The sequence below is a fragment of the Anser brachyrhynchus genome, assembly GCF_964034855.1.
Source record: "Anser brachyrhynchus genome assembly, chromosome: 1".
Lineage (NCBI taxonomy): Eukaryota > Metazoa > Chordata > Aves > Anseriformes > Anatidae > Anser > Anser brachyrhynchus.
The window spans coordinates 153,566,609-153,675,521 of record NC_137694.1 but is presented as its reverse complement, the minus strand read 5'-3'; the positions used below and the strand labels follow the sequence as shown (position 1 = coordinate 153,675,521).

The following is a 108,913-nucleotide window of genomic DNA, read 5'->3' as shown; positions in this document are numbered from 1 at the left end:
CTAAAGCGGACTCAGAAAGCATAGTAAAATGGCCTAAAACCAACAATATGAGATCCAAGATGAAAAATTAATCCCAAAAGGATACTCATGGGCATAGGGATATTGGAAAACCTCTAATGCCAGCAATCACATGGGGGTGGGCAGTGGACAGTTTCCTAGGAAGTTTGTGCCATTTTGAATTTTGTAAGCAGGCATACAGCGGCTGTGAAACAACATGAGACTAACACTCTGGAAGCTGATGGAACAGTTTTGCATGGCATATTTTTGCTGCCGTTCTGTGTGATCAACTTTAGCATTAAAAAAAGCCTACAGAAGTCATTTAATACAACAGAGATATAAAATATTTATTGTTATGAGATAGGGCCGCAAACCGAACTTGTGCCAGCAAACAGGAGTGTATAAATCCGAAAAAGAGGCAATGTTTGTTTTTTAAGTGAAAACATTGACTCAGTCAAGACAGGTACCATGAGATGTCACTATCCCAAATCTTTCAGAAGGATGTTGATGGCTTCTTCTTCCTCATGGTAGGATCCACTCAAGGTTATTTTTATATGCCTGCTAACACACTGTAAACTTTTTCTTCGTAGGTCTGTTATTGCATAGTATACCTAAATTTTCCATTTACAGTGTGTTTTATACATGCCTTTGCTGCCTTTGTTATCTCTGAATGGGGTTGTAGCCAGCAGCATTCCTCTGATGACCAGTAATTGCAATGGGCGAGTGGTTTATAGCCCTGGCACCGCCAGCATCGTCCTGCCTGCACTCTCAAGGGCCCTGCTGCCAGGTCCGTACTCCTGGATGCTGCACTTTAATGAAGGGTCATAGCTCATCCTATGCAAAAAGACTGCTTGTTATTGCTGTATTAGTACCAAAATGTAATAACAATAAATTTACGCCACACAAGTGTCTGAAGCTAAACAAAAGATGAAACAAAGCAGATTAGTAATCACGCACTCATCAGACAGATTTAGCTTTCATTAGATTAGATTTAGCTTGGTGCTACCAGCTAAAACAGATGTCTAGGTAGGTCAAGACAAGTCCATACAAAGCCCTGACAGGTCTTGAGGCCTATGCTGGTAAATTAACACACAGCCTGTGACCCAATACAAGAAGAAACCACAGCGTAATTGCTGGGTTATGGGGCTGCAAATGTAAGGGGAGAAAATTTCACGGTGAGAGTAATCAAGCATTGGGACAGTATGGCCAGGGAGGTTGTGCCGGCTCCATCCCTGTGGGTTTTTTGAGACCTGACTGGACAAAGCCCTGAACGACCCAGCCTGGTCTCACAGCTGGCCCTGCTCTGAGCAGGAGGTTGGAGTAGAGCCCTCCTGGGTTGCTTCCAGCACGAGTGATCCTGTGTTTCATGGCTCTAAGGAGTGCTGAAGCAGGCAGACTTCGATCATGCTCTACCTGCTCGTCTGCCCCCTGCCCTCTCCTCTTCTAACTTCTTGCTAGTCATGTAAGCATTCCCCCAGCAGGGAATTCACCAGTTCACTCTGTTTTGCATACTTCATTGACCACTAGACGTATGGTGGACAGGCCTGCAAGCATTTTGAGGGCAGCATCACGAGACCCCAGATTTCTTTTACCCACAGTCTTTCACCACTGTGAAGTCCGCTACTGGAGCAAGTTCTCTTTTATCCTTGTTGCTGCCTGCACACAGAAGAAATCTACTACAGGCTCTAAGAAATTCTCTTTAATCAGCCTCAAAGATATGCAGCCTAAGACTTGTTACATATAGTTAGGTCATGACTGAACTGTCATTTGGGCACACTGCAAGCTAGAAGGATCTTGGAAGTACCAGAATTTTTAAAAATTATGTTTGGGGCCGTCCATAGCGTCATCTGTCAATCAGTTTTCAGATATTTACAGGCTTGTTTCCTTGCTTGATGATGCTTTTAGTGCGTATGCAAGTATGTATGAATGTAGATGCTTATACTCAGAAGTATGCAGCTGGTAGCAAACTAGATCCTGTTCCGTATGTCAATTTATGACACTGTGTAAGTTAAACAGGGAGAATAAGGAGAAGCCATATTTAGACCTTTTGCTTTAACTTCAGTACCTAGACAGTACTAAAGCAAATACACACTCTTTGTGTATTCTTAAATCTACTTAAAAATGCTTAATATCCAGACTGTATTTGCTAAGTTGTATTAAACAAAACTGTTTTTTCTTCTACCCATGTAGCAGATTTTGTGAAAAGCAGCAAATGTTTACTTTAGGAAAATTTGATGCTATTTCTTTCTATCAGACTAGAGAATCATAATATAGATTAAACTCCCAACAGCACGCATGTGAAGCCAGAAAATACTTTTCAGTGATATGAGTGATATTCTATCGGAACAGAGGAATAAAACAATCAGGGTTTTGTGGTCTCTTATCTGGAACTCACTACATTTAGAAATATCCTGGATTATGGAGTAGATAATGTAGTTCTTAAATGCACAGGTGACGTGACACTTAGATACTGAGACGGACTGCTAGAGTACTTCAGAGAACAGGGTTAGAAGGCAAAGGTTTTCATAAGTGAAATAAATGACCTGGAGAAATGATACGGAAGATACAATGGACATCTGTAGAGTCATTTTTTTTTAATTGCCAGATTACATGGCAGTTGCCTGTGCTCTGGCAATTTATGAATAAATATGAATTTATGAATAAATAAAGGACTTCATTTTCTCATCTGTGGGATTTTGTGTGAGTTAAAGGTAAAGAGGTGCAACGTCGTTTTCTGCATCTTAGATTTATCTAGACGCTGAAAAACAATTTATTAGTGGAAATGAAAATGGCCTAGGAACTTGCGATGAGAAGCAAAATGTACTGAGTTCTCATGTTTAGGGGCTGTAACATGGTGTTTGTAATTATAAATAGCAATAATCTCCAGATAAGTAATGCACTTGGATGACTGATGACATGTCTGCAGAGGGTATCAGTTTTTTGGACTGAGAATTAAATGTTAAAGGGTCTCATATCTTTGCACAATGTTCTTAGTTCAAATAAAGGTAATCCTAGCAGTGACAGCAGTGCTGGTTACCATCCCTAAACATGCTTATCTGTCTGATGAAGAAGCAATAGATAGAAATGGAGTGAAACTTCAGAGCAAAAACATATATGGAACTGAGTTTAGCATTCACAGATTATCCAAGCATGCCAAAAGTATTAATTCTTCTGGTGCAGCAGTGGGAGCACAAAGCTTTGTTCCACTAGCTCCCAGCCAGGTCACTTCACTGACAGCCAAGGGGAGAGAATAGCCACAACTCCCTCCTGCCAACAGTCCCCAGCACAGAATAGTAATGAATTGTAGCAGCTGCTCCTTGGAAATGAAGTGGTTGCATTTATCAAAAACAATGAGGGAATACAAAATCCCTGACAAAGACTGGGAGAAATGCATAGCATCCAAAAGTCACCATCCAGAGGCACGCATTATGATGACACCTTCCTTAATTAAAGCATGGAACTTCCATTTAGCACTGCAACTGCAAAAAATCTTTCCAATGAGTCTTGTGCAGTTTGAAAGGGAGAGAAAGGTTTTGTGCATTGCACTTTTGTTACCTGGCATTATCTGTGCTCTTGGAGTTTGTGACCAAAGTAACATTACAAAAGAAACTGGTTCCCTTTGCATGTCATGGTTTCATAAAATGAGATCACAGCGAAAACTAGAACAATAAAACTGACATTGTTATCACTGTCAAATGAACAAACCATCCAGTAAACACAACAGATTATGAGACGGAATTACAGTGGTGGAAAAGGTTGGAGTTCAGCTGGAAGCAATTCACCTTCTGATTAGTATCAGCTCCCAAATGCAGCTCTAACCACGAAGCCGGCTGGCTGACCTTGCTGGCTGACATCAGTGTCTACAGCATCTGAGCATCTGTCTTGGTCTTTCACCTTCCCAGAGAAAGTCACTCAGTACAAGAGGCCAAGTTCTCTGGATTCTGTAAAGAAATGAGGCTTTACGCAGGCCACACCAAAATCTTTTTTTGTTTGTTTGTTTTGTTTGGGTTCACGTTATAATGGTTCTTCTTACTGTATGCCCAGTAATTTAGAATGAGAACAGAAGATTTAAAAAATATACATATGGCTTCAGCCTAAACCAAACCAAGCCAAAAAATTCATTTTGATGGTCCAAACCAAACCATAAAAACAAGGAGCTCTTTTTTTTTAAACAGACACAAATGGTCTGTTTCTGAGGACATGCACACACACCATGCCCTCCAAGCTTTAGTTATTTTGCACTGAAAACATACAAACAAACAAATATTATACACTTTTTCTAGACAAGTCTATTCAGAAAAAGTGGGAGATCATGAGATCATCTCTGTTGTTCCTATTGTATATAAATCTGAGTCTGGCATGAAAAGCTGTATTTACAGTCCTAGGAAAAGAGCAGGGATTGTCTGATGCACCAGCAAAAATTAGATTGTGGATAATGTCATTCTTTGATAAACAGCCACTTCAAATTCAGATGGCTTTGGCATATCAAATCTGTCAGAGGTGCCTACAGCAGCGTACAGGTTTTTATAACACACAATATACATTCTCCACGAGACATGTCAAATCACATATCTTTCATAATTTTCATAATTGGTGATAAATTTAGATTATTATGTATCATGTATTATTTTGAGAATAAACTTCTATTTCCAGGACTGACGTAAGGTTAAAGTTATGAAATGATGCAAACCATATTTTCTTAGAAGTTTAATTAAAAACATTATTTCAGCAGTTCAGAAAATATATATAATCAACATTTTCAAATGTGGGAGCTTACAGTTAGACTCTTAATTCATATTTAAGCATGCAAAGAAAAATAGTCTGATTTTAAAGACCCATGGCAGTGAATACTTTTGGATTTCAGAGGGGCTACTCAGCACACTTCAAAATCAACCCCAGTGTACTTACATGGCCTCCTAAAAACACTGAAACCTGATTTTGAGTAGCTAGATATTACAGAGTTGCATTATGTCACAAAACTAAAAAAAAATAAAATCCTGAATTCCTTATATTTAAACGTAATTCTAATCCACATATTTCATTACATATGCAGAATTTCATAAAAATGAATGTATCCATCATAAAAAATATACCCATGTAAAAATATATAAAAACTACATCCATGAGTAAAAATATATCCAAGTAAAAATATATCCATGAGTTTGAATCTAATAAATATACTTCTAATTAAAGTTCCTAGTGTTTCAAATATTTGCAATACGTGTGTCACAGTAAAGGAACCTTATCTCCCAGAAGGAAAGCAATTGCGGGAAAAGTGCAGCAAAACCCAATTAGGCTGATCACATTATTAACCCAACCGTAACCCAATTAGGTTGACTGTATTTCCATGGACCAGAGTCTACAGCAATGTCTCTCCTTCCTCAGTACATTCACAAGCTCATTTTGATGGCTCGAGACTGTACTGGATAGCTAGCCTACCTCTGTGTTTATACAGAGAAGAGTTTTAAGTATTGTAAGGAAGATGGGGCTAAGAAAGTGAATAGAGAAAATAAGAAATGAACTGGTGGCAGCCTACTAGTGTATGTGAAAAGCATAAGAAAATAGTTTTCCGGGGGAAAGGGTTAAACATGGACTGTTTTTAAAACAGTATGCAAATAATCAAAAGCATGAGACGTCTGGTAGGTAGACCGAAGAGTGAGGAAAAAAAAAAAGCAAAAATCAGATCCAGAAAGAATTAAAACAAAATGCCAAAAAGTATAAACTATACTAGAGAATACAAGCATCCATTAAGTGCAGCAAGGAAAGCAATGAAGAAGAAAAAAAAAAAAACTGGAAAATGCAAACACTTTTCTTCAGCTCTTTCTTTTTTCTTGCATTCCTTTGATGTGGATTGAGAGTTGAATTGTAGCTGCTTCAGAACAGAGCTTCCCAATCCCAGTTTTAGCTAAGTATCTCATTTATGAACTTTTCCCTGGTGCTAAGTATCAGTGGGAACAGCATGATCCCCAACCAAGATGAGTAACTTTGGTGCTACTTGGAGGCATGGCGTTTCCCCCGGTCTGCTGGAGGCCCTGAATGCAATGCAAGTGGTGGCCCAAACAGCGGCTGCCTCAGCACTGCCTGTGCTTTGCCTCCCACTGTCTCCAATGGCAGACAACCCTTGTAGGCTGTGCCAGAGGCTTTCCTTCAGTTTTATGCCTCCACATCTTGTTCTTGCCTTGCATTTTAGGCACTTCTCGGGTAGAAGTTTAGGTGACTAAGGCTCCCTGCCTTTCCCAGCTTGATGACAGCTGAACTTCTCATAGGACCTGAAGGTTTGGATCGGTGTTGGATGAAATCCAGCCAGCAGTGTGACAGTGACACACTCAGCACACAGGGCAGAGCACATTTTGTCTTCCAGAACTTGAATGTGGAAGACGCCCTGTTCCGTTTGGGATGGTGCCTTGAATCAGCGAGCAATAGGGTGTCCTAACTTCCCTGCATTTTATACACTGATAGCATGCATTTTATACACTGGTAATAGCAGCAAACAGATCGATGGTTGCTGACTTGACAGAGAATATGAGAAAACATTTTGGAGCATATCTGGGAGCTGGGGGTCAGCCTCTTCTCGCAGGTAACTAGTGATAGGACTAGAAGGAATGGCCTCAAGTTGTGCCAGGGGAGGTTCAAGTTGGAAATGAGGAGACATTTCTTCTCAGAAAGCGCAGTCAGGCATTGGGACGGGTTGCCCAGGGAGGTGGTGGCGTCACTGTCCCTGGGGGTGTTCAAGGAGAGGTTGGACGTGGTGCTTGGGGACATGGCTTAGTGGGTGACATTGGTGGTAGGGGGGTGGTTGGACCAGATGTTCTTGGAGGTCTCTTCCAGCCTTAATGATTCTGTGATTCTACGACCTATGAAACATCCAACATATAAATGCTGCAAACATTGTGCTAGAATATCCGTGCTTATGGTCCACCAGCCAAAAGCTGTGATTATTTTAAGTAACTGGTTTGGTTTGGTTTGGTTTGGTTTTAGTCACAGGACAAACCAGAGCCCGGCGCAAGGCTCCGTGCCGGTACCAGAGCTGCAGGGCGGGGCCTTGCCCAGGTGCGGGCCAATCGAGCAGCGCAGAGCCGCGCGCCTGGACGGCGATGGGGCAGAGGGGCTGTCACTCACCCAGAGTCCCGGGGTGGGGGGGGCGGGATCAGTGCCGGGACTGCCTCGCGCGCGCATGCGCAGCTGGCGGCAGACAGCGTTCCCCTGAGGTGTGCGGCCGTTGGGCTGTGCGCGCCCGGCCGTTGGGCTGAGGTAGCGGCACGGGGCGGCGGCTGAGGGGACGGAGCTTCCCCTTTCTCTCCCCACCTCCGGCTCGGGCGCTTCTCCGGGGTTAGTGAGCCTCTGCCTGCAGCCCGGGGCCGCCGCCCCTGGGGGGCAATGAGCGGGCACGCAGAGGTATGGCCGGCCTCCTTCCTCCTCATCTTCCTTCGCTCCGGCGCCGGGAAGTCCTCGGCCGGCGGCGGTGGGTCTGGTTTGTGGCCCTTTGAAAGGAGGGGAGAAAGCTTTGCCAGCGGTTGAGCTGTCTGTAGTGCAAGAGCTGTGAGGGCGTGGAGCAGTTTGGGGATTTGTCGTCGTTTTTTCAAGCTGCCATCCCTTAACCACACGGTGTTGGCTTGAGAAGAAACTCAGAGCAATTCCTGGCAAGATTTGGTTCATAATTTTAAGTTCAGCAGATATTTACAGGAGAGAAAGTATTTCAGACAACACTGTGTTTGCTACATGGCATCTTTGCATTCATGCAAGCATTGGAAAACGCTTTTACACTTGCACTGGAGTCCAAAATTTTATTTATTTTTACTTATTGCTGACTTCGAAGGAAACCAAAAAAGTTGTTAGCTGTCCTCTGTAGTAGGCCAGCTAAGCACTTGTAAGGTCTAGTTTCAGCTCTGTAGGCACAGCCTTACCGTGTATTGGTGGAAAAGTCACCTAGTCTGCATGTGCCTGAGTCCCCCATGGGGGCGGTGGCATCTTCATACTCCAAGGAGGCAATGTAATTTCATTAGGAAGGTTGCAGAGTGCTCATTGTGATTTAACAGCTGCGGCTGAAGGCATAGCAACAACCTATTTTGGTTTATGTTCCTATTTTACATGTAGAAATTGAAGGCTGTACAGTCCATGGCAACTGCATTTCCCTTCTTAAGAGCCTCCTAAGCTCTGAGATCTGTGCCGCTGCCTCTGCCTTTGTAGGTGAAATTTGAAGTGTGGGTGGTGACCAGTCAAATTCTGCCTGACTCAGCATGTTCCTTGAGATGTGGTGGTGTGGAACAGACCTTCTCTCCCAGCCCTGGGTTGTTTTCCTTTGCTTTCAAGAGCTTGAGCATATATAGTGGCACACACACACTCCAGACTCCTTTTATTCAGCTCAACATCAGCTGCCCTCGTGTCTCATTCAGCTTGTGCAAGTGTCTGTCATGACTGGGGGCCTTCTGCCAATGTGATGCTGATTTTGTCTTGCGTCTGTGCTGTTTCTCCTGTTCCTGGGGAAAATTCAATAGGTATGCCACCACTCTGGTGAGCGGTTACTGACATGTAATTTGGAAACACTTGCTGGGATGTGTCTTCGTGTTTTGTACTAATGTGGATTTGGCTGCTAGTCAAAGTGTAGTGTAAGTGCCTAGGTTCATCTTAGAACGTCGATTATAAAAATGTATTAAGTACTGTGATACTCATCACCAGTTATTACTGAATACTTAATGAAAAAAATCACTCCTGTGTTATTTTCTTATAGTTGCCTGTAATATGTAAAACTAGTGTATTCAAAACTATTTTTCAGAATACTCTTTCAGTCTTTTCCCTGTGTAATCATGTTTGTACATGGATACTACGTCTACAGGATTAAACAGTTGCTGCTGGGGCAGAGTTCTCTTAGCCCTATATATCTTTCAGTTAAACAGTTAATCTTGTTTATTTGTAGTTCTTCTTGTAGAAAAGTTAGCGTTTCTTATTGTGAAAGACGTAATATTCAAATATATTACAGCAGTTAGCTCTCAAATTAGGCATATAGAGAATGTAAGAAGCAATTCACTTTGTGCCTTGAAGCATCATTTGAAGCTAGGGATGCTTCTTTTCTAATGGAGAAAATAAGGAGTGGTAAGGTAACTTGCTCATTACTGCATGGAAGATCTTTGAGCCAGAGGTAATTACTCACTTAGTACTCTTAAACAAACGGAATAGAATGGGACTTGTAATTTTTTTTTTCCTCATCATAATGTGCAGCCTGGAAAATTTTGTTGTATTATTGTTTTTTTTTCTGTTTCATTTCTAGGTTCGAGTGAAAATACCTTTTGGGAACAAATACCTTGACGCCATCTTTTCTGTTCCACAGAAGAAGTTAAGATACGGAATGATTCTTACCCACGGAGCCGGAGGAGATATGAATTTCCCTCACTTAGTTTCTTTGGCAACCTATCTTGCATCCTATGGAATTCTGTGTCTGCGGTTTACTTGTAAAGGTCTTAACATTGCGTATAGGACTAAAGCTTACAAAGCAGTTGTGGTAAGAAGAGACCAAATTTTGCCAAAGCTTATATCCATGGATGTGCAGGATTTAACATATATATTTATCTTCTGTCTGCTTCTGGATTTCCTATATTACCAGCAGAGATCAGTCAAGCAGTAATGAGATTAGACGTGATGGTTAGCTAAATGGAGTGGTGTCCATATGCAAAAAGAGCAGGAACAATTCTTCTATAGGCAATAGCTAGAACAGTTGCAGTAAATGGGTCGCTCTGAATTCAGGGAGAGAAAGAAAAGCTTGAGAAAAGGATTTGAAGAGAGCATGGATGTTCTGCCAGGAAATTTATAGCTGGGAAAAATGAAAGAATTCAGTTGGGGTGGAAATGAGAGGTCGGTGTTCTGGGAAGGCTTGGTGAGGAGAAGGGGAATAAGGGATATGGCTTTGGGAGGGGTTTTCAGAGGAAGGAAGCTGAGGTGGGAATTGTGCTGAATGTCAAATTTGGGGGCCAAGAGAACAAGACCTTAGGGAGAGTATAGGGGACTGGGATGCAGGAAGATCTGAGGCAAAAGAGATTGGGTGTAGTATAGGAGAGCCTTAGAGCATAGAAATAGGCTTTGATTTCAAAATCACTTTGTTATATGCTTGTGTTTGTATATTTCTGCTGCTACAGTATTTAAAATGTTCCTCTATACCTAGATTTTGTTAAAATGAACAATGTTTTGCTATGGTAATGTCCGCTTAGTCTCTTTTTGTTCTGGAACGCACAGGAAGGAATGGAAATGGAAAAGGTAGCTTGAGCACTTTGCATCAGGCCGAGGTCTTAAGGAATTCATATGCACGATACTGTGGTTTTATTATATGCATGTTACTTTTAAGTCAGGCTTTGGTAGCTTCAACGTGGGTCTGTTTTCCATTCTTTTCTGAAGAAACACAGTGTTGTCAGTGAGCTTACATTAATGTGCTGCTGTGTAAAGGTGATTTAAAGGCCTATATTAAGATAGCATCTAATTAGTTACCTCCTAAAACTGAAGAAGTTGTTGCTTAATTTTATCTGTTCTGTCAGACATAACTGGCTGTGTCTTAAAGTTTTTTTGTTGGAAATACGTGACCTCAAATCTCAGTGAAGGATATTTGTACTAACTTAATCAGTATTTTGATGGGCTGAGTGTGTGCGTGGTCTGTTACTATAACTAAGCTGATACACAGTAATCACTTAACATTTTAATAAATTAATGGTGTGTCTGAAATTTTAGATGTGCTGAGAACTAATGTGAAATTGTTTCTTTATTACATTTTTGCTGCAAAATATGATGAGCTGATTTGTGTGGGGAAAAAACAACTCTTATATGTGGTCTTTGTTTAATCTGCAGTGCTGTAAGAGCTTCCCATTTTGTGATTAGCAGACAAAAAAAAAATCCTCAGCCTCTCAGCTGTCTCAATTCTGACTTGCAGTGTTTCTCTCTTTTCTTATTTCATTAGGAATACTTAAAGTTTTCTGGTGATTATAAACTTTCAGGTGTCTTCCTTGCAGGTACTGTTTTTATTATTTATAGTTTTCTCTCTTATTCTGGCTATAATGATAACAATCTGTAATTGCTCCATTTTTTGAAGTCTGTCCTGCTTTGGTAAGAAGTGAAAGACTGGATGTGGATGACAGGTTTCAGTTGGTGGTACACACTAAAAGCTCACTGTCCTGTATGGAAACAAGCTGAAAAAATCACACTGGTCATTACTGCTTCGTGAGAGCATTTCAGCTATAGGCTAGGAGGGTCTTCTTTCCAGAGTGTTGAATGGTCTCTAATCTTCATAAATTGACTAGAAGCCCACGGATTGTAATGAGAACGTGGGTGCCAAGCTCGTTTACAGATCTGCATTTGGGTGTCCCAACCTGGAGCTGAATCCTACAAGCTGTGTAGCTGGGGGATGAGCCAGGTGGGCGTATAGCTCAGATCTGCTTCTTGGATCGCAAGTCAGAATAACTAGCCTGGCATGTTCACAGAATTATTTTGGAAGGATCTGGATCTATTCGTTGTCCTCCTGGTGCTGTAGATCTTTTAGAAGGATGAAGGAAAGAGCAATAGACCATGTTTTGGGTCTGACTTTGGGAGAAATTGCTTGGCTTGTGACAGGGCACAAGTTCTGTGATAGTCCTTTTGTACTTTTTAACTAAAAGTCTTGAATTCTGGTTTCTGGCAAACAGCCATTTTGCCTAAGCAGGTTTTGGTACATAAGCCTAGTGGCAGATAGAAAGTCAATTACATTGTGTGAAAAGGGAAATGGATGGGGGTAACTAAGAACAACTTGATACTGGAAACTTAAAATGTTGTCCGACTAAGCGAAACCAGATCTGCCCTGAGGCAAGTTAATCCCCCTGGAATCAACTACTTCTAACACTCAATTATAGAGCATTGACAGCTCATATGCTGCTTCTTTGAGGAGGCGTTTTGATATCCCCTCACTGTTACTAACCAACCTCATGCTGCATGTTGACTCTATTTTTATTTTTTTCCCCTTCTACTTTTAAGCTGAAATTTGACAACTACATAAACACTTGCTGGATTTGTTTGGGGAGCAAGGAGCTTAAAATGTAGTTTTTTACTATGAGCAGATTAAGGCTGCATGAAAGAACAGATACAAGTTAATTGCGTTGTTTCAAATTCTAAAGGTCTGTTTGGAATTGCAGGGATCTGTAGTGCAGGACCTGTCCTCTCTCCCCCTCCCTCAACCCCCCCAATAGGATGAGCTCTTGGTCCTTCCAGTATTGCAAACGGTCCTTGTCAGTTTCTCTTTTTTCTTTTTTTAACTGGGTATTTTGAAACATACTATAACCATACAATTATCTTAGCAGAAAAATGTTAAAATTGTAATTCATAATTTTCATGGAGTGGATAAGTAAAAGTATACCTAGCATTTTGTACTACTTGTACCCTTAAAAACAAGCCATATGAACGTATTTAGGAGTTGAGCACACTAAGAATGCAGGTGAGGTGATTGTGGATATACTTTTTTCCTTTATTTTAACGTGGGAGAAAGGCCGTTCCATGGGCTCACGAGCTGCTGCCTCTGTGATACGTCAGCTCAGCAAGGATGATGACGATGATGGCTTCATTCAAGGTCTAGTGTGTTTATCTTACCCGCTGCATCGACCAAAACTGCAGTCCAAGCTCCGGGATGAAGATTTATTATTTATCAGGTGTCCGGTGCTGTTTGTCTCAGGATCAGCAGATGAAATGTGTGAAAAAGTGAGTATCTTCGTAAATCCTTCTTTCAAAGGGCAGCATGGAGGAGTAGGAATGAGTCTGAGTGGTGTTTGTACCGGTATCCAAAGCAGTGACTTTGATTAACAGCCTTCTCTAAATATGAATGTAAATGTAAATATGAGTATAAAACTTCTGAAGGAAGACTTGGGTAGGAAACTTCATCAGATTTAGGGAAACCTGAGTTGATTTCTTTTGCTTTTTCACATGCCTGGATCCTGTTTGATCATCTGCTTTAGGAAACTCGTCTTTTGGCAAATAAATAATCCAGATTTTAATGTATTTTTTTCTCTTTTTTTGATAGGATACATTTTACAAATTAAGTGGCATGTAGAAGGAGCAAGTTATTTGCTGTTCTGTTTTCACCAGCTCAAGTTATAAAACCTAAGCACTGCTATGCTACTAGTCCTCATTTGTCAAATTTTCATGACATTCTTCTAGCAAAGCAGTTCTACCCAGAAGTTAAACTTTTGTGATAGCAGCATTTTTGTTGACATGAAGAACAGGTGTGCAGTGATCAGAATACAATGTTTTTCTACTTTGTTTTCTTGCAAAGCAGTTATCTGTTGTTCTTGAACAGATTGGCTTCAGTTTGGGATGGTACGCAATTAAAATTTTCCATGCTTGGACAGTTTCTAAGGAGTCAGAACACTTTCATGAGGAGTTGTCGCTGAAATTAGTGTGGTTAGCAACCAGCAAATACTTGGAGTGCCCTCCTAATGGGGGAAAATCTTTAAGCCCTTCTGAGCTGGTTCCATTTCTGAGACAGCTGAACAGAGAGCTAGTCTCTGGGGGGTTGTGCTGATACTCCAGCACTGTAAACACACCTGAGTTAAGTTCTGCCATTTCATTGCTGTACCCCCCTCTGGCAATAGGAGCACGTTCCGTCTTTGTGTGGGGAAGGAGCCTTCACAAGGTTGTGAAGTTCTACATTTGTACTGTCAGTGTTTGAGTGAGTGACTGACAATAAAGGCTAGCCTTTAAGCAAATCCTATTACTGAATATAGAATCATCACATCTTTTCTGTCACTGTCTTTTTAATATAAGTGCCGATCCATTTTGTTTTTAAAAGCTTCCTATTATGTGTCGCATAGGCAAAGTGAGAGTGTGTGTTCTACAACTTGTAGTAGCTAATTCTCTAACTTTCATACTCTTATTTTCTCCGTAGCAATTGTTAGAAGGTGTGGCAAGCAAAATGAAAGCCCCTAAAAAAATCCATTGGATTGATAAAGCAAACCATGGGATGGCTGTTAAAGGACGAGCAGAAGATGATGTCATGGAAGAAATAAACACACAAGTTTTTTCCTGGCTTAGAGAGAACATCGAAGTGGAGCACAAGTGACTTGCAGTGGTTAAGTGTAGTATCTTCAATCAGGTTTTTCCTAAATGCAATAAATCAGTTTGAGACATGCGTTTTTGAAAACAAGTATTTTAGAAGTCTAAGGGTAAATGTAAATAAAACTTTTTTTTTTTATGAATGGAAAAAAATATGCAATATAATAAGAAACATTTGAAAAGAAAGATGGGAAACATCAAATATTCAGTGTCTGGACAGCATTGTTTTTAGTATTTCTATGCAAAAACTATATGCGATACTTAATGCTCTGCATTACCAAGTAAATGGTTTTTGACTTTTTTTTCCAGTATATTACTTCAAATATTATTTGGACACCAAATCTTCAGATGCATTTTTATTTCTGAGTCTGTTACTGATGCTATCCTTGTTTGAACTTAAAACCTACTGATCTGTAGAATTCTGTGCGCATATCCCCCAAGGCTGGACAGTGAGGGTTTTACTGCTGGTACCTTGGTGCCCTATTGGGGCATTCTGCTGTGCTGCATGAACTGTGATGGAAGTAGATTGGATAAGATTGGACCAGATGACCTTGAAGGTCTCCACCAACCTCAATAATTCTATGATTCTAAATACTTCATAGGTGCCTGCAGGTGTTGTCTTCCCCATTATGGACTGTTTGACCTGTGGGTATAACTAGGTTGTAGCAAAGGGCTAACTGCCTTCAGCCTATGATCAGCACGTGTCGGCTGAGTGATGACCTGAGTTGAAATGGCCGGCTGGTCCTGAGACAAACACCTTGATGTTGTCTTCTGAGACACTGGGATCATCTCTGCTGCCAAGAGTTCCCTACAGCCTCCTCTGGTTGTTCTGCATCGTTATGGCTTGCAGCTCGCTGGTGCAGCGCAATCAGTTCCCTGTTCTAGTCTGGAGGTGGTTCTTGGGAGTGACTGATGTGTGTGGCAGCGCAGAGCTGCTTACATGCACTGAGTCAGCTGTGGTGAGCTCAGAGGATTTCTCTGAGGATTTGGTCAGGTGATTGCATCTGCTAGCTTTGTTTTGGTGCTGTAGTGTAAAAGGTCAGGTGATTACTGTAAAAAAAAAAAAATTATGAGTAGGTTATTGCAGTTAAATTATACTGCTTTTCAAGTGATCGAACAAACTATTCTTTAGGCTTGCTTTTACCATAGCAAAAATAATCAATAGGCAGATGAAAGTTATAAATCAGATATAATATTCTGTCTTTTCTTACAAGGTGCCTCAAGAGTGTTTATCACTTATCAGTAATGTTGTTTAATAAGCATGGGACGCATCTAGATGCTCACAGCCAATTTCAAAAGGCATGTAAAGAAAATAGCCACACAAATTTTAAGTTGACTGTTTTACAGAGAAAATAAATCCTCACTTTTGACTGGGGAGGTGTGTTCAGACTTTAGAATGTGATGAATTTAGACTCAACTTTACGTCCACCGGTGTAGCATTTTGTGATGATGTTGATATGTTCAGAAAGTAGCAGCTGAGTTACTTAATACCAGTGGAAAATAGGTATTTTAAGAACAGAATCAAATTGTAAAAGAATGATTGCTTTATTTTCAATAGTCACTGCTCAGTGCCACTTTATTTTTTTTATATTTCTGAAGGGACTGAGTTTCACAGACAAAGCATCTGTGAAAAATCAGTTTTTATCTAAGATAAGTGTCCAATAGAGTTGTATTTTTCCTTCAGGTTAAAGAATACAAACCCCACATCATTGTCTTTGAGAATATTGAGTGTCTCAGAAGGAACAAAATTATGGTCTGAGAATGATTGCTTTTGACAGGCATGCCGGGGAGCAGGTTTATAATTCTTATCTGGCCGTTTTTGCAGAACATGCTAGACTCAGTATCCCAAGCATCTTGTGTGCGTAAGAAGTATCTGCATTTGAAAAGTATCTCAGGACAGTAACAAATAACTGATATAAACATGTTTTTTATTTTAAAAAAAGTTATAAAATGTGTGTTGAACAAGGCTCTGTGACTGCTCCATGATAAAAAGGAAACAGGCGATGGTTGGTTGTCTTCCATGTGTAGATCATGATAGAGTAAACTTCAAAATAACCGTTTAATTCAAGGTTTCCTTCTGTCCCGAAGAAGTGATTCTGAATGTAGGTAAATATTCAAAAAAATGATTTTATTTCTTTCTGTCAAAGTTCATCTTTGGTCTGTAATCGAGAAAGAAGAAACATTTTTCAGTTAATTGGAAACTAAATTTTCAATAGTCCAGTCCTGCACACACACTAAGAAATGATTTTAAGCCACTAGTAGTCTGGTGACAGAACATGTGGTATTGAGCAATGGTTGTTCCAATTTGGTTGAGTACAAACTGCAGACATTCAGCACGTTACATGTAACACCGTATATATTGTACCTTTTTTCTATGGCAAGTACACGGAAAGAGGTCATCATCAGGCTGCTGCACTTTCTCCATGCCATCTCTGATTTTTGGCTCGCTCACTTGCAAACTGGCATATTCCTTGTTTTAAAAAAGGAAGGTGGTGGTAATTCATAAACTCGTTATGTTGTAAATACTGCAACAGCTCAGCTGAATAAATCTGTAAGAACTCTGGGGCTATACAGTCTGCTACTCCATCCATGCTGTGCCACAGAAAGGGTAAGCAGATACCCAACTGTTGACAGGAGCCCCTTCGGGTGCCTCACTGGAGTTTCGATATCTTGGTGCTAATGCAGAGATATTTTCAGCTGTGGTTCACAGGGTGTGTGTCTGATGGGGAGTTCTTTGATCACTGTGAGCAACGTATTCTTGCAGATTAAGTTAAGATCTATGGGATCTGATCGCTTCTCTCAAACCACCCTCAGAGTCTTAAGGGGTTTCACAGGAAACAACAGCATGTGGTGTTTATAAACCAACTGAATTTCCTAATTGCTGCCACTTGCTTTCCAGCTTCAAGTGCTGGATTGGCCAATTTCCAGCAGCTGTGTTGCCCTGAATTCTCTCTATGGGATTTCTATTTCTGTGGGAGTAGAAGTTAAAAATACACTAACCTTGAAAAGTTTGAAGTAGTAACAAAAAATGTGATCTCCCATGAGATTGTTTCTTGCAAATTCTTGTCCAGATTTTGCAATATTTTTGGCCTGTCAAAGAAAAAAAGTTTTTTTTTTTTTTTTTAATTCTCTAAAAATGGTAGCTATTTCAGGATGCTACTATTGATTCTAGAGTGTTGATAGTTTAGGATAATTCATCATTTATTTTTATCTAGTGTTTACATGCCCCCACACTGAATTGTCCATAAAACAGTAACATAAATCTCTTACTGATACATGGAAGGGATTAGGAATTTAAGCATTACTAATTGTAAAAGTAAGGCATTCTTATGAAAACAGTCTCCAAAATTCCTATTAATTTCCAAGCAAAGGGCAGCATTATGTACTCGTAAAAACTGCTTCTGTTTATGAAGTTGATGATGCTCATTCTGAAGTCTTTCCAGAAGGAAACAACAGATTTTATTTTAAAGAAACGTACTTTTTGCTCCCTTATTTTTCAAGAAACATTGCCAAATGTGTATTTACCTCTTCATCGTGCTCTTTGGCCCACTGTATTTTTTCTAGTAGATCGCTCAGGTCACTTTTAAATGGAATATAGTGTTTCCACGGCTGCAGCTCATTATAAAAATGCTCATAGTAGATGGAGTCTTGCTTTAGCACGACGCTGTTTCCTGCTAGTAGATAAGGCAATCTATATGCTGCCACTGTGCCATCAATGTTAATTTGATATTTATACTGGGGAAGAAAACGACCAGAGGTTATTAACAAACAAGACCCAAGTAGCCTGGTTAGCTCGTGTTATTCTGAGGGCACCGGTATTACTGACTTGCCGATACTGAGAAATGTCGGATTGGCTAGGCAAGCATCAATTTTTAAGTAGCTTTTGTTATTTAGTTTGGAATTCATCACAGTGCAGGGTACACAGATGCCCTCTTCATCAATTAAGTTCTCTGGAAATTCTTAGACGCTCATCCTGGGATGTGAGGGTTGATGTGCCACTTCATCCACTGATTTCCCACTATGTTAGTTATGTTAGTAGTCCTGATCACTGAACCAGGAAAAAGAAATAAAAAGGAACTTGGAGTTACTAGATTACACCAGGTTCTGCAGAACCGTTAGATGTAAATCAGACATCATTATTCTCAATCTAAGAGCTACACAGCAGTTAGTCCCAGCGGAGAGAAGCCTACTCATGCTTGTCGTTGCTGTGCTGGAAAACCAAAATCACTTCATTATAAATAATATATACAAAGTTATTTGATAATGGAAAACACTGAGAACCTAGTTCCACAAAATATAAATGACTAGTGGCTTACCTTAAAAAAATCAAAAAACGAAATGTGCTTAACAATGGGGCCATAGAGGCTTTCATCGTGTTTAAAAAAAAAAAAGTTTGTGAAAGCAGCATCTATGATCTCCGGATATTTTCTACTGAGCTTTACAAGTTCAAGCCTCTCTTTGCGGCTGTCACGTCCTCTCCAGAACGCCGTGGTATTCTTGTCTTCCCACGATGGGCCAGTATTTGCTTGAACTGACATCATATCCAGACTAACCCTGCAGGAGAAGAAAGTGATTTAATTGTGATGCCCAGTGGATTTTTTTTTTTACATGTGATTTGGATTTATTTAAGTGCAGTTACTTGAAATAATTTACAGTACTAATAGGAAAATACCAAAGATGAAGGTGAGTCATGATTATACCCGTATACGTATTGTATCAGTATTTTTACAATGATAAAAAGAGATAGGGAATGTCAAATCCACAGACCTGTGGCAAGACAGCATTGTGTGTGGAAAGAGGATCTGTCAGTTGTCGTGTAAAAAGCAGCTAAAAGTGGGTATGGTTGCCATGGGTGATGCAGGGTAAAGGAATAATTGATAATGGTGATGAGGCAGCCATGAATAGTCCAAAGCAAGGTTGGAATGTAAGTGGCTTAACAGAGCATAATTTACTTCCTCAAAAACCTGCTATATTAAAGCAAGTAACTGTGGGTAAGAGGAGCAAATTTAGGAAACGTCTTGATAATAAAGGCTAGAAACGTGAACGTAATGCAGTGAAATGATATATGGGTTCGAAATGAGTAATGAAGATATCTTAGAAGCTGAATTTGTGGTGTTCCCAGATAGCAGCAGGGCTGTTACCAAGGCCAGGTACCAGTAATCAAAGTGGGAGATGGTAGCTCCTCAGCTGAGCACTCTGGCTCCAAAGGCCTTTAAATGTTCTAGGAAACTCAGGAAGAGAGAGTCCTGGCCAGCTGTCAACACGTTCATCGGGATGAAGCAAAGCACAAACAAAACACCTACCCTCGTAGCATTCACTCCCATGTGCTGTTTTCAGTGACCTGACTGCACTTAGATAAATTTTAATTTTTTAAATAAAACAGTGGAGTATGTTTTCATACATGTAACACAGATGTTACAGGATGTACAAATCGGTTCATGCTAAAATACCAATTACATAATTACTGCCTACCTATAGTGTGCCAATGTCTCAATGAATAAATAAAAGTTAATGTACTGATAACATAAGTACATTTTTGGAAGAACACTTATTATGAACTTTGTGAACAAAATAAGAGATCTCTTACCGTCCCATGGTCTCCAGAACCGAGTCTGTTAAGTCATATGTTGGCATGACGATGTCTTTTGACTCACTGGACCCACACCATGAGAAGATAGGGTGCAGGTTCTGTGGAGGTTTCTTCTTCTCCAGAGGCCAGTCCCCCAAGTTAACGAAGAATTCTACATCTGGCATTTTCACCTGAACAGAAGCAAAGGAGGCACAAATGCATTTCAATATGAAGCAGCATTCTTTTGGTGGAAACTTGCAATTTGAGAAAATGTCACTAAGAGAAAAAAAAATAGCCTGTTCTGTAGTAATACTCGATGTACCTGTAATACATAAAGTTAGAAACATGTTAAAAATACTCTTACTCTGTAAGATTATTTATTTATTTATAGGAATGTCACAAAATCACCTAGGAGGTCTCGCTCCCACCTTATTATACTTTAGATGATTGGCCATACAGTCCTTGTTCCAGGCTAGCACTGGGCCCTAAGTAAGCAACTATCTAATTCCAAGGTAAGTTGGACCACCTTGTTGACTGTATGGAAAATTACCTTCTCTGAAGAAAGTACACTTCTGAATATGTTAATAGTTCTCAAAATATGCATATACATGTAAAAATATTTAAAGCCTATTGCTGAGTCCCCACCATATATAAGCATTTCTCCTCTCAAACCCTCTTATTCTTCAAATCTGAATGGTTGGTCAGGATTCTTCTGTGGCCCAAAGAGATTTTCATTAAGTTTCTAATTTAATTTATGGACAAAGATAGACATTAATCATTTGCTGAAAATCAAAACACTCTCCTAAACGGTTGAAGTTATTTTTCTCTAACCTGATGATTTAGGAAAACTTTTGGCAGAGACATCCAGATATTCTAAAGAGACCCAGAGCAGCACTTTTTGTTTTCAGTATACACACTGACAGAAAAGGTTTCCTTGTGTCCCTTTTCAAAGGGGGTTCGGCTACACCTTCTGATCTTCAGCACTTAACATTATTAGTAGAGTGCCATCTAATGGTTATAATGGACATAGGAAAGCTATACAGTGTATTTTATCTACATCTGCAGTGACAGCCAACCCAACAGATCTATTGTCTCTCATTTACACTATCTAACAGAAATTCCTGTGAGGATTCTTAATGAGGATGAGGCTAATTGTGTTTTCTAAAACTGCAAACGGATTCTGCCTTTGTAACTAGCAGATCTAACACTTAATCTAAATCCCTCTGATAGAATTTATTCCGTTATTTCTTGTCCAGTGCTGCTGAGAGAGAAAGGCTTACTTCCAACTTCCATAGAGCAACCTTTAATATAACTATAGCTACATTTATGTCTTCCCTTAGACTCTGTTACATGAAATAACCCCCACTTATATGACTGTATGCCTGGCCCCTCTTACCATTTTCCCATATAATGTCAATAATTGAACAATCCTTTTTGAAGCATGATGCCCAAAGCTAGACACAGTAGCATAACTGAGCCATTACTGATCCTGGGTATAGTGGAAAAGTTACTTCACTTTTCTTTCATGTGTTTATTCTGTTAATGCATTTTTTTTTCCAACAGCATGCCACCATTGACTCATTTTAAATTTGTGATGCTATAAGTTTTGTCTTTTTACAGTAAAAAATAGATATTGCCTAATTTGGATATCTTAGTATCTCTGCTGCTACTCTCTTTACATAATAATCACACTTCTGTGTGCTGAAACTTCAGCTCTGCTATATTCTGTCACTATGTGCATAATGTCTTTTTTTTTTTTTCCAGCGGTCCCCTAGAAGTCTGTGCAGTGCTTTTTGCTTGTACATCCAGACAGTTCCCTCAAAAGCCACCTGTTGGGCTTCTGGTGCTTTCTCAATCCTTTGCATCTTGTTTTCAACATACGGAATTTAATAAAGAAAGATATAAATTCCCCATTTTTTTTCAGCAGAGACAGAATTGCCTATTAGTTGCTACAGGATGATTTATTTAGCCTTCAGAAAAAAAATAATAATAAAACACACTCTGTCCAACTCTATCAAGCTCTCCTGCAAAGGCCTGGTAAACAGTGACACTCCATACACACATCAGATAGCATTCCAGAACATCCCAACTTTGAACAAGAAAAATCCACCTCGTCTTTCCATTACGAATGAAAGAACAAGAACAGCTTTTTAACAGAAATAGCAACAAACACACTGAGGCATATTTGTTAACCCCAGGCTTCTATAAATTAGGACATACAGAATAAATGAATACACGCATGTACTCACTTTTCTTGTCAAAGAAAGAAGTATAGCGTCCATGAAAATTCTGAAGCCAACGTGTTCCCCATACGTCTTTATATAAACCTGAAAATAACCCAAATAGTTTAGTGTTTAGTCTGGTGTTTCCATAACTGAGAATGGCTGGCACAATTTCGAGTTTTTTAATAACTCAGTAACTAGTCAAATTGTACGGCTTTTATCTATAGATTTATGAATCAGTTGGGAAGCTTTAGAAATCTCTCATTCATGATAGGAAAGGGGTGGGGGGAAACAAGCTTTGCTTGCATTTGTAGACATTTTAGATCTGTCTCATGGAAACAGAAATTGTTTGCCTCTTTCTATTGTGTTCCATTGTTCTCATTTCCATATGAAACTCTACTGAAGTCACTACAGTTTTATTGCAGAGAATTATTGCTCTGATCTCAGTGGAGCTAAGTGGTATTTTTTCACCTTGGCCTTAGGCACAATGTAGTTCCACTGATGCATGTCACAATTAGAAGATCGTGACACTCCACAGCAGTACTACTCAGAGAACAGAAAACTGAGCAAGCATTTAGGAGGCTGGATTCTGTTCCCAGCTCTCATATTGATTGCTTGGAAAGTAATGTGCCTTCACTGTGCTGCAACTGCTTCAGTTGTAACATGGACGAAAAGCAGTTTACAAAGCAAGACAGATATTACTGAGCTCATAAACAAACTGCAAAGTACTCAATTTCAAGGACAGAAGCCAGCCAAAGAAGTTTCTCAAAGAACAGACAACAACAAGCCTTTCAGCTGGAATAGCCAAGAGGCCAAATTCTGTCACCCGCTACCAAATCTCCATATGGACTTCAGATCAACCCATACTATACCTCGTTATCTTTGATGGTGTAATGACACAAACTCTGTCTTTGTCCAAACCTCTGTGGGATTTCTTTTGCAATCTTATCTGGATCAACAATGGGAAAATTTGCTAGGTCTCTTTGAATCTGTGGAATGACCTGAGGGCAGTTCATCTCTTCCAGCCATGCGCTGCTCTCCTCCTGAGGGCAGTCACAGTTTTCATGGTAAACCGGTCCTATGAGGAATGCAATCGTTATTATAATGAGTCACACTATCAAGCCACTGAGATCAGAAAAGAGGGTCAGGCACTGAGCATTCACTGTCTAGGGCCAAACCTCCAGCAACTCTAACCAGATAAGGGTTTTTTTGGTGGTGGTATTTTTTTTTTTTTTGAGTCCAATGGCATCATGCCAAGCTACATCAGCTTCTGTGCAAACTCTTTACATGTACTCGCTTGGCATTAGCTTCATAGCGCTTAACTCCTTTTTACTATATTGAATAGTACTGCGGGACACTTATAAATAGTCTGTAATGCCATGGGATTTGAAGGTCCTCAGCATTTCCAGATAAGTACTGAGGTCCTGCGGAACCCTACGCTACTCCCTGGAAACACTGTAGGATATGCTTTCTGACAAAAAGCCACGATATGAGTTTTGTGCACAGTGCTGCTTCTTACCTTTTAAAATATATGGAGACTTTGCAACATGTTTATCTCTGGTTTTGACTTCTATCTTCAGGCTTTTGTAGCTTGCATACATCCTGTATCTCACAATGAAGGAGCCATCTTTCCTGTCTAATACTTGCACACCAACCCGAGTGAACTGTTCATCAGGAGCAGTGATCTTCACCTGGAATGTGTTTTCACCCGGTGATGAAGTGAACCTACCCAGAGAATGGGAGCTGAGTTAAAAAGTAAACACAAAAAAGTTCTCTTCATTTTATCCATTCGTTTGAAATGTAACAGATTTCCAGTGACTTCACTAAGCCATGCTAGGTCCTTATGAACACATCCTAACGTTCACAAGGCAGGCTTGACATTCCCAAATGTAATTTTGTCAGGTTACCTAAAATGTCTCATGCTCTTAAAGGCACAAGGTATCAAGGCATTTCAACCCATATATCCATGAACACACCTTGGAAATTACTCGGTGTCCTATATGTTGAACAGTGTTTTAGAGTCTTTGCTTCGACTATTTGGGAGCAGAGCACCTTTAAAAATCAAGTGGGGCTTTTGGTTATTTACACTTGGAGCTCCCAAGTGTAGTGATGGGGAGGTAGAGAGCATGCAAGTAACTGGATGTTGGTGGATATATATATATATAAACAACAACAACAAAACATAACAAGCTTCATCTGACAAGCTTAATAATAACGTTATTTTACATATATGGAAGCAAAATATTTCCAGTTTACTTTGTTTCCCAGGTACTACTTAGGACAGTGAAGAATGAAGTTAACCTTCTAATAATTTTTGCAGTCCTTAATCTTTATGGTAGTTCATACAGAGGAAAAAAAAAAAGTTATTACAAATGCTTGTGTTTTGGTAGGGAAAAAATATTATAGTAGGATCATGTAATTCAATGTATACTTGTCCAGTCATACTGGAGAGCTGTCAGAAAATACAGGAAATATTTACTGCCCAAGATAAGCTGAACTGGCAACTGCCAGACGTGCATGTGCCACAGTACATCTAATCTGGACAACCTGGTTGGAGCATTGCAAGCACATCCTAACTAGTTGTAAGGTCACGATTTCTTTCCTGTAGAAAACCGCAGAAGAGATGTTGAGAACCCTGTTGCACCCTAACACTGGGTTGAGATGTGGCTGAGGCATCTACCTGGACCTAGGAAGTGGGAAATGCTCCCTAACCCTGGAAAAATCACCACAGGATATGAATAATGGATAACATGGAGTCCATTCCTGTAAGGATACCTGAATAAAGCCACACAAACCTGCTTAGGGAAGAAATGAGAAGAATGCTGATGACATCAAAAGCCATGAGTTTCTTGTAAAAACTAAGTTTACCTATTTAATTCCTACAAAATTTACCTAAAATTTTAAATTAATTAAATTAATTAAATTAATTAATTAAATTAAATTAATTAATTAGTTAATTAAAATACTCTACAGAGTACACCCTAAATGACTCTATTGATCTGGCGCCTACCTGTTTGAAATGCTGATATTCCTGACAGCAGAAACAAGCAGGATGTTCAAACAGATATATTATAAATTAAATATAGTTACTGTTAAGTATTTGACAAAGCAGAAGAAATCATACGCTGTTGATTAGACCAATACATGCTTTACTGTTTGTTGTTTTTGGATTCTTCATTTTCTTCTCTCATCCCATTGCACAGAATTTGATACCTCTAAAGAGACTAACTGGCTTCTCCTAAGTGATGTACAAGAAAGCCACACAGGGAGCCTTCAGCACCAGCAATTTCCCTTTCTACAAGAAACTCCGAGTAAGTTGCTTGCTGAAAGGTGGAGGTAGTTCAGCAAATCCTAAAGAACCTGCCTAACTGGAGGCAAGCCCACACCCCCACGTCTGTTCTGGGAGGACAAACCCTGGCGAAGGGCAAGCAGAAAGCTCCGTTTCCCTCAGAGCAACTCACGTCGTCCTCCCTACCGGGAGCGGGGAGGCGGGCATCGCACGGAGACCAAGACCACCACCTTTCACCGCCCCTCGCCCTGCGAAGTGCGGGAGGGGGCCGCCGCCGTCCTTACCTGCGGCCCTGCGCGTCCAGGGCCTGCACGTAGAAGTAGCGGGCGGGCAGGACGGCGGCCGCCCGCAGCCCGGGCCCCCACACGGCGCTGCGCTCCGCGCTCACCCGGCCCCCGCCGCCCGCCGCGCCGCCCGCCGCGGCGACCCCCAGCGCGAAGCCGAGCAGCCACAGGCTACGCATTGACGGCGCCTCCCCCCGCGGGGGGACACCGCCGGGCAGCCGCCGGAGGGACCGCCCGGCAAGGCGGCGGCGGCTCAGCCGCGACCGGGACAGAGCCGCCGGGACCTTCCTCGGCCCCTCACCGCGCCATCCCCGCAGCGACCGGGGCGAGCGGAGCGGAGCGGGCACCGGCGGCTGCCGGAGGGGCGGGCGGTGCCGCACTTCCCGCGGGCGCGGCGCTGCTGGGAGATGTAGTCCCCTCAGCCGCGGCCGTTGGCGGCCGTTGGCGGCCGTTGGCGGCCGTTGGCGGCCGTTGGCGGCCGTTGGCGGCCGTTGGCGGCCGTTGGCGGCCGTTGGCGGCCGTTGGCGGCCGTTGGCGGCCGTTGGCGGCCGTTGGCGGCCGTTGGCGGCCGTTGGCGGCCGTTGGCGGCCGTTGGCGGCCGTTGGCGGCCGTTGGCGGCCGTTGGCGGCCGTTGGCGGCCGTTGGCGGCCGTTGGCGGCCGTTGGCGGCCGTTGGCGGCCGTTGGCGGCCGTTGGCCCAAAGCCCCTCAGTCCCCGAGACCACCTCAGTGGAAAGAAAGTCGGCAAAGCCGGCTTGGTCCATGTATTTTTTGTGTTTTTTTATGGAGCAGCCATGTCACGAGTCGAAGTCCCCTCAGTGCTTGGCGCCGTCTGTGTAACAGCGGTGTGAGAAATGAGTTTATGGTCAGGAAAATAAGTGTGTAAAATCCTCCCCACACAAAGTCCTGTGACTGAGGTCAGGGTCCTGAATTTCTCCAGAAGCGTCGCCATTTGGGATGCCACCTTCATCGCCGCGATCCTGAGGGAGGCTCCGTCCCCACTATACAATCAGTCCCCCCATTCTGTACATTCGGGTCTTCACCCATAAAACAGTCCAAGTCCCCAGACCTAGTGAGCAGATAAAAAGGGTTAAAAGACACGAGGTTTACTGAAGCAGCTCACACCATAAATATGCTGCTACTATGCTTTGCTCCTACTAACCATCCAGTGTTTCCATATTTCAGTGTTCACTCCAGAAACTCTGGAATTTCTAGGTTATCAAGAAACAAGCAAGACAAGGTAATTTAAGTTGGACAAATGGCAATTATGCATCTATGTGTTTCTAGATTTTTTTTTGACAATGTTTGCTTTTTGCTATAAAGTTCTGCTTTTCTGAATGATTATATATATATATAAATCTGTTTTGTTGTTGTTGTTTGTTTTTTAAAAGTGGGATGAAATCGTGAAAACTAGAGCGAATCACCTTTTCTGAATGGGGATATAACACACAGTGGAGGTGGAAAGAAGTCCAGATTGAAGAGTTGTTTTTGCAGCTCTGTGCAAATCCCAGAGCCCCTCTTGCACCAGAAACCTTCAGGATTGGCTTCAAGGAAGTTCAAAGACCACCGAAGACCCCGAACTTCAGCGAAGAAATAGAAAATACTCTGGGTGGACGAGCTGGCGCACTACACAAGATGTGCGTTGGTGGGATGGCACTGCAGAGCTGCGAGTGCTGGTGAGGCACCAAACGTCCAGGCATGGGACCTATGTACGTCCAGCGTGGACAAGGACAGCCGTGCTAGGGAAAGTCCTCGGCAGCTGCCCTGTGCTTCATAACGCAGTAATGAGGCACAGGCAATGCAGCAGGTGTGTCTGGAACAAATGAGATCCCGGTGGCTCCTGCACAACTGCTTGGGTTTCATCAGCATTGTGGGTGTAGTGTGTACTGCTTACCTGGCTGCTGATTACATCCTCCTAGGACCTGGATCCACAGGTTTCCTAAGAGCTAAATGGAGAGGACTTGACATATTCCCCTCATCTGATAGCATCAGGAGTTTTCTTATGAAAATTTCTTAAGAAACATTGAACATCTGGATTTCCAAATTAGGAAGACAGCATGGAAAATACCAGAGTATTTAGCCTATCAATCACAGATTTTTTTTTTTTTTTTAAAGACTTGAAATGAGGCTTGAGGGACAGAGGCTTAAAAGGAACCTTCAGTTTCTTGAAACTGATCATGGCTATTACCAGACTGAAAGCAGTGCAACTCCTGTCACACAGAAGAGCAAAGGCAGAAGGAGCGTCAGACACTGACGCTGTTCTTAGATGTGTATGTACACATATCCACAGTCACAGTATCACAGATTTCTAGGTTGGAAGAGACCTCAAGATCATCGAGTCCAACCTCCGACCTAACACTAAGTACTCCACTAAACCATATCGCTAAGCTCTACATCTAAACGTCTTTTAAAGACCTCCAGGGATGGTGACTCCACCACCTCCCTGGGCAGTCCATTCCAATGCCTAACAACCCTTTCGGTAAAGAAGTACTTCCTAACATCCAACCTAAAACTCCCCTGTCGCAACTTTCGCCCATTCCCCCTCGTCCTGTCACCAGGCACGTAGGAGAACAGACCAACCCCCACCTCTTTACAGCCTCCTTTAAGGTAACTGTAGAGAGCGATAAGGTCGCCCCTGCGCCTCCTCTTCTCCAGGCTGAACAAGCCCAGCTCCCTCAGCCGCTCCTCGTAAGACTTGTTCTCCAGACCCCTCACCAGCTTGGTCGCCCTTCTCTGGACTCGCTCGAGCACGTCCATGTCCTTCCTGTAGCGAGGGGCCCAAAACTGAACACAGTACTCGAGGTGCGGCCTCACCAGAGCCGAGTACAGGGGCACAATCACTTCCCTAGACCTGCTGGCCACACTGCTTCTTATGCAGGCCAGGATGCTGTTGGCCTTCTTGGCCACCTGGGCACACTGCTGGCTCATATTCAGCCGACTATCAACCAATACTCCCAGGTCCCTCTCGGCCAGGCAGCTTTCCAGCCACTCACCTCCCAGCCTGTAGCTCTGCTTGGGGTTGTTGCGCCCCAGGTGCAGGACCCGGCACTTGGCCTTGTTGAACTTCATAGAGTTGGCCTCAGCCCATCGCTCCAGCCTATCCAGATCCTCCTGCAGAGCCTTCCTGCCCTCGAGCAGATCGACACACGCACTTAGCTTGGTGTCATCTGCAAACTTACTGAGGGTGCAGTGGACGCCCTCATCCAGATCATCGATAAAGATATTAAAGAGGACCGGCCCCAGTACCGAGCCCTGGGGGACTCCACTAGTGACCGGCCTCCAACCAGATTTGACTCCATTCACCACAACTCTCTGGGCCCGGCTATCCAGCCAGTTTCTAACCCAGCGAAGCGTACACCAGTCCAAGCCCCGAGCAGCCAGTTTCTTGAGGAGAATGTTGTGGGGAACTGTGTCAAAAGCCTTACTGAGGTCAAGGTAAACCACATCCACAGCCTTTCCCTCATCCACCAAGCACGTCACTGGGTCATAGAAGGAGATCAGGTTCGTCAAGCAGGACCTGCCTTTCATAAACCCATGCTGACTGGGCCTGATCGCCTGCTTGCCCTGCAAGTGCCGCGTGATGACCCTCAAGATAATCTGCTCCATGAGCTTCCCCGGCACTGAGGTCAAACTGACAGGCCTATAGTTCCCCGGGTGATCCAAATGCTTTTCTTTGTCATATAGCTATGATATATATGTCATATAGCTATTCTTTGTCATATAGCTATGGAAACCTTCTCAAAGCTTCTTTGTGGGAGAACTTCAATTCCACGAGATACTTCCATTTTTCCTCTTTATTGTTTTTCTCTTGTTAAGGCAAACAATACAGAAACATTGAACATCATTATCAAGGAATCTTGAATTTTGAAGAGACTTTGCATTTTGAAATACTGCAAATGTATATATAAAAAGCACACAATAAATCAATTGCTTTCAGAAAATCACAGGCTGAGCAAGGGCCAAATCTGTCCATAAATTTAATCTTTTCCAATGAGCAACCTCATCACAAAATGCCTTAAAAAATTGTCAAGTTCCAACTTTTTAAAATGTATTTTTTTCCTCCTGCTGTTCTTATTGGCATGATTTTTCAGGACTGCATTCCACTAGTATGGAAGTTAGAAGACCTCCAATTTCCAATCTAAAAATTTATGCAGGCCATATTTTATATCTGTGATCCTTTAGCTCCTCTCTCTCCCCCATCTTTACTTTCTGGATGTATTTTACAGAGTGAAATCACACTCCTTCTCAGCTTATGCTTTGCTGTTTGAAACAAGCTAGTCTCCTTTAATAGAACTTTAAAGATGTTTCTGTTTAAAAATAAACTTCATAGCTGTAGAAATCCATGTGTGTACTAGCTCTTCCTGGTAGGGGGGCACTGACATATGAAGGAAAATGCAGCAGCGATGAAATAAAGGTGACACACTTCTACCCTCCTGTCTTTCTCCTCCAGTTTTTCTTCCCCCACATAAATACAGCTCGGGGAGTCTGTGTACAAATTTGGCACTGTTTGTCAGCACCCAAACAAGCTGTAAAATAAATCACGCAACCTAATTTTAGTTCTGGCTGGCAAAGCCAACATTGTTGCTATCCTAATGCTTGTAATTTGGCTCAGCGAAAAATGCTTTGGAGGCAGAATTGTTTAATTACTTCAAAGGCTGTTGGCCGACTAAGGCTCAACAGACTTCCAGCTGGCAAAGACAGGAGGGGTTCTGTGCTCCATCCGAGAGGAAGGGTGCGTTAGGAGGAAGCCACATAAAATCCTGAACTTGATATAGGGCTCGTCGTATTTATATCCACGCCATGGCAAACTTGGCCCTGCCAACAAGCACTAAAGGACCTTTGCCGCTTTGCTCAAGCTAGTCACTGAAAACTACCAACCAACTCCAGCATTTGAGGAGAGATTTAAAGAGATTTAATTTTTCTTTCCATTGTTTGAAGCACTGTTCACAGAAACTTGCTCGGATTAGAGCATGCGTTTGAGGGCAGGGGTTTGAGGGCACTACGCAGTACTGGCGTTGAATCTTCTGTCAGCAGGACACTTTAAGTTTTTGACCTTTTTTTTTTTTTAATTCTAGAATAACTACAGTGAGCCATATAAATGATTATTTAATGTTACAAATCGGATTATTTTAATATAAATAGATTTTAAATAATTGTGGCAGTGCCCAAAGCACCCCACTCATGTCTTCAGTCACCGTTATTTGCTGATGTTGAAAATATAACTGCAAGGATGAGGCAGAAAACATTTCCTGCGCCTCTAGATGCCCTTTTCTGAAATAATCTTTTGTCTCCTCATACAGTTTTCCTGAAGCACCGTCGCTACGCTTGCGCTGCGCTGCTCTCCCTGCGGCCCCACAGGCACCCAGGGAAGCCCGACTCCCTGCGCCTGGTTTATGAGCCCGCTCCCTTCCCACACAGCCCCGCCTCTCCACACACGCAGCCACCATGCAGGTACCGCCACCCTTCTCCCCCCCCCCGCGATTCCCCGTTGCCTTTCCCTCCCGCCTTCCCCCACATCCCCCCGCAAGGCCCGGCCCGCCGGACGAGACCATGAGGGAGCAGCGGGGGGGAGACACCGAGGAGCAGCAGAGAAGCGAGGCGCCCCCCTCCCTCCGCCCGCCATCGCGCGCCGCGTCCGCTTCCGGCGTGCGCTCGTTCCCGCTCCGCCGCCGCGGGGAGGCGCCGCGCAGCGCGGGCAGGTAACGGGCAGGGGATGGGGGCGGCGGAGCGGAGCCCTTAACCCCCCCCTCCCCCCCCGCCGCCTGTGAGGGGCCTTAGTGCCTTAGTGGAGGGTGGCCGGCCGGACCCCGGGGGTGCTGCCGGGCGCTGCTCCCTCCCTCTCTCTCTCCCTCCCTCCCTCTCTCTTTTTTTCCCCCACCCATTTTGTAGAATAAGAGGCACGCAAAAATATGAAGGAACCCCCGACCGCCTCTTAAGGAAAGCGGTGAAACAGACTGAATGTAACACTGTGGATTTACAGTGAGCAGAGATAAGAGTTACTGCCATTTTCTGTCAGCTTGAACTTCGCCTGCAGCAGAAGTGTGCAGGCTGCTTCAAAATTAAGCGATTTAGCGGTCTGTTAATTTGTATAAATTATTTTATGCTTTATCTACGCAAGGTATTGTGACCTTAAGGGGGCAGGAGTAATCAGCTACAATTACATAAGCGTAGGAAGCTGTTACAATCTGTGTTGAGCTCCTATGCAGGTTTATGAGGGTGTTTACTCATGATGTTTCCATCGCAGTATCACTATGATGGTTGGCACTTCAGAAATAATAAAAAGTGCTGTTTGTAGAATTCTAGAGACGCTTATGTGTGTGTTTTGATATGTTTTGAAAGGTCTTTCAGTGTATTAGGATGTGAGCTCAGAAATAAGCTTTGTGTGTATTTTTAGGTTGACTAAGATGCCTGTACTAACTAATCGTTTCCTTTCAGGTACCTCATCAATAGCTTGCAGTGGCAATGGAGGCAATGGTGCAAACTGTGTGGTAATCACAACATAAACCAAAATATTCCTGGCTGTACAATACTCTTTCAGTGCAATTCAATGCCTAACATTTCAGAAGAGGAAAAGGAGAATGGGTCTGGAAACAATGGAAACACTGGAAAGAAACATGGAAAAGAATCCCCGGAAGCTTCTCTTCATGATCCTGTAAAGCCATACTGCATGTCAGATACCTCCACTGCGTCGCTGGTGTCTAGGGGAGATGGACATTACCCATGGGGATGTCCTGTGACTCATACACGAGAGAAATTTTATACCATTTGCTCAGACTATGCTTTTTTAAACAGAGTAACATCTATTTGTAAAAGCCCAAGTGCTTCAGTTAGTGCCTGCCTGTCGAGCAGTGCTGCCTTAAATGTTGGAAATAACACACCTAGCTTGCTGGGCGTTCAAACTGGTGCTTCAGACATAATCTACGGTGAAGATGCTAACTTGGAAGACTTGTCTGGCAGTCTTGGAAAGCTTCCGCTGGCATGGGAAATTGACAAGTCAGAGTTCAACAGCATGACCACAAACCATAGGAACAAAGCAGGTGAGGTGGTGAACATTGGATGTTGTGTTAGAGAAAGCTTATTTCAGAGCTTGCTTTTGGAGAGGGAAGGTCAGCGCTCATGTCGCTTGAGTGCTGTAGGAGAGCCTGCACATCATTTCAAACAACTTCCTCATCAGCAAAGGGGAGAGTGAGGTAGGAGGAGTGAAAGCAAAATGTAGCTGCCGGGATAAGTGGCTCTAAAACAAGACTGGCTTGTACTTTACTATGTGGGTTGTTTTGTACTTTACTGTGTGGGTTTTGTTTTTGGTGGCTTTTAAAAACTTTTCTGTAGTAGAACCCGATGCATTATGCAGTGATTATTTCTACCTGTTAAGTACAGTTCTGTCACTTGCAGAAGTGTTTGAGGGTACTTCATAGATGTGTTTTGAAAATAAAGGTGTGCTTTATTCATGATAACAAGTGAAATCATTAGTTATCTAGAAGAGCAGTTGGTTTCTGTAATGAAGTTGTATATATTCATTTGCTGTATGTTTACAGTGTTAGGAGGCCCATTTCATTACAGCTGGCTTTGCTGCCTCCTATGTGCTTTCTCAGATTGCTGCTGTGAATTGCGCTCACATACACGCATGGTTTTGTTTTGTAATTCTTTACTTATCTACAGCTGTCTGTAGCTTTTTTTTTTCTTAACGTGTTGGCTAGCTAGTCAAATTGCAGTTTTATATCTCTTATTGTGAGACCAGTTTAGCAAAACTTAAATAGGAGTTTGGAAAATTGCCATTGTTTTTTTCATGTGTATGGGCAGTGTCCTTAAATATAAGAAGGAATGATAACATCTTACAGGATGGTCAGCTTTTCTAAAATATATGTGTTATATTTTATTTGGATATGATGGCTTCAAAATTGGACAAACACTCTAACACATGGTCCAATTCTTTTTGTTTTTCCATTGCCTCAGTGGCTTAAAAATGAGAAGACCTTAGGGGTGTGTTATTCTTGCTGAATTGATGTATAAGTTTTTGTCAGAAAGTAGCTGATTACACAGCTTAGCTTTGAAAAGCAAATGTTCAGTTATGTTTTTCTGTGCATTTAATGTTCTGTGATGGGAGGTTCATGTTGGTCTCTAGTCTGGCAGCATATTTTCAGCCTTTTAGGATCTTCAAAGAATGTGTTTCTGGGACAGCTGATAAAACTCATCAGGAAGTTTTCAGATTGACTGCTTTCTCTGAACAGTTGAGGAGATCATCATTAATTCTTTTCAGAAAAACATGATGTTGTTTATGTACCTAACGGGTGCTTTGGGATTTTACAGACCTGTTGAAAATCTTGATTGGTTATTTTATCCTTCAATTAATATTTAGTCCCAGTTTGCGAGCACTAACACAGCCGTCATCTGTTATTTGAGGTGCATGCTATTACTAAAAATATTTATGGAGAAAGATATAAAAGGTAAACAAGGCATTCATTTGTTTCTGAAATCTGCTTTGCAGGCAATATGAAGAAACAAGGGACAAAGAAAAAATCTGTGGAAAAAAAAAGCAAACAATACAGGGAGTGTCCTCAGCGCTCTGCTCTTGAGGATGTGAAGGAGAGGAAAGTGTTGGACCTCCGGAGATGGTAGTATTTATGAAATGCATTTCAGGTTATCCCCATAAAATTTATGGGTAGACACCACTGCTGGTTATTTTATTTAAGACTCCTTAGTTACATCTTAATCGTTTTTAACAGAACTACTGTATGGGTTTGTTAAACATATGCACACTAAATCTTGTACTTTCTAAAGTAAGAGAAAGAATGAGATCTTCCCTCCCATCAGCTGAAATTCTAAGAACATTTTTGTTTTTAAAGAACTTCTTTCAGTATGGAAAAAAAATGTGAGGGTTCAGTGTTAAAAAAAGTTGCAAGTTCACTAGCATGGTCTTGCAAAAATTAAGTGTAGAGCTGATGTATATTGCTCCTGATTTTTCTTTTAAGTTGGAAATACTAGATCAGAACCCGTCAGTTCTGTGAATGTATATCATATGAGCATAGTTCACTCAGTTCAATGAACTCCTCTGGTTCTTATTGTATGTCTATGACATAAGGAAGTTAGACTGGGGAATCTGCAGCCCAGACAGCATTCTTTGTTAGATTGTCACAAATGCAGTTTACTGAAAGTTCGTATGTTAGAAGAGACAGGATCAAACTATGTTGTATTAGCATAGAACCGTTTTTCCTACAGGATCATTTTTACAGAACCCCTATGATGCTGTGAGAAATTTGACCTGTTTGTATGATAGTGAGTAGTGATATCTGACAAGCATAAAGAAATGTATTAGTATGTTTGCTCCTTTTTTTTGTTGTTGTTGTTTAAGTATACATTCTTTTATACAATAAGAGTGAAAACTTGTAGTAGAGCTTGGCAATTCAGGGGCATGACACAAAGAAAAGAAGTTCAGGTTGCTCAAGTAACCAAATCAAGAATTCTTACTGATGTGTTTATTGTTTTTGTTGTTTTAGGTATTGTATTAGCCGACCTCAGTATAAGACTTCTTGTGGAATTTCTTCACTAGTATCTTGCTGGAATTTCTTATATAGTACGCTGGGAGCTGGCAGGTAAGTCACACTTACATACCCTTTTGCCTCTAAAGAGTTTAAAATGTGGTGTTAATTTCTTTATTAAACAATTTCTTTTTTTTTTTTTTCTTCAGTTTGCCACCTATTACTCAAGAAGAAGCTTTACACATACTGGGTTTTCAACCCCCGTTTGAAGACATTAGGTTTGGTCCATTCACTGGAAATACAACTTTAATGAGGTATGCTTGATTCTTTTGATGCAGCCAAATAGTTAATAGATGCAAAACTGTCATGATAAAAACTAGATCATACAATCTCTAAAGACATGGTAGTAATTCATTTATTTAAAAAAAAAAAAAACTCAAAACAATTAGTCATCTTAAGTTTTAAAATAACAGAGCATATCTGGGTGCTCTGACAGTGTCCAACAACTTTTCAAAAGGTTTTTACACTAGCCATTATGTATGGTGCAGGTGTTGTTAGATCATGAGAACATGAAATTGTATTAAATTTTTTGTTTCAGTTTGATTAATGGTTGTACGAATGAATCCATCTCCTGGTTAGGAAATCTGTTCTTTACCCTCATTCTGTTCTTTACCCTTATTTTCCTGTCATTGTTAAATGCATGTTAATGTCATTAAGATAGCCTGAAATGACTCTTGATACATTAGTAGCTTTATGTAAAAAAAAAAAAAAAAAATGAAATAATGAGTTCATTGCACCTTTGCACAAAGGAGCTATTCAGGATGAGGTGTGTAGGTGAAGATGGGGCTGGAGTCACAGAAGGCTTGAACTTTCAAATTCTTTCCTTTCTGCTCTGTTGCTTCCTGATCTTGAGGAGTTAGGTCTAAAATCTTTGTCCATTCTTTGTTTTACTAAACTCATAAAAACTTTTAGAATTAAACAGGGCCTCGAGGTTTGAACATCTTAAAAAGGCTTTGATGTGTTACCCGTTTATGAGATTCAAAAATTTTGCTGTTTCTTACAAGCCTTGTGAATCACGTTTGATCTAGTTAGTATTTTTTGAATGCAATATATATGTTTTGGCACAGAATGTGGGCACTGGATTTGAAAATGTGGGAGCAGTCTGTTCTTAAATAGTAGCATACTGTCTAGATCATTGTAGACTGTCATGAAAACTTCTTCCGTGCCTTAGAAGACTCAGATCCAGATTTTGCATCTCTTAGGAGTACGTCAGCCGTTACAGAACAAGCTGACAGAATATTCTGTCTCTTTATGGCAACAGTCTGTACAGCAAAAAGTAAAACCTGGCATCCTTCTTCCTGTTCCCCAGTGAGTGCCCTACATGCTGCAGAAAAGTTACCCTTGTTTATCTGTTTGTTTTTCTTGCTGTTCAAACCGCTTTAAGCATTTGGCAGACTGTAAAACAGGAGGGCTGAGAGACAAACCCATCCTAACATAGTTTTATGATTGAGGTATACTACCTTGGGGGAGGTAAATTTGAATCTTGTAATGCTCTGAAGTAAATATCTGAGACAAAATCCTCTTGGCAGACCTGCTGTCACTTTCTGCTGTGAGGAGTTCTGGTACTGGACTTCTGTGATGCTTTGGGAATGTAAAATTGATACCCGATGCAGAATGTCCCACTGAAGTCTCCTGCCTTCTAATGTCTTAGAAAATTTCTGTTGTATACCTCTACAAATCACGGCTGAAGTTTGGCACTTCAGAATTTGAGTGTCTTTTTAAAGGCTGAGTAATTGAAAGTTAGATGTGACTGAACTGAACAGAATAGGACCAACATTTCTAAATCTAGCCCTCTGTTTATGATGGTTCTATATCACCTCTGGAAAAGCAAAGTGAAAGGAAAGGTTTTGAATATTTATTTACCTTCTTAGAATGATCTGTTTGCGTTATGTACCCTGGTCATCTGCAATTTGTATGCTAGTGTGGTAGGTGCTTAGTAGCACACCGAGGCTTCTTTTCTAAACTGCTAAGCAGAGAGAAGTGTGAGAAAAGAAAATTGAATTTAATAACTATTGGGTTACTACAGTCTTTAAGCTTATTGTTTCAGATGGTTTAGGCAAATAAATGATCACTTCCATATCAAGGGATGCTCATATGTTCTGTATAAACCTCATGGGAAGAACAAGACAGCTGGAGAAACTGGTAAGCAGCTAATCCTAAAGCATTCATCTTACAGTATATAAAGTGAAAAGTCCCACAATGTGCAGCATTTGACAGGACAAATAATTAGTATTGTTTCAAGTTTCAGATAAGGTATCAAATAACTCCACATTGCCTGATTTTTCTAATTTTACTTTCTCCCTTATTTTGCTAATACTTTCATCTGTAATGTTTAAAAAATAAGATGCATTCTCTGATTCTGTGTGGTTTCAATCACAAAGATGGAATTTTAAGGTATCCAGGTTTCCTGGAAGAGGTATTTACTGTAATACTGGGGGAGCAGCACATTTTTATTTCAACATTTTGGAAATCTCTTTATAAAAATTCAGAATGTACAGCACCAAAGTATTATTGTAATACCTTTATTATATGTTTTGTACTTCTAAAATATATTTTTAAGTTAGTGCTCTCATTTGTTATACCTGCCATTAGCTAACATCTGACTCTAAATGTAAGGTGATTACTTTCAACTTGCTGCTGAAGCTGCGTTTTTATGCATACTTTTAAGTGCGCTATCTAAAGAGAAGTTACGGTTTTATATACAGTTTATTAGCCTTTGGCTCAGTCTGGTTACTTGTCTTCTAACTGGAAGGGTAGTTTAAAAGGATAAAGCCATGATGAAAAGTTATGGGGCAGATTATTGAAATGGGTATCCCAGCAAACTGTTCTTCACTTATCAATTGTATGTTCAGCTATTTTTTGAAATTCTCAAGCGGGATACCACATTTCAGCGTCTTTTCTCACATTCCCTGAAACTGAGCACTGTAGTTACATTACAGAATATGGTATCCTCAAATATGGGAGGTGATCCTAGGACTATTAAGAAGCTCATGATATCTAAGTGTTTGAAAAGCTTTCAGGTGTTTTGGTAGTGTCATTGCTGCATGACTTCACTTCATCTGACTAGAGCAGTGGGATTGCCTTATGTTGCAATGTCTATTTCCTAAATTGAGATACTTTTGCTTCTTTTTTGCAGAAAAAGTAATTTTTAATGTTTTTGATCTACATCTAATGCATACTGTATATTCCATTTCTCTAGAAAAGTCTATGGGGCAAATGTTAACTTTTTTTGTACCAGGCAGGAAACAAACTAGGTTACAAGTTTTAAATGAACACTGTATTTTGTGTGTGCTGTTAGATCACATCCTCTAATTGGAAAACTAACGAACAAAAAACCCAACAACAAAAAAACAGGTGTAACTATTTTATATTAGGAAATAAGTCTCTCTCTCTCTTTTTTTTTTTCCTAAATATGATGTGCAGGATTAAAGCACTGTGGACTGTAACATTAACTTTCTTTTGTAGCCTTGGGAGCCCTCGCAAAGCTAACACGTGGACTGAAAGAGGAATCAATGGCCTACATCTACCATTGCCAGAACCATTATTTTTGTCCAATTGGATTTGAAGCAACCCCAGTAAAAGCTAGTAAAGCATATAGGTAAGATGATATGCTTATGCTTATCTTAGTGGAGAAATGTACAAAAAGAAATTCCTGCAAGTTGATACCATTTTTTTCCCCAAAATAACGTTTCATGTTATGTTGTAAAAGCATTTATGTTTGAAATAGCAAAACACTACTGTAGTTTGAAAGGATTGACTTAACAAAACTAAACACAACTGAGCAAGCTAGATTGAGGGAACTTAAACAGAAAACCATAATGGTACTAAGAAGATGCTAAAAGATGTGTATGTAAGTAGGGTAGTTATCTACCTGAAGGGCAAATGAAGAAAGCTAGCCTGAAAAATACAACCCCGTATACCGAAAAAAGTAAGGTGACTGCAGGTGAGTGTGTTTGTGACTTTCTTTATAAATGAGAAGCAAAAAGCCTAGCAGTGATATTAATCCATTGTGAAGTAAATATAAAATCTGTAACTGCAGAAACAAGTGTTTGTGGATGGGGAGAACAGGATCTTGTAGTACAGCCAGCAGTATGGTGATCATGTACTTTTTTTTTTTCCAGTGTTGACTAAGAAAGATGATAGAATGTTAAAACTGGAATTTAAGGCTTAGGAAAGTAACTAATTGAATAATTTGTTACCAAGAATCTTGAAAAGAGGGAGGGGTAGAAGCTTGAAGGGATCTCTGAACTATCATAGGATGATTGTCTTTTTTAAACAACTCTTGAAATGATGAAGTACTTTTGAAAGACCAGGAGAAACTTGATTTGCCAATTGTTTTAGAATGAAAATATGACAACTTGAATAATTTCGGATTTGTCAGGGTGACATTACTCAGGATAAAATAATGGGATAGTTGATACAGATTTCAATTAAATACAGGTTTAAAATGAGGGTAATATCATTGGTATTCATACTGAATTTAGGGGATACCCTTGATTTAAAAAACAAAAACAAACACAAATTGCCTCAAGATTATGAACATTTTCAGCCTTAGCAAATTTTATCTGAGGTTTTGTAAGGCATTTTACTTGCTGCTATGCTGAGTGTAGTTTGGTTTGCATCATTCACAGAATCATATTCAATTAAGTTGTTTTTCCTGTCTCAAAGTGCTTGCAAGCACAGTATGTACTGCAGGTTTGTGTTGCACTCTCAAGGTTCACCTGTTGGTCGATATTTAGTAGTAGTATCAATAAGCATAAGAAAATCTCTGACAAAATTAGCAGATACTGATAGCATGGAGTACTAAGCAATGAAGAGAATAGTTGCTGTTGCAAGGTGAGCCTCATTCTTGCATTTTTCTTACCAAGCAGTCTGTGTTTTGCTGTGTTGAAAGCTGTAGTGTCACACCAAGGAATGAAGAATGCTAGCTCTGCTTCTAAAGTTCAGAGTGGTATTTATGTGGAGGCAATAAAGCTTAATCATATGAATCTCATTTGTTCCCAGTGTGAGGCTGTGACCAAGGGGTTAATTAAGCTTTTAGTATATGAACAAAAGAATACAGAAGGTGTGGATTTTTTAATTACAATTCCATTCATTGACATGCCATTTGAGTGACAAGAGTTAAGAAAATGTGCCCCAAATAGACATCCAACACATCAATCTGCTTAAGTTTACCAAAAGGTTCATGACTTGCTTACTCCATCACTTACTAAGAATGTGCACTGGGAGAGAAAAGGAGTTTAAAAAAAAATACATATATATACTAGATTGAAAGTGCAGTTAAAGAAGTAGTGTGGTCCAATGTGTGGAAACTTAAGGTGCCTTATATATCTAGTTTGAATTTATATTGGTTAGAAATGAACAAGAGCAAGGATTTGAATACTTTACCTATGGTGGAAATGTATTGTCAGTCACTAGTGATGTTATTTTTAAGACAGTATTGGATTTTTTTTCTTTCCCCTAACAAAAGGCTTTCTCTCCTAAAAATGTAACATGAAGTAATGAGTTCAAGGAGCTTTTACACTCTTCTTTTAGGCTTGAGTTCAAACTAGGGAAGCATCCTGTTCTCTTTGTATCTTCTGATATCTTACTGGGAATAATTATGTTTAGACTCCAGAAGCACAGTCGATAGATTCTGCAGCAGTTCTTGTTTACCTGTTTTTGCATTCTAGTTATAAGAAAAAGCTTTTATTTGAAAATAAAACTAAGAACATTTAAGGTTAAAAAGAAATGGGTAGATAGGCTGCTCAGCTGAGCTTAGTAGACAGTTCTTAGGTCACCCACAGACTTCCTGTATGATCTTAGGTTGCTGGATTTGGACTCGGGAGACCTGGGTTCAGTTCCCAGTTCAACCACAGACTTCCAGTGTGACTTTAGGTAAGTCAATTAATCTATCCCGTGTCTTGGTTTCCCGCCTGTAGAATGATGACATACGTTGTTATTTTACAGGGAATTATAAGAATAAGTAAACGAATTGTTGCAAGCGGTAAGGCCATATGTATGCTGTCTAATTACTACCGCAGAAAATTCTTAGGTTTTGTCACGGTTGAAAATAAATTAGTTTTTCACAGGATAATTACACACAGGAAGTCACAGAACAAGCCTGTGTATCTCATCAGTCTGCCCTTAGGTCTGTCACAAATTTTCCCTGAACCAGCTACTACAGGCTTTAAGTTTCCTGAAATTAATTAACTTGAATCTGTATCAGTTGAGGATTTTGTTTGTTTTTTACTGTGTTGGATGCTTAGGAGGAAGCGGTTGAAGTTACCAGTTATTTTCATACAGGTTACCCTGTGGCTTTTAGTAATAGCTGTTAAGTGGGGTGTAGTTTGAAAAGAGTGGAAGGGGCTCTTCCATAGCTCTGGCAGAAGTCAGAACTGGGGAAGAAGTTTGTTCCACCCTCATGTGGCTTTCCACAACTCTTATTTGATTTTTTTTTTGCATATGTTTAGTATTATATTAGACCGTCTTACTGAGTAACACTGTTTTTGAAGAAGATTTGTCTTTCTCCCGAACAATGAGCAATAGCACTTCTATCTTGCTTTCAAGCTTTGTGAAACAGAAAGCTTCTCTGTAGGCAATTGCAAACGCTATAGGAGCTGGTTTTAGTTTGGCTGAGAAAAAAAATAAATTAGAAAATCCTTAAAAAATGAATATGTGTATGTATAGAACGTTAATCTATTTTTTCTTTAGTATGCACAATAAATCTTACTAGGATTGTGTCCTCTATTGAACAGAGGTCGTGTCTTGCAGCAAGAAGTAGAGTATTGGATCTTAATTGGAGAGCCGAGCAGAAAACATCCAACGATACACTGTAAAAGGTATGTTACTTGGTAAGAATTCTAAATGCTTTTTCTTTAAGAACAGTTTGTATATATCTACTTGGAGCTACTGACTGACTTATTTGTTCAAAAGAACAAATATAACGTAGTTTTAAGAGAAACAGGTGCTTTAATGAGAAACTTCTTGTTGACCTTAAGGCTGGCTCTGCGGTTGTAGATCATGTGGCAGGATGTGTGTTGGTTGCTGAAAGCCAAAGCCTGTTTCTCTCAAGTGTGACAGAGCTTGTATTAGTCAGGCCGAAAAGACACGCAGGGTGCCTGCAATCATGCCAATTGTGATTTATAGGCCATGCGAACCTTGGATGAGTTTATGCTGCAATTCATGAAGTACTAGACTGCGTTTTGGGAATGCACTGGATATCTCAACATCTCCTAGCGTAGGCATAGGTACAGCCTGTAATCTGCTGCATTGTTCACTTATGTTCGTGGTGAAGTCTGTTTCCTAAGAAGTTGATGACTAAATTAGACACACGTACAGAGCTACAGAGCTAGAGGGTTCTATATGGAAGTCTCATTGATTAGTTATATTTGTCATGATAAATGAATTGAACAGTTTTCTCAGCTTTACTTGACATGCTGGTTCATAATGCTTAATTCCTGGAAGGAGGGAACAGTACAAAAGAATTGTATTTCTCAGGAAACCAGTTCCAGTTTTACCAAATAAATTCTTTGCTATGCACACAAGTTAATGCTGGAGTGATTTTTTGTTGTTGTTGCTACATTGGGAAAAGAGCTGTTTGGAAAGAGAAGAACCACACAAAATTTTCTTTGTTTCCTCTTTATTTTCCTAGTTGTGTTGAAAAAATGGTTTCATAGTCAGTCAGATCGATCCCAGTACCTAAAACTTGATTTTCTTTGGTGATGTGACTATATTCACAGCAGTAAATACCTGCGTATTTTGGACTACTGAGATTGAGTGCAACAAAATAAGAAACATATTATGCATGTGGTTGCTGTGTTGAAAAACAGAATACTATGCATCCTGCTAACAGACATTTGTCCTGTGGTGTTTGAGCTACAGATGGCACAGCAAAAGCTTTTTGAATATAGAATACAAACTCTGTAATATTATTTTTGATCATAGAGACATTTGTCTTCCTGCCTTAGTCCCACCAAGAGCTAGCAAAAGTTCTATGTTTCAGGTACGAGGGCAAAAAGGTTGGGGTGAAAATCTATTTTCTGAACTTGGAAGGTTATGTTAAAAAGAAACAAGTAATTAGACATTGAAAGAACTGGAAAGGTGATGTGCAGGCTTAAAGATGTGTAGAATGTGGGGATATTTGTTTCAGGCTAGAAGGAGCTACGAAAGCTTGAAGAGCTGAGTAAACAGGGTAGTTTATTACAAATGGGACTTGAATAGAATGGAAAGTGAGTTACAGTGAGAGCTGTCTGGTGAACACAGTTAGCGGATGAGCAAAACAAGGGTTCAAATGAAATACTATAAAACAGCAAGAGGATTAAATACAGTAAAAGGAATGTTTCTCCTTGCCTAAAACGCTTTGCTTCTCTCTTTTACAAACTGATGATTTGGTAAGCAACGCAACTAATGACTCACGATACTCTTACTCATTTTGGAAGCTGTTTGCCAAGAGCAGCAATAATCACCCAAATGCTTTGATTAAAAGTGAAGCTTTTATATCTAGCTTGATATCTCCAATACTGAGACTTTTTTTATATATCTTTATACAGTTGTTTATCTTTAAATCACTGTTAAAGACTACTTAAAGGTTCAGATCTCTATTTACACGTGTGTACAGGTGTCTTAGTGGTGGTGAGGCTTCATATTGTCAGCCAAGTAGTAATAATCTTATTCTGCAGGTGGACGGATATTGTCACTGACCTAAATACCCAAAATCCAGAATATCTAGATATTCGACACCTAGAGAGAGGATTGCAGCATCGAAAAACAAAGAAGGTAAGGTAAACTTATTAAGGTGGGAGGAAAATTCATGGTAGAGTTTGGCAAACCTATTCATACTTAAGCAGTGTAAGATAACTTTACTAAAAAAATAAGTAATGCAGAAGACAAGTCAAATGTGGATAGTCAAATACCAGTCATTTATATTTACTTGCAGGACAAGATATGATACAGCAGTAGCCTGACATATGCTAGGGTAAACCAGGATGTCTGTGTATACCATATATTTGGTCACAATATTTAACCTTCTCGGCTTAAAATATAGCTGCAGCAAGTATAGCAGTATTCTGCAGATAAATTATGGACTCATCCTCTTGATGCACGACCTTCCAGCTGTGCGTAATCTGGAAAGAAAATACAGTAGGGTTGCATCAAACCTAGAACGCATGGGCATCTGCTCTTTGTACTTACTGATAATACATACAGTTGTCTTTCCAATAGCTAGGGCCATATATTGTGGGTGGGGGTTGTATCTAATTTCCAGATTAAAAGTCTATGAGAAATCCAGATCTTCAGTCTGTGAGGCTGAAGAGATGATTTCAAATGTGGAGACACTATGGAAGATCGTGTCAGCAACATGAGAATGGACTGGAACAAATAATTTGCATGAAAATAGCTGGAGGGTGAAAAGACTAGCAGAAGATAGGTTATACTAGCCCATGAAAGATAAAATAGATAACTTAAAAAGATGAGAGAGACAGTAGCTGAATCTAGAAATTGATCAAAATTGATTGAATAGAGGTTTTTTAGTTTGTGGGTACGGTGGTGGTGTGGTTGTAGGGGTTTTTATTTTTTTTTCTGTTTTAAGAATTCTGTTACCTGGAAGGATCTTTGTTTCAAATATCTACTTATGTTACAAAAGTGCCTATGTGCATTTAATGAATAACCTTTTTACTTCGATTAGGTTGGAGGAAATCTTCATTGCATCATTGCCTTTCAGAGACTTAACTGGCAAAGATTTGGTCCTTGGAATTTTCCGTTTGGAAATGTCAGACAGGATAAACAATCCCAAACACAAGGACAAGGTATCGCCAAATCTGAGAGTGAAGACAATATCTCTAAAAAACAACATGGACGACTGGGTCGATCTTTCAGTGCCGGTTTCCATCAGGAATCTACGTGGAAAAAATCTAATCTTCACGAGAGGAGGAACAGCGGGTATCAGAGCTATAATGATTATGATGGAAATGATTAAAATTAACTTTAGATAATAGAGTTGATATATCAAAGTTAGTTTTAATCAAGATATGGTAGGGATTTATTAGTCCTAGGTTATGTACGAATAAAAATTATTGTTTAAGATACAGCTTCATAATTATTGAATAAATCTGATTATATGGTTGCAATGGAAGAGATCTGATACATAAACTGACATATAAGCACAGATTGTTGTACTTTTGTAATCAAAAGCAAATATGACAGCAAAAACCAATCACTTATTTTGAAATAATTGTACTATATCCTGAACTGTGAAGACAAAAGAGCAGATTGAAATTAGTCAATGTAATAATCAGACTTAATTGAAAATACTTAATACTCAAAAGCATGAAAATGTAATATGACTTCATAAAAAAGGGTTATTCTGCATATGGTGTGAGGATAAAAGTAAATAATTGCCTTTCTTTTCAACGGTCCATTTTATTAAAGCTGCTCATACGCAGTGCAAAGAAAAATCACAAAGGTTGGAAAAACACCTTGTCAGATTTACAAAGTGAATGTATGTTCTCAGTCTAGTTCCCACTAGAGTTCTGTCAGTCAGATAATCATATTCTGTCAAGTAGTTCCCAGTTCCTTTTCCCTTATCTGGATGCCTGTTTTAGGCTGAGGGGAATCACTGGTGGCAGGGAAGGTTCGGGGATGGGGGGACATTCTTTGCTGCTTTTGCTCTGTGGGTACAGTAGCTGATTTCTTATCCTGGGAGCTTGAGAGCACTGACTCGCTTAACACAAGCTTGGGAAATTCAGTTTTATAAAGCTGCATTTCCCATTAGCCCAACGAGCTGGCTGAACACAGGGTTCTCTTGGCAGTTCTTTTCCTTGTTCAATCTTAAAACTTGTTTTTGTGCTGCTCTTTTAATTTTGTGTGATGGTAATGCAAATGCCGAAAACTGCTGGCAGTCCTTATGATATACTGGGGGTCCTGGTGGACAGTGGGATGACTGTGAGCCAGCACTGTGCCCTTATGGCCAAGAAGGCCAATGGCACCCTAGGGTGTATCGGAAGGGGTGTGGTTAGTAGGTCGAGAGAGGTTCTCCTCCCCCTCTACTCTGCCCTGGTGAGACCACATCTAGAATATTGCATCCAGTTCTGGGCCTCTCAGTTCAAGAAGGACAGGGAACTGCTTGAGAGAGCCCTGTGCAGAGCCACGAGGATGATTAAGGGAGCGGAGCATCTCCCTTACAAGGCAAGGCTGAGGGAGCTGGGTCTCTAGCTTGGAGAAGACTGAGGGGTGACCTTATTAACATTTATAAATATGTAAAGGGTGAGTGTCAGGAGGATGGAGCCAGGCCCTTCTCAGTGATACCCAATGAGAGGATAAGGGGCAATGGGTGCAAGCTGGAACATAGGAGATTCTGCTTAAATATGAGACAAAACTTCTTTACAGTGAGGGTGACAGAGCACTGGAACAGGCTGCCCCGGGGGGTTGTGGAGTCTCCTTCTCTGGAGACTTTCAAAACCTGCCTGGATGTTTTCCTGTGTGACCTGATCTAGGTGTTCCTGCTCTGGCAGGGGGATTGGACTAGGTGATCTTCCAAGGTCCCTTCCAATCCCTAACATTCTGTCATTCTTTGATACCTCTAGAGGGCCAGCAAACGATTCAGGTTTTTCCAGGTGTCTGCGTGCAGTCCCTTTGTTTTTTCCCTCCCCGGTTTGGGGTTCCTTCAGGTGTTTGCCCAAACGCATCTCAGCAGTTGTACCTTTGTGCGTGTGAACGTTTGTACCTGCTCAAGGATTCATTTTTTCGACATAAACTGATTTCTCATGGAACGCAGGGTTTTTGTAGGTTGCTGCTTTTGTTAAACCAAAAACGGGATACTTTCAGACTTTTGCTCATTCAATAAAATTTGTTTTCTACTTTGTCTTTTGTTTGTTCCTGGAGTGGTGGCCCTACAGTTACTAGATTTCTTTAGGAAAATGGGTAAATGAGGGATCATGTTTGCAACCCCTGCTTAGCAAACCCCCGCGGCTTTTGAAGATGATACTTTTCAGATGAGCAATTTTAAATACTTATTTCTGCAAGCTGAGGACTTGAATCTCTTGATTTTGAACGTGGAGCCCCGGCCCCCGCCGCCCGCCCGCCCCTTGCCCACCAGGGGGCCCCCGCTGCCTCCGCCATTTTGTGCCCCGCCCCGCCCCGCGCCGCCCCTCCCATCATGGCGCCGGGCCCCGCTCCGCGAACCACACTTCCCGGCGGGCGACGCGGTGGGCGCGCATGCGCACCTCGCACCGCGAGGGCGTTCTCGGCGTGACGCGGCCGCTTCCCTCTCCTCCCCCTCCCCTCAGGTGAGCCCTGCGCGCGCCCCTGGCGGTCGCCCCCGCCCCAACGGTCATCGCTGCACCGGGGGCGCTGAGGGCCGGGGAGCGGCCGTCAGGGTGTGCGTGACCGGCTGAGGGGGTGGGGGCGTTTGCCTCTATCCCAGGGGGGTCCTCGGAACCCTGACGGGCTTCGGTGGGGCGGCTTCGGGGGAAGGGTCGCCGGCTGGGGGCGGCGTACCCCCCGTAGCAGACCGTGGTACAGGGGGCATCTGCGGGCAGCGCTTCTCTTCTACCACAACGATTGAATGCTGCTTGTTCGCCTTTACTTGGCAGGCAAAGGCAGGAAAGAACCCCTTCTTGCCCAACAGATTTCGTAAGCTAGTTCAGCAAGGGCGATATTTTACCTAACTCAGTTTATACTCATCTCTTGGTTGTTTGTTTATTTTTGTTTTGTTTTTTTCTTCTCTTTATAACCCTTATACACCTGTTGAATATGAAAGATCGTCTGCCTTTAGCTTTTTTTGAGATGCGAGTAGTTTTCTACAACCGTGAACTCTGAGGCGTTTCTTCTCAGAAGGAGCAGTCAGGCATTGGGACGGGTTGCCCAGGGAGGTGGTGGTGTCACCGTCCCTGGGGGTGTTCAAGGAAAGGTTGGACGTGGTGCTTGGGGACATGGTTCAGTGGGTGACAGGGGGATGGTTGGACCAGGTGAGCTTGGAGGTCTCTCCCAACCCTAATGATTCTATGATTCTGTGATTTAAATTTGACCTGTTCGGAAGGGAATATATTTTACCACATTTCTCGCTTTGTAGCACAACAAATCAGACTTCTGTTATTTTAAATCTCACATTTGAATGTGAGATAATTTCAGCAGAGACCTTGACTTGCCATTATGTGACTGGCAAGTTATTCAGTAGATGGTTTTTAATAAAGCCCCTCTTTAGTCTTGATGCTCTTGATGTGGGATGTTTGTTTTTGTTTGTTTATTATTTCTAATTGTAGTAATAATGGTCTGGGTTTTCATTAATAAAGCATAAATGGTTCAGACAACCTTTCAATTATACTTTTATTTATTCCTCCTAGATTCTTCTCTCTCAAAGTAGCTAAGAAAGAACAATGGGAGTTCAAGGACTTTGGAAACTGCTTGAATGTACCGGAAGACCTATAAACCCAGAAACACTAGAAGGAAAAATTCTTGCTGTTGGTATCCTTTAAAAGTAAGGCTGAGGAGCCAAATTTGTGAGGGAGGTTATTTTAACTATTTCTCTTACTTCTACGTGATCTATTGCGTTCGGCTTTTTAAAATTTTCATATTAAATTGTGACAATATTTTGATGAGTAGTTTTTATGTTTTATAATATGTGGATACTAAGACCTTTATGCTTGTTTATATTTTTTTAAAAGTAAGACTTTTCAACAAGTCTTTTAACACAAATGTTAGGCTGCAGGTTTTTGTTTTTTTTATAAATAAATGTGACACTAGTTAGGACTGGAAGATGAACAAAATTAAAATCCTTTTGTGTAAGCTTCCATTGATTACATGCTGGAAATATGTTAGAAAGATGCAGATGAAGTTACTTTTCATTTATTTGTAAACGTAACTGAGGAGATACTACTTGCTGTGGGGTAGTTTCAACTTTGCTCTTTGTGTAGAGTGGCAGAGGGAAGAATTTATTTTTTTCCAAAGTTCATGAGTGTTTGGATAACCAGGGCTTCAATAGGCCAAGCCTGGAACAGCGAGCAAAAGCCACTCAGTCAAGTATGTGCGCTTTATAGAAACAGTTAATATGATATATGTGTAGGATTGCACATTATTTCTTCTTAACCATTCTTTAAGATATTAGTATTTGGTTAAACCAAGCAATAAAGGGAGCCAGAGATCGTCGTGGGAATTCCATACAAAATGCTCACCTCCTCACTCTGTTTAATCGACTCTGCAAGTTACTGTTTTTCCGAATTCGGCCTGTCTTTGTTTTTGATGGAGAGGCACCGCTTCTGAAGAGACAGACTTTGGTATGTACCTGTGCAGGGTCATTGCAATGCAAAATAGGATGTATGTCTGTTGCTAATGAGTAGAATTTTCAAATTCCTTGAGTTCTGCTTGTGCTTCTGAGCCATGAGGATGGAAGGCTTGAATGACACTGCTGTGCAGATGTTCTTTGCAGTCCCAGTTTTGGTCATCTCGTGGAGCTTGCAGCTGCTCCCTTTTGATAGATATTTATTCAGGTTTGATTTGCATAGAAATCAGATTGCAGAGAAGTAGATCATGGCGTAAGCCTGGGTGTTGCTTCAGAATGGACCTGATCTTAAAAGCATTTATACTCAGAAGCTGAAAACTACTCCTGAGTCCCACAGAGGACACCAACCCAGAAGGATTTATAGGATCTGAAGGCTGTGTCTCCACTGGTGTAGAGTGAGTTAGGAGTTGCTCTTAGGCTTAGCACACAGAATTTTTAGAGTAATTTGGTCTTCGGCATTGAGCAAAATTTTGTTGTTGTTGATTTCATGTTCACAGGCTAAGCGAAGACACAGGAAGGACGTGGCCGTGCGTGATTCCAGGACAACTACAGAGAAACTCTTGAAAACATTTTTGAAGAGACAAGCAATCAAAACTGCTCTTACAGGCAGAAGGTAGGAATAAAAATTCACAGAACGGTTTGGGTTGGAAAGGGCCTTAAAGATCATCTAATTCCAACCCCCTGCCGTGGGCAGGGACACCTCCCACCGGACCAGGTTGCCCAAAACCCTATCCAACCTGACCTTGAACACTTCCAGGGCTGGGACGTCTACAGCTTCTCTGGGCAACCTGTTCTAGTGCCTTGCCACCCTCATAGAAAGGAATTTCTTCCTTATATGTAATCTAAATCTACTCTCTTTTAGTTTAAAGCCATTCCCACTTGTCCCATCACTGCACTCCCTGACAAACAGTCCCTCCCCAGCTTTCCTGTAGCCCCTGTTAGGTACTGGAAGGTCACTGTAAGGTCTCCCTGGAGCCTTCTCGTCTCCAGGCTGAACAACCCCAACTTCCTCAACGTGTCTTTCTAGGAGAGATGCTCTAGCCCTATGATTATCTTTGTGTCCTTCCTCTGGGCTCATTCTATACTTCCCTGTCCTTCTTGTGCTGGGGCCCCTGAGATGAACGCAGGGTTCGAGGTGGGGTCTCACAAGAGGAGAGCCCGGAGTACGATTGGCTTTCTGGGCTGCAAGGGCTTATTGCTGGCTCATGTCAAGCTTCTCGTCAACCAGCACTCCAGGTCCTTCTCCTCAGGGCTGCTCTCAATCCATTCTCCATCTAGTCTGTATTTGTGCTTGGGATTGCCCTGGCCCAGATGCAGGACCTTGCACTTGGCCTTGTTGAACCTCATGATGTCCACACAGGCCCACCTCTCAAGCTTGTCTGTGTCCCTCTGGATGGCATCCCTTCCCTCCAGCGTGTAAACCACACCACTCAGCTTGGTGTCGGAGGCAAACTTGCCGAGGGTACGCTTGATCCCATGTACATGTCCACAACAAAGATGTTAAACAGCGCTGGACCCAACACCGACCCCTGAGGAACACCACTCGTCACTGATCTCCACTTGGACATTGAGCTGTTGACCACAACTCCTTGAGTGCAGCTATCCAGCCAATTCCTTACCCACCGAGTGATCCATCTGTCAAATCCATGTCTCTCTAATTTAGAGGCAAGGGCATCATGGGGGACAGTGTCAAATGCTTTGCACAGGGCCAGGTAGATGATGTCACGTGCTCTTCCCCTATCCGCCAATGCTGTAACCCTGTCGTAGAAGGCCACCAGATTTGTCAGGCACGATCTGCCCTTAGTGAAGCCATGTTGGCTGTTACCAATCACCTCCTTATTTTCCGTGTGCCTTAGTTTAGTTTCCAGGAGGATCTCCACCATGATCTTGCTGGGCACAGAGGTGAGACCAACTAGCCTGTAGTTCCCCAGGTATTCCTTTTTTCCCTTTTAAAAATGGGGGTTATGTTTCCCTCTCCCAGACATTTTTTTCCTCTTATTTACAAGTGGCAGGTAAATTTTATGTATCTATTAATCGCTTTTTTTCCCCCTAAGCAGTGAAGTTTTGCCCAGTATAACACAAGTTCGAAGAGAAGAAATTGATGATATATATGTATTGCCTTCTTTAGAGAATGAAGAGAAGAACAGGTAGGTAGAATTAAGAAAAATAGATAAAATGGCTAAAATAAACTCAGATAAGAGTATAAAAGTGTTGCTGAAAGACTTTTGACCCATGTGACTCCATAATATGTGAAGTATATTTATGTTTTATTTCAGTTTCTTTTTGGACAGATAGGATTCTAACTCTGGATTCAGAAGTCTTCTAATTATTTATTGGAAAATAACAGAACAAGCTTTCAGCCCACAGATTAGTATTCTACTCTGAATTCATGTTCAGGGCTGAAAGTGCTATCTCACTTTCTGTGACTACATCTATGTGACTAAATGAACCCGACTGTTCAAGTTGGGGTAGCTCGTGTGTGGTAGCCGGATTCTGGTTTGTGTCCCCTCATTTAGTAGTGTAGATGTGTTGAGCAAAAGTAGACTTTGTATGTACTTGTCAAATTTGTGATATCTTAAATAAGTCTAAGTGGAAACGTATCCATTAGATTACTCTTTGCACAGTTTATGTATACTTTATATACTTTCATATAATTTAAATGCTGACCGAATAAGAATCAGTTAATTATTTAAAAAGCAAAAATTATGTTCATCTCAGTTTAACTCAGAGAAGTCTGCCTTCTTGCCTTCTGTTCATACCTTTTTGAATTTTATTTATATTTGTTTGCGTGTGTGTAGTTTGCTGTTGTGTGTGAATTTTTCTATGTATCAGTGAAGGGAAGACTAATGGCCTTTTATAGGTATTTCATTTACCCAGGGAAATATCTACATCTTTTTTCTCTTGTGATTTTTAGCTCAGAGGAGGAAGACGAAAAAGAATGGGAAGTGAGAATGAGCCAAAAAAAGATACTGCAGGTAAATGCATTCTAATTCCCTTGTTATTGAGAGCTATCCTGTATTTACATGCTCTGTTTAAAAAAAAAAAACAAACAACAGTGTTTGGGTTTGCGGTTATAAGTCTTATTAAAGCATTATTGATAAAGCACACAAGTTAATTTTAAGGATGCCTTGTTTTCCTACTAACCAGAAAATGCAAATGAAATTTTCTTCTCTAGAATACAGCAAAATAGGATTTTTAAATATTTTTTCTGGATAAGTGAAGAATTCTTTTTTGTAATGGCAAAAATGGAATGTGTGCATTTCATGAGATGTGTGCAAACGAAATAAGACAGCATCCTTAGCAGAATTTGCATACTTCTCCAGATAAGAATTGATGTTGAAACACTGGTCTTTGAGTTTTCACAGATAAATTCTGTATTCTTTTCTGATGCGTTCATCTCAGGAGAAGAGGAGAAAATAAATACATCATTTAAGCAGAATACATATTCAACAGTGACATTATTGTTTTTTCATGCAAATGAAAAACAAAAATAAAAAATTCTTTTGCAAGTATAGTTAATGTTTGAAGTAGTTTGCAAAAAAAAACCTCATTTGAGTGATAAAATCAGACTTGCTGAGGCTGTAAAACTTGTTTATGTGATTCATACTAAATGTCTTTTTATAAAAAGAACAAAACCAAGTTTTTAAGTTATAGCCTATGGAGTGTATGTCAATAATTAGGTAAGTATTTGGTGCTCTAGTTTTTTCTTTACTGTTTTTTTTTTTTCACAGTATAGGAAATAGCAACCATGGTTTTGTAGGTGTTTTTTTCAATTTGAAATAATAATGGAAATACTTCATAGTTATTGATGGGTGTTAATACAAAATAAATGTTTCTTTTTCCATTTTTATAGGAAGAATTATTTGAAAACCCTCATTCTATAGATATTGAGTCAGAAGATTTTAACAAGCTGCCTCCAGAAATAAAACATGAGATCTTGACTGATATGAAAGAATTTACAAAACGAAAAAGAACATTGTTTGAAGCAATGCCAGAGGTAATACTTTTTAGAATATTTTTAGAATAGTTTTAAGTCATTAGAATGGAGCTATTGCCATTAATGCAGATGAAGACTACATAAGGGTATCACATCTGCAGAGCTTTACTCCCAAGCCTATTTAATGAGAGATGTTATGTTGAGGGGGAAAGAAAAACAACGAGGTAATAACTCTTAACAGATCCTTCCCATGTGTGCATTCAGTGTCCTATCTCTTGATTTCTACTAAAATTGGCAGAGCTAATTCAGTTTGGCAAGAACGAATAAATCACGCTGTGTCTCATGCCTCAGCAGCATTATGCCCAACGTTCCAATTGCAAGAATGTATCACTAATGTGGATAAATCAGGCAGAATGAACACAGCTTGAAGTCCAAACCCTCAGGTTGTTAGGGAAGCTGGCAGCTGGGAAAAGACCTTCATAGCTGTAACTCAGGCAGATGTGATACTAAAGCCGTTCAGAGACAAACAGAGAACCCTACAGTGCTTACTTCTAGATCAGCTATTCAAAGCACGGTTAGATTTTTTTAAAGTGCTGTATCTGTCAGATGAAATGATAGCTTGTGCCAGAGTGTACGCTAAGGAGCATCTAGTGGTGGGCAACATCTTAAAACCACCCACATATGGATTCTGTGAAAATGGTGTTGCTTTTAAGATGGGGACCAGGCCCATTAGCCAGCTAACCTTTGTTGGTCATGTCACTTACGTCTCATTGTGTTTAGCCAGCATTCAAAACTATTTACCTGTTAGACTTCTAATGTGCATTACGATGCTAATAGCACTTTTGCTTGGGAGTGCAGCAGTCAACAAAAGACAAATGTTATCTGCTTAAAGGAAATAGGAAAATATTTCTATTAAAAGGCTCTCATGAGCGTGGTAAGTGCACTTGCATAAAGGTACAGCTGGTGGCATTTTATTTAAATTTACTTGGACTATTATTTTTTTTAAGGAGTCCAGTGACTTTTCCCAGTACCAGCTTAGGGGTTTGCTTAAGAAAAGCAACCTCAATCGGTGCATAGAAAACGTAGAAAAAGAATTGAATCAACAACACTCAGGTCCAATCCAAGAACAGTACGAAAATGAAGGTGGTTTTGTGAAAGAAGTGGAATCTAGAAGGGTAATTTCTGAAGACACTTCTCACTATATCTTAATAAAAGGTATGTCAGCTCTCCATTTTATAAAATGTCTTATTTCGTGTGTGCAGTCTGCAGCCATTAATTTTAAGAAAAGCATTGAATATTGTTTACAGGTGTATGTATGAATTTTGCAGTGCTGTTAGCTAAAATTAATTATGATCAGCAAATGTAGAAAACTGGTTTATTAACTTTCAAATGAACTTTTTCCTCATGTAAGATGGAATGCTAGTATAAAACGGTCTTTTACTGAAATGTTTCTTTTCAGGTATTCAAGCAAAAGAAGCTACTAGTAGAGACTTGGAAGCTACTGCAGGACCCTCATCGAAAACGACTGAATTTACGAAGTTGAATAACATGAATGAATCTCCTGCGAATGCAGGAGTAGTTGCATCTGACAAGTTGCAGACAGAGAAAGATAAAAATGTAGTAACAGCACCACCCTCTCCCCAGACTTTGCTTGCTATCCAGGCAGCTATGGCGGAAAGCAGCTCGGAAGAAGAATTGGGGTACAAAGATGAAGGACGCTTGAACGTTGTCCCATCTATAACAGAGGAAGGCAGCGTGTCTCCGAGAACATTATGGGCAATTCAGCGAGCTCTGAATGACGACGATGATGATGATGAAGAGGAGGAAGTTGTTACTGTTAGAACTGATAGAGTGCTAACAGAAAGGTCAGAAGTGAAGGATTTTCTGCTTAGTAGCTCAGATGAGGAAGATCATGTTCCTGAAGTACGGGAGGATAAAAAAATACCTACGTCTGCAATTCATTCATCAAACCAAGTGATTATGCAAGACTCTGAATTTGGACAAAAGAGTCAGGAGTTGGAAAAAAATCAAATTACACCCAAGGGCACCAGTATATCCACAGCTGAAAATTATTCTTGTGTTGATGATGCTAGAAAAGAAAAAGAAGATGATGATAAAGAAGAAAATGATTCAAAAATGAACTCAAATTCTTTGGAAAACAAGGATACAAACTTGTGCATTCAGAAGCCAAGCTATTCCCCTGCAGAAACTAGTATAGAGTCTTTGATTCACAGTGAAGCAGCAGACCTTTCTGAAACTGAGGAAAACTTGAAAACTTCTAAAAATATAGAGGAAGTAATTTTACAAACAGAAGAGAATGTATCTGAGGTACAAAAGGAAATTATTTTTTTTCCACCAGCAGAAGGTCCTAAGGAGGAAAGAGAAGGCATAACACAGTCTGAAGACAGTGATTCTGATGGTATGTGTTTTTTAATCATATAAAAAGATAAGAAAATATGGCCTTGTTTTATTTGAAGTCAATTTAACCTTCTCTTTTAAGAAATGCTTTAAAACACATCCATTCCTGCATACGTATGGATTGGGAAAAAAATCTGAGCTATATTTTCCCCTTGGGCTTATGCTGTTTTGTTGAAACCTGGGTATACGATATGGAGGAGGACAGCATGCTGTTCTGTACCTTGAACGTGATTAACTGGTGTATGGAATGGTCAACTACTTGGTTTCTGTAGTTTCACAATCCTTATTTCTGTTTTTTTGCATTTAGCAAGACAAAACTAAGGAGTTTATTTTCCTTTTATAGGAAGCTTTATTGAAGTGGATGCTGAAATCAGTAATGAGGGTGATTCACCTACTAAATATGATGAGAGACTGGTTGAAAAACCAGCACTTTCAGAAATGGAGAAGGACAGACAAGATGTTGTCACGCAGGACTTGCAGAAGCAGTCTGATGGAGCGCAGCTGACAAACAGTCAGAATGCTGAACAAGAAAATGATGGTAAAGACGCAGCAGATGAGTGGCAAGACATCAGTTTGGTAACTCCTTGTTATTTGTTCTGAGCTGGTAATGAAGTGCTCTGTCCCCAAATACTTTTTAAGGAAAACCATTGGGCAGCTCTTTACCATTTCATTGTTTTCATATATTCATTTTAATTTTATGGGGGCTGATTTTTCCTTAAAGATTACAGTTAACCATAATCTCTCTGAAATTGGAGGGAAAATGTAAGGTTTTAGCACTCTGATAAGAAGCCTTATCTATGGTCTTGTAACTTACTGCTTTAGAGAAACTATGACAACTTCTTAGCATGAATTAATGGAGCATATACTATTAGAATAATGATAATTGTAGACTTAGGTGTCCTTAGGCAAAGTACGTAGTAAAGTACTAAATTGTTGAAATGACCAAAATCTTGTTTTGTTTTTCAGGAAGAACTAGAAGAATTAGAAGATGACCTTTCTGTTGAGCAGGATGTGCTTCAGGCTCAAAAACAGCAGCAGGAGCGTGTTGCTTCTTCTGTAACAGGACAGATGTTCTTGGAAAGCCAGGTAGTATTTTTTGAATCATTTTGATATGATGTAGGGTAAGATGTGTCCCCCCACCCTCGTAGTTGAACATTTTCTTAAAAGCTGTTTGTTATTTTCTTTAGTTATGGGTCACCTTTTCTTCCTCTTAGAAGCTTGTTTTCTTCAGTCTGCTTGATTTTAAATATTGAACATAATTGAGATTAACCTTCAATCCCAAGAATTTCAAATAAATGCTATAACACCATAAAATGATATTTAAATTATGAGTAAATTAATATTTTTAAAGCATCAGCCTTTTAAGGTTGTGCCAGCTTGATCTTTTTAAGGAATCTCACCAGTAATACCTGCGTAAACCTGTAACTGCTGTTAGAATATTAACATTGAAAGGATAATCCAGTCAAATGGAAGGACTACTTGAAATACAGTGTAAGTTAATGCAACTGTAATATAGTACAGTAGTGATGGCATCTATGATGCAGTAAAATTATGCCAACAAATTCTGAGACATACATGTAAGTTTGTATTTTTTTTTGTGTGTGTAAAAGGAATAATTAGGGTGGCTGTAAAGTGATCGAAATTTTTCTTTCTTATGTTAAATATTTGCTCATACTTGTTTCTTCAGATGATTTTTTTGAAGGCCAGGAGATTGTGCTTCTGTAATATCATGTGCCATATAATGGTACTGCACAACATATACACTACATATATGCATATTAAATATATATTTAATAAAATTTATACCTTAGCTTTTGCAGTGATTATTATAAATCCAGATTGTATATAATATAATATTATAACATATACAATATCTTCAGATTATATATATTCTAGATTGTTATATCTAGATATGTTCTATAGACATTCTATTGGGTGCAGGAGTGTAAATGGAAAGTATGATTCCTGGAGATGAAGCAATCCAGAATTGTGTAACACTTGTATGTAAACCTCTTGTGTATGAGATACTTAACTGAGGTTAAGCAATGTATTCTGTAAAAGCAGATCGTGTAAAATGTATCGAAATACATGTGTATCAAACCACCATCCAGAGGATGGCTAGTCTGCTTGCTGTTAGTTAGCAGATACACATATTTCTCATAGGCATTCTAGCTATTTTCTGAGCTAAGGTGATGACTAATTTTATTTTATTTTTTTTAACCTCCATCTTTCTTTCTTCGTGGAGTCCACATAACTATAATGCATGGACTTTTCTCCATGGTAAAGTAGTGGCTGTAGAAAGTACAAAACTTGAGCTTGTTTGTGTGATTAATACAGGAGATTCTCAAACTCTGCAGCAATAGTGTGATCAAGTGGTGCACTATCTTCTTGAGATGAGTAAGTGGGATTTCTGCTTTGACTTAACTGTACATAGTGCTCTCTTGTTGAAATTAGGATTTGCTGTGAAATATTAAATACCTCCCAAGTGTGAATCTAGCAGTTTTGAGTCATGTAGAAAAACATTAAAATTTCATTTTTCAGATGAAATATTAACTGCTTTGTCTCTTACAGGAGCTCCTCCGTCTGTTTGGCATTCCATACATCGAAGCTCCAATGGAAGCGGAGGCACAGTGTGCTATACTGGACCTCACTGACCAGACCTCTGGGACAATCACTGATGATAGCGATGTTTGGTTATTTGGTGCACGGCATGTTTATAAAAATTTCTTCAGTCAAAACAAATATGTGGAATATTATCAATACATTGATTTTCAAAACCAGCTAGGTAAGGCTCAGCAACTGATCTGTTAGATACAGTCTTTGATAGGACAGCTTTGCCACATATCTTTTTGAAGTTGAATTCCCTACAGGATTCCTACATAACAGGTGTATAAAATGTCTGTTATTTGGAAAGTCTCTAAAGAAATTCAATTGGGTTGCTGTTTTTAATGCATGATGCAAATTCAGTTGACCCCTCTGAATTTGCAGCTGCCTGGTACACCTGCATTTAATGCAGTGAGTTAGTGTGATGATCAGTAAAGGCTGGAGGCATGAACTACAGTGCCAGGTTCTGGGTAAATGTCAGTATGACTTTTCTAATGTGGGAAAACTGTATTCTGATGTCATCAGATTTGTAACATTCTGGAAATGGAAGTTTATTTTGGACATAATGACACATAATGATTAAAAATGGATCCAGTGTACTTATATGCTCTGTGAAAAGTTTTTTGTTTTTTTTTAGTTAGTATTGACAGTTTTTTCTTCTGATTGTTCTTGTACCTATCTGATCAAATTGTTGCTAATTATATTGAACTGTTAAGCTTCAGTGTTGTCTGAAGTGTATTAAGGAAAATATGAGCCAATTTTTACAATTTTTTTTGTCTTGAACATAAATGTAATGGCAGAACTCAGTTAAATTCAGCTTTGACATTTTTGGGATATGGTCTTTGAAATAATATTCTAGTCCTTCAGCATGTAAAATTACACATTTTTTATGTGGTGAAAAATGTTTTTGATTTATTTTCCCAGCAAGCTGAATGAAACTTTCCCTACTTATTTTAGGTATGCCACTGTAGTTTACTTGTAAAGAAGTTCTGCAAAAGCACACATGATTTTTAGCTGCTACTAATGCAATAAACCAGAGATGTTATTTATTTATTGAAAAATAGTCATCATCTGTCTTCATGTCACATTCCTCTGCAGTCTTTTACTGCTACTCCCTTTCTATGCATTAAACAGTTCTTCTTCTTGCCTGACAGTTAGTGAGTATCCTGACTGGCATTCTGATGGGGGCTTAGACACACGTTCCTTCTTTTCTCCACAGGAATATTTATTTTTGATGTAAACTCCTGAAGTTAGTCACTGCAAATCAGTCTGGTTGTCTCAGATCTTATAATGTACCCAGAAGAAGAGGTCAACTGAGTTCTTTCTTCTTTCTAGCTGTTTTTGGGGCTCTTTTGGTCTATTGGAGTAACTGCACTAGCACAGAGCAAATGACTTCCAGTTTGGGAGCACTTTCAAAAAGCAGAGGTGTTGATATTGTAGACTAGAATTCAAAACTGAGGATTTGAATATTTTTATTGCTGATTCAGGAATTGCTAAATTCAGGTTGGCATTAGATGAGAACAGGACAGTAACTGGAGAAATATATGTAAAATATTATCTCTTAGCTCTTGAAGACCATAGGGGAAATCTGGATTTCTGCACTGTAATGCATTAATTTTGGCAAGATGTGCTAAACTATGCTAAGCTAGCAAATACAACTATGGTGCTTGAGCTAGCAGTAGCATATTGACACTGCTCCAGAATATAATTTAGCAAATTCTGATGTTAATGCATCTGTATTTCTTTTGTCGTTTGTCTTACGAATTAAAAATATTAAATTTTCTGGAAGAGAACAGATGCAGAATGCACTGGTTATATTTGGTTTACTGTCTTTCACAGGGTTGGATCGAAGCAAGTTAATCAATCTGGCATACTTGCTTGGAAGTGACTACACCGAGGGCATCCCAAATGTTGGCTTTGTAACAGCGATGGAGATCTTAAATGAATTTCCTGGGCGTGGACTGGAACCTCTCATAAAATTCGCGTATGCTTTGTTGTATCTTTTTCATGTCTTTCTATAATATGAATGTTAGTAAATACACTTTGCTGCTGCTTAAGCATTCAACAAAACATATGAGCATCGTTAAGGACTCTGAGTTAACTATAAAATATGTGACTCGTTGTATCGGTATTTGAAATGGCAGGTAAATAAAATATGTTGATACAGCAATTACCACGAGACTAATGAAGATAATAGAACAGCTTTAGAACTGTGCAACTGCCTCTGAGTTCATTGCAGAGCTGGATCCCTAGTGGAGTGGAGGTTGTTTCTCCCTGAGTATGTGAGAAGGTCCTGTAGCTTGCTCATAGAGAAAAGAGACTTGATGAGTGAGGAATGGATGACCTGGAAAGAGACAGACAGGTAGGCTGTGGGGAAGAACAAGGTTTGAAGAATGCCATGCCAGCTGTATTGGCAATCATGAGGATGGTTAGAAGTCCTTTTTAATTTTTCCTTTTCAAAAAAAAACCCTCCAAAAATGATTGTTACATGTGGTATGTCCTTCCCAAATAAGACTGAATTTAAGGCCTTCTGTTTAGCTGCTTAGGGGGAATCCAGGTGACGTTTGGTACCTTGGCTGGCAATAGCTGTATTGACTGTATATGTTTCGTCCTTTCTGCTTTCAGGTTATACGTCCCTTTGGCCATTTTTATTTGAAAATTTCCTACCTCATGTCATGCAGCAACTGAAGTAGGGAGTCTGATTAAAGCCATTTAAGTTAGCATGGATGCTCTTGACATTCCAAGTTACATTTTATGGGGACAAATGAATGCTTTCCTCTGTTTTTCAGTGAGTGGTGGCAGGAGGCTCAGAAAAATAAGAAAATGAGACCTAATCCACATGATACCAAAGTCAAGAAGAAGTTGCGGGAGCTGCAGCTTTCTTCAGGTTTCCCGAATCCAGCGGTAGCAGAAGCGTACCTGAAGCCTGTGGTGGATGAAACAAGGGGTTCGTTCACCTGGGGGAAGCCTGATGTAGAACAGATCAGAGAATATCCTTTTACTATAAGACAGGAGTTGTTAGCTAAAAGTATCCAGATTAAAGTTCGTAAGGCTAGGTAGTGACTCGGTAGCAGTGTGCCAAATTCTTAACGTCTCATTGGTGTGAGGGGCCTCCTTGCCCCAGCTGTGTGCGCTCTCCTACGCTGATACCAGCTCTGGAATTGAAAAGAATGTAGCTATGCACATATGGCATTTGAGGCTGTGCTGCCCTCCTGCTTCACTTTGAATCTGGTCTCATAGCTGGACTGAGCAGCTTGTTGTGACGTTATGCTTCTGTAACTGTTCTGTCTTTCACATGTGAGTTTCAAAAGCTATTTATTTACTGCATTCCTTTCAGTAATGTCTATTTCTTGCACCGGTTGCAGCTTGAGCTGCAGTGAGTTGTTGAAAAGTAGATGGCAATGCGTGCAGAACTAATAATGTTTTAAACAGTAAATGAAAATTTCAGGGTGTGCAAATGTAAAAGTAATTTATTTACAGGTATTGCATTTTACGGCAGTACTGTATAGCCAAAATGAGCTTTTTCTTCCTGGAGGCACACTTTGGGTAGTGCTGGTATTAGAGAAGTTCTGTAACAAACAGATGTGATGGCATGATGAACACACATCAAATAATATTAGAATCATCCACATAAGTTGGGTTTAATAACTTGAGGCATTTTGTTTGTTTTTGTAGTAGTAAAAATGTTGACATAGAGTAGCCTTCCTCAGGACATCGGTTATTTGAGGAATTTTTATTTTGTGTTTACAAAATAGTAGCAATAACCATTTTTAATGTTCCTTAACTTTCTGCACGTTCTGTAAGGATCATTTTGGCTGGACAAGGACAAAGATAGATGAAGTCCTTTTGCCTGTGATGAAACAGCTGAACTTGCAGCAGGTAAAGTATAGAACTGTGTAAAACTTAAGCCTAGCTGGAAAATTGTAAAAGATCCATTTTAAAATGAACAGCGAGGCTTTAATCTAAAAATATATTTATTGGAAGCTACAATTCGACCATATTTTTATCTTTTTTATAAATATATATAAATAAATACAAATTATATATATATGTCAGTAAACAGTTCTCTAGACTTTGTTTCTTTATGATTTGGGTGTACTGTGAGGCACTCTATGTAATTTCAAAGGTTGTAATTTCAGTAGTTGGTTTACAAACTGGTAATCTATCAAGCAGCTATCTCAAGTCCAAGTTGCTGTTTGCTCCAGATGTAGCTGGAACTACAAGTACCTCAAGTACCTTTTGTGCTTTTAAAAGACTGTGTTTTGTCTCTTAAAATGATTTATAAAAATGCCCCTAAGACTTTGGTAAAGTGAAACGGACTATTGGGTACCATACCAATCCTTTAAGGAGTACAGACTGAACCATTGACCAAGAGCCCATTTATAATATTACTCAGCTTTACAAATAAACGTACTGTCAGCTTTCATACAACTTAAAAGTGAATAGTGTTGTGTGCTGAGCTACTCTAAAAGTTATTTGCAGAACGGATTACCTAAGCTAGGATTCTTTTCTCCTTTTGCTACCAGCAAGACGTAGCCTGCACCATTCCCCTAGGCTGTCTCTAGTCAAAGGCTTGAAAGGTACCACAAAACTGTCGTTAGATCCATACACTTTCAGGTTGACTGGAACAGCCTTTGGAAGTGTCTGTCTCCTTAGCTGATTTTAGGGAGACCGGAGAGGACTAGTATAGTCTATACAGCAAGCCTGGCTATAGTTGAGTAACAGATCCATTGTGTGCAACTGCTTCTAGTCCTACTCTCAATCTCTCTACTGTAGCAGCATGTGTTTGAGCTCAAGTTCAATGGCAGCATTTTGTTGCACTGGCATATGCAGGTGTGAAGTGTTGTTAGCAGTATTTGTTAGTAAATGTTCTATTGTTTTAACGGCGTGCAGCTAAGGACATGTTTGCAAGGACGTACTTAACACTGCAAAGGTTCTCTGTATTAGGGTTGAAAATAGCAATGTATATCTAACCATAATCACATACACAATGTGAAATTTTTATTAACTGGAGTTTGCCCTTAGTTTCTATGAAGGTTCTTACTGCATAATTTATTATAAAAGTACAGGTATTACTGTAATAATACATCTTACCCATATGCATACTGATTTCATTAGTCATTCGTCCTGCTTTAGTTTATGATGCTTTACAGTATATCTTAGATAACAACTGAATTCCTGTCACAAAACATCCAAAGCTGTTTCACTGTTTTATTTTTGGTAGACTCAGCTTCGAATTGATTCATTCTTCAGACTAGCACAGCATGAAAAACAAGCTATTAAAAGTCAGAGACTACGCAGAGCTGTGACTTGTCTGAAGAGAAAGGAAAAAGAAGAAGCTGATGAAATTCGGGAAGCTACTGCTGTTATGGAGAAAGAACTTAAACAACATGAGAAAAGGAAAGGGGGAAGTACTTCAGACTGCTCAAATCATCAAGCCATGGCAACAGAAATCCAAAGTGGAAAAAGAAGGAAGCATTCAGATTTCAGAAAGGAACCTTTATATGGAGGCGGTTTTGTTGGGAATTTGCATCTCTCAGAAACTTCTAGTGACTCCTCAGCAGAGGAAGTGGAAAGCAGAGATTTAGATGAGAGCAAAAGGAGGAAAATTGCCTCTAATGTAGAGAAAGCAGACCATAAAAAGGGGTACAGTAGCTCAAGTGGTGAGGATGAAGAACTGGGAAACCTGATCATGGTGACTGCCAAATCTGTGTTTGAGGGCAGAAAACAGAAACCGCAGAATAAGAGAGGAAAAAAAAAGAAAAATCCTTAAAGAAAAAAAGTCTTAAAGATAGATTGGGTATGGGTTTTTTATGACTTAAACTCTGTAAGTATTCTAATGAATTTGTATATAAAAAAAAATAAATTATTCACCTGCATTTATCATGCATTGTTTTGTGTCCAGAATTTAAATAGCAGGGATTTTAAACAACGGGAAAAAATAATTCTTTCAGCACGATTACTGAGGCTGGACTTGATATGTTTTCTGTTTTGAGATTATAGAATTAAGCTAAAAATTAATATCTATTCCTCTGCATCTATTCCTTCTATCTGAGGTGTGACAGCTGTTAAAATCCCATGCAATCTGTTGCTTCCTGAATTTCAAACTCCAAGGAAATTTTGCACGTGACTTAGTTTTTATTTCTAGATATTAAGAAAAGGAAAATCAGTTCAACTAGTTTTGTTTTCCTTATTCCCTTCATCATGCCTGCCTTGAAAGTTTTGTGCTCAAAGTAATGTTGCTTGTTGAATCACTCATAATACAGCGTAAACCCTCATAATACATCTTGGAAAATAGCAGAGTAAATTCTTATAATCTATAATTATAACAATAATTGCTTATGTTCTGAATGTAAATGACATGTTTCGAAACTTGGTTACATGGGGATGTCCAAAGACAGAATTTGTTTCCAAAAGTGATGCTCAGAGATAGTATGGAAGTTTTTAAGTCCTTCAGATTTCACCTTAGAGCATTCATCACTGGGCATAATCTGTGAAATGATCTCTTTTTCATTTTGCTTTCCTGCTTAACCCCTTTGTCATATCAGTTGCTCTTTCTGTTGGTCTTCTGCGTCACTGTCTGAGTGAAAGCCAGATTTTTTTCTTTGTTCACTTTGCGTCTCCATGCAGCTGGATTCCGCCAGTCTGCCCTGACACTGTCAACTTTCCTTCCCTGCCCACCCTCGCTTCAGTTTCATCAGAGAGGAGGTTTGTAATAACAGTGAGGGGGCTGCTTCCTGGGAAACATTCATCTTGCTAGTGCTTCAAGAACCCGGCATACAGATCCGCTGGCTGCAGCACTCACATCGGATTCATTTGTGAGAGAAACAATTTGTTAGGCCCAGAATATCCCTTTTATCCAAAATACCCTTTTAGATAGTACTTTAAAAAAAAATTATCATGTTTTAAGTGTATTCTTTGTCTGGACAACTAGTTTACAGCATTGTTTTGCAGATCACTCAAGTATTGCTGAATGTTACTTTAAAGGGTAGAACAGGCGTTGGTGGTTTGTTTGATAGCTTCTAAATGTGGAAGAGCTCCCATTATTTTCTTTTGGTGAGTGTGATAAAATACAGAGACCTTCAGTTCTCTGTAAGACTTGTTCAGTATTCTTGTACAATAATTATTTTTCAATTGTACCTAGAAACCCCAGTTGAGGTCGGAGTCCAATTTTACTAAAAAAAAAATAAAAATGGGTAAAGTAAGAGTTCCTGTCCTGTGCTGATACGACATTCTAAAGTAAGAGAAATCTTAAGGACACCTCTATTTGTTCTAGTGGCAGTAACTGGTCGCAGTCTGTTGAGCAAATCTACATCTTATATATACAAGAGGAGAGATGCATGTGTATTTATGTACATTAACAGCTGTCTATTGATCGAATATTTGGCTTTAAAGTGGACTACAACTTCTCAGGTTTTATACCTTGTTACAGTTTCACATTCTTTTGAGAGTGCCTGTTTAGGTATCCACAGATTCCCACCGGCTGGTTGGTAAGTTGCCCTTTTGTGGTTGCAAGAAGCCTTTGTCTCTGAAGAATTACTGTTTGCTCTTCAGTTGCTTTTTAGTGGCAATGAGAGGTTACTAACTTTGTGCTACTGTCTTGTTTTCACAAGAAAATTCATGTGGAAGTTGGTTACTTTACTGGTTGGAGTTCCCTTGACTAGATACCTGCTGCTGTTATGAAATCTTCCCTTACGTAAGACAGCCATGGTGCCCTGTGCCCACTTTGTGTTCCTGCTGCAGCTGTCAGGATTTATTACTGCTGCTGGTGTGGGGATATTGGCAATATGTAACACACGCTTTAGAGCTTTTCTATCAGGGACTGCCTGGCAGCTAACTGGGAAGGAAACTACCTGGCAAGTAAGGATTTTTTTTTGTTGTTTGTTTGTTTGTTTTGAGTGCCATAATTGGAAAACTAGAAGAGATTCAGGTAATGAAAGGCAGACAGGTTGTGTACCTTAAAGGGTAGTTTTAGAAGGAAAAAAACCAAACATCTATAGAACCCATGAAGAACAAAGGTGTTCCCTTTAGAGGTGATTTTATAGTGCAACATTGCGGGACTGATTATTATCCTATTACTTTTATCTTCTAATGGGAAGAAAATTTGATTTTATATAGTGCTGAGGTAGATGACAAGCTGATGAATGTCTGTAACATTTACTGCTCTATGTTCCACTGGTTTCTAATGCTATTTGCTATTCTGAATAGAGATACAAGGATTTTGAATTCTGCTGAATCTGTCTCTGTTTCCCGCATAATATTGTTGCTGTTGTTAAGTTCATAGATGGACTTAAATACAATAGGAGTGTGTTTGTTTTACATGCTATAGTAATGCGTAGAAGCTAGGTAAGTTATTTTTTCACCTTCAGATAGGTTAATGGCTGCTGGCACCACAGTGATAAGGTGAAACCTGGATGCCTTTTGTAGGGTAAAGTCAGCAGAGTATCGTGTATCCTCCCTAACAAGATAGTGTTGTTCTCTACTGTTCACTTTCATCCCGTGATTTGAGAGGTAGGTCTATCTAAGGCTTTGCACTGCGAGAAAGCGTCCTTGATATCCAGCCTATGTTTTTACTATTTTATTTCCTTAATATATGTATGCAGGAAAATTTATTTACTTATTTATTATTTATTATATATATAATCATTGACCCCTTGTCTTATTTACTTGTATCTTTGCAGTATTAACTGTATGCTCCCTGTAACCATTCCTGCAAAAATCAGTCAAATTTCCATATTAGAGTGTAGGACTTAAAAATTGTCAGAGCACCTGTTGTTGTTGTTGTTTTTCTGTAAACTGTTTTTCTGGTAGTAAAATGTCAAGAATTTGAGGCTATTTGTTTTCTGCTTTTCTGCAGATGATGAAAATTACATTGTTCTTTTTTGCTATCATAATGTATTGCAACTTCTTGTTTAAGTTTTGCCTTCTGACATTCTTTCCCTGTTACTTTTTTTTCTACTGAGTATGTAAATCCTGTGTCTATTTATACACAAGCACATATGCATTCTGTTTTGCATGTTGCTAACAGCTCCTGCTTCCTACTTATTTTCATGTGCCACTTTTACTAACTGGTTGTTTCCTTCCCTTCCAGGCTAGTTAATTCAAGATCGGTGTAATTTTTCTTCTCCTTCAGGTATTTGTTGCTACCTTCCCATTCAAACAATTATAAGCCTAACTTGACTTAAATTAATTCTAATGTTAAAATCTCATAAAGCAGTTTTATCAAAGCGTGCAATCCCCCTCTGAATTTACTCGCTTTTTCCCCTCTCTAAGGGTAGAGCAGTTAAATTTGTTTGTAATTTCTGGCTCTTTTATGCTTTGAATACTGATATTTGTGTTTCTAAATGTCTTAATATAAGCAAATTATAGCATAACAAATGTAAACTTTGTGTGTGTGTGTGAAGTGTTACGCGGGGAAAAAGAAGTAAAATATTTTTATTCATTTTCACCAGGTAGACAGGCTTGTGTTTTTCTGTCCTATGTCTTGCGGCATAGTATGGATTTGACATCATCGCAACATAATCTTCTACGTAATGAGCTAATAAGAAAATTAGAAAGACAAGCAGGTAACATCATTATTATTTCACTATATTTTCTTGGTATACTTAGCTAAGTAGAAGGAACAAGGTGTCTTGCTGACAAGCTATCTTCTCATTCATTTTTCCTGAAGAATTGTGTTTATGGCACTTGTACAGAAAATGCAATAGATAGCGCTGTTGTAGTATTCTAGCTATGTAGTAAATATCTGCTATGCCAGCATACTTTGGTCCTGGCAGTTTCCTACCAGTGACTGGCAACTTGCCCCAGCTATTTGCCTATGACTGGTTCCAGGGAATGAAGCTGTGGCTACGATCAGGCTATTCAGAAGAGGTTTGTGTGTGGAGTGGCAGTTAGGCAGAATCAGTTATTACAAGTTTTGTTTCTGTCTCGACAGCCTCAAGCTTAATCTTCAAATAACTTCAGGGACAGTTGGCAGCTTTTTTCTTAAGTGAGTTCATGGCTGCACATTTTGAAGATGCAGAAGCATCACAAGTAATCGCATCCTTAGGGGTGACCAGGATTAGAAAACATTTAGGGCAAGAGTGTATTGTTTTGGGATGGGATCTAGTTATGTTACAGCTGAACGCAAAAGAAGGGTTTATTTGTTCTTTTTTATTATTATTAAGATCTCAGCTGTCTCCTGGTCAAGTAGAGCTAAACTTTTGGGGCTCAGCTATCCTGTGAAGCAAGGTGGCCCTGGGGGCCTTCTTAAGAGACAGTGCTGCAGTGATGGCCCTCACTCTCTCCTCTGTGACTCTCCTCATCTCCCCTGCCAACAAAAAAGTTGCACTTTCTAGAGCTGAGTGATCTGGCTTTTGCTCTTTGGTCTTCAAACATTAAGAAAGAGTTGTAAAATTTTTTGAAAAGTGTTGATTCCTTGAAAGAGGACTTCTATTCATATATATATATATATGTGTGTGTGTGTGTGTGTATATATATATAATTTCCTTCAGGCAGAGAAAAAAGAAATTTGGGGCATAACTGCGGTGCTTAGAACCAGTTATTTGCTTACTGAAACTAAAGTTAGTTTGTTTTTTGAAGAGCAACACATGAATTCTAGTTTACCTAGATGTATTTACTTTTGAATAATAAAAGTACTAAAAAATGAATATATTCTGAATTGAATGGAATGAAACACAAAATTACATGTTAAGAGATTTCCGTATTTCATAATGGTTAATATGCTTGTAAAAGAGGGAAAACTAAGCTTTGAAAAATGAAAACATTGATCCTGTTGACTTGTAAACAAAATTAAATTAATTTTTTATCAGAGCAGTATGTCATTGGAGACCTGAGAAAATAATGCAGATAAAGATGAAATTCATGCTTCTAAAGAAAAAACATAGGGAATGAACATTATCCTAATTTGGAATTCCTATAATGTTGGCCTAGCTAAGAGGCAAATTTGAATTTAATGCATATACTCTGCACAAGCCCATTGTATTTAGGAAGTGTAGCTGCCTTGTGCTGTAATTCTTGAAATAATTAAAAAAAAATAGTAGAAGAGAGTTGATTGAACTGATTTGCAATTAAAAAAAAAAGCTCTAAAAATGTTACTTTTTCTAGAACAACTATTTCACGTACACAGGGAGGGAAGTCCTTTCTTCCAGAAAGTTTCTGTTGCTGTCTGGAGGGCTTTTTGTTTGCTTTTTCCTGAGTCTTTACACATCTTACGACTGAAGTGCTAAGAAAATTAAGTCCCCTGATTGCAACCTTCTCTGGAAAGCTGACATCACACAAGAAGGTGGCTGATAGGGTTTGGTATGGATTGCAGTTACACAAAGCCTTGTTCAAGTGCCTTACTCTGGAGAAGTTTTTAATGCAATTCCCCTTACTATTGTGTAATCCTGACTTGAACAAAATGCTCAGGTTGATCCTATGCAATGAGGCATGATTGTTGGGGGAATAAATATCTAGAGATATAAATATTTAAGGCCAAACTATTAAAGACTGAATTATTGATGACTGCCATTACGTATTCTATAGTACACAAGAGGCTGAGTTAAAGTTGCACAGGTATTGCTATGCTTCTGCATGCTTGGCTTTCAGAATTGTAGTATTGATACTTCCTTCATGCAGGATTTAGGACAGGGAGGAGTGAGTCTGCATGTCATTTCTTAAGCTGTTGAATTATTAAAATAACTTGAGTTATGGGATATCAGATCAATGTACGCAAAATTAGTTGGTAGCGCAGAATCTTTAGATCAAATGCAAAAATATATTCTGTTCAGCCATCATTAACTGTTGATAGCAATAGCAGGTTGTTCTCTTCTTTGTTTAACAAAAGTTTAAGAAGATGAGGAGACATCAGTGGAAAATGGGACATCTTTTCAGTTTCACAATTCAATATGACAGCAGGCTTTGGCATATTAAAATCTATTCCAGGTGTTGGAGGGAAGTGTGTTGAACCTGCTGCATGGACGCTTACCTGTTCAATCCTTCAGCCTGTGCCTTCCTTGTTTTCATCCTTTTCCTCTTCCACGTTCTCCATTTCCGTTTTATAAACTTTACCATCCAGTCTCAATCTCTGTTTTTTGTGATTCTTGTTCAGTTTCTCTGCATGTTAAGAGTCTGAGCTCTTTGCATTTGCTACATCCCTGCCCCCACCACCTTTTTATTCACTGCCCTTCCCAAGCCATGTCCTGTTATCTCAATTGGCTCATCACAAGTTTTTTAGGTTAAAATTCCTTATTCCTGCATATGGTTCCCATTACTACCAGTTCCCAATTTACAGGTAGGTCCTCACCCAGTCTGATCTTTCCTGGTGCCTTTATCCAGTCTGTTCTCCACCACACCTACATCATTAGATATCTCTTTTTTCTTTCCTTTCATGATTTCTCTTGAGATCACTAGCTTTTACTCTCCTTGGCTAAACTTTTCTGAGATCAGATTCTACCATTGCCTTCCGCATTTCTTGGGAACATGAATTACTTTGCAACAGTTGTATTATTTGCATTCACCCCAGAATACTTTTATCTCTGAGACAAAAGGAGGAGAGAGAGTTTGCAAGGCGTACTTGTCCTTGACGCTTGGTCTCAATTCACTTGGCTGGGGCCCAGTTTTTAATCCATAAATATCTGAGAAAATGCTGACCTGGTAACCTTCACATATCTTCCAGCGTTTTATAAAAGACATGCTCCTTCTCCTCCCCCTGCTTGACAGATGTCCTCATTGATGGCAATTCCTGCCATCAGTTCAAGTCTCTGGGTGAAGTCCAGAAAGATGCCCTAAATGGGACGTGGTTGGAATTGAGGCAAGTGAGAAGCAGCCTAACCCTGTAACTTAGAAGTTAAGATATTCAGCTGGGAAGACGGAGTGACTTAGTGTCTTGTTCCCATTTCCTGGGTTACTTCTAAGGACACTTCTTAACCTTCTCTTCCCCTTTTGCTGACCATTTTCTGCTGACTTCAAAGACTTTGCTATGAAATAGGAAAAAACATCCTGAGACCAGAGCACAGAGCCCAAACCTGCTTTTTCACAGCTGAGTGTCCAGTTTGTAGCTGGGCTTTTCCTTGTTTGTTGTCCTTCTGGCCATGAATCTTGCAGTCTTCTTTTCCCTATGGCCCACCTTTAATGGTGGCGGAAGGAAGGGAATCCACCTGATTCTGCAGGGTAGCCGGGTGTGAATTCGAATCCTTCTGAAGAAGGCCCAAAATTCAATTTCTCTGGTTTTTTTTGAGTGTTTAAAATGCCAAACTATTCTTTATATGGAGGACTTTGCAATTAACAGTGCTGGTTAAAAAGTCAACCTATTTATATTTTGTTTAAGGACTCTTTTACTACCACCTGCCTCCCTTCTTTCATCTTCCTCTTTTTTAGCTTTGAATTATATATCTGTATTGAACAAACAAACAAACACTCTAATTCTAATATCAAAAAACATTTAAATATATATACATATGTGTGTGTGTGTATATTTATATATATATATATGTATATATATATGAGTAATATGTTTGGAAGTAACACCATTAGTTAACATTTTTTTTTTTATTTTCAGTGCAGGGTTGACCTGAAATATCAGAACTCAAATTTTACTCCTATTAGGTGACAAGCTATCTCCAAACAAATAAAGATGAAAAGAGGTAATGTGAAGTAAGACTTGAGGATAACCCACATAAGAAGTGACTAGAGTTAAATTGCACCATCACAGAAAATCAGAATAGTCTGAACATGAGACAGCAGAGTGCCCTGGCAGCCAGGAGGGCCAGCCACATCCTGGGGTGCATCAAGCACAGCATTGCTAGCCTGTCAAGGGAAGGAATTGTCCCTCTCTGCTCTGTGCTGGTGTGGTCTCACCTCAAGTACGGTGTGCAGTTTTGTGTGCCCCGGTATAAGAAAGACATAAAACTGTTAGAGAGTGTCCAAAGGAGGTCTACAAAGATGGTGAAGGGTCTAGAGGGCAAGGTATATGAGGAGCAGCTGAAATCCCTTGGTTTGTTCAGCCAAGAGCAGAGCAGGCAGAGGGGAGGCCAAGGGGAGGCCTCGTGGCAGCCTGCAGCTCCCTCACGAGGGGAGCGGAGGGGCAGGCGCTGAGCTCTGCTCTCTGGGGACAGCGACAGGACCCGAGGGAACGGCATGGAGCTGGGACAGGGGAGGGTCAGGCTGTGTATCAGAAAAGGTTCTTCACCAAGAGGGTGGCTGGGCACTGAAACAGGCTTTCCAGGGCAGTGGTCACAGCACCAAGCCTGCCAGAGTTCAAGAGGTGTCTGGACAACGCTTTCAGACACATGGTCTGATTTTTTGGGTGGTCCTTTGGGGACTCAGGAGTTGGACTCAATGATCCTTGTGGGTCCCTTCCAACTTGGGATATTAAATAATTCTATGATGTTAAAATACCTTTTCACTAAATTCACACTTTTGCTATCTTGCAGAAACTTGGCTCTAAGTTCTTTTGTCTGAAAGTAGCAGCATTCACATAGTACAGTATACATGAGCTGTAGTAATTTGATTTAAAACTTCTCTGTTCGTTTTCTTTCCCCCAGCAAGTAAACCAGCTTTTAATGAAGGCGTTAGTAAACTTGAACAGAAACTTTCATGTCTGTGGGTAGAACAGAAGTTGGTGGCAACACTCAAGTAATCAAAGCATGAATTAACTGTTTAGAGAAGTCTGTAATGTATTCTTCCCTCTCAGCCATGTGCCCCTCTTTGGTTTTCACATCTTTCCCCTTTACAGTAGTTGCGTATCAACAATAAATGAAATATTTCTCAACTACCTCACAAAAAGGTCATATGTTTTCATGGATTGGTGTATTTAGGTTACTTTTAGGTCCTTTCTTAAAAGAATTTTTTAGAAACCCAAAGTTATTGCTGGGGAAAATTGGCGGGCATTTTGTTGGAGTCCTTTCTCTTCCACTGGCCATGGTATGTGGAGTCTTCTGGCATGTTTTCAGAAGAAAATAGGAACTTCAATTGCACAAAGCCCTTTTGAAAAGGCAAGGTAAGGGATGTGGAAGGTTAGGCTAGACAACAGTTTGTGGTATCTAAATTACTCATCCAGATCCTTCCTACCTATTAGGAAATTGTCAGCCTTTTATAATACATGTTAAACCATGCAACTTAACAGCCTGCTTTTGTAGTCAAAGGGAAATCATTTACTTATCTTTAGCAATTAAATAGCTGCTGAGCATAGACCTGAAGATGTTTTCAATGATGGACAAACATGGTTAAGTAATATGGGAAGTACTCAGCACATTTGAATTAATTATGTGTTCACGAGTCTGCCTACAGTACTTCTATTTTCAGCCTTCTAATGGCTTTAGATGTCCTGTGACTTACATGAGGCTGGGATATCAGTGGTGTAAATTTCATGTCGAAAAGACACCTCTCAAACATGGATAAATACATAGACTGGTTACTAGAGAGTATACCCCTCTTCTGTTCTTGTCTCCTTGTGCAAAGTGCATTTTCTCTCTTGGCTGAGATGAGGCTGTCCGTGGGTGGCAGTTTTGTATTTCTGCATTTCAAAGTATGAAGTTTCAAGCATTATATTACACTGACGTAATACCTCAGATTAATCGATATAACATACCTTGTCATTGCCATCACTTCAGCAGGTTGAGCGTGGAATGAATGTACTGGAGTGCCTATACCTGATCATCTCTGTCTTTGTAAGTAGGGATGAAAACAGGAAAAAAATGATGTAGTTTAGACAAGTGAATCTTCTGGAACAGTACTTTGCTTTATGTTCTTAGAAAGGTCAAGGTTACATCTGACTTATGAAAAGTCAAGGGCATGGTTAAATTTCCCTCCTGTCCCTTTCCTTTAAGGGTCCTTAGGCTTCAATGGAATGGAGTGAAATAGATGGAAGGAAATGAAGATAGTAAAATGATGTCACCTGGAATTTGGGGACTGTTCTGTGATTCAGGACTGTGTGTGTTTCCATGGAGCTATCTGTAATGTTTATGAGACCAGGGCTTTGATCCTGAGACATCAGTAGCTCAGTAAAATATATGAGGCTTCAGAGCCCCTTAGATGTGGGAGCTAATGTAGATTTGGGGTATAATTCTTCTGAGCCATTGGAAATACCCAAATGAATTCACAGGGCTACAGTTTGAGGTTTCCCATCACTATAATGAGGTTGCTCTTCTCCAGTCATCTCTTACAGTTGTGGAACTAGTTGCAGATCTGCTCTTACTGATCTTTCTGTGGGTGTCTTCTTGGCACTGGGATATACAGATAGCTATTTTATATTTTTATATAAACTATATATGTACACACACACACGTAATGTATATGCTACATATATAAAATACATCTGGAATTTTTATGTTGGATGTCTCCAGCTATGTGTGTCTATACTGGAGAGTTCTGAGGAGGCCCGGCTACCATGAATTCCTGGTACTTTGTACCAGGTATGTCAGTGCAGGTATCCTCCTGTGTTTATCAAACTCAGAGACAATTGCTGAGAAGTCTTAGAGTAACCACATCTTCACAGGTGTTGATACAAGGTTGTCAAGATACTTGTAAATACAGATCAAAATGGTAAATCTTAAATCTAAACTTTACAGGTGAGAGTATATTGCTTCTGAAGAAGGGGAGAATGTGTTGCCGTTGGGCTGAACTTTGTCAGGTCAAGTTCATGCTGAAGGCTTGGATTTCATTCCTTTTGCCAGTTGGAGAAGATCCATCAAAGCAGGAGAGAAGCAGAAGATGGTTGGGTCTTATTTCCTTTGCATACACACTTACCACCTTGGGCTGTGACACCATTTGACCTTAAGAAAGTAAATAGGGTCAGGCCAGCACTTGAAAGAAACTAATCTATGATTTTTCCCCTCTGTAAATTGTTTTTGGTGAATCACTGGGCGAAACTATTCTTTTACAGATTAATGCTGTCCTAATCCATTAACAAAGTACTCAGAGGATGTTTTGTTACTCTATGTGCTATCTGTGAGTTGGAAAATGGAGATATTGACTGCTAGTATAGTCTTCACAGCTTCCATATTTAAATGTCATTTTACTTCCATTTGTTTTAAAACCACATTGTAATTCAAATATCTAGACAAATGGTATCAATATATATTTAATTTTAATTCAGCCCCTTTGTCTTTGCTTTTCCTGCATTTTAAGTACCATTTAATGGTGTTGTCTTTGCTTTCTTTTTATTCAGTGCAGAATGCATTAATGCAGGGAGTATCATTCTTTATGCAGAGATTTAACGTATGCTAATAATTGATGGAGGGTACCATCTGTAAACTGAATTTTAAGATTACTGTTTCCTAATGGAGCTGTGTACTACCCAAGTACAATTTTTATGTGAAAGTGGTGTAAACAGAATAGATGATTATGTAGCATATTTCTAAACAAGTACTATTTCAACTCATTCCAAGCAAACAGTATGCAGATAAAGTTAGCCTAAGGCCCATTCTTGTAATTTCCTTCATTGATAAAGAAAAAGACGCTGTAATTTGCAGCTCATTTCATTCTGACCTAGACTACACTTTTGTTATCTCTCTCTGCATTCCCTTCCCCACTTCTCCATCTCAGTCTCAGCAAAATTCATGTCCTTTTCTTTCTTTAGGTTTTCTGCAAGTATGAAACATTTTGTTTGACATTTGAATGCGTCAGCAAAATTCTTTAGTTCCCTACACGAGATTCTGAGGCTTGTCACGCATTTCTGTAACGAACCTGCCACTAACTTCAGAACTCCTGTCTTCCACATGATTTATTATGTCTCTTTGGAAAACTATGTTCACATTTCAGTTATAATAATGATGATTGCTTTGCCTTTGAGAATGTTTACACTGTTTTCTTAATGGTGTCTTTGATGTAGCGCAAGATTGTATGTCAACAGTACAAGACTCTCCTTCTGCCCTCATATCAACTGAAAATCAAGGGAGTTCAAAGAACATGCTCCAAAGACATTAGACTTTTATGATAAACATACCTGAAATATTTCAAAGGACTCTAAGTCATTAACCTATTAGGCAGAAAGTCTTATGAAACTACTTAGTTCAGATACTGTTTCAAGAAGGATTTGGGGCATCTGTAGACAGGAATTTCTCTGTGAACAAGCAGGAATTTCTCTGTGAACAAGAACAATTAAACAATTCAAGGCCGGAGGTGTGCTATTTGTTTCATTAACAAAAATTATCTCAGTCTGCCTACATTAAATTAATAGGGTCAAACTGTCTCTTCTAAATATAAATAGGTTCTAGTACTTGAAATTCCAGTGGTTTCTGAGCTTACATTCATAAGCAAAGAGATAAATAGACTGAAGAAAATCATTCTATGTTTATAGAGAGACATTCATGCCTTTCAAAATCACAAAGGAAGAGTGAGGGAAATCCACTCAAATCCAGGTAAATGAAGAAGGAAGGAACCAGTCCTAGCTGACTTTTATGTTCCAATATTTTGTTATGGGTGCTCGAGTAATATTGCTGGAAATGCCCATTATGTACAAGAATTGAGAGACAGGTCAGAGAAGGTTCCTCGTCTCATCTGACCTTTTTCTACTGATGACTCAGCTCTTGCAATCTTTAAACATCATTTAAAATCATTGAGTCATAACTCCAGGTAGTTACCTTCCTGAACAAGTGAATAGGGACTAACACAGATGAACAATTCCAGGAGAGTAACTTCCTATCTGCTATTTACATCTGGTATCAAGTTTGATTCAAGTAGAAGCAGCAGAACTTTCTCAATGTTTACAGGTATTAAAAGACTTCATTTCAGTTGGATTTTGCTTACACTGATAACAATTTTCTTCTTGCACAAAACATGTTCTGCTAGTTTGTTATTTTTCTGTTGTGACTGCTGTGCAAACACTTATACAAAAAATGCAGAAAATAGAAGAGTTCTTTTTGGAGTGTGAAGGGAGACTTATGTGGAAGTAACCAAATCTGACTAAAGGTTTAGAGTATGTATTTTGTAATTAGTCTTAGATTAAATTTCTCATGAGGGCCTGTCTTCCATATGTTTCTGATGAAACAAATACTCTTATTTTCCAGAATAGTACTGTAGAATCATTCAGGTTGGAAAAGGCCTCTAAGATCATGTAGTCCAACCTTTAACCTAGTACGAAACTCCACCACTAAACCATGCCACTAAGTTCTAAATCTAAGTTTCTTGAAGACCTTCCTGGGGCAGCCTATTCCAATGCCCAACAACCCTTTCAGTACAGAAATTTTTCCTAATATCTGACCTAAACCTTCCCTAGTGCAACTCGAAGGCATTGCTTCTCATTTTATCACTTGGTGCTTGGGAGAAGAGCCCAGTCCCCACCTCTCTACAACTTCATTTAAGGTAGCTGTAGAGTACAATAATGTCTCCCCTGAGCCTTCTCTTATCCAAGCTAAACAACTCCAGCTCCCTCAGCCACTCCTCATAAGACATGTTCTCCAGACATTTCACCAGCCTCGTTGCCCTTCTTTAGATGCGCTCCCGCACCTCGATGTGCTTCTCATAGTGAGGGGCCCAAAACTAAACACAGTATTTGAGGTAAGGCCTCACCAGAGCCGAGTACAGGGGACAATCATTTCCCTCATCATAGAATCATAGAATGGCTCAGGTTGGAAGGGACCTTAAAGATCATCTAGTTCCAACCCTCCTGCCATAAGCAGGGATGCCACCTACTAGATCAAGTTGCTCAGGGCCTCTTCTAACCTGGTTCTGAACATCTCTAGGGATGGGACATCCACGACTTCTCTGGGCAACCTGTTGCAGTGCCTCATCACCCTCACAGTGAAGAATTTCACAGAATTACAGAATCATCTAGGTTGGAAGAGACCTCCAAGATCACCTAGTCCAACCTCTGACCTAACACTAAGAAGTCCTCCACTAAACCATACCACTAAGCTCTACATCTAAACGTCTTTTGAAGACCTCCAGGGATGGTGACTCAACCACCTCCCTGGGCAGCCCATTCCAATGCCTAACAACCCTTTCAGTAAAGAAGTTCTTCCTAATATCCAACCTAAACCTCCTCTGATGCAACCTAAACCTCCCTCTGACGCAACATTCCCCCTCATCCTGTCACCAGGCACATGGGAGAATAGACCAACCCCCACCTTGCTACAGCCTCCTTTAAGGTACCTGTAGAGAGCGATAAGGTCATCCCTGAGCCTCCTCTTTTCCAGACTGAACAATTCCAGCTCCCTCAGCTGCTCCTCGTAAGACTTGTTCTCCAGACCCCTCACCAGCTTCATTGGCCTTATTTGTCCTCACTCGAGCGCCTCGATGTCCTTCTTGTAGTAAGGGGCCCAAAACTGAACACAGTACTCGACGTGTGGCCTCACCAGAGCCGAGTACAGGGGGACAATCACTTCCCTAGCCCTGCTGGCCACACTGTTTCTTATGGAAGCCAGGATGCTGTTGGCCTTCTCGGCCACCTGAGCACACTGCTGGCTCATATTCAGTTGACTGTCAACCAATACTCCCAGGTCCTTCTCTGCCAGGCAGCTTTCTAACCACTCATCTCCCAGCCTGTAGCACTGCTTGGGGTTGTTGTGCCCTAGGTGCAGGACCCGGCACTTGGCTTTGTTGAACCTCATACAGTTGGCCTCAGCCCATCAGTCCATTTCCTCCTAACCTTTAATCTAAATCTCCCTTCTTTTAGTTTAAAACCATTCCCCCTTGTCCTGTCACTAGCTGATTGAGCAAAGAGTTGCTCTCCTTTTTTTTTTTTTTTAAAGTTCCCTTTAAGTACTGAAAAGCTGCAATGAGGTCACCCCAGAGCCTTCTCTCCTGTAGGTTGCACGTCACCAGCTCTCTCAGCCTTTCGTCACAGGAGAGGTGCTCCAGCCTCTTGATCATCTTTGTGGCCCTTCTCTGGACCCATTCTAACAGCTACACGTCCTTCTTGTGCTGGGGCCTCCAGGCCTGGACACAGTATTCCCAAGTGGGGCCTCACAAGGGCAGAGTAGAGGGGAACAATCACTACTACGCCCTGCTGGCCACTCCTCTGTTGATGCAGCCCAGGGTGCAATTGGCCTTCTGGGCTGCAAGCATGCACTGCCAACTCATGTTGAGCTTTTCATCCACCAGCACCCCCAAGTCCTTCTCTGCAGGGCTGCTCTCAGTGAGCTCTTCTCCAGTCTGTACTCATGTCTGGGATTGCCCTGGCCCAGGTGCAGCACCCTTCATTTAGACTTGTTGAACCTCATTAAGTTCACGTGGGCCTAATTCTCAAGCTTTCCCAGGTCCCTTTGGATGGCATCCCTTCCTTCTACTGTATCAACCACACCACTCAGCTTGGTGTCATCTGCAAACTTGCTGAGGGTGCACTCAATCCTGCTGTCTATGTCACTGATAAACGTACTAAGCAGTACTGGTCCCAGGACAGACCCCTGAGGGCCACCACTCATCACCAGCCTCCACTTGGACATAAAGCCATCGATCACCACTCTCTGTGTGTGACCTTCAAGACAATTCCTTATCCACTGAATGGTCCACCCATCAAATCCATCTCTCTCCAATCTGGAGACCAGGATGCCATGTGGGACCATGTCAAAGGCCTTAGAGAAGTCCAGGTAGATGACATCAGCTGGTCAATAGTCTTTCTGGCTATGCTATTTCTGATACAAGCCAGGATGCTATTGGCCTTCTTGGCCACCTGAGCACACTGCTGGCTCATACTCATCTGACTATCGACCAATTACTCCCAGGCTCCCTTTCTGCTGGGCAGCTTTACAGCCACTCTACCCCCAGCCTGCATCATTGCCTGGGGTTGTTGTGCCCCAAGTGCAGGACCCAGCACTTGGCCTTATTGAACCTCATGCAGTTGACCTCAGCCAATCAGTCCAGCCCATCCAGACCCTCTGCAGAGCCCTTCTATCCTCAAGCAGATCAACACGTGTGCCTAACTTGGTGTCATGTGCAAGCTTATTGAGGGTGCACTCGATCCCCTCGTCCAGATCATTGATAAAGATATTGAAGAGAACTGGTTCAAACATGAGTCCGCGGGACACCACTGGTGACCGTCTTCCAACTGGATTTAATTCCATTCGCTACAACTCCTTGGGCCCGGCCACCCAGCCACTTTTTAACCCAATTGAAGTGTATGCCGGTCCAAGCCATGAGCAGCCAGCTTCTTCGGGAGAATGCTGTGGGAAACGGTGTCAAAAGCCTTACTGAAGTCAAGGTAGACCATATCCACAGCCTTTCCCTCATCCACTGAGACATCACCTTGTCACAGAAGGAGATTAGGTTCAACAAGCAGGATCTGCTTTTGATAAACCCATGCTGACTGGGCCTGATTACCTGGTTGTCCTGGAAGTGCCGCATGATGGCATTCAGGATAATCTGCTCCATGAGCTTCCCTGGCACTGAGGTCAGACTGACAGGCCTATAATTTCCTGGGTCCTCCTTCCAGCCATTCTTGTAATATCTTCCTGAAGGAAAGGAATAAAAAAAAAGGGGGGGGGGGGGGGGGGGCAGAAGGGGAATAGGGGAGAAGGAATTGTGACTGTTACATAAACTTTTCCAGATATCCCACCTGTGGAAATACCAAAGGAATAAAATGACCAAAGATTTAAGTGGTGCTATTAATTTGTGGATTTGGGAGTCTTCTTTTGGGAGTGTGGACAGCCTATCCCGGGTAGGGAGCAGTGGCTTACAAACTCTTAATAGTGTAGGTGCTGTGCAAACCTTAAGTAGAAAGATTACTGACAGTATAAAAAAAATAGATGGGAAATATTTATTGAACACTGGAGGGGTAGCTGTAATAATTCTAAAGTTTTATAGATCTTTTGGCAGAAGCTTTGTAAGTTGAGGCTTAATAAGTTAGGGCTTCTCAACAAAACTGAATCCAAAACAGATGTGAAGGAAGAAGAATAAAAAAATAAAATAAAATTGAGAGGTAAGAGAAGAAATAGCTTTTTACTTTCACAGCTAGTGCTGATCGCAGAACAAGATCAGGCTGCTCTAAGCAGTCAGAGAAGATTAAAAGCAGTCTAGATCTAGTATGCCTGGACACAGGATGGTAAATTAAATACACTTATGATATTTGTAATAAGAAAACCTCATATTGTTTTTTCGTAAGAAAAGATGAATTTGGCCCCAGAGCAGCATTTCTCTGGCACTTCACTCATGTTTGTATAGTTTCCTGCTGGCAGGCACAATGACATATGCACTTTCTCTCAACATTAAAGGCTTGCAGAAGATGTAATGTGCTGGCCACATCCTACTTAGCTCCTGACATCTTAAAATATCATAGTTTCAATGTTAAGACTATTTATGTTACCTTTTTAAAATTATATTGTATAACTTTCTTTCCAGTAGTATAGATATAATCTTATATTAAATTTTGCTGTATCCCATGACTGGTATTTTTTCACAGTCATTTCTTGGAATACCATCACTTTATTTATTTATTAAAACAAACAAACAAACAAAAAAAACACGAAACCCCCCAAAACTTCCAGGGAAAGGGGTGAGAGTGAGAGTTGTCTCTCTTCAGTGGTTATGGCAATAAAGATACCAAAGCATATGGCGGAGCAAATGACAGCACTGAAGGGCATTATGTCTTGTGACTGCAGTGATTTGCCATACTTGCCATACTGAGTGGTTTCTGTAAATTTTCTGAAGGATGGCAGACCAATGTTTTTTATGCTGATGATAAATCAAATGTTTTCATTTTAATAGCCAGTGGGTCTGCTGTTTCTGTGCTGTGTTATCCAGATGTTGATATCTGTGATTTGGATGGTAACTGGGGGCTTGATGAAGGAACTCTGCTTTGGAAAAGATGGTAACCCAGTTATCAAATCTCTAGCGTGCTTTCTAGGAGGTGCAGCTTGTAAACATGTTTTGCTTTAGCTAATTTACCAAGAGATCTTATTTGGCTGTGAAAGCAAGTTTACTATAAAAACTTGGAATGATTCTATAGTTTGCTAAGAAAATGCTTTGGAGAGCTTCATTTACATGTTATTTGCAACATTGTGGTGGTGCAGCTTTGTGGGATGATGGCAAAACTGAAGCTGGCTTGGTATTTAGCTAAAAACGAATGAATCCTCTCCTGTAAAAGAGTTGTCCTGGATTATGTTAGCTATCATAAATATCCTTCACATAGCAACAAGGATGGCATTCAGGATTTCAAGCCAACTGGAAAGAATCCCTTTTACAAGGCTCCGTTTGGGGTGGGCGGATAAGCTTTCCTGACAACAGTAGTGCTTTCTCTCCTGTCTGTCATAATTTGTGTTGCTAGGATCTTGTGACAGACTTTTAAATGATATTGCGGTTCCTTTTGTTTACTGTCAAAAAGAACCATAATGTGGGGAAAATGAACAATGAAAGGATCTGGATAATAATAATAAAAAAAAAAAAATCCAGGCACATGAGACCATGAGAATAAATATTAAGGCGACTATTCTTAAAGTGGAAAAAAGTTAAAAGAATTTCTGTTGGATTGCTGAATTGGAAAACAATATATGGTAACATTCCACTTCTTTTCGTCACTTTTTTCTGAACTTGGCTTCTTCAGCAAAACGGAAAAAAAATTGCTTTATGTAGTCATAAACTGTAAACTTCAATTGGAATTCAGGAGACTTCCCATGTATCATGTTAAACATTAATGGTAAAATACATTTTTATTCACAAACATAATTCAAATTCCTGCTTCCAGATCAGCTTTTAAATATAAATTGGTAGTTTCATTATCAGCCCTCTCAGTCCATTTGACCTTTTGTATTTGTGCTTCCAGGGGAAAAAGAAGATGAACAGATAGTTGCAGAAATCATGAGAAGACGTTTTTTTCCTACTGTTATAACTCATAAGGCTTGGGAAGGCTTTCACTTTGCTGGCCACGAGATAAGGATTACAGAAGCCACTGACTGTTATGGGGCAGTTGTCTGGCCATCGGTACAAAATTTACATTGTATTGTTATTTTTCAGTTTTGGAGTATTCTAGTACTTTTAATTTGTTTTTCGTGATAAATGTTTTGTTGCATGTCGTGAAACCAAGGAAAAGATTCTAAGCTTTCTCTGTCTCCATTCTACAACCCCCAAACCTGAATTTAGCCTTGTTTCCTATGTATTCCTGGTTTCCTATGTATTCTACGTTCTCAAAGCTTAAATGGTATTTCTTGGTTGTGCCTCTGTCACATTAGATGTGTGCTCTGATGTCCCTTCCCTCTTCTGCCAAAAACCTTTGATCCCACTGGACAATTAGAAGCAAAGTTTGAAGGAAATATGGTGGTCCTGAAATAATTACATTTCTGAACGTTTCTTAAATATTTGGCTATAGAGCAAGCAGATCTAGGTTGCAGACACAGTTGCAATGTGAGCTCACAAGGCATTGACACTCACAGAAGCTATTCAACCTACTCATGTGAGAAACAAATTTACCTTGTAAATAGGCGGCCATGGGAAGAGATCCACTCAGAGCTTCCAGTTTCATAAACAGCAAGACATCTGTGTGGGAGCGAACCCTTGTTTTCAGGCTCTTGACTCTTGATATCATAGAATCGTAGAATGATTTAGTTTGGAGGGGACCTTAAAGATATATGAACTATCAACATATCCACCATAGAAAGAACATTCTTTAAGGTTTTGAACGTGTGCAATGCAGCTAATAGTCTTTGAATAGCTAATTTGAAAGAATTAAGTAAGAGTGAAAAAAACTGTTGCAGTCAGGGAGGTGCCATGATGTACTATTGACACTTGTATCAGTCAGAGAACTTCTCTGAAATGGGAATGATCTCTGGAAGCTCCTATAGGATGGAAGGGACTAAAACCCAAGAGGCTTCATTGCTGTCTCTACAGTATCAGCCTCTGACACTGTACTATTTTTGAGAAGTATGACCATAAGTCATCCAAGGAGAGTTAACAAAACCTGCTGCTTTGAATTCCAAACACTTCTCTTAGCAGAACTGGACAAGTCATTTACACAGTATCTATTAGCAGCCTCAGTGCATGTCTTCAAGGCAAGGTTGGCTGACTGTCAAATATTCTCACAAAATCAAGGGCTGTTCTAAAAAGCATGTTTTTTTGTTTGTTTTTGTGTTTTTTTTTTTGTTTTCTGTGAAAGTTTAGTTAGTTTTGCTGTGGAAGGAAGGCAATCCCTCTGTGTCTCTTCAAATTCTTCCTTCCTCTTCCACCCTGAACTATTTGAAATCTGAAAAATGTCAACCAGATTTGTCAAGAAGGCAGAAACTTTAAGGAAAATAAAGCTTCTGCATGATTCACGGAAAGGAAGCTGGGTTACAAAGGTTCTGTAACAGCAGAATATGGCAAGAAACTGAGAGAAGAAATGATATTCCTAATATATGGAACTAACAAGAAATCTTAATAGCATGTGTTTTAGAAAGGCAAATATCAGACACAATTTTTAGGAACTTGGTACTCACAAGCTTATTTCTATTTGAAAGCTTTGCTGGTTACGAGAGATCTGCAAGTTCATATAAAAGACATTGATTTTTGGTCTGAGTTGAGGTAGAAAGCAAAAAGTTTGAATTTCTGCCACTTACTGAATCAATATTCCTTCTGCTCCTTTCCTTCTATTTCTTAATCTGTTAAAGTAAAACCAAGAGATTAATTTTGCAGTGCCAAACTGAACCACTAATAGTCGTCTTCCCAAGTGGTCATCTGTATTGCCAGATAATGTGGCAACCAAAATACATATTTGTCAATGGAGACTATGAAATTTTCTAAGTGTGGGAAACAATAAGGGGGAGAAGCTGGAAACTGTCTTTGAGGGAGGAATGAAAGTAGTGATTGGTATTTCTACACTGGTCAGTGTGAGACAGGACAGAAAAGCTGGAGAAGCTTCTTAGTCACAGTTTATGAATGCATATGTAAGGAATCAGTTGTAGAGAGCTATGTGGTTTTGTTTGCTAGAAAGGTTTGCTATGCTTAACAAGGCACACATTAAAACTGAAAAGAAATTGAACTGAAAGTATAGGGTTAAATCTATTGGCCCCTTTTGAATCATTATGGTAATTAATTATTGTTAGTAATAATTAGCTATTGAAAAAGTCTATCAAGACTTGTGGATTTTCTCTCACAAGCAGTACTTATATCAAGAAGTCTTTGTGAAGGACACGTTTTAACTCAACCAGAAGTAAGTGCACTTATAAGCAGGAATTGCTGACTGGAATTTTACAGCTCATGTTATGCAGCGTGACAGATTAGATAATTGCAGTCATTCCTTCTGGCTGTAATGCTTTGCAAGCCTATACTGAAGCATGTAGTAGCATTTATTTTGTCAGCTGATAGAGCTCAAAGATCATAGTGAGTCGTGATCCTTTCAGGACAAGGTTTGAATGAATATTGCTCATTTGAGCAGGCATGAAATTACAAAACATTTTTTGCATGCTTATAAATTACTATGCATATTTATCGAAGGTTTTTATTTCATTTATTTGTTCAGTATATTCATGGATTCCCTCCCCTGCAGGCTCTTGTTCTGTGTTATTTTTTGGAAACCAATTCTAAACAATACAATTTGGTTGACAAAAATGTGATTGAAATTGGAGCTGGAACTGGGTTGGTCTCCATCGTAGCCAGTTTATTGGGTGAGTATATGCCATTGCTCCTGTGCTCTTGGAAACATCTCTAAGATGAATACCGGAGGGCTCAGTTCCTCTAAAGCACAATTGTCTGAAATCTAAGAGAAAGAAAAAGTGAATTCCAGCAGGGTTGCTTGGAAACCTGTTCTCTTATTTTCATCTGTAAAACTGTAAATTCATGGTTGCAGTAAAAGCAGGTCCCTGTAGATGATGTTGCAATTAGCTATGTTAAGGAGGGGACCAAAATAAGAAATTAGTGACCTGACAAGATGTCAGAGGCAACAGGATGAAGCCAGATGCAGGCATGACCAATGCATCATCTTCCATTGATCAAACATCTCTTTGATGCCAGCTCACTTCTTTTGCATTTGTGTTCAACATTTCCTTTGAGCAACTGATCCTTGATTTTTCTGCAACAGACACTGTTGTATTTTCTCTCATGGCAGCCTGATCTTTCTGTAGAGTAATCCATATCAGTAAGTCCTGCATTTTAACTGAATTTTAGCTTTCAGTAGTCTGAGAAAGCTTCTTTATATGTTGAAGGGAAAGAACCTGAGGCAATGCCTAAATCTCATGTTGACTTTCTGGAGTTAGTAACTGGTAATCTTCAATCCCTAATCTCTCCCTGTACTTCTAACCAAAATGATATCAAGGCACAGATAGTATTTGATTTCTCCACACCCATGGCCAGCTGCATTTAGATGGCAATCTGTAGAGTATAACTACTGTAAACCAAATATTTATTTTAAACACGATGACTAAGAGCTATTGGGAACTTTTACAGTGTTCTGTTCCCCCCAGTGAGAGCTACCGACTAAAATCAGTTCCTCGTGCTGTGTGTTTTGAGAATGGGCTTTTACTCAGCCTTGGAGTATATTCAAAGATTGCATTTGTTTTCTCCCTTTCACAGGTGCACTTGTGACTGCCACTGATTTGCCAGAACTGCTGGGAAACCTTCAGCACAATGTTCTCCAAAATACAAAACTGAAAAGCAAGCACCGGCCTTGTGTAAAGGAGTTGTCTTGGGGCATTGATCTGGAAAAGAACTTTCCCAGAGCTTCGTGTCACTTTGACTACATTATGGCTGCTGACGTAGTTTACCATCATCCCTTCCTGGATGAGCTCCTGCTAACTTTTGATCACTTGTGCAAGAATGACACTGTTATTCTGTGGGCTATGAAATTTAGGTTGGACAAGGAGAACCAATTTGTGGGCAGATTTCAGACACTGTTTGACTTAGAGGTGCTTTCTAATTTTCCTAGTTTGAACATTACCTTGTATAAGGCAATGAGGAAAGGCAGGATGAAAGTCAGACCTTCCAAACTGTCTGTCTGAAAAAGAGATACATAGGGGCAACAGTCTCAGCTCCTCTGTAGCTTGTTCTCTTTTCAATAATTTCCATGTTAGCAGCTGCCAGTACCTGTATGAATGATATTTTTAGAGAAAGTTAAAATATCAGATTTCATCCCTAAAGAATTGCTAAATTCATCTTGTTAGTTTTATACACAGAAGAAATGTATTTCTGATGCTTTCTTGACTTTTATGTGCTAAATTGTCAGCAGTAATAACTGTCACAAGTCTCACTATTATATCTGTGGGATGTGTAATGAATATTTCCAAAGTCTTTCAATTGCAGCTTTGAATGGTGTCTTACAAGATCAACCAATCATTAGAAGATTTACCACAGTCTTAAGTTTTGTATTTAAAAGTTGTGGTGTTAAATCTCATCTTTCCTCACTCCCACTATAGTGTGTAAATCCTTCCTTTAAAGAGCCTTTACAGGACATTAAGTTAACTGAAAGGAAAAATGGGAGAAATACTGTCATAATAAAACGAGAGAATATATTGGTTACTCTGATTTAATGATTATGCTTTCCTCCCCTTCCACTTTATATTTAGATTCAGGGATTATTCAACAGACAGCTGCACACATGAGGCAACAGGGAGTTAAATGTTTTGTTGCTTGCAAAAAGGTATTGAATAAGAATAGTATGTCGTATCCACAGCTCCCCTTTGCAAGCATCTGAAATTCTTGGAGGTGTGCCCCTCCAGAAATAGACCATTATCTGGAGCTCAGCGAACAATGGAAAAACGACAGTGGCCATCAAGAGAAGTGTTTTGCAGTGCTGGCTGGTGGTGAGTAGAGGTAGAAAACCAAACCAGCCTGACATGGTGTGGCTGAGACATAGGCAGACTTGGGGTTTTTGTCAGGTCAAACAAAATATTTTCTCCTCACCACTCAGTACTGTGTGTTCCTGCTTTTAGTGGTCAGATTAATGTGCTTGAAGCCAGACAGATATCTTTCTTTTGGGAAGATTGATAAAATGATTCTTTGGACATCATAAAATTTCAGATTCAGTTTGTCTGTGAAAAAAATTCAAGTCCCTTGCTGGCTAGAGAGGCAAACCCGGCTTGCGTGGTAATGTCCATGCAGAGCTTTACCACCTCTGCTGCAACAAGCAATTCTTTCAGCAGTATGAGGGCTCTGTGTGCGGTCAGTCTACCTTTTTATCTCCCCTTGTACTTCCTCCTGAGGTGTTTTAATATTAAATGTGAGCATTTCTTAATGGTGGCTTCCAGAACATACTAGCATTTGTAACTCTTCCTGTGACCGATACTTGTCATTTATTTACTTTGCAGCCTGGAGAAAAGTATTGGGCAGAACTGTGATAAATGAGTGACAACTGGAAGGTGCTCTTACTCCCAGCCTAACATTTGGATTTTGGGGACAAAGGTTCCCACTGTTGGACATGAAGTGGTACAAAAAGGAGAGTCTGAGCTTCCAAGATAGCCCCAGTGGGAGCTGAGGATCCTACATCTGAAAGGAGGTGGTGAAGAGAAAGTGGTGGGAGGGATCTGGAGGTGGAGGGACAACTGAGGAGAAAAGGTAGCTGTAGGAAGAAGGTGAGATGCACAAAGAGAAAGAGAAGAGGTTGCAACAGTGAGACTGACTTCAAAAAGTTTGGGCCCACTGACTCTAAGGGGGCATCCTCTGTGAGCCAGCAGAGGATGACTCTGCAATAGTACTGGAGCAATCGGTGTGTCTGAGCACAGGACAGCAGACCGAGAAGAAAGGAAGCAAAGAACATTGACTTTCTGGCTCTTCTTCTTGGAGACCATGTTTGAGATTTTGGCTTGGAAATTATTAATGGAAATTTTGCAGTCCCTTTCTGTTAATTTCATGTGACAAGGTTTGTAGGTAGAGGCAGAATTTTTATTAGATTAACCAGTATAGCTAGAAAATTAGATGACATCAACTGGTATAAGGTATTGCCTGTACTTACAAATGTTATTCTGCTTATGTCCTTAGTTCATTATGGCTGTAGAAGAACACAATTACAGTACAGAAATAATATTTTTCATACTTTGGGTAACACCAATAGTTCAGAGTTTACATGAATAATGAGCAAACATGAGCCTTTTCAAGATTTCTTCTCCAAACCCCTCCCTCCCAACTCACTTGCAACCATCAAATCCACTGCAATTGAAACTATAAACCTTGCATCCCAAAAGGCATCTCTGTTTACAAATATTTCATAGATAAATGTTTTGGCACTAGGGTTGAATGGATAAGGATTGAATGGAGTAAGAAGACTCTGCATGCACCAAAATCCACTGGTGAAAATAGCTTGTGAACTACAAAGCAATGCAGGCCAAGAGGAAAAGAGAGATTCCAGCAAAGTAGTAAAGAGATCACTTTTTGAAGAGCTGTTCTGCCAATGAGCCCTCCTCTTTGGTCTGTAGGTTGTCCCCTGCTGAGCTCCTGCTGAAGCCAACAGGGGCTGTGTTTGTAAAGCAGATTCAGAACTGGGCTCTTTAGGCCCAACAGCGTGGTGATATTTAGTGTAACCTAACGCTACTCCTCTTTCTCACAAGTCTGTCTAGCAACGCTGCGTGAGGCTTCCTGGGAAAGCTTTAGAGCCTGGCTGCTCTATTGTGTGGAGGCCTTTTGTCCTCTGTTATGATGGGCAGGTTATTAGCCATGACCAATGGGTGGTAGAGGTTATACGTGGCATTTGCCTGGGGAGGTTTTTTCTGCTTTTTGAGAACAGGGCTCTCAGTTGAATGTCAAGTATTACAGATTCCTGAAGTCAGTCGCAATTTTAATAATCATTTTCTCTTTGTTCTAATATTTCAAATGAATTAAGCTGTCATTCAGTGCATTATGTTGCTAATGCAGGTGGTATTTGCATCTGAAAAAACTGATGAAAAAACAAGTTGGTTAAATTTGTGAGTCAAAGCTCCACCTATGAAGAATGCTAGAGAGGCTGTGTAAACTGACACTTTTACAGTATATTACAGAATGTTGTTGTAATTATGTTAATTGAACATATAAATTGGGATGCACTGGATGGGTTCAATCAATTCCTCAGATTTTCCATACTCCAACCTACCAGTAACTTATTGAGCAACAATACCAAAAATGCATTTAAACTACTTTTCATCCACTTGATAGTATTTGTTAAGTTTTCCACAAATGATATGCTAACTCTACAAATTTCACATACCGGTGTTTTTATTTACACACCAACAAACAAACAAACATTAAAGAGATTTATTTTGCTGCTTATTATATAACATCTCCATCAAGGTCTCTTACAAATCACTGCCTTTTGCTTCTCAACATTAAAGCAGTAAACATCTTCAACACTGTATTTTTTCCATACATTTTTTTTTCCATGAGTTTTTGCCTCTGTCATGTTGAATTGTGATGTTTCAGCTCTGAGTTGCATTTTTATTATTAAACCCACTGATCTGGGCTTCTGCCTCTTACAATAGCTGTAAGAAAAAGCTATAGACACTGAAAAAAAAAAACAACACAAAAAGCATTAGAAAAAGCATTCAGGTGACAGTGTAGATCGGCAGGGAAAATCCTGCTTTCATTTTGAAGCAGTAATAGAGACCCAGCCTAAGAAATACAACTACCAAATAATATTCAAATAACTACCCATGGGTTAACTGGCAGTTGACTGAAGAACTGTTTGCATTAATTATTGTACAATCACTGGTCAGTGTTAGGTGAGCAAAGAAGACTGTGGCTTCCATGGGTGTCCTCCTTAATGGTGGTCAGTATTAAAGATCAGCTGAGTATGTCAGCAGATGTGACATAATCATCTGAAGAAATACTGCATTGGGTAACCAAACAACGCAGGATCCTGAAAACTGGATGGGTTTAGAAACCCAGATTCAGCTAACACCCTTCAAACTTTGGAGACCTGAAAGGCACGGGATATTTTTCCCTACTCATAGCCACTGATATTACCTTGGTAACTATGAGGTGATCTGAAATAAGTTCAGTGAGAAAGGAAGATAGAGGCTGTCAGGATGTCATTGCTCCATAGATGTACTTCAGAAACTGATATGTTCATTCTTATAATAGCTCTGTGACGTAAGGGAAATACTGCTACACAGGTGTAGAGCAAAGAGAGAAGTGAGCTAAATGTCAAGTAATTTAACCACAGTCACAGTGAAGAGTAGAGTACAAAAATTTTTTTCACAGTGAAAATAATATTTCTTTTGCTATTTTCTTGTTAGGATTTACTCACGTGAAAGCAAATTTAAATTCATTTTATTATTTCTTGAAAAATTATATCCATGCCACTCTGTAAATAAATAATAAAAAACCCTGTGAGTATAAACACTCAGCAATAAGCTAATAGAAAATTTCAGATTTCCCTTTCATGTAGTTATGCCAACCAACAATACCAAACGCAGACTGTAGTGGTTACAGTGGAATTCCAGAATCATCCAGGTTGGATGATTCCTTCCTTCCTTCCTTCCTTCCTTCCTTCCTTCCTTCCTTCCTTCCTTCCTTCCTTCCTTCCTTCCTTCCTTCCTTCCTTCCTTCCTTCCTTCCTTCCTTCCTTCCTTCCTTCCTTCCTTCCTTCCTTCCTTCCTTCCTTCCTTCCTTCCTTCCTTCCTTCCTTCCTTCCTTCCTTCCTTCCTTCCTTCCTTCCTTCCTTCCTTCCTTCCTTCCTTCCTTCCTTCCTTCCTTCCTTCCTTCCTTCCTTCCTTCCTTCCTTCCTTCCTATATGTATATATATATATATAACTGGAATTACTCCTACTCCAGCTGGGCAGCTGTCTCTGATCATTTTGCAGTGCACCTCTGGCTCCTTCTCTATAACATTCTTGTTATGTAGTACAGGATAGCCTTTAGATGCACCCCTAATCTCCCCTTCAGGCTGAACAAACCCAGCACTCTCAGCCTAGAAGGGTGTTGGGTCTGTTCTTCACATACACTGAGACTATTCGCTTGTCCTCTCTTCCTGCCTTTCCTAAAGACCCGTTGACCACCACACTGCATTTGTGCTGTTTATCTGGAAGATAAGGCTCTAAAATATGCCAGAATGACTCAATTACTGTCTCTGGGGAAGAATAGTAATTGAAATTAAGAGACAAGTGAATCAAGACAAGAGATCCTGCATACTGTTAGGAGCTACCCAGACATAAGGTCTGAGCACACTGAAATCCTGTGCTCTCATGGTCTGAGAGGTCCATAACTACAGGGCTTTTCTACAGAACATTACTCACTGATTGTTAAAAGTGATTAATCTCTAGTGTTAGATTATTGCATTATTGGATTATCCAGATTGTGTATTATAAGTTTGTTATTATTATTATTAATCAGCTATTGGTCGTCTGTCCTTTGTGCAACTGACTCTGCTCACATTTCTTTCAGTTTGGAAGATTGTTCATGAAAACTTACAAGGCTGTTGCTTTCTTTATGCCTGTGATTATTACACCCATGTGTGTGGCAGTGACTGTTTCTTTCTGAGGTGCTCAGCCTTTGCAGTGGAGTAAAATGATCTTTAGATATTGGCTGTGTTCCTGCCAGCAGTCCATCGGCTTATAGTAGCGTTAACACTCTTGTATTAATAGGAAAAAGTATATGGACAACATCTGGGTTACTGAATGGACACTGGATGAGACCATCTTTATTAGGAACACATGATTTCTCATGATTTCTTTTACTGATCTCTCAAAAGAAAAATATTAGCAGTGTTCCCCAATTGGGGAACAATAGTGAGCAATCACAGAAAATGCTCCTGATGCCTGAGAGTGAAATCCTGCTGCTTTAAAAGGTGAGAAAATTGCATGGTTCCATGCCAGTTTATTGAATCTTGGACAGTGCTGCTTTGATTTACAACTTGAGGACACAGAAGGAGGTAGATGGCAAATCTGATGTAGAGGACCACAATGACTGTAATCTTAAGGAGTAGTTCCTTGTCCATTTCTGCCTGATATAGATGACTTTAAAATATTCCAGACTACATGCCATAAGGACAGTCTGCTCCCTTCCAGACTGGGGTCCTTCATCAAAGGAAGGAAGCTTCTGGGAAGTGTTTTAGTCTGAATTAAGATGAAAAGCCTCACATGTTCACTTAGTCATTTGGGATTTGGGTGACGACAGTGAATGTCTGAGGAGCCCTGTCCTGTCTTCCATGATGGGTGATACCCAGTACTGTACCACGGATACCTGATAAACTTTGGACATGGTGTACTCTTTAACTTTTGGAATATGTTTTTCCTAGCAGCACAATGGGTAAATGAGTAATTTCATTCAAAGTGCATTCACTGAAACTGAGACATTCTGCAAAAGTGGTATTCTTTATGGCAAGCCAGCTTTGTCAGAAGATTCCCAGCTAATTCTAATTAGGAAAATGCAGTGTGAAGAAATGTGTTGGACAAGCTGTGCAAAAGGATGCAGAAATAAGAAACTATATGGAAATTATGGCTGAATGATGTAAAATAGCTCAGCAGTATTCACTGCTTTTTTCAGTCTAGTGTCCATTTTCCAGTGAGCTCCTAATAGGTAGTCCTTATAGTAGCCATAGCAGTTGAATAATACAGGTAGGAAAAAAATCATATAAGAAAAAGTGTCTAACACAGCCTGTGAAGAGAAATCTGCCCTTTAATGAGTGTATAAGGATCCCCATTTGTAATCTCAACACTACCTATATGGAAAAGATATAGGTTATCTGTGATGTATCTGCAGTTTTGTCAGGAAGAACAACAATCTGGTACAACGATCTGTAATTGTTGCTCTCCCATCAACACCAAACACAGAAATTATGTTTCTACCATTTCTCCACAGACGAATTGTCTTTTTATTTATTTATTTATTTAATTTCTTTATCACAAGCTGTAGTGGTTGGGGAATAGGGACAAAAGAGTATAGAAAGAGGAGTAAAGAATAAGTCTGTGATTCTTTTTCATGAATATGGCATCATCCATTTTACTCTGTCTTATAATATAAAATGCTTATGCTCTTGAAGAGTGGTCTGGAAACTCTTTGCTGTGTCTTCCCATCTGAAACCACTTTGTCTTAATCTATTCAGGGTTAAGCTTATTCCTGGGTCTTTGGGGTCTGCCCTGTGCCTCTTTTGTTTCTGGATATGGAACAGTTCAACCTCAAAAACAAAATGGAAATTGTTCCCTCCTAGCTCCAGGATGAGAACTTGAACTTGAGTCTCCATCTTCCCAAATAAGTGCTGCAGCTGATAGGCACTTACTTAAAATTGTGCACCACCACTTCCAGTCTGAATCAAGAGATATTTTTCCATTACTTTCAGAGGGAGAAGCAGATACCTAATTTAAGCAGACTAGATCATTGCTGAGGTGTGGAAGTTTTGTGTAATATAAATGAAGAGATGGAGGCACTGATGTTAAGTGCTTCTGAAGATTCAGCAGATTGCTGGAGGCATTGCCTTTCTGTTAATTGTCTGGGGTGTCTCAGTAATAATACTGAAGGGTCTGGATTTATGCTTGCTCCTTCAGGCAAGCACCTAATATTTCAAGGAGGTAATGCCTAAGTCAAGCATTTAAAATAGGAGAACTGAACTTCTTATACATATATATGTTTCTGTTAGATCTCTCTTCGTCCTTAGAAGAATTTATTGCACAGGTCAGTTTTGATAATTAGCATTTATTTCCAGAGGATTTATCTCCAGGCAGTGCAGCACTTCTCAGACAAGCCTCTGGTATCAGAGAGAGTTCAGTCTGCTGGGGTTGGTTGGCCAAGTACCAGACCACCACGGGAGATGCAAATTCCTTATGCTTATGCTTATGAGCTGTGGCTGTTCTAGAAAGATGCAGATATCAAAAACTCTGTTGTTAAAGCATCCTTGAAACCTGACATACATTTGGCAGCTGATGCTCCCGATATCAACACAGCTCTGTTTTTTTTTTTTTTTTTTTTTTCCCTAGCATACAGACAAGTGTTTTGACTACTAAGCAATGTTTGTGAGACTTTCACTGCATAACATATAGGCTTTGGTTATATGGGAACTGCTGATTAACTTACTATCACATGCAGGGCTGCAAGCTCACAGATTCACAGATTTTTCTAGGCTGGAAGAGACCTCAAGATCATCGAGTCCAACCTCCGACCTAACACTAAGTACTCCACTAAACCATATCCCTAAGCTCTACATCTAAACGTCTTTTAAAGACCTCCAGGGATGGTGACTCCACCACCTCCCTGGGCAGCCCGTTCCAATGCTTAATAACCCTTTCGGTAAAGAAGTACTTCCTAACATCCAACCTAAAACTCCCCTGGCGCAGCTTTAGCCCATTCCCCCTCGTCCTGTCACCAGGCACGTAGGAGAACAGACCAACCCCCACCTCTCTACAGCCTCCTTTAAGGTAACTGTAGAGAGCGATGAGGTCGCCCCTGAGCCTCCTCTTCTCCAGGCTGAACAAGCCCAGCTCCCTCAGCCGCTCCTCGTAAGACTTGTTCTCCAGACCCCTCACCAGCTTGGTCGCCCTTCTCTGGACTCGCTTGAGCACGTCCATGTCCTTCCTGTAGCGAGGGGCCCAAAACTGAACACAGTACTCGAGGTGCGGCCTCACCAGAGCCTCACCAGCTCCATTAGATGCAGACAGTAACTTCAGTCTGCATATTTTCTCCTACTGTGATACTTAAGAAATTTTCTTAGCTGGATACTTCAGGTCTTCAAGGGAAAGTGTGAAGCTAACCACTCCTTTTTTTTCAGGAAGCGACTCATTTAATTTTCACACAAAGGAGGTGTGTGCTCCACAGAAAACTTTCTCTCAATGTTTATCTCTCCAGACATCCTTATTTCACTTCAGCTGTCCTGATCCCTCGACCATCTTTTTTGTTTTGTTTTATTTTTTTTTCAGGTTTCCTTATCTTTGTCTTCCCGAAATGATGAAGTTCCCACAGGCACTCAAACTGGTGTGTTGCCTAAGCAACAAGTAATCTCAATCCAAGTAAGCACTTTAACATATCAAGAGCTGTTAACACTATCTTCTTTTCTCCTTTCTAACAACAGAATCCTCTGTGATACACTTTTTGGAGTGCAATGCCTAAGAACTAATTATCACAGACAAATGCAACACTTGATGTAGTATCTTGGGGTTGCACAGTGCCATTTGAGTCTCTGCTGAATCCCAGACTCTCTCCCCCATTCTCATTTTACTCTATGGATTCTTCTGAGAACCTCTCTACAACACAAGGGCAATGCCTGCCTTGGTGTGAAAGAAGTCTCACTTGATCTTGTCTATTTGGACTTCATGTCTCTCTTCTGCTGCTCCTTGCCATCCAGGTTGACAGTGGCAGGTGCCTCTCTCTTCAGCCAGAAATTTACTTCAAACCTACTAATGGCCTCTGACCTCCAATGAAATACAATCCTCATGTGAATATGCTGAAGTGTAGGGAAGTAAGAAATGGGAATCGGGCCATCTTTTGCATGTTCGGGGCCACCTTGTGTCAACAGAGACGCACAGCAACACCGCGGTGTCTGTAGTCCTTCCCCCCCAGAAGGCAGGCTTCTCTGTCCGCACAGGGAACCAATGCACTGAACAGTGGGCTCTGTCAGAGTCTGGGCAACTTTAGTACCTGCCTTTTGGGTATTTACAGGCTGCTACCTGGAGCTCTGTGATATTGCTGAAACTTTCCAGTTTGATGCTGCCTCTGTCACATTTGTCCTTCAGTGCTTTATTCAGCCAGGAACTCCCTCACGTTCAGGTGTGTGCTCTGCTGGCAGTCACCTGCACAGTGAAAGATCCTGTAGGCCAGCTCTTGAAGCAGAAAGAAAGAATATTTACCCCTTTTAACGATGTGTTGTCTGTAGGTACCCTGCAAGTTGTCCTATCTGTCCTGGTAAGGCCTAGAAGGCTTTCCTGGAAATCTGGGATTGAGATGGAAGGTCATGAAACAAATCTTTTATGACTGCATGCAGTTTTGTGGAGGGGAGTGAGAGCCTGTGTAGGTCCCTACAGATACAGCAAAAGAGAAGAACATTGTGATCTATGACTCGATCTTTTCTTAAAACCACATTTTTTTTTTTCATTTATGCCTGTCAACAATCAGATTTCTGACTGTGTCAATATATCTTTAAAACCATTATCTTGATGATAGCATTTGAGTAGCTTGGAAACCGTCGTGAGTGCCACCTCAAAAAATGTGTGTTATGTAAGATGATAGCTCCCATCTCAAGCCAAACCTGAGGAAGTTGAACCTACTGGCTTTGTGGTGTGTGTGCACCTATGTGACTCTAAAAGGCAGGGGCTCTTAACAGAATAAGGTTGTCATAGCAGTCTATATAATGGACTACACAGTTAGATTCCTTCTCCCACAAAAAACTCTTCAATATATCATGGAAAAGGTTCATTACCTGAACAAAGCTGTTGCACTTATCAGAATCTGAAACACAAAACACTTTTTAAATTGTAGTATCATAAAGCATCTTAAGATGCTTAGTGTACACATTTCTGCATTATTCTTCTGCCATGTATTAGCTGCACATTCTTCAACTTGGATTTTGCTTTTCCGTATTTTACAATTTGATGATTTTAAAACATTTTTGATGTTTTTCATCTTTGATAAGGGACATGAAATCTGTAACTAAACTCTAAGTGAAGATATGCTGCCGGAAGAATTTATAACAATATAATAACAATATATAAGGTGTATGACAATATATACATTGTTTAATTAAAGGCATACCTGCTAAAGAAATGGCTAGATGTTTATTTATTTTTTTTACTTCTTTCTTGCTACTTAATTCGGGATAACATATTTAGTCTTCAGCTTTGACCCAGGAGTAGATGGATTCAATTTCTGTCTTCATTTCCAGACCCATCTGTCACACGTAGATAATAATCCGGGGCAGTTTTCCCCTAGTTTAGAAACGTGAAAAGCTCACGGTGGCCACTGGAGGTCACTGTAGCTCTGCAAAAAGGAGAGAGCTATTATCGACGGACAAGGAAAGGGTTTGGAGATCGAGTGTTCTGGGATTTTGTATGTTTACGATGTGAAATCAGTGGGATAAAAACAATAAAATCCTACTGCAAAACGTGACATATTTTGGCACTTAAAAAAATACTGTGCATATTTTAGGGTTTATTTTGAGCAAATAGTGTAGGAGTCCACTTCCCTTTGTGCTGTAGTGATTTTGCTGTAGAGAAGGGTCTGTGCTAGTGTCCATTCCCTCATCTTTGCATAGAGAAGGAAATTTCCTATCAATAAATATTTCCACCTCATTGCAACCGCTGTCTGAAGCCTCTGCTTCTATTAGCTGGCCACCTTTCTCTTTGGAAGACCTATGCTTGAAGATGTAGGAAATGTAGATTACTGTTTTTTGGGGGGGATTCCCTGAAATTTCACATTTGTCCTTCTCTGTCCTCTGCAGACAGTAAAGTGCAGTATGTACCCTTCAGCAGGCATCTGACATGCTCAGCCCACAGCAAGCCCTGCTGCACCCAGGCTCCTGGGGCAAGACACAAAAGCAGCTTTTGTTACTCTTGATCACCGATGCATTAGGAAGACAGTAACTGGCTATAGCTATGCTGTCACTGAACTGCCTTAACTTAACCTTGTTACCTGCTGCACGCATAACAGGGGCGCCTGGGAAGGCTGCAAAACCTATCTGAAAAGGTAGTTAGACTTTCTGGCCTTCATCCTGCCCTGAGCTCCCTGCTGCAGCAGCAGTTCTGCCATCAGCAGTTGAGCCAGCCAGCTTAGAGCCAGCTCAGGAATGCTGAAATTTTGGCGGTGATACACAAAGTGCTTTCCTGCAGCAAAGCACTTTAGCATATGCTCATGCTCAGGCGTAGCTCTGTCCCTGACTTCAAATGGTGCATAAGAAGTGGAGAATGTAAAAACTTTTTATAAGATGCAGAATCTGTTAAGTTCTTGTACCAGAGTGCTTATGAAACATCCTGTTTCTTGTACTCTAATAGCTGCTCCTTGGAGCTCTTTCACAGGAAGACACAGATTTGCCTCAAAAAAAAGCCTTCAGCTAAAGATATATAGCATATGAAAAGTACAAGTGAGGAAAAAATGCAGAGGGACCTACCTACATCTACATCTACTGATCTACATTTGCTAAAACATCTGCCTGCCTAAGCTACAAGCCTGGTCGCCTCAGCATCCTTTTGTAATTTAGCTCTGGGGGGATTCTCTTCCTCTGTCTCCTTTGAACTGTGCAGAAGAAAGTAGGAGTGAGTGAGGGCTGACACCTTGCTGGTACAGAAGTACTCACCTTTAGGTGACAGTCGTGCCCAGTGATGAGCACCATGAGCTGTGCAATTAGCAGCATGAGGGAGGTGGCTTGAAGCAATCTGCCTCATCCACTGGGAACTGGCTTGTCGTAAATTAGGCGTGTGGGCAAACCAATGGAAGGAAAGGTCACAAAAGAGCTGCGTTTCGGAGAGAAGCCACAGTCCCTCATCTTTTCCTGAGGGAGGTCATAGCAATCCAGCTTAATAAAGAGAAATAACAATAATACAAGTGTGGCTAATACACTTGGAAGATGAGCATGTTGTGGGTTAAGGTAAAAGACAACTAAATCCTACAATTGACACCTGTTGATTCATCTGTCTGCACAGATACTTAGCCTGCATACAGCCAGTGTGAATCACACTTGTAATGGGTTCACGCAGCAAACAACAGCCCTACGATGTACCTGGGGTAGGCACGTAATCTGTCTGTGACTGTTCTGCAGCCGCTTCTTTTATGTCTGCATCACAGCATATCTCAACAAAGAGGCCATGAATTTGGAAAGAGCTTATGATTTTAATATTTCCATTTCAGGTGGTGCATTGCCTGTTGAGAGAATGTCCAAAAAGTGGCTAAGCCTCTTTGTTTCCAGTTAGATATGCTCAGATTTATTGTGAATGGGGCTTTTGTGAGTGTCCTGTTGACCACTCCCTTAAGACTATTGCCATGTAGGCCACATGTTTTTAAGGCCGAAGTTATCTGCTAGGGTTGTTTGGTGTCTTCATGGACTCCTACAGTATGTCTTCCTCAACTAAGGAGCTGTTAGTACATTAATATTGACATATTTCATTTTTCCTATGCATGTAAATGAGATCAATACATTGTTAGAATTGAATACTGAGCTAGAGTTTGAAGGAGCATAGAGAAATGCTATTCCAGGACAGTTCATTGCATGTGTCCCATCATGTACAAAAGGTAGTGTAAAAATGCCCGAGAAGACATCAGGGGAAAATGGAAAAGCACGGGAATGAGCTCTTGGTTGATAGCACTGCTGGGCAATGGCACCATAACCCATAAGGATCCTTTGGCACAAAGGAGTTACTAAATTCCTGCCTGCCACAATGCTTGTCCTGACAGGATTATAGACAGAAGGGAGAGGCTGGTACAAAGAACACTACATGAGGGTCAAGGTATGTGCTCTGCTGCTTCCAGCTGGCAGGAACTGGAGAGGTTTAAATGCTGACTTTGAAGTTTGATCTGATTTACTAGTCTTCCGAGTTTGTTCCTTTGAAAGTCAAGTGTGGGAACCTATTTGGGGGCTGCAATTTTCCTTCCACTGTGTGAACCTATGTTTGATGCCCATCGGAGACAAGCAGAGGGCAGTGACACCAGGTTTGCTTGGAGGGCTGTCAGGAAAAGGAGGCTGGGCTGGATGAAGTCGGAGGGCTGAGCCTGCATGCTGTACTTGGGTCTCCAGGACAGACCTGGAGAAAAAGGGACAAAGAAGCCATCAGGTGCAGCAGAAAGGCAACACCATGCACTTGAGAGAGTCCTGAGAAGAGGGTGCTGGTGCCCCTGCCTAGTATTTAGGAGCCTCCTTCACTCCTCTCCAGAGAGAACATGAAAGTCATGCACTTAACTCATCAGGCAACTCGTTTTTTTTTTTTTTTTTTTTCAGAGTGTTTTGTATCCTTTTTCTACCAAACAACTTGAATATCAGAAAGAGAACAGGATTTTGGAGGAAGAGAATGTAGTTTCCAGGGGTTCATTGCAAGGGAATCACTGTAGAACAAATTCTTAAAGGGAATTTTTTTAGAACAGTTAACATTTCATTCTGACCTCCAGTGTAATTTGGAAAATCACCTCTCTAGCTGCTGATTAGAAAGTGTGGCTGACACCTCTATAAAAAGCAGCCATGCTTCAGACAGGACACCTGGCACCTTAAAGACATTATCCATCAGTCTGTCTCTAACACCACATCATCTTCTCTAAGAGAAGCAGGACCGAATGCAGACTGACATACCTGGAGCTCAGCTTTGCTAATTATTTGTAACTGACAGTGATTTTGAACAAGCTTCTGCATTCCTGCCTCTGTTTTCCAATAAGTCAAATGTTATTTTCCTGTTGAGCTCTATGATGTACACCCTCCCTCTGTTTTTGCAGAACCACGTCTTGACCTGTTGCCATATGTTTGAGTGTGTTATCTGACACAGCTGTGGTGTAAGCTGCCTTCCCTCTTAGATTGTCCTGAGTAGCCTATAATGTGTCTCACTCTCTGCAACTGTGAGTGGCACCTCCTGTTTCACGTGGACCCATGTTCACCATGGTAGCACATCTGAAAGCAATAACCAAGACCTGTTCATATATAGCTTCACTCTGCTCATGTTCTCCCTGCATTTTCTGCCAGTACAGATCTTAATGACATGGTAGCTGTAACTTCTACCCAATCTTTAGCTGATAAGGACGAGCAGATTAGAATAAGTCATCTTTGTATACACCCATGAGTCCAGTTTGGCAAAAAGCTTGAGCTATTATGGGTCATAAGACACAAGAGAGTGCAAACTGGATGTTTCAATCCATGCCTACAGTGTCACTAAGTCCTTTCTTAGCTCCTTCATGTCAGGTTCCTTTCAAAGGAACAACTCAGTCTCTGGCTTTCTCTTCCCCTTTAGTAGGCTCAGTCCTGTGGAACTTGATTTGTAGTTTCTTTTTATTCCTTTCTAACTTTCTGGGAGTACGTTGTCTCCACCAGGATAACCTTGAAACACAGGCAGGTTGTGGGGGGTCTCACTGTTCTCTAGGAGAGGTCATAGTCAGAGCTCTGCTCAGCTCCAGGTGACAGGCACGTCAGTGACACAGGGCTGTGTGGAGTCCTTTTCTTGTCAGAACAGGTGAGCCTGATCCGATGGCTGCTGCAGATGCTTGAAGCACTGCCAGAAAATGCAGGAACATTGCAATGGTCTTTGCCAGCGTGCTTCTGTGGTAAGAATGGCCTTGTTTCTGTGCTTCGTGCAGAGGTGGAAGGACTGTCCTGACTTTCTGTCAGAGCAGCTCTGTACAAACCAAGAGAAGGAAAAGTGCTTCTGCCCTCCAAGGCTGGCTCCTTTTCTGCAGGACAGACCTGCCAGGACACACTGACAGACTCCACTTTCTCCCCTTTTCACCTTCCTGCTGGGGCTATTCTGAGGCTCTGGGCCTTTTCTCAGCCACCAAATGCTCTTTTGCTTTTGGATCTTGCTCTGCTGGAACTTGTTTCTTCCATGAGCTGAGAAATGTGGCAATACTCTACTGCAATTTGCCCATTCTTATCTTTAACAGTAACAATTTTATTTGCTATTAAATCAAAACAAAACCGCCCCCAAATGAACAGCTGTTACACCTGAGCTAACCATCAGTTAGGACACTTCATTCCCACCCCCCTCACCTTGACAAGGTTCAGCCATGTGGCAGTGAGTGTACAAAGACCCAGAAAGAGGGTGCAGACAGACACATAACTTGCAATCGTTCATGTTCTTATGTTGTGCTTAGCTCATTGCTCTGGTATAAGCTCTCTTCCTGGGTTTACTCATCTGGTGTGGGCAATGGAGACATTTTCTCTGGTTGCTTATGGTGTTGTGTCTGCTTAAGTCACAGAGGGTGGGCAATTAGCAGGGCTTGTTTCTAGCTACTGGAAATTTGGTTGCAATACGCACAATTTTGGACGTGCTTCTGAAAGCTCCTCTCTTGGAATTAAAAGGTCACAAGGGAATTTCATCTTTTGCTTTAGTTTCTCAGAACCAAACAAACGGAATAAATATTCCTGCTTGTTTTGTTAAAAAATTGCTGAGGGCTGTATTCTGGACTGCTGTTCTCACTTCTCCATGGCAGATGCTACAGCCTATCTTTTACTGCACATTGTACACAGTAAATAACACTGTCTGACTGTGGGCCACAGTTTAGAGAACAAAGTTGGGCAATTTGCAGTAAAATTTGGATTTAGACACATTACTGCTAGTCACCATCATTCCCAGTATAACAGACAGAAGAAAAAGGCATTAAAATAATGAATTGTCCACAGAAAAAGCTGTAAATCCAGACTCTGCTATGAATTTAGCACCACAGAACTGCCTTAATGAGCCATGGCCTGCCACTTACTGACATGTTGTTCAGCAGGAGACTGAGAGCAAGAAGGTTGTAATATTAGAAACGTTACGGGATTCACTGGCAAGCCGCAGATGTATGAAGAAATAGGTAAAGAGAAAAATCATTATCCTGTTCGTGTTCAGAGCAGGGAATAATAGCTGTGGCCCGGGGAGGTGGTGTTGTCACACTGCAACTGCTTAAACATCACATAACTTAGTGATTAGATTTTCCTGTAGGATTTATTCAACACTGCTCTTCACCTTGCAGAAATGAGCATAACATTTGGATGATGTTGTTACACCAGGAGATAGGTTACTGCAAGGACATTAGGATTAGTCTGGTGCAGTGCACCTTGAAACAGCTCAAGTCCAAGTCAATATGCTCAAATACAGGAAACGAGAAGAGCCACTGTTTTACTTTTTTAGACAAGTCTCAGGGTTCTGAGGGCTTGATTTAGCCCAGCTGAAACCTTCCGATTATGCATACTGGAACTGTCCAAGCAACTGAGGTGCAACAAGAATAGTTTAAGGATTTGTTCTCTGAGCAGGGAATTGGAAATGTACATATTATTAAGTGAATTTTTATTATTTAGCATTATATATGTAATTATCTTAATATAGGAATATATTTATTTTATAGGATGCAATATCATTTAGATGTTAAGAAGCATTTAAATGTTCAGATTTAGGCATTGAAAGAAATACCAAATTCCCGTGTTAATTACAGTTTAAAGAATTACACTGGTTATACAATCGGGGAATTCATCTTCTTCATGAAAGAACCAAAGATTTAAACAGCACAAGAAAAGGGTTTAAAACCTTTAAAATTTTAAAACAAGAGCAAGGGTAGATTATCTTTCACTTCCATTTTATGTCTGCCATTATGGGATGCTCTGATGAATGTATTTTTCCCAAAACACTTGCATGGTGTGTGCAGGAAAGGGTTAGGTCACTATCTATGGAACCTGGACTGGGATTTATCTTGCTTAGTTTCAGACACTTATCTTATCATTTTCTACATTGTCTGCTATCTAGCAGACTTCCTGAGCTCCTTAAAATAGGTGCTTGGAAATGTGTTTCACCCGTCCTGTGATAAATGTCCACCTATGGATGAGGGGAACCATGTTCTAGAGGTGTCTGCTTCTTTTGCTCGACAGCAAAGGGAATTGATGCAGCAAGCTCAAGCAAACCCATTCTTTCTGTTTTCTGAGTCCCCACACAGTGGGCACAGTTGGAAAGGAAAGTGCAACATTTCTCCCAGTACCCTACCACTTTCTCTTGCCCTTGGATTTTAAAAGCTATGTAGAAGGGAAGAAGGGGCAATTTAATTTTTCAGGCAACACTTCTGTGCTGTGTGGGTATTGGAGCGCTGGCACAGGTTTCCCAGAGAGGCTGTGGGGTCTCCTCCTTGGAGACCTTCAAAAGATACCTGGACATGGCCCTGGGCAGCCTGCTCTGGGTGGCCCTGCTTGAGCAGGGGTTTGACCAGATGGCCTCCGGAGGTGCATTCCAGCCTCAGCCATCCTGTGATGCTGTGATAATTTCTCCAGTCAGGTCCACGCAATCTCTGATGAGTGGCTGTGAGAGCATTTGCTAGCATGAGGTACTCCTTGGCCTGCCCAAAATCTTGGTCCACTTGGCTCTCTGGCCCACAGATGGCAGGCAGCTCCTCTGCGTGGCAGAGACATGGTGCTGAGCTATCCCCAGGTGGGTCTGTCCTCACCGGGGTGCCCTTCAGCTTCTGTCTGCAAGGACTTTGGCTCTTTGTAAAGTGTGGTTGTGGGCCAGCTCACAAAAATGATACAGGCATATTTCTTGTTCTTTTAATTCTTGGCTTTTCTGTTGTTGAGAGAATCCAAACAGCCCAACCAGGGTGATAGTTCTTGTGAGGAGGACACACGGTCACTGAGAACTTGACGGAAACAAGTAGTATTTCACAGGTGAGGACATTTCAATGACAGGCTGCCTTAGAAATAGAGAGCAGCAAGGGCAGCGTAGGGGACACAGTCCATTTAGATAAGAATATAATTTAGAAACTTTCAAGTTTCAATGCAAAACAGAAGAAAATTTAACCTTACTTTTCTTTCCTATAGTTGGGCCCCTCGCATCTCACAGTTGATCAATAATTTGCTTTGACATCTGAGTTGTGAAAACAAGAGTGAAAAAAAGGAAGCTTATGGCAATATGCCACCTAATTATATCTACAACACAAAATCACTGCTTCAGCTGTATCTGACAAACATCAGGGAAGCTTTAAAGCTAACTATGCATGAAAATTTGAACAGACTTACTACATGTGTGAAAATTGCCTGCAAAACATTTAAAAGAATAAATTCTACACTTTATTGTGTTCTAATTAAATAGATAATAAGGCACTGTATGTTTTTTTTTTTAAAGCCTTAGATTCTTACATACCTCATTATAATAATTAACAATACCACTGCAAGTGAAAATAAGTTTTGAGAGAGCTGATGCCCAAGTTGTCATGAAAGAGAATGGTGAGGAGAATTGCTTTATGCTTGGAGAAAAGCAAGCTGCGAGATTTCAAAAATAATTATCATGACTGTGAAAAATCTGCTTGGCAGTTCATTTCATTTGTGTCTCAGGGTTGCCATTCTTTCTTTTCAGTGATTTCTTGCTAGGTCTAAATACAGACTTCCAGTCTGAAGCTAATTCCCCATTTCAACTTTTAAACTCGCTTTTGAAGAGAACTGGGAAAGAATTATGTTTGGTGACTTCCATGATACTCAGAGTTTAACTGCACTTTATTTTCACTCCTGGATCTAGACTTCAAAGTGCCACAGAGCTATTAATCTATCCTCCAGAGTTAGCCATTTATAAGTTCTTATTTTTCTGTAGTTGGCATCAGAAAACGAAGGCTAGCTTTAGCAGGAGCACCATGAGCCACTTGATAGTCACTAATTTTGGACTTTCCAGAGCTCAGCATGTGTCCAAGGATTTCACAGTCTGAGGTCTTGCTTTCTTTGACTGTTTGCGCAAATACTTAATTTTATTCACCTTAGCAGTCCCAATGTATGCATTAAAATATATTATTTTTTAATAAAAAGGGAAAAGTGAGGAACCCTTATAAACAGTTTCAAATATCGAGTCTTGTCATAAAGAATTCCTTGATGTTTTATAAAGTGGAAACAGTGCTCTGTTGATGACATATATATTGATTACCTAGTTTGTTTTTAACATGCTGCTATGGGGCGTGTCAAGGGTATTCCCATAAGAGGAACTGAAACAAGAAATGTTTGTTATCGGCTTCTGTTAAGACTACACACTGCAAATAAAATTAAACTATGCTCTATTAAATTTTGTCTTGGCTGTGTCCCCAGGGAGAAAACCAACCAACCAACAGCAGCAACAAAAAAATATTACAACCTCTTAAATAGAATCAGTTTGAATGGAGACTTTGCCCATATTTTTCTAATCTTATTAAAAATGTATCATTTTGTGACAAACATGACATTAAGAAACTTCTTTTTCTCCCATGCTGCCTCTTTTTGCTTGTGAAGGTTACCTTTTAAAATACCCTTGATGCCAAATCTCTTCGGAGAACATGCTACAAGCATGTGCGTGGCTGGGAGCCCTCAGAAGGAAGCACAGGCAGGGGGGGAAGGTCTCCTTTGCCTGAGGGAGAATGTGGAGAGGAAGAGCGCCTGGACAGCTGGGGGTTTTGGAGCAAAAATTGTCACTCTAAGACTCTAGGTGCAGAGCATTACACTTATCAAAAGAGGGCCTCTTTGGCTGGGCTTCTTGGTCCCACCTATTTGTTGCTTTGATGGAGATCTCCTTTGTCTTTTCAGTACCTTGATGGAGAGCTCCTAGTGGCAATGACTCTCTTCTTGTGTGTGTTTCTTACGCACATAAGCAGAAGGAGATGTGATGTTTTCTGCCTCAGCATAACAGCAATTAGTACTGAGATGGCTGGCACTGGATGCCGCAGGGATTCTGTCTGAAATTGAAAATGCGTAGTGAATATTTTACATATATATGAAAATGCATAGGGAACATTTTGTGTGTATATCTGGAGGCACTGTATACTGACAAATTTGAGAGTAGCAGTGAAAGTCTCTTTGGTTTATATGGGACTGGATACATCTGTTGACCTGTCCATAAAAGCTCCATGAGACTTTTTAATACTTTTTATTTATATAGATTTATACCGTGTGCTTCAGGGGACTTTTTTAAAGAGACATGGCATTACTTATGCTCTCTTCCTACAAAGTGCTCACTCCGTAAGCATGAATGTGGGATAATGACCAGCTTTTCCACTTTTGGGTAGAAGAACAGGGAAGATATAAATCTGAACACTTTGGCCTGAAAGCCAGATATCCCAGATCTTGTACACATGATGAGAGCACTAAACAGCACTATGAAATGAGGGCACCAATCCTTCCCCTTTGCCCTGTTGCCTGTGGACTCTGGGCAGGTGATGTGAAGGCTAGGGTTTGCTGTCCTCTGCTGGGGAGGTCCGAATTCCTTCTCGATTCCCTTGGCCTCTGCTGCACTGAGTTATGTGGAAGGTGACACATGACATCTGCTGTTTTGAGACAAAGCAAATTACATGTCACAGAGAGCAAAATTCTCCTTGGAAAACTCTTTTTATTCCTATGAACGCATTCTAATTGCTTGCCAATGGGCACAAATGCACTGAACGGAGACCTCACTTATAATATATGAAGGGTAAAAACCCTCCCTTGTGCTCAAACTGCATTGAAATACTGTTTTCTTTGCCTAAAGCTCTGAACTGCTCTCCACTCCTGCTACTGTATTTATTGTTTAACTGAGACTTGTCCGTTACTTAGTAAAGCAACTTGGAAGGCAGTTTTTAATAAAAGATATTATATGAAATAAAGTTTATTGTATCATAAAGCTCCATGTTGCAACCCAGATGTTACTACTGCCAAATCAACAACAAAACCCAAGTGACCATTTTCACTTTTGGCTCTTACCATCCAAATATGAATTTTGCTCTATCCTCATGTGCAAAGCATATAGTGAGGCCTCGATGGCCATTGCATGAGGTTAACTGATTCTTTGATCACTGACTCTCCATCTGAAAGCAGAGTTTTCTCTGTCCTTGTGTCTTCTGCCATAGCTCTGGCTTACCTCTGAGGCTTTTGTCACACCATGCCAATCACTGTTTTTGGTCACAAGAGTCTGTCACTTTGGTAAGCACAGGAAAATACTCTGAAATAATGGAAAAGCTCCTGAAAATGATGTGTACAAAAATCACACTTTTGATTTCAGCTGTTTTGAATGCATCCTGTACCACCAAAACCAAAATATCCTTTCTATAACTGTTTACAGTAATTATTGATTCTTTAACCAAAGTGTCCCCAACACTGTAAACATTTGAAACATAAATATATCCATGTTATCCATGATTTTCAAAATTAATGTTAATCTGAGGGGATTGGGAAGAAGTTAAACTCATATTTCTAAAAAAAAACAAACACAAACAAACCTCTATTTTTGGAATTGTTACCCAAGGACTTTACTTTTCCTTACAATTTTATAGATATTGTGAGAGCACCAAGTATCTGTTCATTACTTTTATTTCCCTTATTTTGCTGCAGCCAGGTGGATGCTGTTACACCTACCTTTGCTGCTCCTTTAGCCCGAGCTTCCTGCTCAGCCCTGGGCCTGATTTCAGCCCAGCCGCTGTGCTTGGTT

General features: G+C 40.3%; 5 protein-coding genes across 18 annotated transcripts; 4 read left to right on the top strand and 1 right to left on the bottom strand.

The window, feature by feature from the left end:
- The first annotated feature begins 7,164 nt into the window (after positions 1–7,164).
- Positions 7,165–14,120, top strand: TEX30 (testis expressed 30). 3 transcript variants are annotated; one of them, XM_080575972.1, is made up of 6 exons: positions 7,165–7,392; positions 8,092–8,492; positions 9,263–9,493; positions 10,934–10,985; positions 12,488–12,696; positions 13,880–14,120. In XM_080575972.1, exons 3-6 carry the CDS (start codon positions 9,341–9,343, stop codon positions 14,051–14,053), a joined length of 588 nt encoding a protein of 195 aa, XP_080432098.1. In that variant the 5' UTR covers positions 7,165–7,392; positions 8,092–8,492; positions 9,263–9,340; the 3' UTR covers positions 14,054–14,120. The 3 variants fall into 3 exon arrangements, with proteins under 3 accessions (XP_080432098.1, XP_080432096.1, XP_080432097.1); XM_080575970.1 differs by lacking the exon at positions 8,092–8,492; XM_080575971.1 differs by lacking the exon at positions 8,092–8,492 and having other exon boundaries at positions 7,165–7,459.
- A 1,837-nt stretch (positions 14,121–15,957) lies between these two features.
- POGLUT2 (protein O-glucosyltransferase 2) lies at positions 15,958–25,787 on the bottom strand. 2 transcript variants are annotated; one of them, XM_080575928.1, is made up of 10 exons: positions 25,411–25,787; positions 23,357–23,562; positions 22,710–22,915; positions 21,865–21,942; positions 19,634–19,806; positions 18,363–18,600; positions 17,572–17,781; positions 17,047–17,136; positions 16,412–16,516; positions 15,958–16,205 (listed from the first exon to the last, which is right to left on the bottom strand). In XM_080575928.1, exons 1-10 carry the CDS (start codon positions 25,587–25,589, stop codon positions 16,188–16,190), a joined length of 1,503 nt encoding a protein of 500 aa, XP_080432054.1. In that variant the 5' UTR covers positions 25,590–25,787; the 3' UTR covers positions 15,958–16,187. The 2 variants fall into 2 exon arrangements, with proteins under 2 accessions (XP_080432054.1, XP_080432055.1); XM_080575929.1 differs by lacking the exon at positions 25,411–25,787 and adding an exon at positions 25,299–25,348.
- Positions 25,788–30,729: 4,942 nt separating this feature from the next.
- On the top strand, positions 30,730–45,088 carry BIVM (basic, immunoglobulin-like variable motif containing). Of its 5 annotated transcripts, none has more exons than XM_080576764.1 (11): positions 30,730–30,859; positions 31,844–32,445; positions 33,894–34,020; positions 34,903–34,998; positions 35,094–35,198; positions 36,992–37,086; positions 38,410–38,542; positions 40,750–40,821; positions 41,682–41,765; positions 43,605–43,701; positions 44,609–45,088. In XM_080576764.1, the coding sequence occupies exons 2-11, from the start codon at positions 31,956–31,958 to the stop codon at positions 44,897–44,899; spliced, it is 1,590 nt and encodes a 529-aa protein (XP_080432890.1). In that variant the 5' UTR covers positions 30,730–30,859; positions 31,844–31,955; the 3' UTR covers positions 44,900–45,088. The 5 variants fall into 5 exon arrangements, with proteins under 5 accessions (XP_080432890.1, XP_080432886.1, XP_080432887.1 ...); XM_080576760.1 differs by lacking the exon at positions 30,730–30,859 and adding an exon at positions 30,952–31,107; XM_080576762.1 differs by lacking the exon at positions 30,730–30,859 and adding an exon at positions 31,191–31,387.
- Positions 45,089–47,062: 1,974 nt separating this feature from the next.
- Positions 47,063–64,033, top strand: LOC308188100 (DNA excision repair protein ERCC-5-like). Of its 6 annotated transcripts, none has more exons than XM_080576756.1 (16): positions 47,063–47,207; positions 48,264–48,384; positions 49,018–49,193; positions 49,696–49,811; positions 51,256–51,345; positions 52,113–52,173; positions 53,052–53,195; positions 54,143–54,350; positions 54,595–55,554; positions 55,897–56,129; positions 56,520–56,639; positions 58,125–58,338; positions 59,997–60,141; positions 60,947–61,147; positions 61,952–62,036; positions 63,382–64,033. In XM_080576756.1, the coding sequence occupies exons 2-16, from the start codon at positions 48,297–48,299 to the stop codon at positions 63,928–63,930; spliced, it is 3,390 nt and encodes a 1,129-aa protein (XP_080432882.1). In that variant the 5' UTR covers positions 47,063–47,207; positions 48,264–48,296; the 3' UTR covers positions 63,931–64,033. The 6 variants fall into 6 exon arrangements, with proteins under 6 accessions (XP_080432882.1, XP_080432879.1, XP_080432880.1 ...); XM_080576753.1 differs by having other exon boundaries at positions 51,253–51,345; XM_080576754.1 differs by lacking the exon at positions 47,063–47,207 and adding an exon at positions 47,214–47,519 and having other exon boundaries at positions 51,253–51,345.
- Positions 64,034–64,146: 113 nt separating this feature from the next.
- LOC308188108 (protein-lysine methyltransferase METTL21E-like) lies at positions 64,147–91,434 on the top strand. 2 transcript variants are annotated; one of them, XM_080576769.1, is made up of 6 exons: positions 64,147–65,647; positions 67,249–67,290; positions 67,610–67,723; positions 82,834–82,991; positions 85,528–85,645; positions 86,550–91,434. In XM_080576769.1, the coding sequence occupies exons 3-6, from the start codon at positions 67,654–67,656 to the stop codon at positions 86,972–86,974; spliced, it is 771 nt and encodes a 256-aa protein (XP_080432895.1). In that variant the 5' UTR covers positions 64,147–65,647; positions 67,249–67,290; positions 67,610–67,653; the 3' UTR covers positions 86,975–91,434. The 2 variants fall into 2 exon arrangements, with proteins under 2 accessions (XP_080432895.1, XP_080432894.1); XM_080576768.1 differs by having other exon boundaries at positions 64,147–66,017.
- Positions 91,435–108,913: the final 17,479 nt, after the last annotated feature.

Coding starts and splice junctions, on each gene's coding strand:
- TEX30 (XM_080575970.1), top strand. Junction 10,986..12,487: donor TTCAGGTGTCTTCCTTGCAG/GTACTGTTTTTA, acceptor CGTGGGAGAAAG/GCCGTTCCATGGGCTCACGA. Junction 12,697..13,879: donor CAGATGAAATGTGTGAAAAA/GTGAGTATCTTC, acceptor TTTTCTCCGTAG/CAATTGTTAGAAGGTGTGGC.
- LOC308188108 (XM_080576769.1), top strand. CDS start 67,654: ATGGATTTGACATCATCGCAACATAATCTTCTACGTAATGAGCTAATA. Junction 67,724..82,833: donor AAAATTAGAAAGACAAGCAG/GTAACATCATTA, acceptor TTGTGCTTCCAG/GGGAAAAAGAAGATGAACAG. Junction 82,992..85,527: donor GGGCAGTTGTCTGGCCATCG/GTACAAAATTTA, acceptor CCTCCCCTGCAG/GCTCTTGTTCTGTGTTATTT.
- BIVM (XM_080576760.1), top strand. CDS start 30,959: ATGAGGGAGCAGCGGGGGGGAGACACCGAGGAGCAGCAGAGAAGCGAG. Junction 31,108..31,843: donor GCGCCGCGCAGCGCGGGCAG/GTAACGGGCAGG, acceptor GTTTCCTTTCAG/GTACCTCATCAATAGCTTGC. Junction 32,446..33,893: donor AAACCATAGGAACAAAGCAG/GTGAGGTGGTGA, acceptor TCTGCTTTGCAG/GCAATATGAAGAAACAAGGG.
- LOC308188100 (XM_080576753.1), top strand. CDS start 48,297: ATGGGAGTTCAAGGACTTTGGAAACTGCTTGAATGTACCGGAAGACCT. Junction 51,346..52,112: donor GAGAATGAAGAGAAGAACAG/GTAGGTAGAATT, acceptor TGTGATTTTTAG/CTCAGAGGAGGAAGACGAAA. Junction 53,196..54,142: donor TGTTTGAAGCAATGCCAGAG/GTAATACTTTTT, acceptor ATTTTTTTTAAG/GAGTCCAGTGACTTTTCCCA.
- POGLUT2 (XM_080575928.1), bottom strand. CDS start 25,589: ATGCGTAGCCTGTGGCTGCTCGGCTTCGCGCTGGGGGTCGCCGCGGCG. Junction 17,782..18,362: donor CGTTTTTTGATTTTTTTAAG/GTAAGCCACTAG, acceptor TTTCTTCCCCAG/TATAAATATCAAATTAACAT. Junction 16,517..17,046: donor ACTACTTCAAACTTTTCAAG/GTTAGTGTATTT, acceptor TTTTAAAACAAG/GAATATGCCAGTTTGCAAGT.